The following is a 144,179-nucleotide window of genomic DNA, read 5'->3' as shown; positions in this document are numbered from 1 at the left end:
ATATATAAAGAGCTGATGCACTTCAACAAATAAAAAGCCAATAATACAATCAAGAAATGGCCAGAAGAGCTGAACAGACAGTTCTTCAGGAAGAAATTCAGATGTCCAATAGACCCACGAAAAGATGCTCCGCATCGCTAGTCATCAGAGAAATGCAAATTAAATCCACAATGAGATATCACCTCACAACAGGAAGGACCGCCACCATCCAAAAGGCAAAAAACAAGAAATGCTGGTGAGGATGTGGAGAAAGGAGAATCCTCCTACACTGCTTGTGGGAATGTAATGAAGTTCAACCATCATGGAAACCAGTATGGAGGTTCCTCAAAAAGCTCACAATAGAAATACCATTTAAACCAGGAATTCCACTGCTAGGAATTTACCCTAAGAATTCAACAGCCCAGCTTGAAAAAGACATATGCACATCTTTGTTTATTACAGCACTATTCACAACAGTCAAGAAATGGAAGCAATCTAAGTGTCCATCAGTAGATGAATGCATAAGGAAGATGTGTTACATATACACAATGGAATATTATTCAGCCATAAGAAGTAAACAAATCCTACCATTTGCAACAACATAGATGGAGCTAGAGGGTATTATGTTCAGTGAAATAAGCCAGGTGCAGAAAGACAAGTATTAAATGATTTCATTCATTTGTGGAGTAGAAGAACAAAGCAAAAACTGAAGGAACAAGACAGCAGAAGACCCACAGAACCCAAGGATAAACAGTTACCAAAGGGAAAGGAATTGGGAGAACGGGTGGGAAGGGAGGGATAAGGGGGTAAGGGGTGAAGGAGGTATTATGATTAGCATGTATAATGTGGGTTGGGAGCACGGGGAGGGCTGTACAACACAGAGAGGACAAGTAGTGATTCTATATCTTACCATGCTGATGGACAGTGATGGTAATGGGGTATGTGGGGAGAACTGGGTGATGGCGGAGTATAGTAAACATAACGATCCCTATGTAAATCTAGATTAATGATACCAAACACACACACAGACAGACACACACACACGCAAATTACTGCTCATGGTCCTCTTCCCATTTTTTAATTGGATTATATATGGATTTCCATGTGTGTGTGTTGTCATATGATTCTTTGTATAATTTGAATGTTAACATTTAATGAATTGTATATGAATATATTCTCCCATACTATAGGATGCCTTTTCATTGTGCTGATGGTATTTTTTGCTGCACAGAGACTTTAAGTTTGATGTAGCGACACTTGTTCATTTTTTTTAGCATTAAAATTTTTTATTTTAAAATAACTTAAAACTTATTTTTAAAATTGCAAAAAATAAAATGGTATCGAAACACCCAATATCCTTTTCTGAGATGCCCCTGCTTTAACATTTGAGCCCATTGGCTTTATCATGTTTTCTCTTTCAGTATGTCATGAAGAATACTCTTCTCTATAATTTACCACATTCAGTGAACTTTTTTTGTTATTTTTTTATTGAGGTACATATAATAAAATGCACAAATCTGAGTGTACACCTTGATGATGACGTGTATACACTGATGTAACTCAGTAAAGTTAGCGTTGATACCACACTTGAATCTGCCCCCCTCCGTGTTCCAGTTTTGTCAGTTGACTGAATAATGTCCTTTGTCACATTTCACCCTCCAGCACAAGAGCCAGCCCAGGGTGAGGAATTGCTGCTCACTGACACGTTCCTTTGGACTCCTTTAATCTGGAACATTTTAAACCCTAAGTCTTTTATTACACTGGCATTTCAAAAAAAATACAATTCTTTTGCCTTAAAAGAAGCTTTTTAAGAAACTGATGAACTATTTTCCAAAGTCGTTGTACCATTTTGCATACTTACTAGCAGTGTTGAGTCTGGAAACTCTGTGTCTATGCCAGTATTTAGTATCTTATCTTAAATTGTAGTCATTCTAATAGATGTGCGTAGTACCTCATTATCATTTTTTGTTATATTTACTTTTCTGTAATGATATTGATCTTGAGCATGTTTCGATGTGCTTATTTGTCAATCTTTTTTTTTTTTAATCTTCTCAAGCGTAACGAACAAGTTCTTACATGGTGAACGAATTCTGACATGGTGAACAGTACAAGGGCATTCATCACAGAAACGTTCGGTTTTGATCAAGCATTATGACCTATAAACAATCAGGTCAAATATGAATATTCATTTGATTTTTATACCTGATTTACATGTTGATCCCACATTTCTCCCTCTATTATTATTATTATTTTTATTTTTAATAAAATGCTGAAGTGGTAGGTAGATGCAAGATAAAGGTAGAAAACATAGTTTAGTGCTGTAAGAGGGCAAATGTAGATGATCAGATGATCAGGTGTGTGCCTATGGACTAAGTATTAATCCAGGCTAGACAAGGGCAGCAAGACATCCACAGATGCAGAAGATTTCTCTCAAAGTAGGGGGGGTGAGGTTCTGAGCCTCACCTCTGTTGATCCCCAAATTCTCACCTGATGGCCCCCCTGCGACTGTGCCTGTCTTAGGTTGTTCCTCCCTTGAGGAATCTTACCCGTCTCTGGCTAACCAGTCATCTTCTGGGGCCATACAGGGAAATGAAAAGTTGGTAAGTGAGACAGAAGCCATAATGTTTGAAAAGGTTAGCTTTTTACTTTGCAGATTTATGCCCTGTGGCTTCTGTGCCAAGCACTTGTTTCGAGGTATCTTTACCACCTGGAGGAATTATGATACTCGGTAAATTCGATATGAGGCACGAATTCTATTTAAGGGTTGTAATTAGGAAGGAAGAAGAAAAGCTATAGATGTAGCATATGGAAGGAAATATGGGAGGATTGATCATTTCTTTGACATATCTTCTTGTAGAGAACCTTAAGAATGTATAGGTTTTAAACTACTAATTTGCACACACATATTAACATAATAGGAATACGGTGACATAAACAAAGCAAATCTATAATTACCATCCATCTCCAGTGAAGCCAAGAAAACCATTAAGGCACCCTAGGCATTTGTGAAAATTTATCTATGATATGATGGATATTGTCCAACTGTACTTGAACAGGCTGAGAAAAATCAGACAAATTAAAGAAGCCCATTTCTGGGATCTGTTCACATCCGATATGTTCTTTTAACCGTAGATAGTCTATAGTCATGAGATTTTGGAGTGCTACAACTTGCACCCCTCCCAACTCCTGGTTGAGTTCCAACAGTACAGATCCGGTCAAATTCGATGTCTCACTGTATGCACATGCCAGCCTAGACATTTCCCTCCTCATTCCTATGGCAAGTCCAGGAGACGGTGGACTGGATGCAGCCACACCTGCAGCATCGTCCGGATCCCTGTGGAGGCTTTTTGATGATCATCCCCCGGCACAAGTCCTCCAGAGAGTGCTGATGCCGGAAGCTCCTCCTCATATCATATCTTAGTTCATTTTCTGGGTATCCAAGTTGGCATTGATCTTCTGCATAGAAACAGACCCCTGGCCCACATTTTGACATGCCCTCTTTACCACTGTGTAGAACTCATTGGAGGTCAGCACACAGTAACTGCTTTTTCTTCTTTTTTGATATTAAGAGAAAGGAATATTATCAGAAAAGAGTACCTCCATAGCCGATCATCTGACACCCTTTAAGTGATCAACATTAAGGATATTTAAAGCATGCATTGATCTTTGATTTACCAATAGTTTTATCCTGTCAAGGAGTAATCCCCCTTTTCTTTCTTTCTTTCTTTTTTTTTTTTTAATTTTTAATCTACACTTACATGAAGAATACTATGCTTACTATGCTCTCCCCTATATCAGGTCCCCCCTAACAACCACATTACGGTTACTGTCCATCAGCTTAGCAAAATGTTGTAGAGTCACTACTTGTCCTCTCTGTGTTGTGCAGCCCACCCTCCCCTTTCTCCCTCCCCACCACGCATGCTAATCTTAATACCTCGCTTCTTCTCCCCCGCCCCCCTTATCCCTCCCTGCCCACCCATTCTCCCCAGTTCCTTTCCCTTTGGTACCTGTTAGTCCATTTTTGGGTTCTGTAATTCCACTGCTGGTTTGTTCCTTCAGTTTTTCCTTTGTTGCTATACTCCTCAGATGAGTGAAATCATTTGGTATTTCTCTTTCTTCGCTTGGCTTATTTCACTGAGCATAATACTCTCCAGCTCCGTCCATGTTGCTGCAAATGGTTGGATTTTTCCACTTCTTATGGCTGAGTAGTATTCCATTGTGTATATGTACCACATCTTCATTATCCATTCATCTACTGATGGACATTTAGGTTGCTTCCAATTCTTGGCTACTGTAAATAGTGCTGCGATAAACATAGGGGTGCATCTGTCTTTCTCAAACTTGATTGCTGCATTCTTAGGGTAAATTCCTAGGAGTGGAATTCCTGGGTCAAATGGTAGGTCTGTTTTGAGCATTTTGATGAACCTCCATACTGCTTTAAACAATGGTTGAACTAATTTACATTCCCACCAGCAGTGTAGGAGGGTTCCCCTTTCTCCACAGCCTCGCCAACATTTGTTGTTGTTTGTCTTTTGGATGGCAGCTATCCTTACTGGTGTGAGGTGATACCTCACTGTAGTTTTAATTTCAATTTCTCTGATAATTAGCGATGTGGAGCGTCTTTTCATGTGTCTCTTGGCCATCTGTATTTCTTTTTTGGAGAACTGTCTGTTCAGTTCCTCTGCCCATTTTTTAATTGGGTTATTTGTTTTTTGTTTGTTGAGGCGTGTGAGCTCTTTATATATTCTGGACATCAAGCCTTTATCGGATCTGTCATTTTCAAATATATTGTCCCATACTGTAGGGTTCCTTTTTGTTCTATTGATGATGTCTTTTGCTGTAAGAAGCTTTTCAGCTTAATGTAGTCCCACTTGCTCATTTTTGCTGTTGTTTTCCTTGCCCGGGGAGATATGTTCAAGAAGAGATCACTCATGTTTATGAGGTTTTTGCCTATGTTTTTTTCCAAGAGTTTAATGGTTTCATGACTTACATTCAGGTCTTTGATCCATTTTGAGTTTACCTTTGTATATGGGGTTAGACAATGGTCCAGTTTCATTCTCCTACATGTAGCTGTCCAGTTTTGACAGCACCATCTGTTGAAGAGACTGTCATTTTGCCATTGTACGTCCATGGCTCCTTTATCAAATATTAATTGACCATATTTGTTTGGGTTAATTTCTGGAGTCTCTAATCTGTTCCACTGGTCTGTGGCTCTGTTCTTGTGCCAGTACCAAATTGTCTTGATTACTATGGCTTTGTAGTAGAGCTTGAAGTTGGGGAGTGAGATCCCCCCTACTTTATTCTTCTTTTTCAGGATTGCTTTGACTATTCGGGGTCTTTGGTGTTTCCATATGAATTTTTGAATTATTTGTTCCAATTCATTGAAGAATGTTGCTGGTAATTTGAGAGGGATTGCATCAAATCTGTATATTGCTTTGGGCAGGATGGCCATTTTGACGATATTAATTCTTCCTAGCCATGAGCATGGGATGAGTTTCCATTTATTAGTGTCCCCTTTAATTTCTCTTAAGAGTGACTTGTAGTTTTCAGAGTATAAGTCTTTCACTTCTTTGGTTAGGTTTATTCCTAGGTATTTTATTCTTTTTGATGAATTGGTGAATGGAATTGTTTTCCTGATTTCACTTTCTATTGATTCGTTGTTAGTGTATAGGAAAGCTACAGATTTCTGTGTGTTAATTTTGTATCCTGCAACTTTGCTGTATTCCGATATCAGTTCTAGTAGTTTTGGAGTGGAGTCTTTAGGGTTTTTTATGTACAGTATCATATCATCTGCAAATAGTGACAGTTTAACTTCTTCTTTACCAATCTGGATTCCTTGTATTTCTTTGTTTTGTCTGATTGCCGTGGCTAGGACCTCCAGTACTATGTTAAATAACAGTGGGGAGAGTGGGCATCCCTGTCTGGTTCCCGATCTTAGAGTAAATGCTTTCAGCTTCTCGCTGTTCAGTATAATGCTGGCTGTGGGTTTATCATATATGGCCTTTATTATGTTGAGGAACTTGCCCTCTGTTCCCATTTTGCTGAGAGTTTTTATCATTAATGGATGTTGAATTTTGTCAATGCTTTTTCAGCATCTATGGAGATGATCATGTGGTTTTTGTCTTTCTTTTTGTTGATGTGGTGGATGATGGTGATGGATTTTCGAATGTGGTACCATCCTTGCATCCCTGGGATGAAGCCCACTTGGTCATGGTGTATGATCCTTTTGATATACTGTTGAATTCTGTTTGCTAATATTTTATTGAGTATTTTTGCATCTACATTCATCAGAGATATTGGTCTGTAAGTTTCTTATTTGGTGGGGTCTTTGCCTGGTTTTGGTATTAGGGTGATGTTGGCTTCATAGAATGAGTTTGGGAGTATTCCCTCTTCTTCTATTTTGTGGAACACTTTAAGGAGAATGGGTATTATGTCTTCTCTCTGTGTCTGATAAAATTCCGAGGTTAATCCGTCCGGCCCCGGGGTTTTGTTCTTGTGTAGTTTTTTGATTACCGTTTCAATTTCTTTGCTCGTAATTGGTTTGTTTAACTTTTGTGTTTCTTACTTGGTCAGTCGTGGGAGGTTGTATTTTTCTAGGACGGTGTCCATTTCTTCTAGGTTTTCCAGCTTGTTGGCATATAGGTTTTCATAGTAGTCTTTAATAATTCTTTGTATTTCTGTGGAGTCTGTCGTGATTTTTCCATTCTCATTTCTGATTATGTTGATTTGTGTTGATTCTCTTTTTCTCTTCATAAGTTGGGCTAGAGGCTTATCTATTTTCTTTTCTCGAAGTACCAGCTCTTGGTTTCATTGATTTTTGCTATTGTTTTATTCTTCTCAATTTTGTTAATTTCTTCTCTGACCTTTATTATGTCTCTCCTTCTGCTGACTTTAGGCCTCATTTCTTCTTCTTTTTCCAGTTTTGATAATTGTGATGTTAGACTATTCATTTTTGATTGTTCTTCCTTCTTCAAGTGTGCCTGGATTGCTATATACTTTCCTCTTAAGTCTGCTTTCGCTGCATCCCACAGAAGTTGGGGCTTAGTGTTGTTGTTGTCATTTGTTTCTATATATTATTTGATCTCTATTTTGATTTGTTCATTGATCCATTGATTATTTAGTAGCATGTTGTTAAGCCTCCATGTGTTTGTGAGCCTTTTTGTTTTCTTTGTAGAATTTATTTCTACTTTTATACCTTTTTGGTCTGAAAAATTGGTTGCTAGAATTTCAATATTTTGGAATTTACTGAGGCTCTTTTTGTGAGATAGTACGTGGTCTATTCTGGAGAATGTTCCATGTGCACTTGAGAAGAATGTATATCCTGTTGCTTTTGGATGTAGAGTTCTATAGATGTCTATTAGGTCCATCTCTTCTAGGGTGTTGTTCAGTGCCTGTGTGTCCTTACTTATTTTCTTCCCGGTGGATCTGTCCTTTGGGGTGAGTGGCGTGCTGAAGTCTCCTACAATGAATGCATTGCAGTCTATTTCCCTCTTTAGTTCTGTTAGTATTTGCTTCACATATGCTGGTGCTCCTGTATTGGGTGCATATATATTTAGATTGGTTATATCCTCTTGTTGGACTGAGCCCTTTATCATTGTGTACTATCCTTCTTTATCTCTTGTTACTTTCTTTGTTTTGAAGTCTATTTTGTCTGATATTAGTACTGCAACCCCTACTTTTTTCTCACTGTTGTTTGCCTGAAATATGTTTTTCCATCCCTTGACTTTTAGTGTATGCTTATCTTTGGGTTTAAGGTGAGTTTCTTGTAGGCAGCACATAGATGGGTCTTGCTCTTATATCCATTCTATTACTCTATGTCTTTTGATTGGTGGATTAAGTCCATTTACATTTAGGGTGACTATTGAGAGATATGTACTTATTGCCATTGCAGGCTTTAGATTCGCGGTTACCAAAGGCTCAAGGTTAGCTTCTTTAGTATCTTACTGCCTAACTTAGCTCGCTTATTGAGCTGTTATATACACTGTCTGGAGATTCTTTTCTTCTCTCCCTTCTTATTCCTCCTCCTCCGTTCTTCATATGTTGTGTGTTTTGTTCTGTGCTCTTTTTATGGGTGCTCCCATCTAGAGCAGTCCCTGTAGGATGCCCTGTAGAGGTGGTTTGTGGGAAGCAAATTCCCTCAGCTTTTGCTTGTCTGGGAATTGTTTAATCCCGCCATCATATTTAAATGAGAGTCGTGCTGGATACAGTATCCTTGGTTCAAAGCCCTTCTGTTTCATTGCATTAAGTATATCATGCCATTCTCTTCTGGCCTGTAGGGTTTCTGTCGAGAAGTCTGATGTTAGCCTGATGAGTTTTCCTTTATAGGTGACCTTTTTCTCTCTAGCTGCCTTTAAAACTCTTTCCTTGTCCTTGATCCTTGCCATTTTAATTACCATGTGTCTTGGTGTTGTCCTCCTTGGATCCTTTCTGTTGGGGGTTCTGTGTAATTCCATGGTCTGTTCGATTATTTCCTCCCCGAGTTTCGGGAAGTTTTCAGCAATTATTTCTTCAAAGAGACTTTCTATCCCTTTTCCTCTTTCTTCTTCTTCTGGTATCCCTATAATACGAATATTATTCCTTTGGCTTGTTCACATAGTTCTCTTAGTGTTGTTTCATTCCTGGAGATCCTTTTATCTCTCTCTATGTCAGCCTCTATACGTTCCTGTTCTCTGACTTCTATTCCTTCAATGGCCTCTTGCATCTTATCCATTATGCTTATAAATCCTTCCAGGGATTGTTTCACTTCTGTGATCTCCTTCCTGACATCTGTGAACTCCTTCCGGACTTCATCCCACCGCTCTTGCATTTTTCTCTGCATCTCATCCCATTGCTCTTGCATTTTTCTCTGCATCTCTGTCAGCATGTTCATGATTTTTATTTTGAATTCTTTTTCAGGAGGACTGGTTAGGTCTGTCTCCTTCTCAGGTGTTGTCTCTGTGATCTTTGTCTGCCTGTAGTTTTGCCTTTTCATGGTGATAGAGTTTGCAGAGCTGGTACAAGTGACCGCTGGAAGAGCTTCCCTTCTTTTTGGTTTGTGGCCTTCCTCTCCTGGGAGAATAGCGACCTCTAGTGGCTTGTGCTGGGCAGCTGTGTGCAGACAGGGCTTCTGCGTCCTGCCTGGTTTCTATGGGGTTTATCTCCGCTGTTGCTGTGGGCTTGGCCTGGCTGGGGCTGCTCCTCCAAAATGGTGGAGCCCCATTGGAGGGGGAGTGGCCGGGAGGCTATTTATCTCCGTAAGGGGCCTCTGTGCTCCCTGCTGCCCAGGGGGTTAGAGTGCCCTGAGATCCCCAGATTCCCTGCCTCTGGTCTAAGTGACCTGTCCTGCTCCTTTAAGACTTCCAAAAAGCACTTTCCTTCACAAGGTGCTGGGTTCTTGCAGGTGTGGATGTGGTCTGGATGTTGTCCTGTGTCCTGTGGTCTCTATTTTAGAAGATTTTTCTTGGTTATATTTTCATAGCTCTATGTGTTTTTGGGAGGAGATTTCCACTGCTCTACTCACGCCACCATCCTTACTTGTTCATTTTTGCTTTTGTTTCCCTACCTAGGATGATGACAAAATTGTTCATGGTTGTGTTCGAGAGCATTTTGTGTATGTTTTCTTCTAAGTTTTATAGGTTCATGTCTTTTTGAATTTATAGTTGTGTATAGAGTTAGAAATCCAGTTTCATTCTCTTGCATATAACTGTCCATTATTCTTAACATCATTTATTGAAGAGATTGTTACTTCCCCATTATATAATATCGTCTCATCTTTCATATATTATTGACCAAGTATATGTGGGTTTATTTCTGTTGTTTTTATCTACAGATCCATTCTTGTGCCCGTATCATACTGTTTTGGTTTATTATAGCTTTGTTGTATGGCTTCAAGATGAGAAGCATGATACACACAGCTTTGTCATTGTCCATTACTTTGGCTAGTCATGGTCTTTGTGGTTCTAAATGAATTTTGGGGATCTTTACTCTAGTCCCTGAAAAAATCCCATTGGTAGAGTACTAGGGAGGAGGAGCCAAGATGGTGGCATGAATAAGAGCAGTGGAAATCTCCTCCAAAAACCATATATATTTTTGAAAATAAAAGAAATACAACTACTCCTAAAAGAGAGACCAGAAGATACAGGACAACATCCAGGGTACATACACACATGCGAGAACCCAGCACCACATGAAGGGGGTAAGATACAAGCCACAGCCTGGCAGGACCTGATCGCCCTCACCCCAGGTCATGGCGGGAGGAGAGGGGTCGGAGCGGGGAGGGAGAGGGAGCCCAGGACTGCAAAATACCCAGCCCTAGGCCTCCACACCAGTGCGCAGATGCACAGTGCGTGGCATGTAGGATACTAAGGAAACAGGACAGTAAAACTCATGAGTGGGTCCCCACAGCCGGGGCCCCTGGGACAAAGAAAAGCAAGTGCTTTTCAAAAGTCTTAAAGAGTCATGGACCCCACAGCTGGACAGAAGTGTCCCAGGACACATTGTCCAGCAACTGGGAATCCCAGGGAACTCTGGGTGCCTTAACCCTGTGGGCAGCGGTGTAGCTTGGAGGTCCCTCATGGTGATAAACAGCCTCCCGCACGTTTCCCCTCCAACGCAGATCCGCCTTATTGGAGTAGCAGCCTGAGAGCAGCCACGCAGAGCTTCTTTCACTGTGGCTGGGCAAGAATCAGAGACCCCCTCTGCATGCAGCTGCCCAGCACAAGTTGCAAGAGGTTGCTGCTCTCCCAGGAGAGGAAGGCCACACACCAGCGAGAAGGGACGTTTTCCCAGCTGACACACACACCAGCTCCCCACAACTACCTCTATCACCATGAAAAGGAAAAAGAATTTGATCCAGACTAAAATAACATGGACAACCTCTGAGAAGGAGCTTGGAGAGATACACCTAACCAATCTTCCTGAAAAATAATTTAAAAGTAAGGTCATAACCACGCTGATGGTGCTGCGAGAAAATACAAGAGGTAATGGACAAAGTGGAGAGGGAGACTACAGAAATAAAACACTCTATGGAAGGATTTATAAGCAGAATGCATATGATGCAAGAGGCCACTGATGGAATGGAAACCAGAGAACAGAAAGCCATAGAAGATGACAAACAGAGAGATAAATGGATCTCCAGGAATGAAACAATATTAAGAGAACTGTGTGACCAATCCAAAAGGAGCAATATCCACATTATATGGGTACCAGTAAGAGGAGAGAGAAAAAGGGATAGAATGTGCATTTGAAGAAATGATTGCTGAAAAATTCCCCAAACTGGGTGAGGAAATAATCACTCAGACCACACAAGTACACAGAACTCCCAACAGAAGTGAACCAAGGAGGACAATACCAAGACACATGATAATTAAAATGGCAAAGATCAAGGATAAGGACAGAGTTTTAAAGGCAGCTAGAGAGAGGAAACAGTCACCTACAAAGGAAAACCCATCAGGCAACTTCTCAGCAGAAACATTATAGGTCAGAAGACTATGGCATGTTATATTTAATGCAATGAAATAGAAGGCCTTTGAACCAAGAATATTGTATCCAGCAAGATTATCATTTAAATATGAAGGAGGGATTAAACAATTCCCAGACAAGCAAAAGTTGAGGGAATTTTCCTCCCACAAATCACCTGTACAGGGAATTTTAGAGGGACTGCTCCAGACGGGAGTACTCCTAAGGCTAAACAGATGTCACCAGAGAAAATAGAATGACAGCAAAGAAAGCAGACCAACCAAATACTAACTAAAGGTAAAAAATAAAATCAACACCCCACAAAAGCAGCTAAAGGAAACAAAAAAGAGCACAGAATAAAACACCCAACATATAAAAAATGGAGGAGGAGGAATAAGAAGGGAGAGAAAAGAAGAAGAACCAGACAGTGTCTATAATAGCTCAATAAGCGAGCTAAGTTAGGCAGTAAGATACAAAAGAAGCTAAACTTGAATCTTTGGAAACCACGATTCTAAAGCCTGCAATGGCAATAAGTACATATCATTCACCCTAAATGTAAATGGACTGAATGCACCAATCAAAAGACACAGAGTAATAGAATGGATAAAAAAGCAAGACTCATATATTTGTTGTTTACAAGAGACCCACCTCAAACCCAAAGACATTGAAAAGACTAAAAGTCAAGGGATGGAAAAAGATATTCCATGCAAACAACAAGGAGAAAAAAGCAGGTGTTGCAGTACTACTATGAGATAAAATATACTTCAAAACAAAGAAAGTAAGAAGAGATAAAGAAGGACATTATATAATGATAGAGGGTTCAGTTCCAACAAGAGGATATAACCATTATAAACATATATGCACCCAATACAGGAGCACCAATATATGTGAAACAAATACTAACAGAATTAAAGGAGGAAATAGAATGCAATGCATTCATTTTGGGAGACTTTAACACACCACTCACTCCAATGGATTGATCCACCAGACAGAAAACAAGTAAGGACACATAGGCACCGAACAACGCATTAGAACAGATGAACCTAATAGACATCTACAGAACTCTACATCCAAAAGCAACAGGCTACACATTCTTCTCAAGTGCACATGGAACATTCTCCAGAATAGACCACATACTAGGCCACAAAAAGAGCCTCAGCAAATTCAGAAAGATTCAAATTCTACCAACCAACTTTTCAGACCACAAAGGAATAAAACTGTAACTAGCAAAAAGGCTCACAAATACATGGAGGCTTAACAACATGCTCCTAAATAATCAATGGATCAATGACCAAATTAAAGTAGGGATCAAGCAATATATGTAAACAAATGACGACAAGAACACAAAGCCCCAACTTCAGTGGGACGCAGCAAAAGCAGTCTTAAGAGTAAAGTATATAGCAATCCAGGCATATTTAAAGATGGAAGAACAATTCCAAATAAATACTTAAATGTCACAATTATCGAAATTGGAAAAAGAAGAACAAATGAGTTCTAAAGTCAGCAGAATGAGGGACATAATAAAGATCAGACAACAAATAAATAAAATTGAGAAGAATAAAACAATAGAAAAAAATCAATGAAACCAAGAGCTGGTTCTTTGAAAAATAAATAAAATAAATAAGCCTCTGGCCAGACTTATTAAGAGAAAAAGAGAGTCAGCACACATCAACAGAGTCAGAAACAAGAAAGAAATAATCACAACAGGCCCCACAGAAATGCAAAGAATTATTAGAGAATACTATGAAAACCTATACGCTAACAAGCTGGAAAACCGAAAAAGAAATGGACAATTTACTAGAAAAATACAACCTTCCAAGACTGACCAAAGAAGAAACAGAAAATCTAAACAAACCAATTACCAGAAAGAAATTGAAGTGGTAATAAATATCCACTCAGAAACAAAATCCCGGGCCAGATGGATTTACTTCAGAATTTTATCAGACATACACAGAAGACATAATACCCATTCTCCTTAAAATAGAAGAGGAGGGAATATTCCCAAACTCATTCTATGTAGCCAACATCACCGTACTACCAAAAACAGGCAAAGACCCAACCAAAAAAGAAAATTACCGACCACTATCCCTGATGAATGTAGATGCAAAAATACTCAACAAAATATTAGCAAACCAAATTCAAAAATACATCAAAAGGATCACACAACATGACCAAGTGGGATTCATCCCAGGGATTCAGGGATTGTACGACATACAAAAACCCATCAACACCATCCATCACATAAACAAAAAGAAAGAAAAAAACCACAAGATCATCTCCATAGAGGCTGAAAAATCATTTGACACAAATCAACATCCACCACTCATGATAAAAACTCTCAACAAAATGCGTATACAGGGCAAGTACCTCAACATAATAAAGGCCATATATGATAATCCCACCGCCAACATGATACTGAACATCTAGAAGCTGAAAGCTTTTCCTCTGAGATCGGGAAAAGACAGGGATTCCCACCCTCCCCACTGTTATTCAACATAGTACTGGAGGTCCTAGCCATGGCCATTAGACAAAATAAAGAAAAACAACCAATCCAAATTGGTAAAGAAGAATTTAAACTGTCACTATTTGCAGGTGACATGATATTGTACATAAAAATCCTAAACACTCCACTCCAAAAGTACTAGAACTGGTATCAGAAAACAGCGAAGTTGCAGTATACAAAATTAACACACAGAACTCTGTGGCTTTCCTATATATTACCAGTGAACCAATAGAAAGAGAAATCAGGAAAATAATTCCAATCACAATTGCATCAAAAGTAATAAAATTCATAGGAATATACCTAACCAAGGAAGTGAAAGACCTATACCCTGAAAACTATAAGACACTCTTAAGAGAAATTATAGAGGTAGGTAACAAATGGAAACTCATCCCATGCTCCTGACTGGGAAGAATTAATATCATCAAAATGGCCATCCTGCCCAAAGCAATACACAGATTTGATGCAATCCCTATCAAATTACCAACAGCATTCTTCAATGAACTGGAACAAGTAGTTCAAAAATTTATATGGAAACACCAAAGACCCCGAATAGCCAAAGCAAACCTGAGAAGGAAGAATAAAGTGGGCGGTATCTCGCTCCCCAACTTCAAATTCTCATGATATAAACATGAGTGACTTCTTCATGAACGTATCTCCCCGGTCAAGGGAAACAAAAGCAAAAATGAACAAATGGGACTATATCAAGCTGAAAAGCTTCTGTACAGCAAAGGACACCATCAATAGAACAAAAAGGCACCCTAAAGTATGGTAGAATATAATCATAAATGACGGATCCGATAAAGGGTTGACACCCAAAATATATAAAAAAACTCATGCACATCAACAAACAAAAGGCAAATAATCCAATTAAAAAAATGGTCAGAAGAGCTGAACAGACAGTTCTCCAAAGAAGAAATTCAGATGGCCAAAGGCACATGAAAAGATGCTCCACATCACTAGTCATCAGAGAAATGCAAACTAAAACCACAATGATATATCACCTCACACCAGTAAGGATCACCACCATCCAAAAGACAAACAACAAATGTTGGTGAGATTGTGAAGAAAAGGGAACCCTCCTGCACTGCTGGTGGGAATGTAAATTAATTCACCATTGTGGAATGCAGTATGGAGGTTCCTCAAATACCTCAAAATAGAAATACCATTTGAACCAAGAGAATTCAGAATTTGACAATATTAAGTTTGAAAAAGGTAGATGCACCCCTGTGTTTATCACAGCACTATTTACAACAGCCAAGAAATAAAAGCAAGTGTCCATCAGTAGATGAATGGATAAAGAAGATGTGGTACATATACAAAATGGAATATTATTCAAGCATAAGATGAAAACAAATTCTACCATTTGCAACAACATGGATGGAGCTAGAGGGTATTATGCTCAGTGAAATAAGCCAGGTGGAGAAAGATAAGTTCCAAATGGTTTCACTCATACGTGGAGTACGAGAACAAAGAAAAACTGAAGGAAAAAAACAGCAGCAGAATCACAGAACCCAAGAATGGGCTAACAGTTACCAAAGGGAAAGGGACTGGGGAGGAGGGATGGGAAGGAAGGGATAAGGGTGGGGAAAAAGTAAGGGGGCATTACGATTAACAAGTATAATGTGGGGTGGGGGGAGGTATGGGGAGGGCTGTGCAACACAGCGAAGACAAGTAGTGATTCTACAGCATCTTACTATGCTGATGGACAGTTATTGTAATGGTGGTGGTGGTGGTGGGGACTTGTTGAAGGGGGGGATCCTAGTAAACATTATGTTCTTCATGTGAGTGTAGATTAATGAGAACAAAAAAAATCCCGTTAGCATTTTGTTAGGCATTACACTGAATCTGTAAATTGCTTTCGGCAGGACGGCCATTTTGACAATATTAATTACTCTTATCCATCAGGGTGAGAGAGGTTTTCATTGATTTGTGTCTTTAAATTACTTCATCAGTATCTTTCACTTCCTTGGGTTTATTCCAAGGTATTTTATTACTTTGGGTTCCACTGTAAGTGTAGTTGTATTCCTGATTTCTCTTCCGGCTACTTTGTAGTTACAATATAAGAATGCAACAGATTTATGTGTATTAACTTTGTATCTTTCTGCTTTGCTGAATTCAGTTATTTTTAGTTATAATAACTAATCCAGTTATTAGTTCTAATAATTTGGGAGGTTGTCTCTAGGGATACATAGTATCATATCATTTGTAAACAGTGACAGTTTAGCTTCCTCCTTACCAGTATGGATGCCTTTTATCTCTTGTACGATTGCTGTGGCTAGGACCTCCCTACTGTGTTGAATAAAAGTGGACATCCTTGTCTTGTTCCCATTCTTAAATGAAAGCTTTCATTTTTTCACTATTAAGTATAATGTTAGTTGCGGGTTTGTCTTATATGGTTATTATTTGGAGGGGTGTTGTCTATATACACACTTTGTTGAGAATTGTTATCATGAATGGATGTTGATTTTGTCATATGCTTTTTCAGCATTAGAGAGGATCATGTAGTTTTTATTCTCTTTGTCAATGTAGTGAATATTGATTGATTGATTGATTGATTGATTGATTAATATTGTATCATCCTTGCATCCCTGAAATATATCTCACTTGGCCATGACAGATGATTCTTTTGATGTGATTTTGAACTTTGTTTGCTTACATTTTGTTGAGGATTTTTGCATCTATGCTCATCAATGATATGGGCCTATAATTTTATTCTCTTGCAGCAGCTTTGGTTTTAGTATTAGAATGATGCAGGCCTCATAGAATGAATAGATTAGGAAGGATGAGTGTTATCTCTTTAAATGTTTGGGGGAATTAGCTGGGAAGCTATCTGGTTTCGGACTTTTGTTTATTCGGACATTTTGATTACCAATTCAATTTTATTGCTGCTAATTGGTCTTTTCAGATTTTCTGTTTCTTCCTGGGTCAGCCTTGGAAGAATCTATTTCTCTAAAATGTCCATTTTTTCTAGGTTTTCCAATTTATTGGCATATAATTTTTCATAGAATTGTCTAGTAATCATCTTTATGTGGGGTCACTTCTAATTTGTTTTTATTTCTGATTCTATTTATTTGAGTCCTTTTTTTCCTTGATAAAATCTGGCTAACGGTCATGTATTTTGTATATCTTCTCAAAGAACCAGGTCTTGGTTTCAGTGACTTTGTTAAATTGTATTCTTATTCTGTTTTATTTCTGCTCTGATGATTATTATGCCCCTCCTTATACTAACTGTGGGTTTCATTTATTTTTTCTAGTTCCTTTACTTACGAGTTTACACTGTTTATATGGGATTATCTTACTGCTTATGGCATCCCACATATTTTGAAGTATTGCGTTTCTGTTATTAGTCTCCGTGTATTGCTTGATTTCCTTTTATTTTCTCATTCATCCATTGATTATTTACAAGTATGTTGTTTAGTTCTACACATGTTTGTGGGGGTTTGTTTTCTTCCTGTAATTGATTTTTAGTTTCATACATTGTGATCTGAAAAGATGGTTGACACAATTTCAATATTTTTTGCATTTGCTGAGGCACTTTTAGTGTTCTAACATATGACTTTTCTGCAGAACATTCTAGGTACACCTGAGAAAAGTATGAATCCTGCTGCTTTTGGGTGGAATGTTCAATATATATCAATTATGTTCATTTGGTCTAATGTGTTATTCTGTGTCTCTATTTCCTGATTTATTTTCTACCTGAATGATCTGTTCCTTGATGTAAGTGCGGATTTAAAATCCTCTGATTGTGTGGCTGTCTACTTCTCCCTTTACTTCTGTTAATTATATACATAGATGATGATAGGTGATGATAGATGATAGATGATAGATAGATAGATAGATAGATAGATAGATAGATAGATAGATAGATAGATAGATAGATAGATAAATAGGTAGACAGACAGATAGATAGATAGATAGATAGATAGATAGATAGATAGATGATAGATAGATAGATAGATAGATAGATAGATAGATAGATAGATAGATAGATAGGTAGGTAGGTAGGTAGATAGATGATAGATAGATAGATAGATAGATAGATAGATAGATAGATAGATAGATAGATAGATATGTGATAGATAAGAGAGGTGTGTTTATGTTGAAGGCATAAATGTTCACTATTGGTATATTCTCATACTGGATTAACCCCCTTTTATCATTATATAATGTCCTTTATCTGCTGTTACTTTCTTTTGCAATCTATTCTGTTTAATAGAAATTATTGCAATTCCAGGTTTCTTTCATCCATATTTGCAAGGTACATATTTTTCTATCCTTTCATTTTCATTCTTTGTGTTTTGTTCAGTTTTGAAGTGAGTGCTAGGTAGACACCAAATAGATGGATCTTATTTTTTTAGCCATTCAATCACCTTGAACTGATTGGAGCATTTATGCCAGTTACATTTAGTTATTATTTATATGACTGTACTTGCCATTTTTTATCATTAATGTACAATTAGTTGCACCAGTCTCTCCCTGTTATCAAGTTCCACCCTCATACCCCATTACACCGTCCATCAGTATAGTAAGATGCTATAGAATCACTACTTTTCTTCTCTGTATATACTGACTTCTCCATGTTCCCCGCTCCCCGTTACATTATGTGTGCTATTCGTAATCCCCTCCTTTCCCCATTATCCCTCCCTTCCCACCCATTCTCCCCAGTCCCTTTATCTTCGGTAACTGTTGTCCATTCTTGGGTTCTGTTCTACTTGCCATTTTTTTTTATGTTGCCTGGTTGTATTTGTTGCTCTTCTCTGATTCCTTTCTCCTTTATTGCTCTCTTGTGTGTTTTATGACTATGGTGTTTTTTGGGTTCCATTTCCCTTTACTTTTTGGTATCTATTATAAGTTTTGATTTGTGTTAAATTGGGTTCTTTTTGATCTGCTATAAATATAACAATGTATAATAAAGCTGACAGTCACTTAAGTTTAAATTCATTCTAAGAGCACCGTATGTCCTCCATCTTTTATGTATGCAATATGCTCTTTTACACCCTTTATTCAGTGATCTCTTTATCTAATTCTTAGATATATTTGCTTTTGCTACTCTCGTGTCTTTGACTTTGATACTAGCTTTGAAATAACTGATCCTGTACTTCTGTATGTTTGTTCTACCAGTGGAATTTTTCCACGTTCCTTGCTTCTGGTAGGTTAGGGTCCTTTTCTCTTGGAGAAGACCCATTAAAATTTCTTGAAATGCTGGTTTATTAGTGCTAAACTTTTAACTTATGTTTATCTGTGAAGCCCTTTATCCTTCCTTGTTTTCTGAATAACTTTGCTGGGTAGAGTATTCTTTGTTGGAGTTTCTTCCATTCAGCACTTTGAAATTTATCATTCCCTACTAGCCTGCAGATTTTTGCAGAAAAGTCAACTGATAACCTTACAGTGTTTCCTTATATGTAACTCATTGCTCTTCTCTTGCTGTTTTTAAATTTTTTCTCTTTGTCTTCAATCTTTGGCTTTTTGACCACACTGTGTCTTGCTGTGGACCTGCTAGGGTTCATCTTATTTGGAACTTTCTGTGCTTCCTGTAATTGTTAGTTTCCTTCCCAGGTTTGGGAAGTTTTCAGGTACTGCTTCTTCAAATAAACCTACTCCTTTCTTTCTTCTTCTAGGACTCTGTAATGTGAATATTAGGACATTTGACATCCCAGAGCTCTCCTACGCTATCATCATTTCTTTCTTCCTTTTGTTGTTCAGGTACAGTGCTTCCGTTACTCTATCTTCCATGTCACTTATCTGTTCTTCTGCATCCTACAGCTGCTCTTCACTCCCTATTCATTTTTCATTTCATCTTTGAATTCTTCATCCTGATTGGTTCTTTTTAAATCTCTCTATTGACATACACCCTGAATTCTGCTGTTGTTTTCTCAAGTCTAATTGGCATCTTCATAACCATTGCCTTAAATTCTTTGTCAGGTAGGTTGATTAAAAGTCTGTTTCATTTAGGTTTCTTGATGGGATTTGTCTGTCTTTTGCACTAGCCAGTTCATCATATCCTGGATTGCTTCCAACAATCTTTTTGCTTAAGAGCAGATATTTGGTTCTTATATTTGGGCGATGGTTTTGCTGCACTTTAAACCATGAGGCTTTTTCTTATGCCTCATGTCAGGGAGTCTGCAGCTGTCTTTCTCAGTGATATCCCTTCCCTTCCCCTCTGCCAATTGCTGTGCTGGGTGGGGTTCCCGTAGTTATCATGTCCTTTCACTCCTGCCATTTTGTTTTTCAATGTGATTTCTCTGTCTCTCATTATATAGGTGTTCATTCTTCATTCTTATTCACGGGAAATAACTCTGTGTATAGGTGTACTTTCTGCATCTAGGTAGGAGAAGGTGGATTCATCTTCTTCTGCCCTCTTTGAAGAATCGATTAAATTGTTTCAAGTATAAATGGATTAAAACCTCCAACCTAAAAGAATTTTGCAGAACGGATTATCAAACAGGAGCCAATTATGTGTTAATCTTCAGGAGACCAATTTTAGCACTAAACACAAGTAGTTTAAGTGAAATGATGGAAAAATATGTTCTATGAAAATAGTCAAAGGAGAACTATAATGACTTTACTAATATATAAAATATACTTAGTTCAACATGCCAGAGGGAAAAATGATATTTTATAGATGCAGAAAAATATATAATATGAATGAATGTTGAAACCACAATGTTGCTGATGTGGAATCTACATATTATATATGAATATGTTAATTTCAAACAAAATTAATAAAACAAAACCTCGCAAGTCAGAAAAATCCCACTGCCAAAGAGCTTCTAATTCCACTAAATATTTAAAGAATTAATGTCAGTCTTTTACAGACTCTCTAAAAACCTTAGAGATTGTAGGAACGCTTCTAAACTTATCCTATGAGGTCAGCATTACCCTGATACAAAAGTTAGGAAGGATACTACAAAAGAATATTATAGACCAGCACCCTTCATAAATAAAATGCAAATATTCTCAACAAAATATAATCAAACCAAACTGAAAACATGTTAAAACAATTATGCACCATGAACATATGTGATTTATCCCTTGTATACAAATAAGGCTTAGTATTCACAAATCAATCTATGTAATCTACCAAATTAATAGAATAGAAGATAAAAATCACACGGTCATCACAATAGATGGAAAAATACTGATAAAAAACAATATTCTTTTACTATAAAATCCCACACAGATTGGGTGTAGTAGGAGCATACCTCAATAACATAAGGGTCAGATAAAACTCACAATAAACATTATACATAGTGCTGACAATCTGAAAGCTTTTTTCTTTGATCAAAAAACAAGACAGGGATGTTTACTCACACCATTCATGCAATATAGTACTGGATGGAGGTCTTCTATAGACTAATTAGGCAAGACTAAGAAATGAAAGGTACCCAAAATAGAAACAAAGCAGTAAAATTGTTATTATGTGCAGATGATATGACGTGATATATAGAAAGTCCTGAATACTCAAGCCCAAAACTGATGTAACTTATCAAGTTCAAAAACTTTAGGATATAAAGTCAACATACAGAAATTACTTCCATTTATATGTATTAATAATGAAGCACCTGAAGAAGAAATGAAGAAAACCATCCAATTCCCAACAACATGAGACACAATGAAGTTCCTAGGAGTATATTTAACTAATGAAGGGAAAATCTGTACAATGAAAACTACAATAAAAAAATTGCCTAAACAAATTGAAGAACATGTAAGCAAATGTAAGATATCCAATGATCATGGATTAAACAATTAATATTCTTAAAATACTCTTATTACACAAAGCCTCTGCAGACTCAGCATCACCTCTTGAAGAATTCCAATGACATTTTTCACATAGGAACAAAAAAGAATTCTGAAATTTGTATGGACCCACAAATGACCTCATACAGCCAAACCAATTCTAAGAAAGAAAAACAAAGCTGGAGGTGTCATACTCTCTGATTTCAAACCATGAAACAAAGCTACACTAATAAAGCAGTATGTTATAGCAGAAAAGTAGGTACATAGATCAATGAAATACAATTAAATTTCTGTGTATTTGGCCAACTAATATGTGGCAAGAGGACCAAGAAACACGGTGGGGAAAGGATAGTCTCCTCAACTAATGGTGTTGGGAAACCATTAACAAATGCAGAATGAAATCAGACCATTATCATTTTATTTTTACTAATGTACCATTGACATACACTCTTATGAAGGTTTCACAGGAAAATAATGTGGTTCTTACATTCACCATTATTATCAAGTCCCTCCCATCACCCATTGCAGTAACTCTCCATCAATGTAGTAGGATGCCACAGCCCTTATTTGTCTTCTCTGAGCTACACTGTCTTACCTGTGACCCCACACACACCATGTGCACCAGTCATGATATCCCACAATCCCCTTGTCCATCCCTCTACCCACCTGCCTTCCCCACCCCCTTTGGTAACCACTAGTCCCTTTTTGGAGTCTGTGAGCCTGCTTGTATTTTGTTCCTTCAGTTTTGCTTCATTATTATACTCCACAAATGAGGGAAATCATTTGGTATTTGTCTTTCTCTGCACTGAGCACAATACCCTGCAGCTCCATCCATGTTGCAAATCATAGGATTTGTTTCTTATGGCTGAATAGTATTCCATTGGGTATATGTACCACATCTTCTTTATCCATATCTACTGACGGACACTAAGGTTGCTCCCATATATTAGCTATTGTAAATAGTGCTGCAATAAACATAGGGGTGCATATGTTTTTTGAAACTGGGATCTTGCATTCTTAGGGTAAATTCCTATGAGTGGATTAACTGCATCAGATGGTATTTCTTTTTCAGTTTTTATGAGAAACTTCCATACTAATTTCCCCAATGGTTGAACTGGTTTACATTCCCACTAGCATTATAGGAGGGTTCCACTTTCTCCACATCCTCACTAGCATTAGTTGTTCCTATTTTTTTCTATATTGGTCATCGTAACTGGTGTAAGGTGATTGTGGTCTCAATTTGCATTTCCCTGATGAATAGCGAAGTGGAGCATCTTTTCATGTGCCTTTTGACCATCTGAGTTTCTTCTTTGGAGAATTGTCTGTTCATATCCTCCACCCATGTTTTAATAGGGTTATTAGTTTTTTGGGTGTTGAGGTGTGTGACTTCTTTATATATTTTGGTTGTTAACCTCTTGTTGGATATGTGATTTACCAATAAAATCTCCCATATGTAGTATGCCTTTTTGATATGCTGATGGTGGCTTTGCTATACAGAAGCTGTTTAGCTTGATGTAGTCCCATTTGTCCATTTGTTCATTTTTGCTTTTGTATCCCTTGCTGAGAAGATTCATTCAGGAAAATGTTGCTCATGTTTATATTCAAGAGATTTTTCCCTGTGTTTTCTTCCATAGATACCCCAGAGGTTAACCTCGCTGTAGTTTAGTTCCTGCTTGAGCTTAATCTATAGCCTAAACTAATCTAAGAGGAAAGAACAAGAGGTGCTGTGTCTTGGAATATGGTGTGAGTCATGAGCAGTGTTACAAGGACTGCAAACATTTCTTGTGATTCCTTCTGAGGCAAATCCAGATAAGGAACACACTGTGAGACTCATGTGGCTGGATGACCTGACAAGTCATAAGAGAAACTTTAAGAGGATTAGTTTGCAATTGTTTAGCTTGATGACAAAAATTATCCTATAATTCTGTCTTTTTGCTTGCTGTAACTTAAGAACCTTAATAACAGGGGAGTGCTGACTTGGTGCTTAGTTTCCAGAGGAAGTCTAAGCCCTCTACATTAAACATCATTCTGACTTGGCTTCTCATTTTCATGTTCCCCAACTGCAACATCTGGTGCCCAATGTGGGGCTCAAAATGACTGGCTTTGATTGACTTCAGGCTGGTCAGAACCAAAAGGGAAATCTACACTCTGATGTAAGTGAAACTTTTGAAGCTATTTTTGCTGAGCCACGGGAAATTCCTAGACCATCCAACAGCAATATGCTGTTTTATTCCATACCTTCCTTAAAAGTTCTGGGTTTAAAGTAAAGAAATCAACCATGATAGAGTTCTTTGAATGTGTTAAAAAAAACATTGTTATTGGTTAAGCCACAAGTGAAAGTTGTCCTGAATTTCTGGTCTCTGTGTAACTTAATTAGTTTAGCGATGGAAAGTTTGCAATCTGAGTCTGAAGAATCTGTGAGGGCAGTCAATCTGTATTTAATGATCAAAATGAAAAGGAAGGTGAGTCCCAGAAAATACTCATGAATCTTATGCAGGTCAATAAGAAAGTCTAGGGACTTTACACATGGAATCATTATTTCCTGATAAGGAATCAGATATGGAAGAGGATTCTTGGATGGAGCTAACAAGGGATAGAAAAACATAGCTTTTCTCAGCTGTGTGCAGAAACTCCATCTTTAAATAATGCTCTCAGCATTTGACTGAAAAGCAAATAGTTATTTTGACAACATTATTGGACAAACTAATTTCAACACTAACTCCATTAAGAAGCAAAGTCAAACATCCTTCAATTAAGGAAGATGATGGATACATCTATTCAGTAAGCTGTTCATAGTAGAGAAAGGGAGCTTCTCTTTACAGGCCCTCTTCTACCTCCATATCTGGAAATTTCACCTAAGTTAATTGTTCCCATTCCTCAAGCTTCACAAATAGCTCAATTCACCTTAAATGCAAGAAAAGAAGGAGATGTCAAGACACAATAATTAAAATGGCAAAGGTCATGGATAAGACAGATTTTTAAAATAAGATATAGAGAGAAAAAAGATCACATGCAAAGGAAAACCTATCAGACTATCAACATATTTCTCAACAGAAACATTACAGGACAGAAGGGAGTGACATGATATACTCAATGCAATAGAAAAGAAGGGCATTTAGCCAAATTACTCTATCCAGCAAGATTATCATTTAAATTTGAAGAAGGGATTAAACAATTTTCAGATAAGCAAAAGCTGAGAGAATTTACTTTCCACAACCACCTGTACAGTGCATTTTGGAGGGACTCCTATAGATATAAGTGCTCCTAAGGCTAAATAGATGTCACCAGGGGATGTCAAACAACAGCAAAGTAGAACAATTAATTACTAAGCAGATGCAAAATCAAATCAACTACCCCCAAAGTCAATCAAAGGATAGACAAACAGTACAGAATATGATACCTACCATTTAAAGAATGGAGGAGGAAGAAAAAGGAGGAAAGAAAAAAGAACATTCATATTGTGTTTGTAATAGCATACTAAGTGAGCTAAAGTTAGATTGTTACATATTAAGGGAATTACCCTTAAATCTTTGGTAACCATTAATCTAAAGTGTGCAATGGCAATAAGTACATTCTTACACATAATCACCCTAAATGTAAACATTCTGAATGCACCAACGAAAAGACACAGAGCCACTGATTGGATAAAAAAAGCAAGACCTGTCTATATACTACCTAAAAGTGAGTCACTTCAAACCCAAAGACATACACAGGCTGAAAGTAAAGGTATAGACAAAGATATTTTATGCAACTAATAGGGAGAAAAAAGCAGGAGTTTCAGTACTTGTATCAGACAAAATAGACTTCAAAACAAAGAAAGTCACAAGATACAAAGAAGGAAATAATATAAGGATGAAAAGGTCAGTTCAACAAAAGGATATGACTATTGTAAATATCTATACACTCCCTAACTTCAAGCTCTACTGCAAAGCCACAGTAATCAAGACAGTTTGCTACTGGCACAAGAACAGACCCATAGACCAATGCAACAGATGAGGAGGCCCAGATATAAACCCAAGCATATATGGCCAATTAATATATGACAAAGGCACCATGGGTATACAATGGAGCCATTACAGCCTCTTCAACAGTTGGTGTTGGCAAAACTAGATGGCTAAGTGCAAGAGAATGAAACTGGATTATTGTTTAACCCCATACACAAAAGTAAACTCAAAATGGATTAAAGACCTAAATTAAGTCATGAAACCATAAACCTCTTAGAAGACAACATAGGCAAATATATTGAATACAAACATGAGCAACTTTTTCCTGAACACATCTCCTCAGGCAAGAGAAACAAAAGCAAAAATGAACAAATGGGACTACATCATGCAAAAAAAGCTTCTGTATAGCAAAGGACACTATTATCAGAACAAAAAGGCATCCTACAGTATGGGAGAATATATTTGTAAATGACATTTCTGATAAGGAGTTAACATCCAAATATATAAAGATCTCATATGCCTCAATACTCAAAAAACAAATAAGCCTATTAAAAAATGGGCAGAGGATATGAGCAGACAGTTCTCCAAAGAAGAAATTCAAATGGCCAACAGACACATGAAAAGATGCTCCACATTGCTAAGTATCAGGGAAGTGCAAATTAAAACCACAGTGAAATATCACCTCACACCAGTTAGGATGGCCAACATAGAAAAGAATAGGAACAACGAGTGCTGGTGAGGATGCGGAGAAAAGGGACCCCTCCTACACTGCTGGTGGGAATGTAAACTAGTTCACCCATTGTGGGAAACAGTATGGAGTTTCCTCAAACAATTAAAAATGGAAACACCATTTGATCCAGGAATTCCACTCCTAGGAATTAACCCTAAGAATGCAGTTTTCCAGTTTTAAAAAGACATATGCACCCCTATGTTTATCGCAGCACTATTTACAATAGATGAGAAATGGAAACCACCTGTGTCCATCAGTAGATGAATGGATAAAGATGATGTGCTACATATACACAATGGAATATTATTCAGCCACAGGAAGAAAAAATATCCTACCATTTCCAACAACACGGATGGGACTAGAGGGTATTATAAGATCAGTGAAATAACACAGGCAGAGAAAGAGAACTATCAAATGATTTCACTCATCTGTGGAATATAAGAAGAAAGCAAAAACTGAAGGAACAAAACAGCAGCAGACTCACAGAACCCAAGAATGGACTAACAGCAGACAAAGGGAAATGGACTGGGGGTGTGTGGGTGGGAAAGGAGGGGGAAAGGGAATAAGAGGCATTATGATTAACACTCATAATGCAGCAGGGAGGGGAAGGGAAGGCAGTATAGCACAGAGAAGACAAGTAGTGATTCTATAGCACCATCCACATTGACGGACAGTGACTGTAATGGGGTATGTGGCAGGGTCTTGATAATGGGGGGAGTCTAGTAACCATAGTGTTACTCATGTAATTGTATATTAATGATACCAAAATTAAGAAAGAAAGAAAGAAAGAAAGAAAGAAAGAAAGAAAGAAAGAAAGAAAGAAAGAAAGAAAGAAAGAAAGAAAGAAAGAAAAAAAGAAAGAAAGGAAAAAAGAAAGAAAGAAAGAAAGAAAGAAAGAAAGAAAGAAAGAAAGAAAGAAAGAAAGAAAAAAGAAAAACAAAAACAACAAAAGAAGGATATCTTGATGCTTTCCCACTGCTTATCACAGTTTCTGCATTCCCTGTTACTGTACAACAAATGCCTGGTAATGATCAATATCCTCAGGGATATAAGCATTAACATTATCTTTTAAAGTTATAAAGGACTTGAAACCAGCAGTGACTATGTATGGGATACAATCTAATTATGTTAAAGAGCTGTTACAAGGATTAGCTCCAGAATTCTGCTTAATCCCTCATTATTGGGATATGTTAGCTAGAACAGTTTTAGATTCCAGCCACTATATGCAATTTAAAACATGGTGGATAGATGAGGCAGAGCAGGTCGCTAGGAGAAACCAGGCTGATCAGTTCCCAATAATTTCAGAACAATTAACTGGTGGTGGAGAGTGATTCGTGATTAGAGCAGAATTACAATATCCTAATGAGGCTATTGCCCAAGTCTTTTATTGTTGCATCCATGCTTGGGATAGAATTGAACCACCCAGAATGCTGCTAAGTCTTACGTTAAAGTGATTCAATCCCAAGGGAAGCCTTATGTGGATTTTTTTATCCTGATTGAAAGATGCTATTCAAGAAACCATTTCCCACCCAGAACTCCAAGACCTTTTGATGCAAACACTTCCTTTTGAAAATGCTAATGTAGAATGTCAAAAGATCCTTCATCCTTTAAAAGCCAAAAATGCCCCTCTAGACAAGTATATCAAAGCTTGTCTGGATGTTGCAAGTGAACCTTATAAAGCTCATTTATTGGCCATGGGTCTTAAAGATACATTAAATAAAAATAAAACTAACTGTTATAGTGGATAGATGAGGCAGAGCAGGTAGCTAGGAGAAACCAGGGCAATCAATTACCAATAACTTCAGAATAGTTAACTAGTAATGGATTGGGTCATCTTTGAAAAGACTGCAGAAAAAAATAGATTGATAAGAAGGAAAGAAGGAAAGAAGCCTCCCCCCAATGCATGCCCTTGAAAAGGGAAATAGTGAACTAATGAATGTAGGTCAAATCGGGATAAAGATGGGAAACCTTTACAGAAACAGGGAAACTGAAATATGGGCCCAGCTCAGGGCCCCAAGTAAAACAATATGACATTCAGCAATATCCAGTCAGCAACTGAGCAATGGCAAGGATCATGCCATCGCTCAATCAATGACCTTACTCATGCCACAAAAGGGGGTGCAGCATTAGATATTCCTACTTTAGGTCATTTATGTTTACTACCTGAAGCTGGCATTGTTAAAGTACCAACTGGAATTTATGGCCTCATTCCAAAACTTCTGTTGGATTAATAATTGGCAGGAGCAGTCTTACGGGTAAAAGAATTCAAGTTCATTTGGGAGTTATAGACAGTGATTATGAAGGCAAAATTCAAATTATGGTGAGTACCAATAAACCAGTGTTGTTAGAGGCAGGACAGAGAACTGCACAACTCCTTTTATTGCCTTACAAACAGGGAAAATCTGACCCCATTCAAAGACAAGGTGGATTTCGCAGTACTGGTAAAAAGATACATTGGCAGACTTGTGTGAATGACAATCAACACAAGATGAATGTTTATATAAATAATGTTCCCTTTAAAGGGTTGGTAGATACAGGAGCTTATGTTTCTATAATATCTCAAGAGGATTGGCCTTCTACCTGGCCTTTGACTCCTGTGTCCACTACATTTACAGGAATAGGAACACTTACAGAGAGTTTTAAAAGTGTGTCAACTTATCAATGTATTGGGCCTGAAGGACAAAAGTCTATGATGCAACCTTTTGTTGAACCTATACAAATTAATCTTTGGGGTTAGGATTTATTGTCCCAATGTGGAACAACTATAAATATGCCATCTATCTCTCCCCAGTCTAGAAATACTATGGCTCAAGTGAGTTATGATTTTAGAAAGGGTCTAGGAGAAAACCAAAAGGTACTTAACTAATATAATAACTCAGCCCAAAATAGATCAATCTGCCATTGGTTATTCACATTTATAACAGAGGCCACTGTACATAGCTTCACCCTTTCCTTAAAATGTTTACTAATAAACCAATATGGGTAGAGGAGTGGCCTTTAACAAAAGAGAACCTTCTAGCATTACAGCAATTAATACAAGAACAGCTGTCTCCTGGACATATAGAAGGATCTGTTAGTCCATGGAATTTTCCTGTTTTGTTATTAAGAAAAAAATTAGGAAAATAGAGAATGCTGACAGATGTAAGAAAAATAAGTGCAGTCATTCAACCTATGTGTCCTTCACAACCTGGACTGCCACAATTCAGTATGATTCCCCTAGATTGGAATATTGAAGTAATTGATTTAAATGGTTTTTTCACCATTCCATTACAGCCTTGTTCTGATTGTGAGAAATTTGCTTTCACTATTCCATCTCTCAGTAATTATAAACCTACCGCTCAATATCAATGGAAAGCTTTGCCTCAAGTAATGTTAAATAGCCCTGTATTATGCCAGTACTTTGTTAATCAACCTTAAAAAAAATTAGGGAAGAATGTCCTGATTCCTTAGTTATTATGTGGATGATATTTTAATTGCTTATAAAAATTTGCCCATTTTGCTAAACCTCTATGAGCAAGCTGTTGCAGAATTAACCACTTATGGTCTTATTATTACTTCTGAAAAGGTACAGTATTGTACTCCATATAATTATTTAGGAAGTATAATTCAAAGAACAAAAATCTACAAAAAAATTCAAATTAGGAGACAGTCTTAGAACTCAAAATGGTTTTCAGAAGCTCTTAGATGATATCAGTTGGCTTCACCCTTCATTAGGAATTCCAACCTATTCACTCAAGCATTTATTTAATACTTTACCTGGGAATTCTGAACTAAATAGCCCTGGACAATTGTCACATCAAGCCAAAAAAGAATTAGAATGTATAAAATAACAGATGAGAAATAGTTATTTAGGTTGTACTGATACACAATATGATGTTGAGTTACTAGTATTCCCTTCTGAGCATTCCCCTATTGGTATTTTATGGCAAAAAGGAAAAATTTTAGAATGGATATTTTTTACCATAAAAGGCATCAAAGAAATTACATATATGGGAAAATTTGTTAGTTAATCATTCGTGTGCACTTACAATTGCATTACCTTGATTGCATTAGACCCTTCCCAAAGTGTTTTTTCCCTTACCAACACACAAGTAGCTGACAACTGGAAATAGAATGATAACTAACAAATAGCTTTGCTAATTATCTAGGAACTATCAGTAATCATTTTCCAAAAGCCAAACGTATTCAATTTCTTAAAAAACTCAGTTGATTTGTACTGACATTAATAAAACTCATCCTCTCCTAAAAGCTGATACTTCTTATACAGATACTAATAAAGGAGGCAAAGCAGTAGAAACACTAACAAAAATTGTCCAAACTTCTTATCACTTAATACAAAAGGTTGAATTACATGCTGTTATTATATTACAAGTTGTTACAAGCCCCCTTAATATTGTTACTGACTTATAATATGTTGAATATACAGTAAAATTTATTTACACTGTTATCAGTAATATTATAACATTTCCAGAACATCGCACCTGGCGTTAGTGCATTTGCATATCCTCAGGGGTGGAGAGTTCATCTCCATATCACTAGGTAATTACCTTGGCAACCAAGAGTGTGTCTGAACCTGAGAGTTTAAGGAGAAGAGCTTGCTTGCTTGCTTCTTCCAGAGCAGAGGAGAAAGACAGCCTGAAACTGCAGTTTGTGAGCAATAAACAAATTTTAAACTTTATTTCTCCCTTTGACTAATTTTGGTTTTTAGAGGTATTTTGCCCCAGGATATCCTCTCCCTAGAGTTACATCTGGTGTAGTTGGCAGGATGCCTCTGAACCCAAAATCTGTCATAATGGGTGTGAACTTTTGGGGGGCTGATCCTGTGGATAATGGGGAAGTCCCAGTGGATGCAGCAGCAGAGGGTGCCACTTCACCTGTTATTATCCCCCAGCAGTGGAGCTTCCAAGTTGGGAGCCCCTAGTGGGGAACTGTCTAGGGTAAAGTACCTCTTAGTGGGGTGGAGACTTCCCCAGAACTACGGGAGGGTGAAAACACCAGAAGCTGCAGAATTAACCCTCTGTGAGTTGGAAAACTGCTTGGGGACCTTATCAGGCCACATAGTAGCTGGCATTGTAGGATCTTTTTTCATTGAGATAAAGGAAAGTGTTATAAGGAGAAAGAGAGGATTATCAAGGGACTTGGGAGAGAGACATACCTCAGCATCACTTGGAGGAGCTGGATGATAACCTACGGGATGCTGTTAAAGAAGAGAGACAGTTACTGAAAAGGCAGGTCATGCTCCTAGAAGATTCCTTAGCAGCATCAAGGGGGGAGATAGCAGGAAAGGCTACCTTACAGGAGGCCTTGGGTGAGGGGAGGAAAGAACAGGGCCTTCAACCCCAGAAAGGGTGGAGGAGGAGTGGTTGGTTGAAAAGCCCAAGGGAGAAGAAGAGGCAGGGTCATTGGCAGATCTGCTCCCCAGGGCACAGCCTGACGTACCATCTTCTCCTGTTTTAAAGGCCCGCCCAGGTATAAACAAGAAATTAAAAATGAAACAACCACGGACTCGTCTGGGGGAGGAGAAGCCCCCTCCCAAGGTTGTGGAGCACTCTATGCTCCACCTCTAAACCCAGGATGAGCTGGTGGACATGAGCATCGGTTATAGGCAGAGGCCATTGGAATCTCTGCCTTCATGGCTTTTATGACTATGGGATATGGGGGCAGAAAGCATTGTTGTATTGGGTACTGAGATGAGTGGAATGGCTTCCCTGATGACTCACCCTTCCCTCCAGCAGTGGTTGCAAAATGCACATGATACTTCAGAGAGTCAGACACGGCTGCAATGGCCTACAGCTGTCATCAGGATATTTTGGCCTAATCAGGGTGATTTACCATATTTTCCCAGTAGTTGTAAAATATATGCAGCCCTCCAAAAGGTACTGTGGGAATTGGGTATGAAAAACAGCATGTATAATTGGACCCCCAGGGCCCTGATGAGGTGGTGTTCACTATAGGAATGAGAAACCTGGTGCTGCATACAGCTTCAGCATCTGTCTTTGGGTCCCTACTGAATACTCTTGCCAACCACCTAGGGCACCCCATAAGTGAGGCTACTCTGCGTTAGCAGATCTGGGGAAGGTTGAAACAATAAGGGCACAAAGGGAACTACGGGCCACGACTGAAAGGAGAGGTGCTAAAGACCCCGTGAAGGTCTTGAGAACCCAGATGTGGGTTGACTTGATAAAGGTCGGGGTGGTGAAAGAAAAACTCAGTGTGCAGCCCAATAGAATATTGTTAGAACTGTGACACCAGTTGAAGCCAGAGTAACTGTTCCAGCCACTGAGGTCCAGGACATGGGAACCAGAGTCAAGGCCTCATGCCCAGCCTGTGTCTATGAAGAACTTCATGGGAGACAGTACTCAGCCCTGAGCCCTCAACCCCACAGGATGATTGGGCATTGCAGTTTGACTGAGGGGGATCAAAGTCCTCACATTGGGAGACATGGTGGGGACCAGATGACACATTTAGAATTAGCAATTCATTGGTCCCCTGTGAACATACATGTCCTGGTACTGGTGGACACAGGAGTTGAATGTTCTCTGATCCATGGCAACCCTGAGCATTTTCCTGGGACCACTGCTGTGATAGATGACTATGGGGACAAGGCAGTTAGAGTGAAGAGAGCCCAAATCCTATTGGGGATAAGGCATTTACTCCCAATGGAGTATGCAGTACATTTCTCCCATCTGTGAATAAACTTTGGGGTAGATATCCTGCAGGCCTCTGGTTACAGGTCACTGCCAGTAAGTTCAGACTGAGGGTGCATGTGGTAAAGGCATTTCTGAGAGGACATGCTAAGCACCCATTTGTAGCTCTGCCTGTACCTTGGCAGGTGACAAATATTAAGCAGTACAAATTGCCTGCGGGGCACAAGGAAAGTGGAGAAATGCTAAAGGAGTTTCAGATTTAGAAGGGGCAGTTCCTAGAGTGTTGCAACATCTACAGGAAAAAGGTTGGGCTGTAAAAAGCACCAAGTTTCAGGGATCTGGTTTGTCTGTGAAATTATTGGAGGTTCTCTGATCGGGTAAAACTAAAGTTGATCATGAAGCAGTCACAGACAAGGCCCAGGCTTTCCCCACCCCTACCACTGTGGCATTATTACAAGAGTTTTGTGGTCTTTTGGGCTACTAGGGAGTGTTTATTCCACACTTGGCACAAATTCTGAAGCCCTTATACTGGTTGGTATGAAAGGGCATCAGGTGGAACTAGGATGAGACATGTGCAGCTGCTTTTACTGCTGCCAAGAGAGCAGTCAAGGCTATATAGACCTTGAAAGTAATGGACTCATCAAGGCCCTGTGAGTTAGATGTTCCTATAACCAAAGATGGTTATGGATGGGTCTTTGGTAGCAGCTTGAATGGACACACCAACCTATTGGATTCTGGTCACAAGTATGGGGAAAGGAGCAGAGGTTCGATACACCTTGATAGAGAAGAAACTGGCTGCTGTGTTCCCTACCTTGCTGGCTATGGACCCCATCACCGGAACAGCTCCAACCAAGGTAATAACCACCTATCCCATCACAGAGTGGATACGAGACTGGACCCAAAGGCCATGGAGTGGCGTGGCACAGACACTGGTCAAGTGGGGTACGTATTTACAGCAGCTCAGCACCTTCTGTACTAACCCCTTAAGTGGAAAAACTCCAACGCTTATGGAGGCCAGTGACTTACACCAGTGGAAAACAGGAAGGACTTACTTTTGAGGCCTTGGTAGCTGAGACTTCTTATCAAGAGAGAAAAGCCCCTATATGTGAAGATCCTTGGTACACAGATGGCTCCAGCTGTGGGAAGCTGAGACAATATGGATGAAGGATAGAGAGGGTAAGAGCAGAGAATGGGCTGAGTTGTGGGCAGTATGGCTTGTGATCACCCAGGAGCCTTCCCCCATAGGATCTGCACTGACAGCTGGGCCATCTATCAGGGCTTGACTCTGTGGCTGCCAACATGGTATCATGCCAACTGGATGGTGGGTCAGCAGCCCCTTTTGGGGCAAAAGTTGTGGCAAGACCTAGGGCCTCTGGTCAGACTAAGACTGTTACTGTGTGTCATGTGACTGGCCATTTGCCTTTCACATCTGCAGGGAATGGTGAAGCAGACACACTGGCCCAGGTGGGTTGGCTTGAAGGAAAGCCTGCCTCTGATGTTGCACAATGACTACACCAACTTTTGTTGCATGCAGAGCAAAAAAGCAATGTAGGCTGTCAGTGGGGCTTGCCTTTGGCCTCTGAAGAAGTCAGCAAAGAAGTGCCTTGTGTGCTTTAATAGGGACTTACACCAAGCCTCACAGCAACATGGAACAATACTAAGGGGGCCAATACCACTTGTCCAGTGGCAAATAGACTATATTGGGTCTCTTTCCATATCAGAAGAAAATCAGTATGCCATGACTTCTGTGGACACAGGTATTGGACTATGGTTACTTTTCCTGCATGTTGCACAGGTCAGAAAACCACCTAGAGGGGCCTGGAGCTTTTCTTTGAAGCTTATGGCCAGCAGCAGGTGACTGAGAGCAATCAAAGCACCCAATTTACTGGACTTGGATTACAAAAATGGGTGCAACAATTAGGAATAAAGTAGAAATTTCATGTACCATATCATCATATCAGAGCAGGCATGACAGAGAGGTACAATGGCTTGCTGAAATCTGGCCTGAAGTCATACACTACACCAGTAGTCTGTGGGATTGTTCAGTTCACCTATGGACAGTGTTGCAGCGTTTGAATGGGAAGCCAAGTAAAGGAGCTGTGGGCCCTGTGGATATGCTCACACACCTTCTTGCATCTCCTACACAATTGTATGTCCAAATGGAAGAAGAGTTATTGAAGCAATGATATGGCCAGCAGAGCAACATGCTGCTGCCTGTCCCTACTGCATTAAGCTCTGGAGACACTGTGGGATGAATCTGGCTCTGGACATTTTGACACATGGACCAGCAATGGCTGGCCCTTCTGGCACCTTGGAAGAAAGTTCTGGAAGCTGGCCTCTTGTATATTCCTGGAATAACAGTGTACCTAATACCTCCTATGGAAATGTCATTGATTGGAGCCCTCAAGGTACCACCCAGACCAGAGGACAGGGGCATAACCCGAGATGGCATAAATCTATTAATGGCACTAATTACACCATTTATACATTTTCTAATGGGACCACTTATTAGCATGGAGGTGGAATGTCTCCTCTTGCCCCACATTTATCTTTTGGGCCCCTACAATATCACTTATGGAAAATTCCCTTGGCTCTATGGGGTCTCACAGCTTGGAAAGACCATATTTGGAATAACACTATTACAAAAATATAGCCAACTGAATTTTACAAGAAACGAAATTCATTATATTACAGCCTGTGTCAGAGTGTCCTTTTTAATTATGATTGGTCCCAAACATGGACTTGATATGGATATTCCATCTCCTGTGTAAATTGTTCATTCTATACCTGTATTAATAACTCTGTGCCTCTTCCACAAAAGATAGTCTTTATATTCTTAAGGCTAGAGCAGGTCTCTGGCTTCCAGGTCTTCTACACCAGAAGTGGCAAGATTCTCCAAGTATGATGCTTCCTGAATATACTCTTAAAATCTTCTGAAAATAACTAAACATGTTTAGATTAATCAATGCAGTTGTCCTGGGAATCATAGCTATAACCACAACTTCCATGACCACTGGAGTTGCCCTTCAGCAAAACATTCAGACTGTGGACTTTGTTAATAACTGGTAATCTTATTCATCAAAATTGTGGACCACCCAAAGGCAAATATATAGTTAAATTAATGCACAACTAACTGATTTGCAACAAGCAGTTATTATGTTAGGAGATCAAATTGTTAGGCTGCAGCATCAAATTTCTATGAAATGTGATTGTAATACGACTGGGTTTTGTGTTACCCCTATACCTTATAATTGTTCTTATTTTCCATGGAACAATGTTAAAAGGCAATTGTTAACTCATGGCAATATGACTCAAGAAAGATTAGACCTTCAACAGCACATTACTGATACCTCCCAGGAAAAATTACAGGTATTAAGTGGTTCTGATTTACTGGAAAGTATTGTAGTTGGAATAAGTAACTTGAACCAAATCCATCACTTAAGAATATTTACTGGAGGAGCCAAGGTGGCAGCTTGAATAGGCCAGCAGAAATCTCCCCACAAACCACATGTATTTTTGAAAATACAAGGGTTCCTAAAAGAGAGATCAGAAGACACAGGACAACAGCCAGACTATATCCACACCTGCAAGAACCCAGCACCTCAGCAAGGGGGTAAGATACAAGCCGTGGCCTGGCGGGAGCTGAATCCCCTCACCCCAGCTCTCAGGGAGAAGGACAGGAGTTGGAGCGGGGAGGGAGAGGGAGCCCAGGACTGCTGAACACCCAGCCCCAGTCATCCGCACCAGAGTGCAGACACAGTGCGTGAGTTGGGTGCTGGAAATTGGGAAACAGAACAGTAAGACTTGTGAGTGGGTCCCCACAGCTGGCACCCTGGGGAAAAAGAAAAGTGAGTGCTTTTTGAAAGTATAGGGACAGGGACCCCACAGCTGGATGGAAGTGTCCCGGGACACTTAGCCCAGCAGCTGGGAATCCCAGGGAACTCACGGCATCCTAACCCCCTGGGCAGCAGTGCAGCTCAGAGGCCCCTTACGGGGATAAACAGCCTCCAAGTGCTTTCCGCCATATCAGAGCAGCAGCCTGAAGTAGGCCACACCCACAGCAACCACGGAGCTAAACTCCACAGCGGCCAGGCAAGAATCAGAAGCCCCATCTGCACACAGCTGCCCAGCATAAGCCACTAGAGGTCGCTGTTCTCCCAGGAGAGGAAGCCCACAAACCAGCAAGAAGGGATGTTCTCCCAGCCATCACTTGCGCCAGCTCTGCAAACAATATTGCCATGAAAAGGCAGAAGAATTTGATAAAGACCAAACTCACAACCCCTGAGAAGAAGATAGACGTAACCAGTATTCCTGAAAAAAAAATTCAAATTGAAATAAAAAACATGCTCATGGAGATGCAAAGAAATGTACAAGAGCTAAGGGATGATGTCTGGAGGGAGATCACAGAATTGAAACAATCACTGGAAGCATTTATAAGCAGAATGGAGAAGATGCAAGATGCCATTGATGGAATAGAAACCAGAGAACAGGAACATATAGAAACTGATGCAGAGAGAGATAAAAGGATCTCCAGTAATGAAACAATATTAAGAGAACTGTGTGACCAATCCAAAAGGAACAATTTCTGCATTATAAGGGTACCAGAAAAAGAAAAGAGAGAAAAAGGGATAGAAACTCTCTTTGAAGAAATTGCTGAGAATTTACCCAAACTGGGGGGAAGAAATAGTTTCTCAGACTATGAAAGGACACAGAAATTCCAACAGAAGTCACCAAAAGCGGACAACACCAAGACACATAATAATTAAAATGGCAAAGATCATGGACAAGGACAGAGTATTAAAGAGAGCCAGAGAGGGAAAAAAGGTCACCTACAAAGGGAAACCCATCAGGCTACCATCAGACTTTTCAACAGAAACCTTACAGGCCAGAAGAAAATGGCATGATATATTTAATGCAAAGAAACAGAAGGGCCATGAACAAAGGACACTGTATCCAGCACGATTATCATTTAAATATGAAGGAGGGATTAAACAAATCCCAGACAAGCAAAAGTTGAGGGAATTTGCCTCCCACAAAACACCTCTACAGGGTATCTTAGAGGGACTGCTCTAGATGGGAGCACACCTAAAAAGAGCACAAAACAAAACACCCAACATATGAAAAATGGAGGATGAGGAAAAAGAAGGGAAAGAAATAATCATCGGACTTTGTTTATAACAGCTGAATGAGTGAGTTAAGTCAGACAGTAAGGTAGTAAACAAACTAACCTGGAACCTTTGGTAACCACGAATCTAAAGCCTGCAATGGCAGTAAGTATATATCTTTCAATAGTCACCTTAAATGTAAATGGACTGAATGCACCAATCAAAACACACAGAGTAATAGAATGGATAAAAAAGCAAGAACCATCTATATGCTGCTTACAGAGCCTCACCTCAAACCCAAACACACGCACAGATTAAAAGTCAAGGGATGGAGAAAGACATTTCATGCAAATAACAGAGAAAAAAGCAGGTGTTGCAATACTAGTACCAGAAAAAATAGACTTCAAAATAAAGAAAGTGACGAGATAAAGAAGGACATTACACAATGCAAAAGGGCTCAGGCAAACCAAAGAGGATATAACCATTATAAGCATATATGCACCCAATACAGGAGCACCAATATATGAGAAACAAATACTAACAGAATTAAAGGAGGAAATAGAATGCAATGCATTCATTTTGGGAGACTTTAACACACCACTCACTCCAATGGATTGATCCACCAGACAGAAAATAAGTAAGGACACAGAGGCACTGAACAACACACTAGAACAGATGGACCTAACAGACATCTAAAGAACTCTACATTCAAAAGCAACAGGATATACATTCTTCTCAAGTGCACATGGAACATTCTCCAGAATAGACCACATACTAGGCCACAAAAAGAGCCTCAGTAAATTCAAAAAGATTGAAATCCTACCAACCAACTTTTTGAACCACAAGGTGAAAAACTAGAAATAATACAAAGAAAGCAAAATGGTTCACAAGCACATAGAGGCTTAACAAGATGCTCCTAAATAATCAATGACCAAATTTAAATGGAGATCCAGCAATACATGGAAACAAATAACAACACAAAGCCCCAACTTCTGTGGGACGCAGCAAAGGCAGTCTTAAGAGAAAAGTATATAGCAATCCAGGCATATTTAAAGAACGAAGACCAATCCCTAATGGATAGTTTAATGTCATAATTATCAAAGTTGGAAAAAGAAGAACAAATGAGGCCTATGTTCAGCAGATGGAGGGACATAATAAAGTTCAGAGAAGAAATAAATAAAATTGAGAAGAATAAAACAATAGAAAGAAATCAGTGAAACCAAGAGCTGGTTCTTTGAGAAAATAAACAAAATAGATAAGCCTCTAGCTAGACTTATTAAGAGAAAAAGAGAGTCAACACACCTCAACAGAATCAGAAACGAGATTGCAAAAATCGTGATGGACCCCACAGAAATACAAAGAATTATTAGAGACTACTATTAAAACCTATATGCTAACAAGCTGGAAAACGTAGGAGAAATGGACAACTTTCTAGAAAAATACAACCTCTCAAGACTCACCCAGAAAGAAACAGAAAATCTAAACAGACCAATTACCAGCAATGAAATTGAATTGGTAAACAAAAAACTACCAGAGAACAAAACCCCCGAGCCAGATGGATTTACCTCGGAATTTTATCAGACATACAAAGAGATGACACCCATTCTCCTTAAAGTTTTCCAAAAAATAGAAGAGGAGGGTATACTCCCAAACTCATTCTATGAAGCCATCATCCCCGTAATACCAAAACCAGGCAAATAACCCACCAAAAAAGAATACAGACCAATATCCCTGATGAACTTAGATGCAAAAATACTCAACAAAATATGAGCAAACAGAATTCAAAAACACATTAGTAGTAGGATCATACACCATGACCAAGTGGGATTCAACCCAGGGATGCAAGGACGGTACAGTATTCGAAAATCCAACAACATCATCCACCACATCAATAAAAAGAAGGACAAAAACCACATGATCATCTCCATGGATGCTGAAAAAGCATTTGACACAAAACAGCATACATTCATCATAAAAACTCTCAACAAAATGTGTATAGAGGACAAGTACCTCAACATAATTAAGGCCATATATCATAAACCCACAGCTAACATCATACTGAGTAGAGAGAAGCTGAAAGCTTTTCCCTTGAGATCGGGTACAAGACAGGGATGCCCACTCTCCCCACTGTTATTCAACAAAGTACTGGAGGTCCTGGTCATGGCAATCAGACAAAACAAAGAAATACAAGGAATCCATATTGGTAAAGAAGTCAAAACTGTCGCTATTTGCACATGACATGATATTGTACATAAAAAAAAACCCTAAAAGCTCTAATACAAAACTACTGGAACTAATATCTGAATTCAGCAAAGTTGCAGGATACAAATTAATACACAAATATCTGTTGCAACCTATACACTAACAACAAACTAACAGAAAGAAAAATCTGGATAATAATACCATTCACAAATGCATCAAAAGGAATAAAATACCTAGGAATAAACCTGACCAAGGAAGTGAAAGACCAATACCCTGAAAACTATAAGACACTCTTAAGAGAAATCAAAGAGAGCACTAACGAATGGAAACTCATCCCATTCGCTTGGCTAGGAAGAATTAATATTGTCAAAATGGCCATCCTGCCTAAAGCAATCAACAGGTTCAATGCAACACCTATCAAAATACCAACAGCATTCTTCAACGAGATGAAACAAATAGTGTTGAAATTCATATGGGACTACAAAAGACCCTAAATAGCCAAAGCAATCCTGAAAAGGAAGAATAGAGCAGGGGAGAATCTTGCTTTCAAACTTCCAGCTCTACTACAAAGACACAGTAATTAAGACAGTCTGGTACTGGCACAAGAACAGGCCCACAGACCAGTGGAGCGGGGTAGACAGTCCAGATACAAACCAAAACATGTATGGTCAATTAATATATGATAAAGGAGCCATGGACATACAATGGGGAAATGACAGTCTCTTCAACAGATGGTGCTGGCAAAACTGGACAGCTACATGTAAGAGAATGAAACTGGTTCACTGCCAAACCCCATACACAAAAGTAAATTTGAAATGGATCAAAGACCTGAATGTAAGTCATGAAACCATAAAACTCTTAGAAAAAATAGGCAAAAATCTCATGGACATAAACATGAGTGACTTCTTCATGAACATATCTCCCTGGGCAAGGGAAACTAAGGCAAAAATGAACAAGTGGGACTATATCAAGCTAAAAAGCTTCTGTACAGCAAAGGACACCATCAATGGAAGAAAACGGTATCCTACAGTATGGGAGAATATATTCATAAATGCCATATCCGATAAAGGACTGACAACCAATATATATAAAGAGCTCATGCACCTCAACAAACAACCAGCAAATAATCCAATTAAAACGTGGTCAGAGGAGCTGAATAGACAGCTCTCTAAAGAACAAATTCAGATGGCCAACAGACACATGAAAAGATGCTCCACATCACTAATCATCAGAGAAATGCAAATTAAAAGCACAATGAGATATCACCTCACACCAGTTAGGATGGCCAACATCCCAAAGACAAACAACAACAAAGGTTGGCGAGGTTGTGGAGAAAAGGGAAACCTCCTACACTGTTGGTGGGAATGTAAATTAGTTCAACCATTGTGGAAAGCAGTATGGAGATTCCTCAATATGCTCAAAATAGAAATACCATTTGAACCAGGAATTCCACTTCTAGGAATTTACCCTAACAATGCAGCAGCCCAATTTGAAAAAGACAGATGCACCCCTATGTTTATCGCAGCACTGTTTACAATAGCTAAGACATGGAAGCAACCTAAATGTCCATCAGTAGATGAATGGCTAAAGAAGATGTGGTACGTATACACAATGGGATATTATTCAGCCATAGGAAGAAAACAAATCCTACCATTTGCAACAACATGGATGCAACTAGAGGGTATTATGCTCAGTGAAATAAGCCAGGCAGAGAAAGACAAGTACCAAGTGATTTCACTCATATGTGGAGTAAAAGAACAAAGAAAAACTGAAGGAACAAAGCAGCAGCACAATCACAGAATCCAAGAATGGACTAATAGTTACCAAAGGAAAGGGACTGGGGTGGATGATGGGAAGAGATGGATAAGGGTGGGGGAAAAAGAAAGGGGGCATTGTGATTAGCATTTGTACTGTGTGTGGGCGCACAGGGAGGGCTGTGCAACACAGAGAAGACAAGTAGTGATTCTACAGCATCTTACTATGCTGATGGACAGTGACTGTAATGGAGTTTGTGAGGGGGACTTGGTGATGCGGGGAGCCTAGTACACGTAATGTTCTTCATGTAATTGTAGATTAATGATACCTAAAAGAAAACAATTTTAAAAAAGCATATTAATTTTAGGGCTCTTGATGATAAATGGCTATTGCTTCCCAAGAAAAAAGAAAACATAGTACAAATATCCAGTAGTAAAAATGATTTGTCCTATGAACATTAGTAGAAGGTTATGTTTCTTTTAACAGATTCTGACATGACCTTTTCTTTTTAAAAAAGAAACGTTTTGTGTTTTAAAATGTATTAATGTGGTATTGCTTTGTGGTAGCCAAAGTTCAATTAGGGGGACTTAAGTTACCTTAAACTAATATAAATGTTGTCATTCTCATAAGACTTCTGTTTCAGGTTATTATGTTAGAAAAATATAGGATGAAACCTCTGATAATTCTGTTTTTCAAGGGTGAACATTCATAAATAACTTATGTGCTAGACTGCAAACATGGTGTTAAGAGTATGATTAAACTAAAGATAGGGTTTTTTTGTTTTTTGTTTTGCTAATTCTGTAATTAGAGTTGAGAACACAAAAATTAAAAATAATTTACTTAGAAGTAATGATTGAGTTAAAATAACTGTAAAGTCACAGGAGAAAAATCAATTTCATTAGCAATTGTTTCCAAGCTTTGAAAGAAAATTTAATAAATTTTATGACTAGGATTATCTTAATGAATGACATACAGTATCCTAAGGAAAGAACCCATCTTACTCAAAGAGTGATGGTAAAATCTCAGTAGCTCATTTTTATTCTGTAACTTTTCTCGAGATTTTAGGTTAAATTACAGCACTTCAGGCCAAGTTTCAGTATGTTCTGGTAGTACTTTGAGCATCTTGGATGTGGATACTGATAGAAAAGGAGCATATCAGATAGGTTATGATTCGCTTTATGATAATTAATGAGTCACAACAATTCAATAAAAATTTCAAGATATCAATATTTTATATATATATAATATATTGGTATTGATACCAATATTATCATCACATTTTTCTAAAAACCGATTGCTGTAATGCAGAGTTTTAGGACCCCACTTCTGTCTCTTACCAACTATTTGCTCATTTGACAACTGCTCATTTTCACTGCTGACCAGCAGGAGAAATTAATGGCAGCAAAAGCATAAAGCCCCAACTTCTGTGGGATGGAGCAAAAGCAGTCTTAATTGGAAAGTATATAGCAATCCAGGCATATGTAAAGAAGGAAAAACAATCCCAAATGAATAGTCTAATGTCACAGTTATTGAAATTGGAAAAAGAATAACAAATGAGGCCTAAGGTCAGCAGATGGAGGGACATAATAAAGATCAGAGAAGAAATAAATAAAATTGAGAAGAATAAAACAATAGAAAAAATCAATGAAACTAGGAGCTGGTTCTTAGAGAAAATAAAGAAAATAGATAAGCCTCTAGCCAGACTTATTAAGAGAAAAAGTCAACACACATCAACAGAATCAGAAACGAGATTGCAAAAATCACGACGGACCCCACAGAAACACAAAGAATTATTAGAGACTACTATGAAAACCTATATGCTAACAAGCTGGAAAACCTAGGAGAAATGGACAACTTCCTAGAAAAATACAACCTTTCAAGACTCACCCAGAAAGAAACAGAAAATCTAAACAGACCAATTACCAGCAACGAAATTGAATTGGTAATCAAAAAACTACCCAAGAACAGAACCCCCAGACCAGACGCCATTTACTTCGGAATTTTATCAGACATACAGAGAAGATGTAACACCCATTTTTCTTAAAATTTTCCAAAAAATAGAAGAGGGAATACTCCCAAACTTATTCTATGAAGCCAACATCACCCTAATACCAAAACCAGGCAAAGAACCCACCAAAAAAGAAAACTATAGACCAATATCCGTGATGAACGGAGATGCAAAAATATTCCACAAAATATTAGCAAACCGAATTCAAAACTACATCAAGAGGATCATACACCATGACCAAGTGGAATTCATCCCAGGGATGAAAGGATGGTACAACATTCGAAAATCCATCAACATCATTCACCACATCAACAAAAAGGACAAAAACCACATGACCATCTCCATAGATGCTGCAAAAGCATTCGCCAAAATTCAACATCCATTCATGATAAAAACTCTCAACAAAACGGGCATAGAGGGCAATTACCTCAACATAATAAAGGCCATATATGATAAACCCACAGCTAACATCATACTGAACAGCGAGAGGCTGAAAGCTTTTCCTCTGAGATTGGGAACAAGACAGGGATGACCACTCTCCCCACTGTTATTCAACGTAGTACTGGAGGACCTAGCAACGGCAATCAGACAAAACAAAGAAATACAAGGAATCCAGATCAATAAAGAAGTCAAACTGTCACTATTTGCAGATGATGTGATATTGTAAATAAAAAACCCTGAACACTCCACTGCAAAACTACTAGAACTAAAATCGGAATTCAGCAAAGTTGCAGGATACAAAAAACACAGACATCTGTTGCATTCTTATACAATAATGATGAACTAGCAGAAAGAGACATCAGGAAAACAATTCCATTCTCAAGTTCTTCAAAAAGAATAAAATACCTAGGAATAAATCTAACCAAGGAAGTGAAAGACCTATATCCTGAAAACTATAAGATACTCTAAAGAGAAATTATAGAGGTAGGTAACAAATGGAAACTCATCCCATGCCCCTTGCTAGGAAGAATTAATATCATCAAAATGGCCATCCTGCCCAAAGCAATACACAGATTTGATGCAATCCCATCAAATTACCAACAGCATTCTTCAATGAACTGGAACAAATAGTTCAAAAATTCATATGGAACCACCAATGAACCCGAATAGCCAAAGCAATCCTGAGAAGGAAGAATGAAGTGGGAAGGATCTTGCTCCCCAACTTCAAGCTCTACTACAAAGCCACAGTAATCAAGACAATTTGGTACTGGCACAAGAACAGAGCCACAGACCAGTGGAACAGAATAGAGACTCCAGACATTAACCCAAACATATATGACCAATTAATATACGATAAAAAGAACCATGGACATACAATGGGGAAAGGACAGTCTCTTCAACAGATGGTGCTGGCAAAACTGGACAGCTACATATAAGAGAATGAAATTGGGTCACTGTCTAACCCCATACACAAAAGTAATTTCTAAATGGGTCAAAGACCTGAATGTAAGTCATGAAACCATAAAATTCTTAGAAAAAAACGTAGGCAAAATTCTCATGGACATAAACATAAGTGACTTCTTCATGAACATATGTCCCCGGGCAAGGGAAACAAAAGCAAAAATAACAAGTGGAACTATATCAAGCTATAAAGCTTCTGTACAGCAAAGGACACCATCAATAGAACAAAAAGGTATCCTACTGTATGGGAGAATATATTCATAAATGACAGATCTGATAAAGGATTGATATCCAAAATATATAAAGAGCTCACACACCTCAACAAACAAAAAGCAAATAATCCAATTGAAAATGGGCAGAGGAGCTGAAAAGACAGTTCTCTAAAGAAGAAATGCAGATGGCCAAAAGACACATGAAAATATGCTCCACATTGCTTGTCTTCAGAGAAAAGCAAATTAAAACCACAATGAGATATCACCTCACACCAGTATGGATCCCCATCATCGAAAAGACAAACAACAACAAATGTTGGCGAGGTTGTGGAGAAACGGGAGCCCTCCTACACTGCTGGTGGGAATGTAAATTAGTTCAACCGTTGTGGAAAGCAGTATGGAGGTTCCTCAGAATGGTCAAAATAGAAATACCACTTGACCCAGGAATTCCACTTCTAGGAATTTACCCTAAGAATGCAGCACTCCAGTTTGAAAGAGAGTGATGCACCCCTATGTTCATTGCTGCACTATTTAAAATAGCCAACATATGGAAGCAACCTAAATGTCCATCAGTAGATGAATGGACAAATAAGATGTGGTACATATACACAATGGAATATTACTCTGCCCTAAGATGAAAACACATCCTACCATTTACAGATCCTACCATTTGCAACAACATGGATGGAGCTAGAGGGTATTATGCTCAGTGAAGTAACACAGGTGGAGATAGACAAGTACCAAATGATTTACTCATGTGTGGAGTATAAGAACAAAGGAAAACTGAAGGAACAAAACAGTAGCAGAATCATAGAACCCAAGAATGGGCTAATAGTTACCAAAGGAAAAGGGGACTGGAGAGGATGGGTGGGAAGGGAGGGACAAGGGTGGGGAAAAGAAAGGGGGCATTAGGATTAGCATGAATAGTGTGTGGGGGGTACGGGGAGGGCTGTGCAACACAGAGAAGACAAGTAGTGATTCTACAGCATCTTCCTGCGCTGATGGACAGTGACTGTGAAGGGGTATGTGGGGGGATTTGGTGAAGGGGGGAACCTAGTAAACTTAATGTGCTTCATGTAACTAGATTAATGATACCAAAAAAATATATTAAGCGGTTTCACAGCTATACTTACAATAATTGTATTATGTTTGTTATTTGTGTTCTATATAGTCTGAAGAGCTGCCTAAAAACCTCAATGTGCTCTGCAGCAATCTGCAGTCTTCTTACTAATGTTACAAAAGATGCAAGCTAAACAAAAAGGGGAAAGTGTAGATACCCCAGCAGTTAATCTGGCTGTAATTTAGTTCCTGCTTATACTTAATCTATAGCCAAAACCAATATAAGAGAAAAGAACAATACATGCTGCATCTTGGAATCTAGTGTGAGTCATGAGTGGTGTGATAATGACTTCAAACAGTTCTCATGATCCTCTCTGAGGCAAACCCAGATAAGCAACACACTGTGAGACTCACGTTGCTGGACGACTTGTCGAGACATAATAGAAACTTTTAGAGTATTAGTTTACAATTGTTCAGCTTGATTATAAAACATCCTATAATCCTGTCTTTTTGCTTGCTGTAACTTAATGAGCAATGCACTGATTTGGTGCTTAGTCTCCAGAGGAAGTCTAAGCCCTCTGCTTTAATCATCATTCTAACTCGGTTTCTCATTTTCACATTCCCCAACTGCAACATTCTTCTAAGAGTTTTACAGTTTCATGACTTACATTCAAGTCTTTGATCCATTTCAAGTTTGCTTTTTTGTGTAGAGTTAGATAATAATCCAGTTCATTCACTTACAAGTAACTGTCCATTGTATGTTCTTAGCTCCTTTATCATATATTAATTGACCACATATGCATGGTTTTATGTCTGGACTCTCTATCCTGCTCCACTGAGCTAGATCTCTTCTTGTGCCAGTACTAAATTTTTTTAAGTACTTAATGATAATTGGTTTCCCCAGGAGGGACCTGCATCATGTCAGTTAGCTCCTCTACCCCTAGGAAAAGGACCACCCACTCCCTGTGGCTTTTCCTACTATTACCCTCCAGCTATTTACCACAAACTCCAGTGTTTCCAACTATGATCACAAGTACTCTTTGCCTTTTACCAGTAGTATTTATATATACTTTACTAAGTTATTACTTCATTACCTAATACTGATCCAGAAATATACCAAGATATTATTGTCAAACTCATACTTTAAACACATTTAACCAGTCCACCACAATACCAGTAGAGAACCTGGACATTTCAGGTTCATATACTGGTTAAGGATATATAAATGGGAAACTTAGTTATGGGTCAACCTACAAAGACTCTATTTCAAATTGTGTTCCTCATTTCTACCTTCACAATAAACTGCTTTTTTGGTGTTTTTTTTTTACACTTTAGAGGAACCTATGTCCTCATCTCTAAGAGTCTGAATCTCCTGAAAAGTTCCTTTTGATGACAAACCATCATATATCTTCTCACTGGACCATAGGTTTCCACAGGTAAAGAAAAATCATATTGCAAACATCCAGCTAAAAACCCCAACATCAATGTTTCATTTCCTGCTAGTCTGAAAACATCTACCCTTAATAGCTGACCACATATAACTTCTCATCATATTCTCCCCTTGCACTGTCTGCTTGCTCACTGATGCTAGTGCTCTGCATGTTGTGGTATGTCTTTCGTAGGAGAGAAAACACCTCTGTGTGTCACTTTGAAATGCAGTCACTGAACACTTTTGTGACTATATATATTGTATGGGTTTTCCCAACACCAACAAGCAATATGTGACGCCATCTTTGTGTCCTAGAGTTTTACTGAATCCTGACACCATCTTTTTGGAGATAAAATCAGATCCCACAGGGTAAGGACTCAGTTCTAAAATAATAGCCCTTTGCCAGGTTCAGACATAAATTTCAAGTCTAGGCTGTTATATGTGCATCTTACTGACTAGATGTAGATGCAAGGTTCCCATGATACAATGAGTGGATTAAATTAATTTGCTAGAGTGGCTTACAGAACTTAATGGAACATGTAACCTACTAGATCACTGATTTACTATAAAAGATGTAACTCTCAAACACCTAGATTGAAGAGATGCAGAGGATAAGATGTGGGACAGGGGTGAGGAGCTTCCATTTCATAATCAAGCTGCTACTCATCGCAAATCTTGTTGTCACCAACCCAGAAGCTTACTCGGGCCACATATTTTTGGTTTTCTATGAAGTCTTCATTATGCAGGCATGGCTGATTAAATGACTGGCCATGAATGACTGATTTGACTGATTCAACCTCCAGGCCATACTCCTGGCAACAAGCCCCCAATGTAGGTGTTTTCTAGAAGTCACTTCATTAACATAAACCCAGGTGGGTTTGGAACAGGATTGTTATAAATAACAAAAGACACTTTTATTGTTTCTTTTAGAAAATTCCAAGGGTTTCAGAAATTTCATTCCAAAACTGAAACAAAGACCAAAATATATATGTCTCTTATAAATCATCATGTCACACCTGTCCTCTTGGGAATTTTAAGTACTAAACTTCTTTCGATATTATTGATTTTCTATGTCATCACTCAGTCATACCTATAAAGTAAATCCTGGGTATGTTTTAAGTACTCATACTCCTCAATTTCATAGTTAGCCTACTGTTAACAGTTTCTTATATGGTCTTTCTGACAGTGTTATGTAAGTGTAAACATACAGAATATTACTGTAAATAGTAAATTTACAATCTTATTTCTTCATCTATAATACATTAGCGATATCTTTCAACATCAACTAAGTATTGCTCTATTTAACCATCATTCTTGATGCTTGCATATCATTAAATGCTTCCCACTGGGAGGAAAAGGGGTGGAGACATAGCATGTAATAACACGTAAGTCTGTCCACCTAAATGCACCATCTGTAACATGTCCAAGATGAAATAAGATTAACAGAATCTCTTTTAATCCCACTGGGTCTCAGTTTCTCACCTGATAAATGGAGACAAAGACAGTCCTAACTACCTAACATGATTGTCACAAGGATCATACATATATGGAGAGAATGGATAACAGAATACATAAAAACTGAAAAAGGCTGTGCAAATGTGAGAGGGTGTTATTCCTGGAAGGGGGAGGTTAGGGGCAGTACTCCCATGGTCTGAACTCTTACCTAATAATAAAGTCTAAAACTAATTGTTTCTTTTTATCTCCTTTGTCAAATGAATTGTTCATCTTTACCCAATAATTAATAACATTTGTTGAGTTCCTACTTTGCCAAGCATTCTTCTAAAATATATTTATTTAATCTCAACAACTCTGTGAGAAAGGTAAATTCATTCTTCTTGTTTTATGATGAGGCAACAGAGGCTGACACAACTGTGAAGTAGTAGAGAGCCTCATTTCTGAATTACACTGAACTCTTTGTTTTTTTCATGCTATTCATTTTGAGTTTTTTTGCCATGGGTTCAAATATGTGGGTTGTGACTTAAAAAGGTACCTGGGGCCCGCTGCCCCAGAGCTCAGCCCGAGTCGGGCACTCGGTGGCACCCACCCGCCCGGCGCCGGGTGCCAAGCATTCTCCCGGCTCTGGAGTTCACCTGGGTGCCCCACAGGGCATGGGAGCTCACTCCCTGAGCAGGGGGAGGCACCCGGGTTAGTGGATCTGGGCCAAAGGCCTGGCTTGGGGCCTCCCATGGGCCGAAGACTGCCCCAGTCTTTTATCCCTCCTAGGCTAAGGCGGTGACATCAGCAGCACCCAAAACTGTGTGCCCAGCCCTCGCTGTGAAGCCAGCTCTCAGAGGCGAGGGCACTGCTGCAGGGTTACATCTGGATCAGGTTCTCAGATCCTCGGAGGCTCAGCTGCCCTTATGTTTTTGGGTGCACTTGTTGGAAACAGCTAATTTGACAAATGAAATTGAGTATCAATAGATTCTGAAGGTATTTCAAAGGTATGCTCTTCCATGCCAGAAGAAACGCAAAAGTGCCCGCGGAAGTCCTAGCACAGTTTTAAACTCATCTAAAAAACGGCATCCTTTCCTCAAACTATGGATTATGTGGAAACCAGATCCAGTTATTTGAGGATTCCGTGCATCCCTAAGACTTAGGAAATGAATTTGTAAGCACAGCAAGAGCACTGCAGACTGCTGTGGCCATGATGGAAGTGAGAGAGATGACTCTTATCTGCTGAGAAAGAACTTGCCTTTGTTGTCTTCAAATATCTCAAAGACAAAAATAAGAGTGAAAGAATAGGAAGCAAGCATGGTGATTGTAAGATATATAAAGCCAAACAGATATTTAAGGGGTCAGATCATTAGCGGTGAGATCACTTATGATCTCAAAAAGAAGACTGAACTTAGAGATCTACTTAGGGTACAGTTTTCACTCCCAGTTACATTAATCCTATTTTCCTATAGTCGAGAACCTCTGTTGCTCAAACAGGGTAGCAACCCAAACCAGACAGCTTAATCTCCTGTTGTCCAAGAGTTACTGACAAAAGAAAACTGCCATAAATTAGAAGTGAAATACAAAGATATTTTATAAAGTAAATAAAACTCTTCTTTTGAATTAATATTTAGCCCCCAGTATCCACTAAAAATGAGACAATGACAAACCTGCACCAGAGAAATGAACTTCACAGTTCAGTGACATGAAGCTGGCTAAAGTACTTTCATTCAATTCTTTGGGAGGATTACTGAGATGGACCTATGCATTTATTCATTGATTTGGCAAGTCTTATAAATAGCATTCGTATGTTAAAGGATCTAAAAAAAGGCAGTGGAAAATGCAGTAGTGAAAAATAAAAGTCTTGACTTCTAAAATATTAGATAGATAGATAGATAGATGATAGATAGATAGATAGATAGATAGATAGATAGATAGATAGATAGATAGACAGACAAATAAATAAATAAAAGGCACCTGGGAAGTGTGCATAGGGGAAAGAGATGGCTCATTCCACTGGAATTAAAAAATAAAAATTAACCAATTAAGAGAAAAAGCTGAGAAGCTGGGTCCAAGACAGCAATTTAGAAAAAGCCTGAGCCCACCTTCTCTTACATACACACAGAATCTATAACCACACACAGAGCAGTAATCCAAGTAATAGCGGAGGACTGAGCACAAAGAGAAATAGAGACCATATAAAAATGGCAAGAGAGATAGAAATATTGTACAGGAGGGAACATCACCCACAGTACAGACCTGCAATAGGTATCAGTTTGCAGATTTCCTGCCCTTGGGTAAATAAAATACAAAGAGTTGTGATTTAAAGGGTAAGTACACTATAAATGAAGGAAATAGATTTTCAGAATAAATCTGTCAAACACTTGGGAGCTGCTAGAACTCTCTGTGGGACCAGTGATGCTGGTGTACCATTGTTTACATTCCCCTCATATATATAGAAAAGCATATCATTCAGCTATAAAAAAAAGAAAAAGAAAGAAATCCTTCCATTTGCAGTAATATGGATGACATAGAGGGTATCATAATAGGTAAAATAAGCCAGCTGAGAAAGACAAACACAATATGATTTCAGTTATTTGTGGAATATGAAAACAAAATTCACAAAGAAACAATACCAAAATAAAATGATAAATAAAGATAAACTGGTGGTTGCTAAAGGGGTAGGAAGGACAGGGAAAATAGATAAAGGGGATTAAGATATACGAACATCCAATTATAAAACAAATCATGAGGATTAAAAGTGCATAAGACTTCCAAAGTAGATAGGGAATATAATAAAAAATACTAAAACTAAAAGGGGACATATGATAACTACACTTTTTATGGTAAGCTTTTCATAATGCATAGAATTATCATATTGCCATGCTGTATACCTGAAACCAATATTGTATGTTAATACTTAAATTAAAATGTTTTAATTTAAAAAATGTGTATATAATACATAAATTTTTTAATGATGCAACTATTTGATGTCTGCAGAATAACTAGATTCAGAAATAAAGTAAGACTAAAAATGAATGGAATGGAAAAATACTGTCTATGAAATCAGTGACTACAAGGATGCTGGGCTATCTATACTAATTCAGGGAAAAGTAAACTAAATATTTGATATTTTTAATACAGAAAATATTTAAGATCTTTTAATCTTAAAAATAAAACCTACTGATTAAGAGATTAAAGATGGCAGCTTGGGAGGGAAGACAGAGAACTCCCAAAACCACATATATTATGAAAATATAGTAATACAACAAATCCTAGAAGAGCAGCAGGAAAGAGGGCTGCACCAGACTGCTTACACCTGGAGAACAGAGAAGACCTCACAAAACAGGGCACCAGCACCACTCCCCTGTGATCCCCAACATCACTCCAGGGACTGAGAAGCTCCAGAGACCAGAGCTTCTGGGCACCAGAGGGTGCCACATACAAACATGAAATGTCAAAGGAACCTGGCTCATACCAAAATTTCACATATACCATAAAAGAGCCAAGTGAAACTGAACACACCAATCTCCCTGAAACAAAATTCAAAATCAAAACCATAAACATGCTCATGGAAGTAGAGAAAAATATTCAAGAACTCAGGGATGAATTTAGGAAGGAGATTTAATCACTAAGACATTTTATATCAGAAATGAAACACACAATTGAGGGATTTAAAAGATTAGATGTAGTAGAAGAGAGGGTAAATGGAATAGAAATTAGAGAAGAGGAATATAAAGAAGCTGAGGCACACACAGAAAGAAGGATCTCTAGGAATGAAAGAATGTTGAGAGAACTGTGCAACCAATCCAAATGGAATAATATTGGCATTATAGGGGTACCAGAAGAAGAAGAGAGAGAAAAAAAAGAGAAAGTGTCTTTGAGGAATTGCTGAAAAGGAGATAATGTATCAGGCCTTGGGCATGCACAGATCTCCCAACACAAGGGACCTAAAAAAGACAACACCAAGACATATAATAATTAAAATGGCAAAGATCAAGGATGAAGACACTTGTAAAAGCAGCTAGAGAGAGAAAAAAGATCACATACAAAGGAAAACCCATCAGGCTGTCATCAGACTTCTCCACAGAAACCTTACAGGCCAGAAGGGAGTGGCATGATGTATTTAATGCAATGAAACAGGAGGGCCTCAAACCAAGGATACTATACCCAGCAATATTATCATCTAAATTTGAAGGAAGGATTAAACAATTTCCAGACAAAAGAAAAAGCTGAGAGAATTTCCCTCCCACAAACTACCTCTACAGTGTATTTTGGAGGGACTATTATAGATAGAAATGTTCCTAAGGCTAAATAGCTGTCACTAGGGGAAATAAAAACATAGTAAAGAAAATAGAACGATTAATTACTAAGCAGATGCAAAGTCAAATCAACTACCCTTAAAGTCAATCAAGGGTTAGACAAAGAGCACAGAATATAATATCTAATATATAAAGAATGGAGGAGGAAGAAAAAGGAGGGGGAAAAGAAGAACTTTTAGGTTGTTTTTGTAACAGCATACTAAAGTGTGTATCAATACCTTAACAAAAATAAATGAATAAATAAATAAAATAAAACCTAAATTTCAAGATTCTTTTTGGGTTTTATTCAATGATTCATGAACCAGAAAGAATTCTTTTAGGAGATAGGAGAGAGCTTTAAAGAGCTGTACAAAATGAAAGGTCTTATAGCAAGAAGAGAGTGTGAACAAGGATTTCAAAAAGAAGGCTGATATTTGCAAGGTTACTTTCCTCTAGGTAACGGCAGGAATGTATTAAGCAGATATCCTAACAAGCTGATCCAGTGATTTCTGGTTGACTGGTTGGAGATGCCATTTCTGGAAATCCAAGACTGTAAGTTAAATCTCAGTTTGGTGACATAGGGCTTAGCATAAGCCACTCCATTTTGGGCCTATCTTGCTTTTAACAAATTGAAGATTACTATAAGAGACAAAAGAGTCATCATTTATAGACGAAATGGTCAATCAACCAAAAAGATATGACATCAGATACACACCAAAAAAACCAACCCCAAATTATATGAAAGAAATACTGACAGTATTCAAGAGAGAAATAGTTTTCTTAAGTAATAGATAAGAGATTTCAGTGTCACATTCAATGACAGAAAAGAAATGGGAATAAACATTTAAAAGGAAAGAGGGGAATTAATTGAATACTCTATGAACAGAACAATCAGTCCAACAATAACAAACTTCACTTTCCCCTCAAGTGCACAGAGAATAGTCTAGAGAATAGACTATCTACTAGGCCATAAAACAAGTCTCACTAAATTTTAAAATTGAAATCAAAGTATCTTCTCCAACTGCAATGGAGTGAAGGTAGAAATCAACAACACAAGAAAAATGGCAATATTCACAAAGACGTGGCAATTGGATAACAATCTGTTAAACAACTAGTGAACGGAAAAAATCACAAGTGAAACTATAAAAAATATTCAGTCAAATGAAAACAAATACAAATCAAGTAATAAAAATCAAACAACACATACTAAAGCTTAACAGATGCAGTGAAAACAATTCTCAGAGTGAAATCTTTGGCTATAAATGCGTGTATCAAAAAAAAGAAAGTTTCATACACAAACTGGTTTAAACATTTAAAAAAATGAGAAAAAGTAAAGCAAACTAAGCCAATGCAAGAAGGAGAAACAATAAAATTTATTGCATAGATAAATGAAATACGGAAGTAGAAAAGAAACAGAAATTAACATGCCAAAAGTTGATGCTTTGACAAAATTAATGAAACATTAGCAGGACTAAAAATATTAGGGAGAAGAAGTGTCAAAGTACTTAAATCAGTAATTCAGCTCAGTGTAGGTCAGAGCAGAGGGGGTTCCCAGTCCCACGGAAGTTCACTATGGATTCAGTAAGACTGAATAATGACAGTGGAATGGTGGGTATAAAATAGGGTTCATACCCAGCTTTATTCTCAGAACAGTACGTATCACATCTGGAATCCTATCTGCTTCCTCTTTACTCCCAGCTCAGCCTCTGCTCCCCTCTCTCCTGCTTTCCCCTGCCCCTAGAACTGGACAGAACTCTTCTTTTATCAATACAGAAAGTAATGGCTTATTGTCAACAGGTATGCAACACACACTGCTTAGTAGGCTAAATATTACCTCATCATACCTACACAATGGGTGAGATTAGAATCAGCTGAGGATCCTAGCCAGGGAACACACATTTTCCCCATATCTCCAGGATTCTTGTCTCACAATCTATGGGTCTTTAATTTTCCATGATGGTCCCAGTGCAAGAAAGCTGGAACACTGTAAACCAGATTCCACAACACCAACATAGGCTATAACAACACAACATACAAATAACAACATAAATTATGATACACAAAACAGAATTATGATAATCCTCAAGCCTGAGGATATTGACTGCCACCAATGGTCATTCCAACTATATTAACAAGTCCTACTCAGATGAGACCATGATTCACACTTTCTAAGGGAGGGCAGTAGCAGAACTGTTGGGGAGCTCCATGTATACCCAGGAAGCAGCAGTTTTGTTAGTCATCATGTCCAATCCACAAAGACTTCAGAGATTAACCTGAAGAACAACAGGACACATGTTTTAATGACACCAACACAGACAAATTCTGTCCATCCGGTGGGATACATCCAAGAAAGTGGTCCTGTGATAGGGCAGTGCAGGAACGGGGGCTGTCCTGGTCTAGAACACGAGACCTTCACCCCTCTCCCAGTGGGAGTTACTGATGAGTCTGTAGGTGGGGATACTGTAGGTACATGCACAGGCCACAGTGACAAAACTCCCTGTAAGGTGCTCTTATTTTCTGGCCATGATATTTGGGGACCACTCTGTTATTACTCCAGGAACGCAACAAAACCCGGTTTCCAGGCCTTTTCCCTAGGGCCCCAGAAGGGCCATCCATCACTGGTCAATGCATTGAAACATCCAGGCCACTCCAGTGAAAGGAGACTCCAGAGTTTACTGCAGTCAGTGTTGGCAGTACGGTATTATTCTGGTGTCCAAACCCATTTCAAGTTCTCTTTTGTTTGCATGTGCAGTTGTAGAGAAGAGACAGCCATGTACGTTAGCATGTCCACAGGACTGAAGACCCCCTTCCAGGGCTTCTCATTCAAATGCCATAGCACTGTTGTCAAGCAGACTGACCAGCCCTGTAGATTATTGGTGTCCAATTTTAGGCCAGATCTTAACAAGCATTTATACCTGTCTCTCAAGCCTGCCCTGGAGGGGTTTTATAGAACATGAAACTTGCACTTATTCCTAATTGCTGCACCCATTCTTGTTTAATGTATATCCAGGAGAATGGGTGCCTTGATCAGTCTCAATCACCTGCGGTCAGCCCTAGGCTGCAAAAAGATTCTCTAGACCCTTTTTGGTGGTTTGCTCATCTGCATGAAGTTTACGAAAAGCAACGAAGAGTACGGTAGCTGTGTCCACACAAGTCATGGCATACGAATCTTCCAATGATGGGCAGAGGCCCAATATAGTCTACCTGCCACCTGACAAGGGGCATCAGTCCCTTAACTATTGTCCCATACAGCTGCAGGACTTGGTGTTAAGTCCTTCTGAGAGCACACAAGGCACTCTTCCTGCAAGGCTCTGCTGACTTCTTCAAAGGGCAAAGTCAAGTCCCACTGACATCTGTGTTCTCATGCTTCTTCTTCCCATGCTATTACATCCTTCACCTTCTTTATGGTGCCTCACAGAAATGCTGTCTTGGTCTTTAACAACTCTCTTTCCTTCTCCGCCATATCACTCCCATATCAAACCCCAGTTTATGTTCTCATGCTGCCACCTCTTGAGCACAAACTCATTTTAGCTGTGAGAAGCAGCCAACCCATATTTCCCACCACTAAGTACTACCTCATTGTATTTACGCAATAGGTATCAGGTGAAGATTCTGGCCATGGAACTTCCATTTTCCCTACAGTAGAGACATTGCTACTGATGTTACATTATAAAGAAAAAAAATGTTAAAATGTTAATACTATTAACTTTTCAGCACTTTTATAATTTAGATAATCTAGATAAAATGGACAAGTTTCCAGAATGCATAAATTACCAGAACTAAATCAAGTATGCAGTATCTGAATCTCTGTAACAAGCAAATACATTTAATTAGTAACTAAAAGCCTCCCAACAAAGAGAAACTCAGGATGAGATGGCTTCACCAGTGAACTATATCCGACATTAAGAACTAACACAAATCCACCTCAGTCTTCAGAAACAGAAATTCTAACTCATTCTATGAAGCAGCACTAATGCTAAAGCCAGAGAGATATTACAAGAAAAATACAGACCAGTATCCCTAATGAATATTGATACAAAACCTATTCACCATGACCAAGAAGGATTTATTTCTGGAATAAAAGGATGGTTGTACACATGAAAATCAATCAGTGGACTATACCACATTAACAGGATAAATGATGAAAACACCATGATCAACTAATACAGAAAAGAACTGGACAAAATTCAACATCTGTTAGTGTCAAGACAAAAAACTACAAATGGAAAAATGAAATGTATCTAAATATAGTAAAAACCTTATATGACAAACGCAAAGCTAGCACCATAGTGGGGAACATTGCACGCTTTTTTGTAAGATGAGAAACAAAGATGCTGGGTGAAAAAAGTCAGTCACAAAAACACAAATACTGTATGATTCCACTTATGAAATACCCTAAATTGTCAATCCACAGAAAGTCAGGACTTTGGGTGGGGTAGGGAATGGAGTTGTTTAATGGGTATATAGTTTCAAATTTTCAAGATCAAAAAGTTATGGAGATCTGTTTTGCAATAATATGGATATACTTCATTGAAATTAGTGTACACTTAATTACTAATATGGCAAATTTTGTGTTTTTTACAATAAAAGGACAAATTGCTGCATCCTAGACAATTTTGGTATAATAAGTACAGAGTGCCATATTTTGCATTTATAACAAGTTTCCAAGTAATGTGGATGCTAGCAATCCCTGACCCACACTTTAAAAACACTTGATTTGCAACATCACATCTTTAACATGCTGATGTTATTTATATTCCTTTTCCTTAACACAAATCATAGAATTTGTGCAAACTAAAGGAAATCTATAAAGACTCCAAAAAAATAGAGCCATAAATTATCTGAGTATAGGAGCAACTACATGCTTACCTGTTCTTAGGCATTCTCAGTTATTCAGTTGCTGTGTCTTAGATGTCTTACATAGTTGACTAACTGGGAATCTGTCTTTAAAAATCAAAGGTATTTTGGAATTAATATACGTGATGGTTGAACATTGTTAATGTACCAAATGCCACAAACTGTATACTTTAGTAGGTTTTGTTGTTTCAATAAGAATTACAGTATCTTTTTAACTCCTGCTATAGATTGTTTTCCTCCAAAACTCTTGTATTGAAATCTCATCCCAATATGATATTAGGGTGATGGGGAAGTTGCTTGGAGACACAAGGAAGTCAGAGTACAAGGTAAGGAAATAATTTATTAAAGCAAAATTGTCAGGGAATGACAATTTGTGGCATTTGGTACATTAACAATGTTCAACCATCACATATATTAATTCCAAAATACCTTTGATTTTTAAAGACAGATTCTCAGTTACTCAACTATGTAAGATATGTAAGACACAGCAACTGAATAACTGAGAATGCCTAAGAACAGATAAGCATGTAGTTTCTCCTATACTCAGATAACTTACAGCCTAACACAAAACATTTACTGTTCTGATTTTCCCAGGATAGTAGCTTCTCTCTGGGAACATATCAATCATGACTACCTGCTCCTTCCCCAAGTGGGCTGAGTCATTGACTGTCTGCTAAAGACTATGTTAAGAATCTTACTTTTTAACATCCTGTGTTTTAAAATGCAACCTTTAGTTTTAAGGAGGAATTCCTTCTGTATTTGCTATGCTGTTTATGGCAGGGCTCATTTGCTAAAGTAACCATGATGCTTATCTTTTGCCCAGGTTGCAGATTATTTGATTAGGGGCTATTATCTGAGGAACATATTCAAACATTCAATGCCAAGTTGATCCTGACCATTTAAGCCTTAACTGACTTAGTCTTTTCTGGATTTCTAGATTTTTCCTTTTTAAAATTTTTTTCTTAAGGTATTATTGATGTACACTCTTACTAAGGTTTCACATGAAAAAACAATGTGGTTACTACATTTACTCATTTTATCAAGTCCCCACCCATACCTCAGAGCAGTCATTGTCCATCAAATCCACTATTTGCCTTCTCTGTGCTACACTGTTCTCTCAGGGATCCCCCAAACCAAGTGCACTAAACTTAAAACCCACCATGTGTACTAAACATAAAACCCCTCAATCCCCTTCTCCCTCCCCTCCCACACCCTTCCCCTCTGGTAACCACTAGTTCCTTCTTGGAGTTTCTGAGTCTGCTGCTATTGTGTTCCTTCAGTTTTGATTCGTTGTTTTACTCCACAAATAAGGGAAATCGTTTGGCACTTACCCTTCTCTGTGAGGCTTATTTCACTGAGCATATCCTCCAGCTCCATCCATGTTGTTTCAAATGGTAGGATCTGTTTCTCTCTTATGGCTGAATAATATTCCATTGTGTATATGTACCACATCTTCTTTATCCATTCATCTACTGATGGACACTTAGGTTGCTTTCATATCTTGGCTATTGTAAAAAGTGCATAAATATAAAGGTGCATATGTCTTTTTGAATCTGAGAAGTTGTATTCTTTGGGTAAATTCCAAGGAATGGGATTCCCAGGTCAAATGGTATTTCTATTTTGAGTTTTTTGAGGAACCTCCATACTGCTTTCCACAATGGTTGAACCAGCTTACATTCCCACCAGCAGTGTAGGAGGGTTCCCCTTTCTCTGTATCCTCACCAGCATTTGTTGTTCTTAGTCTTTTTGATGCTGGCCAACCTTACTAGTGTGAAGAGATATCTGATTTTGGTTTTAATTTGCATTTCCCTGATGATTAGCAACGTGGAGCATCTTTTCAAGTATCTGTTGGCCATTTGAACTTCTTCTTTGGAAAACTGTCTCTCATATCCTCTGCCCATTTGTTAATCAGTATATTTGTTTTTTGGATGTTGAGGCATGTAAGTTCTTTATTTTCTTTGGATGTTAACCACTTGTCAGAGATGTCATTTACAAATATATTCTCCCATACTGCAGGATGCCTTTTTGCTTTATTGATGGTGTCCTTTGCCATAAAGAAACGTTTTAGTTTGATGTATTCCCATGAGTTCATTTTTGCTTTTGTTTCCCTTGCTCGAGCAGATGTATTCAGGAAGAAGTTGCTCATGCTTATATTCGGGAGAATTTTGCCTATGTTGTCTTCTAAGAGTTTTATGGTTTCATGACTTATATTCAGGTCTTTGATCCATTATGAGTTTACTTTTGTGTATGGGGATAGGCAATAATCCACTTTTATTCTCTTGCATGTAACTGTACAGTTTAGCCAACACCAGCCGTTGAAGAGGCTGTCATATTCCCATTGTATTTCTATGGCTCCTTTATGATATATTAATTGACCATATAGGTTGGGTTTATATTGGGGCTCTCTAGTCTGTTTCATTTGTCTATGGGTCTGTTCTTGTGCAAGTACCAAATTGTCTTGATTACTGTAGCTTTGTAGTAGAGCTTTAAGTTGGAGAGCATGATCCCCCCAGCTTTATTCTTCCTTCTCAGGATTGCTTTGGCTATTTGGAGTCTTTTGTGGTTCCATATGAATTTTAGAATGATTTTCTCTAGTTCACTGAAGAATGTTGTTGGTATTTTGATAGGAATTGCATTGAATCTGTAGATTGCTATAGGCAGGATGGCCATTTTGACAATATTAATACTTCCTATCCATGAGCACAGGATGTGTTTCCATTTATTGATATCTTCTTTAATTCTCTCGAGTGTCTTGTAGTTTTCAGAGTATAGGTCTTTCACTTTCTTGGTTAGGTTTATTCCTAGGTATTTTATTCTTTTGGATGCATCTCTGAGTGGCATTGTTTCCCTGATTTCTCTTTCTGATAATTCATTCTTAGTGTATAGGAATGCCACAGGTTTCTGCATATTACTTTTGGATTCTGTGACTTTGCTGAATTCAGGTATTAGATCTAGTTGTTTTGAAGTGGATTCCTTAAGGATTTTTTATGTAGAATATCATGTCATCTCCAAATAGCGACAGTTTAACTTCTTCCTTGCCAATCTGCATGCCTTTTATTTCTTTGTGTTTTCTAGGACCTCCAGTACTATATTTAATAGAAGTGGGAAAGTGGGCATCCTTGTCTTGTTCCCTATCTTTAGGGAAAAACTTTCAGCTTCTTGCTGTTAAGTATGATGTTGGCTGTGGGTATGTCATGTATGGTCTTAATTGTGTTGAGGTACTTGCCCTCTATACCCATTTTGTTGAGAGTTTTTATCGTGAATGGATGTTGAATTTTGTCAAATGCTTTTTCATCATCTATGGAGATGATCATGTGGTTTTTGTCCTTTTTGTTGATGTGGTGGAAGACGTTGATGGATTTTCAAATGTATCATCCTTGCATTCCTGGAATAAATCATACTTGCTTATGATGGATGATCTTTTTGATGTGTTTTTGAATTCAGTTTGCTAATGTTTTGTTAAATATTTTTGCATCTGTGTTCATCAGGTATATTGGTTGGTAATTTTTGTGTGTGTGTGGGGGGGGGTCTTTGCCCGATTTTGGTGTTAGAGTGATGCTAGCCTCATAGAATGAGTTTGGGAGTATTCCCTCCTCTTCTATTTTTTGGAAACCTTTAAGGAGAATGGGCATTATGTCTTCTCTGTATGTCTGATAAAATTGTGAAGTAAATCCATCTGACCTGAGGCTTTTGTTCCTCAGTTGTTTTTTGATTACTGCTTGAATTTCTTTGCTCATATTTGGTTTGTTTAGATTTTGTGTTTCTTCCTTGGTCAGTCTTGGAAGGTTGTATTTTTCTAGAAAGTTGTCTATTTCTTCTAGGTTTTTCAGCTTCTTAGCATATAGGTTTTCACAGTACGCTCTAAAAAGTCTTCGTATTTCTATAGGGTCTGTCATGATTTTTCCTTTTTCATTTCTGATTCTGTTGATGTGTGTTGATTCTCTTTTTCTCTTAATAAGTCTGACTAGAGGCTTATGTGTTTTGTTGATTTTCTCAAAGAACCAGTTCTTGGTTTCATTAATTTTTTTTATTGTTTTATTCTTCTAAATTTTATTTATTTCTTCTCTGATCTATATTATGTTCCTCCTTATGCTGACTTTAGGCCTCACTTGTTCTTCTTTTTCCAATTTTGATAATTGTGATGTTAGACTATTCATTTGGGATTGTTCTTCCTTCTTTACATATGCCTGGATTGCTATATACTTCCCTCTTAACACTGCTTTCGGTGCATCCCACAGAAGTTGGGGCTTTGTGTTGTTGTTGTCATTTGTTTCCATATATTGCTTGCTCTTTATTTTAGTTTGGTCATTGATCCATTGATTATTTCAAAGCATGTTGTTAAACCTCCATGTGTTTGTGAGCCTTTTTGCTTTCTTTGTACAATTTAGATATAGTTTTACACCTTTGTCGTCTGAAAAGTTGGTTGGTTAGTAGAATTTCAATCTTTTTGAATTCACTGAGGCTCTTTTTGTGGCCTAGTATGTGGTCTATTCTGGAGAATGTTCCATGTGCACTTGAGAAGAATGTTCATCCTGCTGCTTTTGGGTGTGGAGTTCTTTAGATGTCTATTAGGTCCATCTGTTCTAGTGTATTGTTCAGTGCCTCTGTGTCCTTACTTATTTTCTGTCTGGTGGATGTATCCTTTGGAGTGAGTGTTGTGTTGAAGTCTCCTAAGATGAATGCATTGCATTCCAGTTCGTCTTTGAGTTCTGTTAGTATTTGTTTCACATATGCTGGTGCTCCAGTGTTGGGTACATATGTATTTAGAATGGTTATATCCTCCTGTTGGGCTGAGCCCTTTATCATTATGTAGTGTACTTCTTTATCTCCTGTTACTTTCCTTGTTTTGAAGTCTATTTTGTGTGATACTAGTATTGCGACAACTGCGTTTTTCTCCCTGTTGTTTGCATGGAATATCTTTTCCCATCCCTTGACTTTTAGTCTGTGCATGTCTTTGGGTTTGAGGTGATTTTCTTATTAGCAGCATATAAATGGGTCTTGCTTTTTTATCCATTCTATTACTCTGTGTCTTTTGATTGGTGCATTCAGTCCATTTAAATTTAGGGTGATTATTGAAAGATATGTAGTTATTGCCATTGTAGCCTTTAGATTCGTGGTTACCAAAAGTTCAAGGTTAGCTTCCTTAGTATCGTACTGTCTAACTTAACTCGCTTATTGAACGAGTTATAAACACTGGTGATTATTTCTCTCCCTTCTTATTCCTCCTCCTTTATTCTTCTCCATTCTTTATCTGTTGGCTGTTTTATTCTGTGCTCTTTTGTGTGTCCTTTAACTGCTTTTGTTTGTAGTTGATTTTATTTTTTGCCTTTAGTTAGTATTTGGTTGGCTGCTTTCTTTGCTGTGATTTTATTTTCTCTCGTGACATCTGTTTAGCCTTAGGAGTGCTCCCATATAGAGGATTCCCTCTAAAATGCCCTGTAGAGGTGGTTTGTTGTAGGCAAATACCCTCAACTTTTGCTTGTCTGGAAATTGTTTAATCCCTCCTTCATATTTAAATGATAGTCATGCTGGATACAGTATTCTTGTTTCAAGGCCCTTTTGTTTCAGTGCATTAAATATGTCATGCCATTCTCTTCTGGCCTGTAGGGTTTCTGTTGAGGAGTCTGGTGATAGCCTGATGTGTTTTCCTTTGTAGGTGACCTATTTCTTCTCTCTAGTTGCATTTAAAACTCTGTTCTTGTCCTTGATCTTTGTCATTTTAATTATTATGTGTCTTGGTGTTTTCCTCTTTGGGTCCTTTCTGTTGGGAGTTCTGTGTACTTCCGTAGTCTGAGCAATTATTTCCTTCCCCAGTTTGGGGAAGTTTTCCACAATTATTTCTTCAAAGACACTTTCAAACCCTTTTTCTCTCTCTTCTTCTTCTGGTACCCCTGTAATGCAAATATTGTTCCTTTTCGATTGGTCACACAGTTCTCTTAATATTGTTTCATTCCTTGAAATCCTTTTATCTCTGTCTGCCTCAGCTTCTCTGCATTTCTGTTCTCTGATTTCTATTCCATTAATGACCCCTTTCACCTCATCCAGTCTACTCAAGTCCTTCCAGAGATTGTTTTATTTCTGTAATCTACCTCCAGACTTCATCCCTTAGCTCTTGCATATTTCTCTGAAGATCCATCAGCATGGTTATTTCCTTTATTTTCTTTATTTTTCCTATTCTTTTTCAGGGAAATTGCTTAGGTCTATCTCCCCAGATTTCTCCTCAGTGGAGGATGTCTGTGTGATTCTGGTGTGGATCAAATTCTTTTGCCTTTTCATGGCAATAGCGGTAGTTGTGCGGAGTTGGCTGAGAGAACGTCCCTTCTTTCTGGTTGTGGCCTTCCTCTCCTGGGAGAACAGAGACCCCTAATGGCTTGTGCTGGGCAGCTGCACGCAGATGGGGCTTCTGATTCTTGCCTGGCCACTGTGAAAGAAGAAGCTCTGCCCTGCTGCTGTGGGTGTGGCCAGCATCAGGCTGCTGCTCCAATATGGCAGAGCCACATCGGAGTGGAAATGGGTGGGAGGCTGTGTATCACCATGAGGGGCATCTAAACTCAGCTGCTGCCCAGGAGGTTAGGTACCCGGAGTTCCCTGGGATTCCCAGGTGCTGGGCTAAGTGTCCTGGGATGCTACTGTTTAGCTGTGGGGTCCCTGTCCCTTTAAGACTTTCAAAAAGCACTCATTTTGCTTTGTCCCAGGGGTGCCAGCTCTGGGGACCCACTCACAGGTTTTACTATCCCATTTCCCTAGAATACAGCACCCCATGCACATGTGTGTCTGTGCTTCCAGTGTGGATGACTAGGGCTGGGTATTTAGCAGTCCTGGGCTCCCTCTCTCTCCCTGCTCCAACTCCTCTCCTCCCACTGGGAGCTGTGGTGAGGGGCACACTCAGGTCCCATCAGGCCACGGCTTGTATCTTACCTCCTTCACGAGGCACTGGGTTCTCACAGGTGTAGATGTAGCTTGGGTGTTGTGCTGTATCTTATGGTCTCTCTTTTAGGGATAGTAGTTGTATTTCTTGTATATTCAGAAATATATATTGTTTTGGGAGGAGATTTCCGCTGCTCTACTCATGTCACCATCTTCACTCCTGTTGGTAGCCACTCTTAATTCTGTCAAACTTAATTCTGTAGAGGCCTGAAAATTTTCAGTGAAGGGATGTAAAAAGATATTTCATGCAACTAATATGGAGAGAAAAACAGGAGTTTGCAGTACTTGTGTAAGACACAATAGACTTCAAAACAAAGAAAGTCACAAGAGACAAATAAAGACATTACATAATGATAAAGGGGTCAGTCCAACAGGAGGATATAAACATTAGAAATATCTATGCACCCAACACAGGACCAGCTACATATGTGAAACAAATACAGGAATAAAGAAAAATAGAATGTAATGCATTCATTTTAAGATACTTCAACACTCCACTTACTCCAAATGACAGGTTAACCAGACAGGAAATAAGTAAGGATACAGAGGCACTGAACCACACATTAGTGCACATGGACCTAATAGACACCTACAGAATACTCCACCCAGAAGCAGCGGGACACACATTCTTGGCATGTGCACATGGAACGTTTTCAAGAATAGATCATATACTAGGCCACAAAAAGAGACTTCAAAAAGATTAAATTGTACCAACCAGCTTCTGAGACTACAAAGTTATGAAACTAGAAATAAATTATGCAAAGGAAACGAAAAAGCCCACAAACACGTGCAGGCTTAACAACATGCTCCTAAATAACCAATGTATCAAAGACCAAATAAAAACAGACATCAAGCAATGTATGGAGACATATGGCAACAATTCAACAATGCAAAAATCTATGGGATGCAGTGAAGGCTATCTAAGAGGTAAGTATATTGCAATGAAGGCCTACCTCAGGTAATAAGAACAATCCCATATGAACAGTCTAAACTCATAAATAATGACACTAGAAAAACTAGAACAAATGAGGCCCAAAGTCAGTAGCAAGAGGGACATAACAAAGATCAGAGCAGAAATAAAATAGAGAAAAATAAAACAATAGAAGTAATCAATGGAACAAGGAGCTGGTTCTTTGCAAAAATAAACAAAATAAATAAACCTCTAACCAAACTTATCAAGAAAAAAAGACAGTCGACACACACAGACAGAATCAGAAGTGTGAATGGAAAAATCACTACACACAGCGCAGAAATATAAAGAATTAGGAGAGAATACTATGAAAAATTATATACTAATAAACTGGATAACCTGGAAGAAAAGAACAACTTTCTAGAACAATATAACCTTCTAAGGCTGACCTAGGAAGAAACAAAATCCTAACAAGCCAATTATTAGCAATGAAATTGATTGGTAATCAAAAACTACCTACGAGCAAAACCCCAAGACCAGATGGCTTCACCACTGAATTTTATCAATAATTTAGAGAAAATACCCACTCACCGTAAAGTTTTGCAAAAAGTAGAAGAGGAAGGAATACTTTCAAACTCATTCTACAAGAACAGCATCACTCTAATACCAAAACCGTGCAAATACATAACATAAAAAGAAAATTACAGACTAATATCCCTGATGAACACAGATGTAAAAATACTCAACAAAATATTAGCAAACTGAATTCAAAAATACATCAAAAAGATCATCTGTCATGATCAAGTAGGATTTATTCCAGGGATGCAAAAATGGTACAACATTAGAAAATCTGTCAACATCATCCACCACATCAACAAAAAGGACAAAATTATGATCATCTCCATAGATGGCAAAAAAGCATTCGACAAAATTCAACATCCATTCATGAAAAAAAATCAACAAAATGGGTACAGAGGGCAAGTACCTCAACATAACAAAGACCATATATGACAAACCCAAAGCCAACATTGTACTTAACAGCGAAAAGCTTTCAGTTTTTTGGCAACAAGACAAGGGTTGCCACTCTCCCCACTTAATTCAACACAGTACTGGAGGTCGTAGCCACAGCAATCAGACAACAAAAAGAAATAAAAGGTATCCACACTGGCACAGAAGAAGTTAAATTGTCACTGTTTGCTGATGACATGACACTGTACAAAAATATCTCTAAAGAATCCACCCTAAAACTACTAGAACTGTAACTGAATTTAGTAAAGTTGAAGGATATAAAATCAACACACAGAAATCTGTGGCATTCCTATGTACTAATGATGAACTAGCATAAAGAGAAATCAGGAAAACAATTCCATTCACAGTTGCATCAAAAAAATTAAATACCTAGGATTAAACCTAACCAAGGATGTGAAAGACCTATACCCTGGAAACAACAAGAGCCACTCACGAGAGAAATTTAAGGAAGATACAAATAAATGGAAACACATACCATTCTCATGGATAGGAAGAATGAATACTGTCAAAATGGCCACACTGCCTAAAGCAATCTACAGATTCAATGCTATCCCTATAAAAATACCAACAGCATTCTTCAATGAACTGGAACAAATAGTTCTAAAATTCACATAAAACCACAAAAGACCCTGAAAAGCCAAAGAAATCCTGAGAAGGAAGAATAAAGCTGGGGCGGGTTATGCTCCCCAAGTTCACACTACTACAAAGCAACGGTAATCAAGACAATTTGGTACTGGCACAAGAACAGATCCATAGACCAATGAAACAAACTAGAGAGTTCAGATATAAATCGAAACATATATGGTCAGTTAATATATGACAAAGGAGCCATAGACATAAAATGGGTAAATAACTGCCTCTTCAACAACTGGTGTTGGTAAAACAGGACATCTATGTGCAAGAGAATAAAATTGGATTATTGTCTAACCCTATACACAAAAGTAAACTTGAAATGGATCAAATATCTTAATGTAAATCATGAAACTATAAAACCCTTAGAAGACAATATAGGCAAAAACCTCTTGAATATAAACATGAGCAACTTTTTCCTGAACACATCTCCTTGGGCAAGGGAAACAAAAGCAAATATGAACAAATTGATCTACATTAAATTAAAAAGCTTCTGTACAGTAAAGGACACTATCAGCACACCAAAAAAGCATCCTACAGTATGGGAGAATATATTGGTAAATGACATATCTGACAACAGCTTAACATCCAAAATATATAAAGAACTCACAGGCCTCAACAATCAAAAAGCAAATAACCCAATTAAAAAATCTGTGGAGGATATGAACAGACACGCCTGCAACGAAAAAATTCACATGGCCAAGAGGCACATGAAAAGATGCTCCACATCGCTAATTAACAGGGAAATGCAAATTAAAACCAAATTAAAATCACCTCACACTAATTAGGATGGCCAGTATTGAAAATCTAAGAACAATAAATGCGTGTAAGAATGAGAAAGGTGATCCCTCCTATACTGTTGGTGGGTATGTAAATTCATTCAAGTACTGTGGAAAGCAATATGGAGTTTTGTCAAAAAACTAAAAATATAAATACCATTTGACCCAGGAATTCAGTCCTAGGAATTTACCCAGAGAAAACAACCTGTCAGGTTCAAAAGACATGCACCCCTATGTTTATCGCTGCACTATTTACAATAGCCAAGATATGGAAGCAACCTAAGTGTCCATCAGTAGATGAATGGATAAAGAAGATGTGGTACATATACACAATGAAATATTATTCATCCATAAGAAAGAAACAAATCCTGCCATTTGTAGCAACATGAATGCAGCTAGAGGTTATTAATCTTAGTGAAATAAGCCAGGGGGAGAAAGACAAGTACCAAATGACTTCCCTCATAACCACAAGCAAAACTGAAGGAACAAAACAGCAGCAAAGTCACAAACTCCAAGAAGGGTCTAGTGGTTACCAAGGGAAGGGGCTGGGAAGAGTGAATGGGGAGGGATTGAGAAGGGAATTGAGGAGTATTATGATTAGTACACATGTTGTGGGGGATCATGGGGAAGACAGTGTAGCATAGAAAAGACTAGTGATTCTGGGGCATCTTACTAATGTATAGCTATAGCAGTGGAGTATGGTGAGGGACTCAATAATATGGGTGAATGTAGTAACCGCCTTTTTTTCATGTGATACCTACATAAGAGTGTATATCCATAATACCTTAATAAAAAATTGTAATTCAAAAAAAGATTTCACAGAACTATTGACTATATTATCTATGCTGTACTTTCATCCCATGACAAATTTATATTAATGATTGAGGTTTTGTGCCTCTTTATCTCTCCTTCAGCTATTTTATCCACCCATCCCTCTGCCATGGAGGAATTTTTCAGTTGAGTCTACTGCTTTATTTATTGTGTTTTGTTTTTTAATTCCACAGATAAGTGAAGTTATCTTTCTCTGCCTGGCTTAATTTACTTAGCTTAGTACCCTGTATGTCCATCAATTTTGTCACAAATGGCAAGATTTCTTTCTTTCTATGGCTGAATAATATTCCATTGTGAATATGTACCACATCTTCTTTTCCATTCATTTATTGATGGGTACTTAGGTTGCTTCCATATATTGGTAATTTTAAATAATGAAACAATAATGATAGGGGTGTATATATCTTTTCAAGTTACGGATTTCTTTGGTTAAATTCCTGGAATTTACTCAGTTGGAATTACTGTGTTGAATGGTATTTCTATTTTGAGTTTTTTGACAAACTCTGTATTGCCTTCCACATTGCCACATTGGTTGAACTAATTTACATTCCCACCAGCAGTGTGGGAGGTTTCCCCTTTCTCCACATTTTGCCAACATTTGTTGTTGTTTGTCTTTTGGATGGCAGCCATCCTTACTGGTGTGAGGTGATACCTCATTGTGGTTTTAATTTGCATTTCCCTGATAATTAGCGATGTGGAGCATCTTTTCATGTATCTGTTGGCCATCTGAATTTCTTCTTTAGAGAAGTGTCTGTTTATATTGTGCGCCCATTTTTTAATTGGGTTATTTGCTTTTTGGGTTTTCAGGGATGTGAGTTCTTTATATATTTTGGATGTTACCCCTTGTTGGACAAGTTGTTTATAAATACATTCTCCCATACTGCAGGATGCCTTGTTGTTCTACTGATGATGTCTTTTTAGCATGATGTAGCCCCATTTGTTCATTTTTTATTTTGTTTCCCTGGCCTGAGCAGATGGGTTCAGAAAAAAGTTGCTCATATTTATATTTAAATAAGAGATTTTTGCCTATGTTTTATTCTAAGAGTTTTATGGTTTCATGACTTACATTTAGGTCTCTGATCTATTTTGAGTTTACTTTTGTGTATGGGGTTTGACAATGATCCACTTTCATTCTCTTGCATGTAGCTGTCCAATTTTGCCAAGATAGCCTAGAAATTTGAAGTAATGAAAAGGAAAATTGAATGTTTTTTGAGTTGATAAATGTCTGTTCAATCAAACATTATTTCCTCCCCTCTTAAGTGTCTTTCGATTTTAGGGCTATTTAAATGATTTGTAAAAAAATGGCAAATCCACCCAAAATTGTACCATTCTTCATATTTAATTTGAAATATGGAAATTAAAAAATTCATTTTTTTGTTAAAGTTACACAAGAGTTAGATTTCTTAGGCTCCCATGTTCTGAAACACATGGTATAAATATAATAACATTAAAAATTTTTTAATGTGTAATTCTTTCTTGCATTAGTTTCAAATGATGTCCGATTTTTAGAAGTAAAAATGTGTAGTTGCTTTAGCACAGTCCATCTCCCCCTTGCCCATGCACACATTTAGACTGCCAAGCCTTTTAAAATAAAATTTCAAATACAATTTTTTCTCTAAGCGAAGGCAGGGGTCCTCAAAGATTGCTAAATTTTTCTCCATAGCCACCAGGATGAAGAGAACATATTTATTTGGGAGGGTGTCTGCGGGCTTGGTAACAGCTCAGGCAAAAGACTTCGGCCAGGAGGATCACGGACACTCAGGGGAGTTGTAAGACTGGGTAGTGCCCGGGTGCGGACAGGGCTCAAGAGAGACGATGGGTTCAGCCGCGCTAGACGTGGACTGCGAGGTCGGTAGACTGCAGCCCCCCTAGGGCTTTACCGCCCAGGCGACTGCAGCGGCGCGCGGAAAAGTAAAGAGTTGTCAGAGACCCCGCCTCAGCGAGGCCAGTCGGTCGCGGGTCACAGGACATAAGCGGCGCTGGCACAAGGCACGGAAAGACCTACCGGGAGGGGTGTGTGTATGTGTGTGGATATCGCGTGAGGAGGGGTGGGTGTTTACTCTTCCGCATTTTCTTGTGTCTTTCTCCCGGGCGGTGACGTGACGTGCTGACGGCAGGCCCAAGGCCGGGAGTCGGGCCGCTTTTTGTCAGCTCCGAGCTCGGCCCCTCCTCCCTCCCTCCCTCCGCCCGCCCCACCAGCCGGAGCCCGGCCCAGTGCTCCAGAGAAACGCCGGCCTGCAGGAGCTACCACCGCTGCCGACCCCCGGTACCTGGACTGGTGAGTCCGAGGCGCCGTCGCGCCCGCAGGGCCTACCGTCAGTGGGTGGCCTGCTTGGGGTCTGAGAGACGCCCTTCCGCGTTAGGCCGGGCGGTACGGCGCAGGGTGCGAGCAGGCCTCAAAGAGGCCGCAGTTGGGCCTGGTGGCAGTGGCGCTCTCCGTTATCAAGTGGGGGCTAGGGAAGGGCATGCCAATGGCTTAGGATGCGCCAGAGGTTTCCGGATCGGCACCGCCGCCATCTCGGGTATCGCGCGGGGGCGAGGCCTGGAACGGAAGCGAGGGCTGCAGGCGGGAGGTGAAGGCCGCAGGCCTGCTGGGCCTATTTTTGCTGTGTAAATATTCACGGGGGTTGTGGGGGCGTTGGGAGGGACGGGAGACAAAATGGTGGCAAATTAACGCCTTCTGCTGGGGCAGTGGGAGGGGGAACCACCATCTTCAAGCGGCGTTTGATGGGTAAATTCCGCTATAGCCTGTGAGACCGGTTCGGAAAGCGGGCGGTGGTGAGGTCTCTGACGGGCTCGGAAGGTTCAGGCTGCAGCATGTGAGCGCGAATTGGGTGTGCTCGGTCCATATGGCGGTCATGGTATCGCCGCCATAATCGGCACTGTGGGTCAGTGCCTTGGCCCCAGCGCCACCTTCCTTGACAGTTATAATAATTGGTTGCTCTTGGCTGTGCTTTAGCTGGAGCAGCTCTCGCTGTGCCGTGCTTTCCCCGGTGCTTTCCAAAGGATTGGACAGATGGTGGAAAGGGGACCTGGCCTTACCAGGGCATATGGAATTCAGATATTTCATTTCACTTAAACAGAGTCATAAATGTCTGTTAGTGTATCCTCCAGGCAGTTGTTTTAAAACAATTGCTTTACCCAGTGTCTGAACAGTAAAATTGAATTTGAAGGGAAAAAGTGCTTATTAAGGCTTTTGTCCAATAGAAAAAAGTTCATTTTGAGAGTTTGAAAGCAGAGGAATGAAAATTTAAAGACTTTTTCTTTAGAAAAAATTATTTAGCTGCGTTAAATAATCAGTGATTATGCTGTTGTTATTGAGTAAAAGATGGAAAGGGGTTTTCTTAGTGGTTTCCAACTAAATGTGATGCGTTATTTACAGGTTCATGTACCTGTTGCTATTTAGATTTTCTCTCTTATTTGGAAAGTCATTTCAGTGACATCCCTTACAGTACTGTAGATTGCATAGTGTTCAACTTTGTTGGTTAATTCCGAGCCCACTGCCAGAGATGCTCTGTCCTGAGAAAGATTTTTGCAAACGTTCTTAAAATGCACATGATCGCTGCAAGAATTTCACTAAGGCTTCATAGGAATGCGAAGTCTGCATTTGGATTATCTTGAAGTAGTTGACATTTTGGCCATATTACTACTTACTGAAGTATGGATAGGACTTTGTTGGGTGGAGGCGGGCAAGAGGACCAAGGACTTTTAAATGGTGAGAATAGTGAATGTTTAGAGTTTGTTGGCATGTAGTATAGGTAGGGACATGGAAATTCTGGCTTAAAAAAGGTAAATTGTGAAACTCTATATTTATTAGCCGTAGTGGCCCCGACCATTGGAAAAGTTTCAAAGTTGAGAAATAATGAGAGTCAGTAGTAAATTGATCATTCTTTTCATTACTACAAAAATTCGAGTGTTGGTATTTTTTGAATGATTAATCCCTCCAACAGCTGCTTTTTTTTCATATCCTAAATTCTCTCACCAAATATATTTTCCTTGGAAATAATGTTTTTCCTTAAATGAACAAAAATTTATCCACCAACGTCGAAAATTACAATAATAATATAGGAAGTCAGCTGGAAAAGCAGGTTAGAAGAGTTAATTCCAAAAACATGCTGACCTTTAGATGGCCTTATGCAAACCTACTTTCCCCTCATAAAAATAATCTTTTTTTATTCTTCATTAAGCCAAAGTTTAACACTCAAATTTTGATTATTAAATGAATGCACTAGATGCAGAAGTTTGAGAAAACGTGTGGTGCTTGTTTCCTAGATATTATTCTAGACTGCAACAGGTCAAGCACTGATACTCCTTAAGAGAGATTGTCTCTACCATTCAGGGCCATGTTTAGAAAAGTTTGAGAAACTGGAAGAGACGAGAAGCAAGTTGCTAATGCAAGCTAGTGGTTGAGGTGATAAAGGTAAAAATAAACTGTAGAAGTAGTTGCTTTATATCTTGACAGCTGGGAAAGACAGAGAAGAGTTCTAAAGAAGATAGAATTGTTTGCTGCCAGTACAGCAGCAGCAGATGTTACAATACAGCAACAATGGATGTTCAAGAGTAAGATTAGACTCAAGTGTATAATTGAGAAGACAGGTACTGTAATTTTAAAGCATTTACATCAGAAATGGTTAATATGAATTTTTTTTTTTTTGCTTGAAGGGGTAGACTTTAATGATCTGGAAAACTAAATGGTAAAGTACTTTAATAGCCAACTGTCTGATAAATTAGATGTTGCTAATTTTTGTGTATTTGTCAAATGCAGTTTTCCTTTATTTGAAAAATATGCAGTACTTTTTATGAGTGCTTTCCCTCTGGACTTGTTTGCACTTGTATTTGTGTACACTGCCAATTACAAATCTTTATTCTCTTAAACTCCTCAAACCCAGTCTTTGAAGTCCCTTAACCCCATCAATTACTTATTCTTTTACTCAACTGAGAAAGAGAGCTGGCTTTCTTACTTTAAACATTTGATTTCTTCAATGTAACATTTTCCCCTATTTCTTCCTGGGCTTGCTTGATTTTTATTTTACTGCTGAAAGAATGCCTGCCTTCCAAGCTCAGCTGCTGTGCCTGTGTTCTACCCTGACCCCTTCCTGGCTCATTTTTCTCTCCTTATAAATATTTTTATGTTTGCTATTTTTAACAAAATTCTCATCTGTTTTGTCTTTGCTTTCAACAGTCCTGTTGTTTGTTTTTACACCACCTACTTCTAAATTTCGTATTTCTGTAATTACAAAACTGCTTCATAAAATATTAATTGGTGTGTCACATAAAAATGTTTTTGTGTTTCAGAAATTCTGTCTTCTCTGCTGTGGTTCCTCTTTTAGTGAACTGAAAGTGGCTCTTCTCTTGAGATCAGTTCTCTGTCCTCTCTTCTCTAATCTTCTTCCTTGGTCTCACTGTTCTTAATTATGCCCACTTCCTTATCTAAATTTCTTATCTGGGATTTTCAGTTGCTTGCTGAACAACTTTATGTGGTGTCTTTTTTTTTTTTTTCATCATTAATCTACAATTACATGAGCAACATCATGTTTACTAGACTCCTCCCTTCATCAAGAACCCCTCCCCCCGCATACCGCATTACAGTCACTGTCCATCAGCGTAGTAAGATGCTATAGAATCACTACTTGTCTTCTCTGTGTTGTACAGCCCTCCCAGTGTCCACCCCCCACCCTCCTACATTATGTCTGCCAATTGTAATGCCCCCTTTTCCCCCTTGTCCCTCCCTTCCCACCCATCCTCCCTAGTCCATTCTTGGGTTCTGTGATTCTGCTGCTGTTTTGTTCCTTCACTTTTTCTTTGTTCTTTTACTCAACATATGAGTGAAATCATTTGATACTTGTCTTTCTCTGCATGGTTTATTTCACTGAGCATAATTACCTCTAGCTCCATCCATGTTGTTGCAAATGGTAGGATTTGTTTTCTTCTTATGGCTGAATAATATTCCATTGTGTGTATGTACCACATCATCTTTATCCATTCATCTACTGATGGACACTTAAGTTGCTTCCATTTCTTGGCTATTGTAAATAGTGCTGCAGTAAACATAGAGGTGCATCTCTCTCTTTCAAACTGGAGTGCTGCATTCTTAGGGTAAATTCCTAGAAGTGGAATTCCTGGGTGAAATGGTATGTCTGTTTTCAGCTTTTTGAGGAGCCTCCATACTGCTTTCCACAAGGTTGAACTATATTGTGGTATCTTTTTATCACCCCATACTCACTGTGGCTTAAATAAAATTTGCCTGACTCTTAGCTGGTGGCCTAGTAATACTTACTGAAAATATGTTTCTCCATGGAGTCCCTAAAAAAATTCCTTTGTTTTGATTTCTTACTGTTGATGACTCTCATTATCCCAGGCTCATTCTTTCTTCTCTGTCATACAGAGCAATGTAGACATCTTTAATTTAGCATTACATGTATTACATTCTTAAACTAGGGTTATAGTTAGTCTCCTCTAAACTTTGAAGGTTATAGTTGAAGAGACAGTTGGTTCACTAGCAGAATGAGCTGGCATAGGATATTATTTCCAAAATAAATTTAAATAATTGAATGCAGAGATCTTTATAGTTGAGTAGCGTTCCAGTTGGAACTAAGCAGCTAAATATATACAGTGTTTTTGACACAGGATGTAAGCATTAAGGAGTACTACATTCATGGTATCGAGGCACTAGGTCAAAATGGAGGTTGAGGAATAATTTCCTCCTCCAACATTGTGGTTATTACATTCAGTTGTATTATCAAGTCCCCCTATCCACCCCACTGCAGTCACTGTCTGTGAGAGTAGTAAGATGCCACAGACTTGTCTCCTATATGCTACACTGTCTTCCCTGTGAACCCCCCCCCCACACCGTATGTGCCAAGCATAATGTCCCTCAGTTCCACCATTCCTCCCGCCCACCATCCCCCACCCCTCCCCTTTGATAACTGCCAGTCCCTTCTTGGAGTGTGTAAGTCTGCTGCTGTTTTGTTCCTTCAGTTTTGCTTTATTCTAATACACTACAAATGAGTGAAATCATTTGGTACTTGTCTTTCTCCACCTGGCTTTTTTCACTGAGTGTAATACCCCCTGGCTCCATCCATGTTATTGCAAATGGTAGGATTTGATTTCTTATGGCTGAATATTACTCCAGTGTGTATATATACCACATCTTCTTTATCCATTGATCTACTAAAGGACACTTAGGTTGTTTCCACATCTTGGCTATTGTAAATAGTGCTGTGATAAACATAGGGGTGCATATGTCTTTTTGAATCTGGGATCTTGTTTTGTATTGGTAAATTCCTAGGAGTAGAATTCCTGGGTCAAATGGTATTTCTATTTTTAGTTTTTTTGAGGAATCTCCGTATTGCTTTCCATTGTGATTGAACTAATTTACATTCCCACCAACCGTGTAGGAAGGTTCCCTTTCTTCACATCCTCCCCAGCATTTGTTGTTTCTTTTGGCTTTGGGCATACTAACTGTTGTGGGGTGATACCTCATTGTGGTTTTAATTTGCATTTCCCTGATGATTAGCGATGTGGAGCATCTTTTCATGTGTCTGTTGGCCATCTGAATTTCTTCTTTAGAGAAGTGTCTGTTCATATCCTTCAGCCATTTTTTAAAAAGGTTATTTGCTTTTTGTGTTGAGGCCTATGAGCTCTTTATATATTTTGGGTGTTAACCCCTTACTGGCTAGGTCATTTATGGAATTCTTCTGTGCTGTGGTATGCCTTTTGTTCTGCTGATGGTGTCTTTTGCTGTACAGAAGCTTTTTAGTTTGATGTAGTCCCATTTGTTCATTTTTGCTTTTGTTTCCCTTGCCTGAGGAGGTTACTTTGTTTTTTAAGGTGTCATTAATAAACACTCTTGTGGGGGTTTCACAAGAAATAGAATATGGGTATTACATTCACCATTACTGAGTTCTCCGTACCCCTTTGCAGTCACTGTCCATCAGTGTAGTAAGATGCCACATAGTGCTGTTTGTCTTCTCTGAGCTCCATTGTCTTCCCTGTGACCCCACATACACCATGTGCACCAATCCTGAGGAGTTTACTTTTAAAATGGTTTACCATTTTGAGTTTATTTCTGTGTATGCAGTCAGACAATAATCCACTTTTATTCTCTTTCATGTAGCTTTCCAGTTTTGCCATTATCAGTTGTCAAAGAGGTGGTCATTTCCCCATTCTATATTCATGGCTCCTTTATCATATATTAATTGATGATATATGCTTGGATTTATATCTGCACTCTCTATTCAGTTCCATATGTCTGTGGGTCTGTTCTTGAGCCAGTACCAAATTGTCTTGATTACTGTTGCTTTGTAGTACAGTGTGAAGTCAGGGAGTGTAATCCCCCAGCTTTTTTCTTCCTTCTCAGAATTGCTTTGGCTATAAAGGGTCGTTTGTGGTTCCATATGAATTTTAGAACAATTTTCCATAGTTCATTGAAGAAATCTGTTGGTATTTTGATAGGGATTATATTGAATCTGTAGATTGCTTTAGGCAGGATGGCCATTTTGAAAATATTAATTCTTCCCACCATTGAGCATGGGTTGTGTTCCCATTTATTGGTATCTTCTTTTATTTCTCTCATGAGTGTCTTGTAGTTTTCAAAGTACAGGTTTTTCACAACCTTGGTTAGTTTATTCTGTGGTATTTTGTTCTTTTTGATGCAATTGTAAATGGAACTGTTTTCCTGATTTCTCTTTATGCTAGTTCATCATTAGTAAGTAGGAATGCCACAGATTTTTGTGTGTTGATTTTATATCCTGCAACTTTCCTGAATTCAGTTATATTTCTAGTAGTTGTAGGGTGGATTTTTTTGGAAGGGGGAATCATTAATGTACAATAACATGAGCAACATTATGGTTACTAGACTCTGCATTATCAAGTCCCCACCACACATGCCATTACGGTCATTGTCTGTCAGTGTAGTAAGATGCTATAGAATCACTACTTGTCTTCTTTGTATTATACTGCTTTCCCCTGCTCCCCCCATCCCCACATTGTATATGCCAATTGTAATGCCCCCCTTTTCCCCATACTTATCCCTCCCTTTCCACCCACCCTCCCCAGTACCTTATCTTTTGGTAACTGTTAGTCCATTCTTGGGTTCTGTGATTCTGCTGTTGTTTGGTTTCCTCAGTTTTTTCTTTGTTATAATATTCCACGTATGAGTTAAATCATTTGATACTTGTCTTTCTCTGCCTGGTTTATTTCACTGAGCATAATACACTCTAACTCCATCCATGTTGTTGCAAATGGCAGGATTTTTTTTCTTATGGCTGAATAATATTCCATAGTCTATATGTACCACATCTTTATCCATTCATCTACTGATGGACACTTAGGTTGCTTCCATTTCTTGGCTACTGTAAATAGTGCTGTGATAAACATAGGGGTGCATCTGTCTTTTTCAAACTGGGCTGCTGTATTCTTAGGGTAAATTTCTAGAAGTGAGCTTCCTGCGTCAAATGGTATTTCTATTTTGAGCTTTTTGAGGAACCTCCATATTGCTTTCCACAGTGGATGAACTAATTTACATTCCCACCAGAAGTGTAGGAAGGTTCCCCTTTCTCCACAACCTCGCCAACATTTGTTGTTGTTTGTCTTTTGGATGGTGGTGATCTTTACTGGTGTGAAGTGATATCTCATTGTGGTTTTAATTTGCATTTCTCTGATAACTAGCAATGTGGAGCATCTTTTCATGTGTCTAATGGCCATCTGAATTTCTTTGGAGAACTGTCTGTTCAGCTCCTCTGCCTATTTTTTAATTGGGTTATTTGCTTTTTGTTTATGAGGTGCATGAGCTCCTTACATATTTTGGATGTCAACCCTTTTTCAGATCTAACATTTATAAATATATTCTTCCATACTGAAGGATACCTTTTTGTTCTATTGATGGTGTCCTTTGCTGTATGGAAGCTTTTCAGCTTGATATAGTCCCACTTGTTCATTTTTGCCTTTGTTTCCCTTGTCTGGGAGATATGTTGATGAAGAAGTCACTCATGTTTATGTCCATGAGATTTTTGCCTATGTTTTTTTCTAAGAGTTTTATGGTTTCATGACTTACATTCAGGTCTTTGATCCATTTGGAGTTTACTTTTGTGTATGGGGTTAGACAGTGATCCAGTTCCATTCTCTTACATGTAGCTGTCCAGTTTTGCCAACACCAACTGTTGAAGATGCTGTCATGTCCATGGCTCTTTAATCGTATATTAATTGACCATATATGTTTGGGTTAATGTCTGGAGTCTCTATTCTGTTCCACTGGTCTGTGGCTCTGTTCTTGTGCCAGTACCAAATTGTCTTCATCACTGTGGCTTTGTAGTAGAGCTTGAAGTTAGGGAGTGAGATCCCCATTACTTTATTCTTCCTTCTCATGATTGCTTTGGCAGTTTGGGGTCTTAGGTGGTTCCATAATTTTTGAACTATTTGTTCCAGTTCATTGAAGAATGCTGTTGATAATTTAATAGGGATTGCATTAAATTTGTAGACTGCTTTGGGTAGGATGGCCATTTTGACAATATTAGTGCTTCCTAGCCAAGAGCATGGGAAGAGTTACCATTTTTTAGTGCCACTTAAATTTCTCTAAAGAGTGTCTTGTAGTTTTCAGGGTATAGGTCTATCACTCCCTTAGTTAGGTTTATTCCTAGGTATTTTATTCTTTTTGATGCAATTGTGAATGGAATTTTTTTTCTGATTTCTCTTTCTGTTAGTTCATTGTTAGTGTATAGAATACCATAGATTGTGTATCCTGCAACTTTGCTGAATTATGATATTAGTCCTAGTAGTTTTGGAATGGATTCTTTATGGTTTTTATGTACAATATCATGTCATCTGCAAATAGTGACAGTTTGACTTCTTCTTTACCAATCTGGATTCCCTGTATTTCTTTTATTTGTCTGATTGCTGTTAGGACCTCCAGTATTATGTTGAGTAACAGTGGGGAGAGTGGGCATCCCTGTCTTATTCCCTATCTTAAAGGAAAAGCTTTCAGTTTCTCACTGTTCATTATGATGTTGGCTGCGGGTTTATCATATATGGCCTTTATTATGTTGAGGTACTTGGCTCTATGTACCCATTTTGTTGAGAGTTTTTATCATGAATGGATGTCAAATTTTGTGAATGCTTTTTCAGCATCTCTGGGGATGATCATGTGATTTTTGTCCATTTTGTTTATGTGGTGGATGATGTTGATGGATTTTTGATTGTTGTACTATCGTTACATCCCTGCGATGAATCCCGCTTGGTCATGGTGTATGATCCTCTTGATGTATTTTTGAATTCAGTTGCTAATATTTTGTTGAGTATTTTTGTATCTATGTTCTTCTCGGATATTGGTCTGTAGTTTTCCTTTTTGGTGAGGTCTTTGCCTGGTTTTGGTATTAGAGTGATGCTGGCTTTATAGAATGAGTTTGGGAGCATTCCCTCCTCTTCCATTTTATGGAAAACTTTAAGGAGAATGGGTAGTATGTCTTCTCCATATGTCTGATAAAATTTCATGGTAAATCCATCTGGTCTGGGCATTTTGCTCTTGTGTAGTTTTTTTGATTACTGGTTCAGTTTCGTTGCTGCTAATTGGTCTCTTTAGATTTTGTGTTTCTTCCTTCGTCAGTCTTGGAAGGTTGTAGTTGTCTAGGAAGTTGTCCATTTCTTCCAGGTTTTCCAGCTTGTGAGCATATAGGTTTTCATAGTATTCTCTAAAAATTCTTTGTATTACTGTGTGGCCCATTGTGATTTTTCCTTTCTTGTTTCTGACACTGTTGATGTGTTTTGATTCTCGAGGCTAATCTATTTTGTGTATTTTCAAAGAACCAACTGTTGGTTTCATTGATTTTTTTTCTATTGTTTTATTCTTCTCAATTTTATTTATTTCTTCTCTGATCTTTATAATGTTTCTCCTCCTGCTGACTTAGGCCTCATTTGTTCATCTTTTTCCAATTTCCATAATTGTGACTTTAGACTATTCATTTGAGATTGTTCTTCCTTCTTTAAATATGCCTGGATTGCTGTATACTTTCCTCTTAAAACTGCTTTCGGTGAATCCCACAGAAGTTGCGGCTTTGTGTTGTTGTTGTCATTTGTTTCCATATATTGCTTGATCTCTATTTGAATTTGGCCATTGATCCATTGATTATTTAGGAGCATGTTAAGCTTCCATGTGTTTGTGGGCCTTTTTGCTTTCTTTGTACAATTTAGTTATAGTTTTATTCCTTTGTGGTCTGAAAAGTTGGTTGGTAGAATTTCAATCTTTTGGAATTTACTGAGGCTCTTTTTGTGGCCTTGTATGTGGTCTATTCTGGAGAAGATTTCATGTGCACTTGAGAAGAATGTGTATTCTGCTGCTTTTGGGTGTGGAGTTCTATAGATGTCTATTAGGTCCATCTGTTCTAGTGTGTTGTTTAGTGCCTCTGTGTCCTTGCTTATTTTCTGTCTGGTGGATCTGTCCTTTGGAGTAAGTGGTGTGCCGAAGTCTCCTAAAATGAATGCATTGCATTCTATTTCCTCATTTAATTCTGTTAGTACTTGTTTCACATATGTTGGTGCTCCTGTATTGGGTGCATGTATATCTATAATGGTTTTTTCCTCTTGTTGGACTGAGCCCTTTATCATAATATAATGTCCCTCTTTATCTCTTGTAACTTTCTTTGTTTTGAAGTATATTTTATCTCATAGTAGTCCTGCAACACCTGCTTTTTTCTCCTTGTTGTTTGCATGGAATATCTTTTTCCTCGCTTTGAAAAAAAGTTTTCAACAGTTATTTCTTCATATACACTTTCTATCCCTTTTTCTCTCCTTGTTCTGGTACCTCCATAATGAAGATATTGTTTCATTTGGAATGGTCACACAGTTCTCTTAATATTCTTTCATTCGTGGAGATCCTTTTATCTCTCTCTGCATCATGTTCTTTGTGTTCCTGTTCTCTGATTTCTATTCCATTAACAGCCTCTTGCACATCATCCATTCTGCTTTTACGTCCTTCCAGAGATTGTTTTATTTCTGTATTGTCTCTCCCAACTTTATACATTAGCTCTTGCATTTTTTTCTGCAGCTGTATTGGCATGTTTATCACCTTTATTTAGAATTATTTTTCAGGAGGATTGGTTAAATCTATCTCCCCAGTTTCCCTCTCAAGGAATGTCTGGGTCACTCTTGTCTGTATCAAATTATCCCTTTTCATGGCGATAGAGGTAGTCTAAGGCAGTTAGTGCATGTGTCAGCTGGAAGAGCAAAGTCCCTTCCTGGTTGCCTGTTGCTTTCCCTTCCTGTGATAACCGCGACCCCTAGCAGCTTGTGCTGTGCAGCTGCACATCGACCGGGCCTCTTGATTCTGGCCTGGGTGGCTGTGAAGGGTGCTCTGCGTGGGTGCTGTGGGCGTGGCCAGTGGAGGTTGCTACTCTGCTATGGTGGGGCCAAGACAGAGGGGGAATGTGTGGGAGGCTGTTTATCACCGTAAGGGGCGTCAGAGTTGTGCTGCCGCTCAGGGAGTTAAGGCACCCGGAGTTTTCCTGGATTCCCAGCTGCTGTGCTGAGTGTGCCGGGACACTTCCGTCCAGCGGTGAGGCTGCTGTCCCTTTAATACTTTCAAAAAGCGCTAGCTTTTCTTTTGTCCCAGGGGCGCCAACTGTGGGAACCCCCTTGCATGTTTTACTGTTCTGTTTCCCTAGTATCCAGCACACCACACACTGTGTGTCTGCACTCCTGGTGTGGATGACTAGGACTGGGTATTTAACAGTCCTGGGCTCCCACCGCTCTGCTCCAACTCCAATCCTCTGGGTGGGGGGGCACACTTGGGTCCTGCCAGGCCGTGGCTTGTATTTTACCCCCTTCGTGAGGTGCTGGGTTCTTGCAGGTGTAGATGTAGCCTGGCTGTTGTACTGTATTTTCTGGTCTCTCTTTTAGGAATAGTTGTATTTGTTGTATCTTCAAAAATATATATGGCTTTGGGAGGAGATTTCTGCTGCCCTTCTCATACCGCCATGTTGGCTTCTCCTCTCCTAGGTATTTTATTCTTTTTGATGCAATTGTGAATGGAGTTATTTTACTGATTTCTCTTTCTGCTAATTCATCGTAAGGGTATAGAAATGCAACAGATTTCTGTGTATTAATTTTGTATCCTGCAACTTTGCCAAATTCAGATATTACATCTGTTTTGGAGTGGATTCTTTGTTTTTTTATGTACAATATCATGTAATCTGCAAACAGGGATAGTTTTTCTTCTTCCTTACCAATCTGGATGCCTTTTATGTCTTTGTGTTGTCTGATTGCCATGGCTAGGACCTCCAGAACTATGTTGAATAAAAGTGGAGACAGTGAGCATCCTTGTCTTGTTCCTGAACTTAAAGGAAAGGCTTTCAGCTTCTCTCTGTTAAGTATGATGTTGGCTGTGGGTTTGTCATATATGGCCTTTATTATGTTGAGGTACTTGCCCTCTATACCCATTTTGTTGAGTATTTTTCATGAATCAATGTACTCTTTCCAATGCTTTTTCAGCATCTATGAAGATGATCATGTGGTTTTTGTCCTTTTTGTGATGTGGTGGATGATGTTGGGTTTTCTAGTATTGTACCATCCTTGCATCCCTGCAGTAAATCCTACTTGGTTATGATAAATGATCTTTTTGATATGGTTTTTATTTCGGTTTGCTAATATTTTGTTGAGTATTTTTACATCTAAGTTCATCAGGGATATTGGTCTGTATTTCTTTTTTTTTTTTTTTTTTCTCTGGTGTGTTTGCTTGGTTTTGTTATTAGGCTGATGCTTGCCTCACAGAATGAGTTTGGAAGAATTCCCTCCTCTTCTACTTTGGAAAACCTTAAGGAGGATGGGTATTAGTTCATCACTAAATGTTTGATAAAATTCAGCAGTAAAGTCATCTGGTCCAGGGGTTTTGTTCTTAGGTAGTTTATTGATTACCAGTTCAATTTCGTTGCTGGTGATTGGTCTGTTCCAATTTCTGTTTCTTTCTGGGTCAGCCTTGGGAGGCTGTATTTTTCTAAAATGTGTGTTTCTTCTAGGTCATCCAGTTTGTTAGCATATAGATTTTCATAGTATTTTCTAATAATTCTTTGTATTTCTGTAGTATCCGTATTGATTTTTCCTTTCTCATTTTTGATTCTGTTTACGTGTGTACACTTTTTTTCTTGATAAGTCTTGCTAGAGTTTCATCTATTGTTTATTTTCTCAAAGAATCAGCTCCTGCTTTCATTTTCTATTTTATTCCTCTCAATTTTATTTCTTTCTTTTCTAATCTTTATTATGTCGCTCATTCTACTGACTTAGGGCCTCATTTGATTTTCTTTTTCTAGTTTAGTTAATTGTGAGTTTAGATTGTTCATACAGGATTGTTATTTTTTCCTGAAGTAGGCCTGTATTGCAGTATACTTCCCTCTTAGCACCACCTTCACAGTGTCCCAGATATTTTGTGGTGTTGAATTATTGTTGTCATTTGTCTCCCTATATTGCTTTATCTCTGTGTTTATTTGATCGTTGATCCAGTGCTTTTTTAGGAGTGTATTGTTAAGCTCCTGTGTGTTTGTGGGCTTTTCATTTTCTTTGTGTAATTTCTAGTTTAATACCTTTGTGGTCTAAGAAGCTGGTTGGGACAATTTCAATCTTTTTGAATATACTGAGGCTCTTTTTGTGGCCTAGTATATGATCTGTTCTGGAAAATGTTCACTGTGCACTTGAGAAGAATGTATCCTCCTACTTTTGGGTGGATAGTTCTGTAGATATCTGTTTGGTCTGTCTTTCCTAATGTGTTGTCTAGTGCTTCTGTCTCCTTACTTATTTTCTGTCTGGTTGATCTGTGCTTTGGATTGAGTGGACTTTTGAAGTCTCCCAGAATGAATGAATGCATTGCATTCTGTTGCCCCTTTTAATTCTGTTAGTATTTGTTTCACATATGTTGGTGCTCCTGTGTTGAGTTCATAGATAATTATAATGGTTATGTCCTCTAGTTGGATTGACCCTTTTTTCATTATATAATGTCCTTTGTCTCTTGTTACTTTGTTTTAAAGTCTGTTTTGTCTGATACAAGTACTGTAAGTAATACCTGCTTTTTTCTCTGTTAGTTGCATGAATATCTTTTTCTATCCCTTCACATTTAGTCTGGGGATGTCTTTGGGTTTGAAGTGTGTCTCTTGTAGGCAGCATATAGATGGGTCTTGTTTTCTAGTCCATTCAGTGACTCTGTCTTTTGATTGGTGCATTGAGACCATTTACATTTAAGGTGATTACTTAATAGGTATATACTTACTTCCAATGCAGGCTTTAGATTTATACTTACGAAAGGTTCAAGGTTAACTTCCTTACTATCTAAGAGTCTATCTTAACTCAGTTAATATATGCTGTTACAAACAATCCAGAGGTTCTTTTTTTCCCCCTCCTTTTCTTTATCCTCTATTCTTTATGTATTAGATACCATGCTGTGTACTCTTTGTCTGTCCCTTTTTATTACCTCTGGTTATAGCTGTTTGACCTTAGGAACATGTTCATCTATAGCAGCCCCTCCAAAATACACTGTAGAGATGGTTTGTGGGAGGTAAATTCTCTCAGCTTTTGCTTATCTGAAAATTGTTTAATCCCCCCTTCAAATTAAATTATAATCTTGCCAGATAATATATTCTTGGTTTGAGGCCCTTCTATTTTATTGCATTGAATATATCATGTCACGTCCTTCTGGCCTGTAAGGTTTCTGCTGAAAAGTCTGGTGATAGCATGATGGGTTTCCCTTTGTATGTGATCTTATTTCTCTCTCTGACTGCTTTTAATAGTCTGTCATTTTTCTTAATCTTTGCCATTTTAATTATTATATCTCTTGGTGTTTTCCTCCTTGGGTCCCTTGTGTTTGGAGACCTGTGAACCTTGATGGCCTGAAAGACTATCCTCTTCCCCAGATTGGGGAAGTTTTTAGCAATTACTTCCTCAAAGACATTTTCTGTCCCTTTTTCTCTCTCTTCTGGTGCACCTATAATGCAAATATTCTTCTGTTTGGATTGGTCACACAGTTCTCTCAATATTCTTTTGTTCCTAGAGATCCTTTTTTTCTCTCTGTGCCTCAGCTTCTTTGTATTCCTTTTCTCTAATTTCTATTGCATTTATTGCCTCCACCATATCTAATCTGCTTTTAATACCCTCCATTGGGTTATTGAACAATGGGATCTCTGTCCTAAATTCCTTCCTGAGTTCTTGAATATTTTTTGTGTATCTCTAGGAGCAAGTTTATTATTTTTAATTTGAAATCTCTTTCAGCAAGATTTATTTATTCAGTCTCACTCAATCCTTTTTCTGGTGTTTCCTTTGAACCAGGTTCCTTTGACGGTTCATATTCGTATGTGGCACCCTCTAGTGCCCATAAGCTCTACTCTCTGGAGCTGCTCACCCCCTGGAGTGATGTTGGGGGTTGAAGGGGAGTGGTGCTGCTGCCTTGGGGGAAGAAAGAGCTGTTCCCTGCTTCCTGGTCACTGTGCCAGTCTCCACTGTCAGAACCAGTGAGCCAAACAAACTGCTGTAACCCTTTATGCTTTGTGTTTGTAGCTGCCATAGGCTGGGCTTTCTGCTGGGTGACCTGATACCAGGGCAAGGGCTGCTATTTTGCGAGCCAGGTGCAGCCTTGCTGGGAGGAAGGCGCAGCAGGCTGTGAGTCACAGTGGTGCGGGGCCTTGAATCTGCATAGCCAGCCAGGGGGATGGAGCACCTGAAGATCGTTTAAGCTCCCAACCTGCTGGGCAGACTGCACCCAAACAATTTAGTCTATCTGTCCTTTCTCCTGAGCAGTAAGCTCTGTGCAATCCTTGCCCCTTTAGCAGCCCTTTGGCTTTTAGGAATTCTCTCAGATTGTCCACCTAGATCAGCTGGATATGGATCCCTGTTTTCCACAAGCATCTGTAACCTCAGTCTGTCTAGGTATTCCACCTGTTTTAGCTTTCCTACCTTACTAATCACCAGAGCAACATGCAATGTAGCTTCATGATCCCAGAGCAGATCTTCAGAGCTAGATGTTCAGCAGTCCAAAGCCTCCACTCCCTGTCTGTTTGTCTTCCTCCCATTGATGAGCTGGGGTAGGGGAAGGGCTTGGGACCCACCTGATCAAGGTTTTGGTACATTACCCTTTTCCATGTGGTTTGCTCTTTTCTCCAGATGTATGCAGTCTAGAGCAGTGTTTTTTCCTGTTGCTTTTTCAGTATTGTATTAATTGTATTTTCCTATTATATGTGGTTTTAGAAGGAGGTTTCCATCTCACTTCTCATGCCCCCATCTTTAATCCTCACACATAGGTTATCTTTACTCTTCATTCTTTTTTCTTTTTAGCTCTGACTAAATTACATCAAAGGAACTGTTTTTTATTTCATGGCTTTTTTACTGAGTTGTTGATGCTCTCTGTTGTGTTTTTCATTTCATTTGGTGTATTTTTCAGCTCCAGAATTACTGTTTGTTCTTTTTTCTGATCTCTCCTTAAATTTTAGACTTCTCATTTGTTCATGTACTGTTTTCCTGATTTTGTTAAATTGTGTTTTTCTTATTGCTTACTGAGCTTCTTTGAAACAGCTACTTCAAATTCTTTATGGCAAATTGTAGATACCCATTTCTTTGAAGTTGGTTCCTGAAAACTTTTAGTTTCTTTGGTGGTGTCCTTCATTTCTTTTTTTTAATTTTGTTATCATACACCTACAATTACATGAAGAACATTATGTTTACTAGGGTCTCCCCTTCACCAAGTCCCCCCCACAAACCCCATTACAGTCACTGTCCATCAGTGTAGTAAGATGTTGTAGAATCACTACTTACCTTCTATGTGTTGCACAGCCCTCCCCGTCCCCCTCCCCACATTATACAGGCTAATTGTAATACCCCCTTTCTTCTTCCCGCCCTTATCCCTACCTTCCCTCCCATTGTCCCCAGTCCCTTTCCTTTTCATAACTGTTAGTCCATTCTTGGGTACTGTGATTCTGCTGCTGTTTTGTTCCTTCACTTTTTCTTTGTTCTTATACTCCACATATGAGTGAAATCGTTTGGTATTTGTCTTTCTCTGCCCAGCTTACTTCACTGAGCATAATACCCCCTAGCTCCATCCATGTTGTTGTAAATGGTAGGATTTTTCTTCTTATGGCTGAATAATATTCCATTGTGTATATGTACCACATCTTCTTTATCCACTCATCTACTGATGAACACTTAGGTTGCTTCCATTTCTTGGCTATTGTAACTAGCACTGTGGTGAACTTTTTCAAGCTGGGCTGCTGCACTCTTAGGGTAAATTCCTAGAATTGTAAATCTAAGGTTCAGTGATACTTCTATTTTGCGCATTCTGAGGAACCTCCATACTGCCTTCCACAATGGTTGAACCAATTTACATTCCCACCAGCAGTGTAGGAGGGTTTCCCTTTCTCCACAACCTTGCCAACATTTGTTGTTGTTTGTCTTTTCAATGATGGCGATCCTTACTGGTGTGAGGTGATATCTCATTGTGGTTTTAATTTGTATTTCTCTGATGACAAGTAATGTGGAGCATCTTTTCATATGTCTGTTGGCCATCTGAATTTCTTCTTTAGAGAACTGTCTTTTCATCTCCTCTGCCCATTTTTTATTTGGATTATTTGCTTTTGGTTTGTTGAGGTGTGTGAGCTCTTTATATATTTTGGATGTCAATCCTTTATTGGATCTGTCATTTATGAATATGCTCTCACATTCTGTAAGATACTTTTTTGTTCTATTGATGGTGTCCTATGCTGTACAGAAGCTTTTCAGCTTGATATAGTCCCACTTGTTCATTTTTGCCTTTGTTTCCCATGTCTGGGAGATAAACGTTGATGAAGAAGTCACTCATGTTTATGTCCATGAGATTTTTGCCTATGTTTTTTCCTAAGAGTTTTATGGTTTCATGACTTACATTCAGGTCTTTGATCCATTTGGAGTTTATTTTTGTGTATGGGGTTAGACAGTGATCCAGTTTCATTCTCTTACATGTAGCTGTCCAGTTTTACCAGCACCATCTGTTGAAGAGACTGTTCTTTCCCCATTGTATGTCCATGGCTCCTTTATCATATATTAATTGGCCCTATATGTTTGGGTTAATGTCTGGAGTCTCTATTCTGTTCCATTGGTCTGTGGCTCTGTTCTTGTGCCAGTACCAAATTGTCTTGATTACTGTGGCTTTGTAGTAGAGCTTGAAGTTGGGGAGCAAGATCCTTCCCACTTCATTCTTCCTTCTCAGGATTGCTTTGGCTATTCAGGGTCTTTGGCGGTTCCATATGAATTTTTGAACTATTTGTTCCAGTTCATTGAAGCGTGCTGTTGGTAATTTGATAGGGATTGCATTGAATCTGTATATTGCTTTGGGCAGGATGGCCACTTTGATTATATTAATTCTTCCTAGCAAGGAGCATGGGATGAGTTTCCATTTGTTTGTGTTCTCTTTAATGTCTCTTACGAGTGTCTGGTAGTTTTCAGGGTATAGGTCTATCACTCCCTTAGTTAGGTTTATTCCTAGGTATTTTATTCTTTTTGATGCAATTGTGAATGGAATTGTTTTCCTGATTTCTCTTTCTGCTAGTTCATCGTTAGTGTATAGGAAAGCTACCGATTTCTGTGTAATTTTGTATCCTGCAACTTTGCTGAATTATTAGTTCTAGTAGTTTTGCAGCGGGGTCTTTAGTGTTTTTTTATGTACTATATCATGTCATCTGCAAATAGTGACAGTTTGACTTCTTCTTTACCAATCTGGATTCCTTGTATTTCTTTGTTTTGTCTGATTGCCATGACCAGGACCTCCAGTACTATGTTGAATAACAGTGGGGAGAGTGGGCATCCCTGTCTTGTTCCTGATCTCAGAGAAAAAGCTTTCAGCCTCTCATTGTTCAGTATGATGTTAGCTGTGGGTTTATCATATATAGCCTTAATTATGTTGAGGTACTTGCCCTCTGTGTCCATTCTGTTGAGAGTTTTTATCATGAATGGATGTTGAATTTTGTTGAATGCTTTTTCAGCATCTATGGTGATGAACATGTAGTTTTTGTCCTTTTTGTTGATGTGGTGGATGATGTTGATGGCTTTTCAAATGTTGTACCATCATTGCATCCCTGGCATAAATTCAACTTGATCATGACGGATGATCTTTTTGATATATTTTTGAATTTGGCTTGCTAATATTTTGTTGAGTATTTTTGCATCTACATTCATCAGGGATATTGGTCTTTAGTTTTCTTTTTTGGTGGCGTCTTTGCCTGGTTTTGGTATTAGTGTGATGTTGGCTTCATAGAATAAGTTTGGGAATATTCCCTCCTCTTCTATTTTTTGGAAAACTTTAAGGAGAATGGGTATTATGTCTTCTTTGTATGTCTGACAAAATTCCAAGGTAAATCCATATGCCCTGGTTTTTTTTCTTGGGTAGTTTTTTGATTACTGATTCAATTTTGTTGCTGGTAATTGGTCTGTTTAGATTTTCTGTTTCTTTCTGGGTCAGTCTTGGAAGGTTGTATTTTTCTAGGAAGTTGTCCATTTCTCCTAGGTTTTCCAGCTTGTTAGCTTGTAGGTTTTCATTCTCTAATAATTCTTTGTATTTCTGTGGGGTCTGTCATTATTTTTCCTTTCTCGTTTCTGAATCTGTTGATGTGTGTTGACTCTCTTTTTCTCTTAATAAGTCTGGTTAGAGGCTCATCAATTTTGTTTATTTTTCTCAAAGAACCAGCTCTTGGTTTCATTGATTTTTTTCTATTGTTTTATTCTTCCCTATTTTCTTCTCTGATCTTTATTTTGTCCCTCCGTCTGCTGACCTTAGGCCTCATTTGTTCTTTTTCCAATTTTGAAAATTGTGACATTAGACTATTCGTTTGGGATTCTTCTTCCTTCTTTAAATATGCCTGGATTGCTATATACTTTCCTCTTAAGATTGTTTTTGCTCTGTCCCTCAGAAGTTAGGGCTTTGTGTTGTTGTTGTCATTTGTTTCCATATATTGCTGGATCTCCATTTTAATTTGGTCGTTGATCCATTGGTATTATTAAGCCTCCATGTGCTTGTGTGCTGTTTTGCTTTCTTGTACAATTTATTTCTAGTTTTATACCTTTGTGCTCTGAAAAGTTGGTTCGTAGTATTTCAGTCTTTTGGAATTTACTGAGGCTCTTTTTGTGGCCTAGTATGTGGTCTGTTTTGGAGATCGTTCCATGTGCACTTGAAATGTGTATCCTGTTGCTTTTGGGTGTAGAGTTCAATGGATGTCTGTTAGGTCCATCTGTTCTACTGTGTTGTTCAGTGCCTCTGTGTCCTTACTTATTTTCTGTCTGGTGGATCTGTCCTTTCGAGTGAGTGGTGTGTTAAAGTCTCCCCAAATGAATGCATTGCATTCGATTTCCTCCTTTAATTTCTTAGTATTTGTTTCACATATATTGGTGCTCCTGTATTGGGTTCATATATGTTTATAATGGTTATATCCTCTTGTTGGACTGAGCCCTTTATCATTATGTAATGTCCTTCTTTATCTCTTGTTACTTTCTTTATTTTGAAGTCTATTTCTTCTGATACTAGTATTGCAACACCTGCTCTTTTTCTCTCTATTGTTTTCATGAAATATCTTTTCCATCCCTTGACTTTTAATCTGTACATGTCTTTGGATTTGAGGTGAGTCTCTTGTAAACAGCATATAGATGGTTGCTCTTTCTCCATTCTGTTACTCTGTTTCTTTTGATTGGTGCATTCAGTCCATTTACATTTAGGTTGATTATTGAAAGATATGTACTTATTGCCATTGCAGGCTTTAATTCGTGGTTACCAAAGGTTCAAGGTTAGGTTGTTTACTACCATACTGTCTAACTTAATTCACTTATTGAGCTGTTATAAACACAGTCTGATGATTATTTCTATCCCTTCTTTTTCCTCCTCCTCCATTCTTCATATTTTGGGTGTTTTGTTCTGTGCTCTTTTTAGGAGTGCTCCCATCTAGAGCAGTCCTTCTAAGATACCCTGTAGAGGTGTTTTGTGGGAGGCAAATTCCCTCAACTTTTGCTTGTCTGGGAATTGTTTAATCCCTCCATATTTAAATGATAATTGTGGTGGATACAGTATTCTTGGTTCAAGGCCCTTCTGTTCATTGCATTAAAGATGTCATGCCATTCTCTTCTGGCCTGTAACGTTTCTTTTGAGAACTCTGATGGTAGCTTGATGGGTGTTCCTTTGTAGGTGACCTTTTTCCTCTCTCTAGTTGCCTTTCAAACTCTGTTCTTGTCTTTGATATTTGCCATTTTAATTATTATGTGTCTTGGTATTGTCCTCCTTTGGTCCTTTCTGTTTGGAGTTTTGTGTGCTTCCGTGGTCTGAGCGAGTATTTCCTCCACCAGTTTGGTTAATTTTTCAGCCATTATTTCTTCAAAGACACTTTCTATCCCTTTTTCTCTCTCTTCTTCTGGTACCCCTATAATGCGGATATTATTCCTTTTGGATTGTTCACACTGGTCTCTTAATATTGTTTTATTCCTTGAGATTCTTTTTTCTCTCTCTGCATCATCTTCTATACATTCCTGTTCTCTGATTTCTGTTCCATCAAATGCCTCTTGCATCTTATCTATTCTGCTTATCAATCCTTCCAGAGATTGTTTTATTTCTGTAATCTCACTGCAGATGTCATCCCTTAGGCCTTGCATATTTCTCTGCCGCTCCATCAGCATGGTTATGACCTTTATTTTGAATTCTTTTTCAGGAAGAGTGATTGGGTCTATCACCTCAGGAGTTGACTCTGTGATTTTGGTCTGTATCAAATTCTTCTGCCTTTTCATGGTGATAGAGGTAGTTGTGCAGAGCTGGTGCATGTGTCGACTGGGAGAACATCCTGTCTTGCTGTGTTGTGGCCTTCCTCTCCTGGGAGAACAGCGACCTGTAGTGGCTTGTGCTGAACAGTTGCACGCAGACGGCACCTCTGTTTCTTTCCCAGCCGCTGTGGAGTTAAGCTCCACGGTTGCTGTGGTCGTGGTTGGCCTCAGTCTGCTCCTCTAATATGGCGGAGCTGCGTCCGAGGGGAACAGGTGGGAGGGTATTTATTGCCATGAGGAGCTTCTGAGCTGCGCTGCCGCCCAGGGGTTAGGGCACCTGTAGTTTCCTGGGATTCCAGCTGCTGTGCTGTGTCCTATCCAGCTGTGGGGTCCCTGTCCCTTTAACACTTTCAAAAAGCACTCGCTTTTCTTTGTCCCTGGGGTGCCAGCTGCGGAGATCTGCTCACAGGTCTTACTGTCCTGTTCCCCTCATTTCCAGCACCCACGCATGCACTGTGTGCCTGTGCTCTGGTGCAGATGGCTAAGGCTGGCTATTTAGGATTCCTGTGCTCCCTCCCCCTTCCCGCTCCGTCTCCTCTCCTCCTGCCACATCCTGGGGTTAGGGGCGCTCGGGTCCCACAGGGCCATGGCTTGTATCTTACCCCCTTCACATGACGCTGGGTTCTTGCAGGTGTGGATGTAGTCTGGCTGTTGTCCTGTGTCTTCTGGTCTCTCTTTTAGGAATAGTTGCATTTGTTGTATTTTTAAAAATATATATGGTTTTGGGAGGAGATTTCCACTGTTCTACTCATACTGCCATCTTGGCTCTTCTTGACCAGTTTCTTCTTAATTCTGGAGGCTTTAAGTCCCAGATCAAGGTGCCAGCAGGCCTCTCTCTTTGGCTTGCAGACAGCTTCCTTAAACTGCAGTCCCAGGCCATCTTTCTTCTCTGCTCCAGCTGATTTCTTTTTAATGTTCCTTAAAATCTTGGGTACTGGGAGTCCTGTAGTTGCTTTCCCTAGTGTGGTGCTGAATCCTCAAGTTTGTGTCATTTCTCTGTCCCAGAATCAGGTCTACTCTTGAATGTATTGGCAGTTGAATTTGTTGGGAACCAGCCCTGGTTTCGGATGATGTGTGTAGGTGAGCCATGTATAGCATCAGGTTCCCGTGGGTCAGTTGGTGGGATCTATAGGCCAGGCATCCCCAGCAGTTTGTGGTGGTTTAAGTGGAGTCTTAATTTCTTGCAAGAACCCTGACTTTTGTTCTCACAACTTCTCCCTGCAATCTGGTCATGCAGCAAAACTTCAGTTATTCTCTGTGGGGTGAGAAAGCAATGGATCTCTTGGAGCATCCTGCACAACTGGGAAAGCTGGGCACTAACTCACATTTTCTCATTTTCCCCATGGGAGAAATGTGGGCCAAACAGGACTTTCTGGGCACTGAGCTATGCTGCCTTGGAGGAGGGGTGACGAGGATAAAGTGAAACTGCCTGTCTACCTTCCTTAGTCTGTTCAATCTTGGATTTCTTTTTTGTCCCCTTAATAGTGCTGGAATTTCTCTGCTGGCCTCTTGTCCACAAATGCTCTCTAACCTGTGTGTGATTGTCTAATCAGTGTTCTTTGAGGCCAGGACAGTAGAAAACTCTTACTCAGGTGTGATATTCCAGGCTGAACTTTTGCTAGAGTTAATGATACTGACTTTTGTAGGGAAACTAGAAGACACTTTAAATAACAAATCACTTGTAATCCTTATGTCTTAATTTCATAAGATTTTATTTAATTAAAAATTATAATTTCTTGCAGTAAATTTTTGCATTTATTCTTTTATAGTAAAAAAAAAAGGAAAAGAAGTACAAAACCAGAGAGTTTGGGGAAAGAGGTAGTAGTAAAAACTTAACTTAGCTATGTACATTTTCCATTTTCTGTGGTTGAAAAATAATTATTAATATAGCCATCATGAATTATTTTGAATATGTCATAAGATCTGCTGTTTCTTGAAATGAATTGGGTATGTGTCAGAAGTGACAAGTTAGAAATTACAGCTGAGTTTCTTACATATTTACTTAAGGAACTTGTGGTTTAATGTCTGAGCAATAAACATAAGTAACCATGACATACGTTAAAAATTACAAATAAGAAGGAAGGACAAAGTGCTATGGAAATTCAGAGGAGGCAGGATTTGTTTCTAGCATTTTCTTTTTGCATGTATGTGGGAAGATGAATAAAGGCAGAGATGATGTGGAAAGACATTTCAGGCAGGAAAAAGCCAGAACCAAGTATACGTTTTGGGTTTTATAGACATGTATTTTTGTTTGTCAGAGGGACAGAAACAGGAAGGTGGAGGAAGGGTGTAAAAATGAGTGAATGGAAATTGTGAGAATAATGAAAGGTAGTTGGCTAGATCTTACAGGATTGAAGACCAAGAATTTTATTTGAAGTCATTAGGGAGCCATTAAAACTTTCTGAATAGATGTCTGGCATCATTTAAAGTATGCTTTAGAAATTCATTTTCACATGTGTTAAAATGTACCGAAGATTTTCTACTTAGGCATGGTAAACATCAGTTACAAAAATTGTAATGAGAGAAGTTTATACTTACAGATGAAAGTGGGGAGAGAAAGCATGCCATTCATTCCATGAAGGGCCACAAAAGGGAAGAACCAGAGTTGGTCAGGAGTCATGGCCCAGAGCCTTAAGGCTTCTGGTGGGAAGAAATGGGCACTGTGCTAAGCTCAAGATTGTATAATGTAAGTAATTATAGAGGTCTTTGAAAAGGGACTGTGCTTAGTTGTTTGGTACTTGGCCATGCTTATTTCCAGGAAGGTGTGGCATGTTGGCTTGGTATGTAGTTGGATGGTTAGCTGTGGGGGTGTAATTGGATCATTTCTTTATCAGCTTGCACCAGCAGAGAAGTGTTTGCTACCTCTAGGAGTTGGCTAACTCTGGGAGGGCCTGCCTTTCCATTCCAGGATCTAGGCCTTAAGTGACAGAGCATGAATGTAGAGAATATCCTGTATTACTTGAAATTTTAACAAGAAGTTTATGTTTTGTATATTGTCAGCAAAAATGAACAAGATTAAAGAAACTGCACCTGATACTACTGTTGAATATGCTTTTAGAAAGTGAGAAAGTGGAGATAGGAAAGCCAGCTAATTTTGTGTAGTGCTTAACAATGTAAGTAAATCATTGCCCCTGGTAAACCTCCCCTTCTGTTCCCTCTCTCTACTCACTTGCCTTTCAAGCATGTACTAGATTCTTTGTATTTTAACTTTTTTGGTGTTGGGAGTTGGGACTGGTTTTTCTTCAGCTGCCCTTGCTAACTAAGTCATATTTGCTAAATGACATTATTCAGCTCTTATGTTCATATATTATAGTTTTAGTCAGCAGGAGAGCAAAAGAGGGAGAACTTTTGCTTATGGTTTCATACATCTTACAGATGGAAATTTAATTTTATTGTGCTCAAAGATAAATTTATTTTTTGCTTTTTCATAGCTGGTACCAATTCAGCTGTGTCCTGGGAATGTAAATATACTATGAGAAGTATTTCTGCAGTCAGAAGGTCAGTTAAGGAGGTCATTGTAAGCTGTGCAGAAATTTAAAAAGAGTGTTTACCATTGTTATGAACTTTGAATTTTTATCATTTGGTAATTTATTAGAAGGATTGCAGAATACTTTAAGATATAATAAAATCTTGCCGAAAGTCTCCTAGCACTCTGCAAAATTCATTAAAGTTGAACCTCAAAGAGTTATTGGGCTGTTGATGGACAGGAGGCAAGAGGGAGTCTTCTGGAGTTTAAGAAATGTTCTATATTCTGAATCTGAATAATGGTAATACAAGTTTACATACATGTATGTGTGTGTGTATGTATATGTATTTATCAAGATTAAACACTTAAGATTTGTGCAGTTTATAAAGTAGTACCATAATTAAAACAATCAAAATCCTCCAACATCACTAGCCTTTGGTGTTAGCTGCTCTTATGCTGTGACTCCCCATGTGTCATAGGAAATCAGTGTGTTTGTTTTTATTTTACATTGATTTTTTGATAAGTTAAGAGATTTGAACATTTCAGAAATGTAATTATGGCATTTTAAATATGTGGTGTAAAAATAATTAATGTTTGGTATACTTTATTCCTTGGTTTTAGGAGCTGTGACTAATGAGAATCAAAGGCCATGGATGAAGATGAACTTGAGTTGCAGCCGCAAGAGCCAAACTCATTTTTTGATGAAATAGGTATACCTGTTTCTCAGGTTATTACACTTTCAATCATCCAGATTGGAGTTACTTACACAAAGATGAATTGCTAGATCTTACATTGATTCATACTTGGGGTATTTTGTTATCCTGTCAAAATCTCACAGCCAACTCATATTCTTGTCAGTAACACCATCAATTATTAATATCTATTATCTTTAATTATTCTTTTTCCCTAGTAATCCTCTAAGTCCTATTAGTCCTCCCTTTGAAAATTTTTATTTTTTCTCCTTGTATTTTCTATTGTGTACCACTTCATTTCCACATATCTAGTGATCTAAAATAGTGCCAGTTTGTAGGTCATTGTGGCTCAACTGGGTTCTCTGTAGTTTCACAAAGCTAAAACCAAACTGTTGGCAGAGTTGCACTCCTTTTTGGAGCCTCTGAGGAGGAATCTTCTTTCAAAAACATTCGTGCTTTTGGCCAAACTTCGTTCCTTGTGGTTTTAAAATGGAGATTCTTGTTTCCCTATTGCCTGTTAGGGCCATTTTGCAGGCAGTCCATGCTATGCATGTGGTTCCTTCTAGTTGTAGCAATTGAGTCTTTCTCATGTTTTGGGTCTTTTTGCCATTTCCTTCCAATATCTCCTTGATTCCAGTCAGAAGCCCACCTAAGACAATCTACCTATCTAACCCCAAAACCTTAGTTATAGCTGCATGGTTTTATTTTAACCGTGTCACATAAGGTATTTACAAGATCCAGGAATTTGGGTTTAGATATCTTTGAGATACCATTCGGCCTCATTGTCTGCATTCTGGTCCCCAACGATTTATGTCCCTCCAAATGTAAAATCTGTTCTCTGTTCTCTCTCTCTCTTGAGGTTCTCAGACTTTTAACATCCAGAATTCCCATCTGAAATAAAGCAGTTTAGAAATCTCTAATACCATCTAAATCATGTATTGATAATACTCTGGGTATAGTAAGTTAAGTACAATTCCTGACACAATTCCACTTCATCTGTGGATCTGTAAAGGTAAAGAAAAGTTAGCTATTCCCAACATAAATAATAGAACAATTTTTGAATATTCTGGTTCAAATAGGATGAAAAGGAAGGTAAAATGGAGTTAACAGCCTCAAGAAGTTTTGAAGGCCTGCTGGGTAGACTCCATTAGATTTCAAGCCCTGGGAATCCTTTGGGGAATCATGGCTCCTCTCTCTGAATCATCCTTGCTAGCGAAGATAGCAGCCGTTTTTAGCTGAGTTACTTTTTGCAGCCTGCTTCCTATCTCTACAGTTTGGGAGTCCCAACAGTGTTCTATTTATATTTTACTTTCTCTGTCCCTTTCAGTCCAAGCCACCAGTACAAGCTAGCATTGTGCATAGTGGCATAAATTGTTTAAAGAATTTGTTCATCTTGTGTGTCATCAAAATTTACTTCTTTCGACAGATTCATTTACATACCTTTCAGAGATAATTCTATCTCTTTTTGACTTCTTAGGTGATGATTTGGGGGTAATGCCCTTAAGGTCCTCCACAGCACTCTAATCTGTTGAGGTTATCTGTCAGGCACACCCTTAATAGCCTCAAAGAGACATATAACTGAATTCTCAGACCTTTTGTGTTTTTTTTTTGAGATTTCAGGGATTTATAGAACCATATAGTACGTTTTCTCTTTAACAGCCTTTCTGGACTTTAAATACCCCTAATTTCAACTTTTTTTTCCTTTTTTGCTATCTGTATGGGCTGAGAATTTCCCAAATTGTTAAGTCCTGCTTACTTTGTTGATGTTTCTTCTTACAATTTGTCTTTTTATTTTGAATTTAATTGTAAGAAGAAACTAGGTCACTCTTCTGCACTGCTAAAACCTCTATGAGTTTATTGTCATGCTTTCCATAACTGGAGGATACAGTTTTGCTGACCCAACTGCCAACAACATAACAGGGATATTCCTTCCATTACTTTTCAGTAACACGTTTCTCAGTTCTTTTTGGGGGCTTATTAAGCAGGGATCTTATGACTGGACATGGTGACTTAGGTACTCTGAGTCCATAGAGGATTTCTTTACCTCGGTTGTTTTTCTTTCTGGATTCTGACTAGCATGAACTGCTAACATCCATATTCATACCTAGTGTTCTATTCAAGGGAATTTCATATTTTAGAGCCACTTTACCTTACATTTTACTTATTTTGTACAGCAGTGTTGCACTCTGTGATACCAAAATCTATATTCCTTTCTATTACTGCACCAAAAATTAAGCAAATTTAGCAGTTTAAAAATAGTAAAATTTATTGTCTTATTGAAGTCTGGCATGGCATGACTGAGCTTTCTGCTTTAAATTTGAAATGTCTAAAATCTGACAAATCCTGACATAAGATACAGGCAGAGGGTTCTTTCTTTCCTGGACTCTGGATGTGATTCCAGTTCTAAGCTAATTCATGTTTTTAGCTGTATTTACTTCCTTATAGTTGTAGGTTTAAGGTTCCCATTTCCTTGCTTCTGCCAACTAAAGGGACTGGTCTTTGCTCTTTGCAGCTGCTGTGTTCTTTCTCATGTTTTCCAGGTGAAAGCAAGAATGAATTGAGTTTCTCAAACTTAAAATTCTGCTTCAGTTCTCTGACGCTATTGGGGGAAGTTCTATGCTTTAAGGGTTCATTTGATCAGATTGGACCCACCCAGATTATTCAGTGTAATCATCCTGTCTTAAAATTCATACCTTAATTACATGTTCAAAGTCCTGATAAGCTGTCATATGACATAGCCACAGTTCCTGTGACTGTGGCATGGACACCAAACAAGGCAAGGCAGGTTAGAGTGAATTGGGCTTGAAAGTCTGTTTACAATACTGTTCATTATGCCAGTTCCTAACTCTTAGTCTTGGCACTGTTGTCACATTCTGAGTTTCTAATAGTAAACTGTTTCTCTTTTCTTTCTTTTATCTTTGACAGCATAGAGTAATTATCCTAAAATAACACATAAATCATGTCATTTCTTTGTTCTTCTTCACCCAGGAAATAATGGAATATAAACTCAAGGCCCACAGCATTTTGATTGTGTGTCCTGCTTTATAACCCTGTTTCTCAAAAGACTTCCTTAAAAGAACCTTATGCATCAGACAGGTGGAATCTTATCTCATTTTCTAGCTGTCCAAGGAAAATTATATTCATGAAGTTCTAACAATGGAAAAAAAGTATAATTTCAGATTACTCATTGCTCTTAAGTACACAATGTTGTAAAGTAACTGTATCAGATTTATAATGTAAAATTGCTAACTATTGCATAGCTACTCTTAGAATTTAACATTTTAATGACTATACACATTGAATTTTAAATAGTCCTGTTGCTATGTGATATAGCGTAGGAAGCAACTCTCAAGAAACCGTATTCTTAATATGCTTTCTGATTAAATCCAGTGTGTGTGTGTGTGTGTGTGTGTGTGTGTGTGTGTGTGTGTGTTTGTGTGTGTGTGTGTTATGCAATTTTTGGGATAGTCTTCACTCATGTTTGGTAGTTTCAGTTTGAAAATAAATGGAAAATTATAATTCTTTCTTTCCTTAAATTTAGTGAAGTTTAATTAATGTGCTTGAAATAGAGACTAGGTTCTTTGGAGAAAAACTCAACAGTGTTTACTAGATTAATCTTGCCACATATAAGCCTGGGTCATTGACTTAGTGGTAGATTGAAGTGCTGTTGCATTTTAGCCCTGATTCCTAACACTTAGGGTTTTCATTCATCTTTGAGCAAGTCACTTAATCTGCCAGGGCCTCTGTTTTCATATGTTCTAATAATAATGAAACTTCTCATTACAGTGTTTCAGAACACTTTGCATACATTCTTATTTGATCTTCAAAAGAGTCTCATGAGAAAAATGTGGCAGATAACTTCTGTCCTCATTTTACTGACACAGACACTGAAAGGTTAAATGACTTGTCCCAGGTAACAAAATGAGTAAGGGTCCCAGACTTTCTCTCTGAATTAGACCTCTTAACCCATGCTTTTGCCATAACTTTTATTTATGTTTGTAACTTTAACATTTATGTTTGTAAAATAGAGATGAAAGTGATAATTGCTTCATGTGAATTATTTTACAAACATCAAAGACAAATGCTTTTAAAGCATTTTATAGAATTATTCTGTATAAATGAAAGAAAAACGATTTCTATGGATGATTTCAGTGACTATTAACTTACTTTAAAGTAAAGACTATCTACAACTTTTACTTCTCCTTGGCCCTTGGTAATTCTTGTTTGTTGAGGAATCTGTGTGTTTCTCTTGTGGCATGTTACACACAGTCATTGAGTTAGGCTCCTGCGCACTTACCTGCTTAGAAACGTAAGCCGAGCAGTGATCGACTGAGTATCTTGTTAGTTAAGACTTTCATGTTTACTTTTCTCTGGATCAGGACCCAAGATAATAGATCTGTTATATTTTATCTTTTCTTCTGTTTTTGATAAGACTTATTTGTACTCCCACTCATAGCATTCATTGAATAATATTTATTGAGCACTATAATCTGTGCAATCTTGGGATCTCACTGAGCCCCAATTGACTGACCCTTCTACTTTCATTCCTTAACTGCAAGGTTAAGTAGGGCATTTGTATTGTAAGAAACTGTCTGGGGGATTGTAATGTGGGACAATAGAAGGAAGCTAATTGCTGATGAAGTTGAGGTAGGTCCCACTTAAACCAACTTCATCCTGTACTGCACTAGAGCAGTTGTGCTTTTACTCATCTTATCTATACAGAGGTTAGTTGTCTTTCTTCCTGTCTCCTTAACTGCACCCTCCTAGCCCTCTATTTATGACCCAATTTTTTATATCCTAGATTCAGAGGATAATTTCTAAATATCGTCATAAATGGAGGTTGCTGGTGGACTATTACACTAAAGTAGAGTGGGAAGATTATAAAGTGTGAAAGAAAAAGAAAGGAAAGAAAAGAAATGTGGAGATGTAATGAAGAAAATATTGATTTGAGACAGTTGGAGAGAAATGAAATGGAACTGATATGAAAGAAAATTACCAATTTTGAATTTGTGTTACTTTTAAAATTATCCTTTAATATTTCATCTTAGTTCTAAAAATTTTTCATGAGTATTTCTCTTCTGTGTCTGCCCCATTTTTTTTCTTTTCCTAGTATTTCTTGACCTACTAGTTGACTACAGTTGAGTAAAAAGATTTTGTGTTAAAATTTTCTGTTTCTTAAAAGTAGATTCTTGCTTTATTTCCTTAATTTAATGTATGAGAAAATTGAGGATATAGGCTGTTTTTCTGGTGGATGTTAAATAACTTTTATATTATTTGAGATAGTCATGCGTGCCTTCCTGAAGTTTGTGATTTTGATTTTTGTTTTTTGAAGGAACTGATGCTACACACATGGATGGTGATGAAATTGTTGTGGAAGTTCAAGAAACAGTTTTTGTTTCAGATGTTGTGGATTCAGATATAACTGTACATAACTTTGTTCCTGATGACCCAGATTCAGTTGTAATCCAAGATGTTATTGAGGATGTTGTTATTGAGGATGTTCAGTGCTCAGATATATTAGAAGAAGCAGATGTATCTGAAACAGTCATCATTCCTGAGCAAGTGCTGGATTCAGATGTAACCGAAGAAGTTTCTTTAGCACATTGCACAGTCCCAGATGATGTTTTAGCTTCTGAAATTACTTCAGCCTCAATGTCTATGCCAGAACATGTCTTGACAAGGGAATCGATACATGTGGCTAACATTGGACATGCTGATAAACATGTTCATGATAGTGTAGTAGAAGCAGAAATCATCACTGATCCCCTGACAACTGATGTAGTTTCAGAAGAAGTATTGGTAGCAGATTCTGCCTCTGAAGCAGTCATAGATGCCAATGGGATCCCTGTGGACCAGCAAGATGATGACAAAGGCAACTGTGAGGACTACCTTATGATTTCCTGTAAGTGTTGGGGTACAGTGATTGTCAAAGGTGTTTTGAAGGCTGTCTTGTCTTAAATCAGGGTGATATTTTCTTAACCTAACCTTACATAAAATTAAGATAAATTTATAAGCCATGTGCATTGTTTTAATTTGAAACCTATAAAATAAACCATAATTAATAAAGGTGAAGTGGTACAAGATAAAGAGTAATTTCACATAAGGATGGAATAGAAAGATAAAGGCTAAAAAGAATAGGATTAATCTATGATCAGGCTGTTACCTGCCTTACCAGAATTACTATTAAAACTTGAAATTCGAATTTCAATTTGAAGAGAATTTTTTTGTCTTTACTGCATAGTCAATTGCTATCTTTCTTCCACACTTCCACACCAGGAGTAATAATCTTATTCAAAGTGATGTTTGGAACTACATTAGTTTAAAGCCTTGAAATAAAGTAATTATTTGCAAGATTAAAAACAAATAACTTCAGGTTGATTAGAAATGTAATATTCCACTCACTATTCCTTATGAGATGGTTTTCCATATGCTGGCTTTCTAGTTTGTGTTACTTTAACAATCAGGACATTGTTAGATATAATTTTGCTTAGGTAGCAGTTGTCATAACAGTCTTCTTAGTAGAATCTCTGTATAGATGTCTCTGACCTTTCTGACTTCAGTTTTTAGATGTATTCTCTACCTTAATTGAGTTTCATTTTGTTATCTAGCCTCATCATCTGCCTGCTAGTTTAAGTAACTAAGTTATCTCAATCACTAGCTCATAGGCCTACTAAGGTCTTGGGAATCCAGTTTAATAATATAGGTAGAGTTTTGAGTGTTAACCAAAACTAAGTACAAGTCTGTTTCTCTTGAGTGTCTTTGGGCAAAGCACTGCAGGAATTGGTGGGCAGAGAGACAAGGCATTCATTTACCTCTTATAAGGACCAAAGTATACCAACACTTCCCAACTTTATGACAATAACTAGCTTAATAACTGTCAAGAGCCTGGTTCTGTTAATTTAATAAACATTCATTGAATTCATTCTCTGTATAAAAGCTTGTTCTAGATAAAGTGTTGAGGCACTTATTAATAATTTACAGTGTTGAGCTTGTAATCTATTTTGAAAGATGGGTGGGATTGCTATTTTTTGTAACTAATGTAGGATTTAATTTTAATATAAACTTAATTATTGATTTTTTTTTTTACAAGATAAATTTAGATGGTGATTTCCATTTTCTTGGTACCCTTTTTTTTTCTTCCTTCTAGGAAAGGTACTGCCTTTAAGGCTGCATTGTAACTTAAAAGTTCTTCAGAGAAGAAGGGTAGAGGGAACCTATTTAGAACTGACGGATTTTTGTTACTATGTAGAGGAATTATGTACAGGAAGTACCAAAAAATACCAGAGTTATTACTGAGTTATCACTAAGGCAATAGATGCAGTTAGGGCAAACAATAGACTTTGTCACCATAAAACTTAGGAAAAGCTTTAGATTGAGATGTCCATGGTGGCTTTGAAAAGTTGAAACATACTCCTGGGGATCTTGAATGTGATAATGCCCAGGGTCATGCCCATGCTAAGTAAAGACTGGCAAGGCCTGAAGCTCAGACTTTCGGTTAACCTTGAAGGTCATCTCAAGTAGGAAGTAAAAGCCAGTGTGGAGTATAAAACTGGCTGAATGCTGAAGATGTGTTTCAACATGCACACAGATCTCCTTTGCAGATTTTGGAAAAATTACTGGTTCTACCCATGTGTGGAAATCTTGCTCCAGTCAACAGCTGAATTTTTACCTAACTAAGCAGACACTTGAGTGGCTGCACAAAGAATACAAACTATGAAATTAGTTCATTAATGTCACTAAATACAGCAGCAACAAGAGACCCCGGGGAAAGGGAGAATCTTAATTCGAGAGTTGCCACATTAAGTAAAAAATCTTAAGTTTTTGGCCAAATTATGAGACATGCAAAGAAACAAGATATCAAGACTGAAACACAGGAAAAAGTACAGTAAATAGAAACTCAAACTGAGGAACTTCAGACAAAGTTACTAAAAGATTTTAAATCAGCTGTTTTAAATTTGTTCAGAGAGGTAAGGAAACTGTAAAGAATAAAAAAAGGAAAATATGAGAATGATGTCTCTCACCATATACAGATTATCAATAAAGAGAAATTAAATAAAAAGAAGCAAATAGAAATTCTGGGCTCAAAAATTACAGTACGCAGAGTATTTCATAAATGGAGCTCCAAAGTAGATTTGAAAATGCTACAGAAAGAATCAGCAGACGTGAAAGTAAACATCAAATGATACTATCCAGCCTAAGAAGGAAGCATGAATGAAGAAACTTGAATGTAGCAACATACACTGATGGAACACTGTCAAACACACTAATATACACAGTGCCAGAGGGGAAGAAAGATTGAAATGGACTGAAAGTATTTCAAGAAGTAATGGCTAAAAACTTTACAAATTTGATGGAAAACAGTAATTAGACATACAAGATAATAAATTCCGTGGACTTCTTAATTATTAAAATGCAAAAACAAATCTTGAAAGCAAGACAGAACTGACTCATCACATTCAAGTAATCCTTCCTCAAAAGGATAATGTTTTCTGATCAGAACACATGAAAGTTAGAAGGGATGATATATTTAACCTTTTGAAGGAAAACAGACCGGTAGCTTAAGAATTCTATGTCTAGCTAAAACTAAAAATGAAGGAAACATTTAAATATTTTCAGATAAACAAAAACATCTGCGTTAATCCAGATTCTGCTCTTTTGGCATAAGGGCATACATATACTATAGAGCAGTGTTGTGAGTCCAGAAGTAAACTTACACATCTGTGGTCAATTGATTTTTTAGCACAAGAGTGTGAAGGTAGTTCAAGAGAGAGAGAATAGTCTCCAACAAGTGAATTTGGGATAACTGATGTCCATATGTAAAACAATGAATTTGCGCCACTACCTCAGAACATACATAAAATAAGTTAAAAAGGTCAAAGATTTAAATGGAGAAGGTAAAATCCTAAATCTTTTAGAAGGAAACAGGTGTATTTTTGATGTGCTAAAAGCACAAAACAAAAAATAGCAACCTTTGTCATGTTTGAAAATGATGTTGTTTCAAAAAGTTAAAGTGAGAAGAAAACTCAATGGAATATATGTAAAGCATATATATTTATATAGTCTAGAAACCATAATAAAGAAGAACTACAACTTAGCAAAAAAAAGACCAGTACAGTTTAAAGTGAAGAATTTCATGAAGACATTTCCCCAAAGAAGAAAGCACATGAAAATGCTCAGTGTGATTAGTCATTAGGGAAATGAAATTGAAAACCAGAATGAGATACCACTTCAGACATACTCAGATCAGTATTTAAAACATGGAAAATAAGTTTTGGTAAGATTGGGAAGGTTTGGGAACATTCATAAATTGCTGGAGGGAATAGAAAATTATGTAGCCATGTTGGGAAATCTGGTATTTCCTGAAAAAGTTAAACATAGATGTACTGTTTGACCCAACTGTTCTAAGTATATACCCAGAAAAATTGAAAACATACCCATACAACAGTTTTTACTGTTCATTGCAGGATTAATAAGTTATTTTTCCAAAATAATGTAAAAACCCTAATGCTCATTAGTTGATGAACTGATCTTAAAAATGGGGTAGGTATCATCATACAATGGAGTAAAAAAAAGGAATGAAACACTGATACATGCTACTACAACATGGATGAGCTTTGAAACTTAGGGATATGTGGAATGTATAGAATAAGCATATGTCTATAAGGAAAAATAAATCAATGGTGGCCTAATCTAACTGTAGGATAGGTTCAGGAATAGAGTTAGTTAAAGGATATAGAAGTGTCTTTATGGGGTAATGGAAGTTTTCTGGAATTTGATAGTGATGATGGCTGCACAGCTATAGATATACTAAAAATGGACCCTTTGTACAATGTAAAAGGTGAATGTTACATATTTGAATTTTATCTCAATATTCAAAAAAGAATGTTTGGAATTATCTGAGGCAATTCACTGTCACAAGAATTTAACAAAGTAAAAAACAAGTCATAATCATAGTTATATTCTGTAAGGATAAAAAATAAACATAGTCACACATCAAAACAGTGCCGTAAGATTAGTACCTCAGTGTCTAAAAATTCTTAGGACACTGTAGCCTAAGAATTTCATGCAAGCCAATTTACTCTTAAGTCAAAGTTACATGTAAGTCATCTTGGGTATCCAGGATTTTAGAAACATTAACATGAGTAGTGGAGTTGCTCTTTGGTAATAAAACATACAAATAAAATGACTCAGTAAAAAGGGCTCAAGAATGGATGAACTGATAATGATGACTGATACTGATCTTGATTTAAAACTAGGCCAAACATTTGTACACACTGTTTATACAATAAAAAGTAATTACCTCCAAAGTTTTTACCATAAAATATTTCATATAGCATGTTGTGTGTGTTAATTTCTCCCTCTTTCATGCAGATGATGGTAAATACTGCATTTAAAACACAATTGCAGTCTTTTTTTTTTTTTAGATTGATTTTTTTTTTTTTGGGAGGGCATCTCTCATATTTATTGATCAAATGGTTGTTAACAACAATAAAATTCTGTATAGGGGGATCAGTGCTCAATGCACAATCATTAATCCATCTCAAGCCTAATTCTCGTCAGTCTCCAATCTTCTGAAGCATAACGAACAAGGTCTTACATAGTGAACGAATTCTTACATGGTGAACGAATTCTTACATAGTGAATAAATTCTTACATGGTGAACAGTGCAAGGGCATTCATCACAGAAACTTTCAGTTTTGATCACGCATTATGAACTATAAACAATCAGGTCAAATATGAATATTCGTTTGATTTTTGTACTTGATTTATATGTTGATCCCACATTTCTCCTATTATTATTATTATTTTTATTTTTAATAAAATGCTGAAGTGGTAGGTAGATGCAAGATAAAGGTAGAAAACATAGTTTAGTGCTGTAAGAGGGCAAATGTAGATGATCAGATGATCAGGTGTGTGCCTATGGACTAAGTATTAATCCAGGCTAGACAAGGGCAGCAAGACATCCACGGATGCAGAAGATTTCTCTCAAAGCAGGGGGTTGAGGTTCTGAGCCTCACCGCTGTTGATCCCCAATTTCTCACCTTATGGCCTCCCTGCGACTGTGCCTGTCATAGGTTGTTCCTTCCTTGAGGAATCTTACCCGTCTCTGGCTAACCAGTCATCTTCTGGGGCCATACAGGGAAATGTAAAGTTGGTAAGTGAGAGAGAAGCCATATTGTTTGAAAAGGTTAGCTTTTTACTTCTTTGCAGATTTATGCCCTGTGGCTTCTATGCCCAGCACTTGTCTCGAGGTATCTTTACCACCTAGAGGAGTTATGATACTCGGTAAATTCGATATGAGGCACGAATTCTATTTAAGGGTTGTAATTAGGAAGGAAGAAGAAAAGCCATAGAGGTAGCATATGGAAGAAAACATGGGAGGATTGATTATTTCTTTGACATATCTTCTTGTAGAGTACCTTAAGTATGTATAGGTTTTAAACTACTAACTAATTTGCACACACATATTAACATAATAGGAATACGGTGACATAAACAAAGCAAATTACCATCCATCTCCAGTGAAGCCAAGAAAACCATTTAGGCACCCTAGGCATTTGTGAAAATTTGTCTATGATATGATGGATATTGTCCAACTGTACTTGAACCATCAGACAAATTAAAGCAGCCCATTTCTGGGATCTGTTCACATCCCATATGTTCTTTTAACCGTAGATAGTCTATGTTCATAAGATTTTGGAGTGCTACGACTTGCACCCCTCCAATTCCTGGTTGAGTTCCAACAGTACAGATCCGGTCAAATTCGTTGTCTCACTGTATGCACATGCCAGCCTAGACATCTCCCTCCTCATTCCAATGGCAAGTCCAGGAAACGGTGGGGTGGATGCAGCCACAACCGCAGCATCACCCAGAAGAATGATATTTTTAAGTGTATTTTTCTTGGAATAATAGTCATCTATTTGAAAATCAACACTTACACATTTAACAAATGAATATTGAATTACTCTATTTGCCAGGCAGTGTTGCAGATTCAGGAATAAGGGAATAAAACAGATGTAAGCTCCTTTTCCTTTTGGAGACTGCTTTTAGTATGTATATAGAATTAATTTTTGTCTATCTATAGAATTAATAATTGAATCATACGTGTTATCAGAAAGTGCTTTAAATAAATAAGTACTCCTTAAAAGAGGAGTTTGTTTAGTGGGTACAATTAGGGATGCCTAGAGATGACATGGTTAGGGGAAACTTCAAGTTTGAATCTTCTGATAGAAATCAGAAAGGAAATGGATGTGCTTATCTCAGTTCAAGAGAGAGATCTGGACTGAGAATATAAATTGGAGTTCTTAGTATATAGATAAAATTTATACCACAAGATAGAAGGAGATCAAGAAAAAATACTGTATACATAAAGGAATAAAGACTAAGGATTAAGCACATTATGAAGCTGGGAACAAAGGCACTGGCAAAGGACTGAGAAATCAGGGTCAATGAGGTAAGAGGGAACCAAAAGCTTAGGGTACAGAAGCCAAGTGAGAAAAGTGAAACACAGTTAAACATTGCTATTGGGGGAGTCCAGTGAGTCCTGAGTGACACTGGTGAACAGTTTTTGGTGAAGTCATGGGCAAAAGCCTAACTGAAGTGAATTTAGAGAGTGTGAAATGGGATGAGTTGAAGAAATTGAGCAGAAACTCGCAGAAGGAGTGGGACAAGCTGGCTTTATTTTTAGAGGGAGAGAAAGGCTTTACTTGTTTTTTGATACAAATGTTCCTTTAGAGGATGATAGATAAATTGCTGGTATGAAAGGTAATTGAAGGTATGATTTAGTGCTCAAGCAGAGGGATTGATTTTAATAGGAAGAGCACTAGTAGTTATGGTAACATATTATGAAGACAGAGTTTATGGATTTACTTGTTAGGAGGATAGCCTGGAATTAAGTGGGTTACCTTTTAGGATATGTCAGTTTTTCATAGAGAAATAAGTAACGTAAGTGGGTAGGTAATGGTAGTGGTTTGAAGAGAAAATGTGGATAGTACAGTCCATTAAAGGATTATATACAATATTTAAAAATGACACTATAAATGCATTAGTTTTTTAAAGTGCAAATTTAGTTGTATAGATAAAGGTATAAAAACAAAACTACCTTATGCAGGTTTGTGGTTCTGCAAATCAAGTGTGGTTAAATGAAGGGGGCATAAGAATTAGAAGAATATGCAAGGACATACTATGGAATTAAACTGGTTTGTTGTACTAGTTTAAAAACTTTTTAATAAAAATAGAATTTTTTAGTAATTCAAATCATTTACATACATTCTTCCTTTTATTCTTTTGCTTATGCATTTGTATAAATACCTGACTAAAAGTCTTGTAAATGTTATTGATAGTTCTGGGTTTGAGCTAAGTTAGATGTTTCAGCCTGTCCAAAAGTAGTATTTTTATTTTAAAATAAAGTTGGAACATAAAGCATGAAGACCATATGAGTTATCTTTTCTAGACCCTATAGGGTATTTGGTGGAGTTAGCATATAGGCAGAGATAAGACAAGGCAGAAAGCACTTGGGACAGATGTTAGTTGCTTGGACTCATTTCTGTTTTACTTGGTGGGAAAAAGAGAACAGGAAAGTCAGGTGACAGTATCTTCACTTTAGGAATGCTGACTGATAGTCTCTAGGGATGTTTGATGGAAAACATGGGGAGAAGGGGCACAAATAGATAATTGTTAAATTCTAGGGCAGTAGTTAGACTTCAACAATTGATATTGAGAGATAGGCAGTTTAAGTGAATGGCATACCATACACTTCCATAGGAACACTAAGCAGTATAAAAGATTTTTGTATGAGGTTTACAGAATATGCAATTCCATTACAAATCTGATACCATTTTTCTTAGCAAAATTATAATGAATTTTCTTGATAAGTTGGAAGAAGTAACATAACATGAGCTGAAAATTAAATGAGAAACTTAAGTTCTAAACACAGACATCTTTCTCATTCCCTTCCCTCACTCTTACTCAGTATGAGCTCACTGACTTGAGACAAACATACCATCCCTAAATTTTTATTAAAATTAAATTTTATTATATTAAATTAAGTTATATTAAATTTATAAAAATTTGGGGAAAAAGCTAAAATATCAAGAAGTTTTAAAAAAAATGTATAGTGTGTAAAACATAATTATTATTAGAAGCAGTATTAACTTCCAGACCTTACATTTATCTTTTTGCAGAGTTTCTACTGTAAAGCTCTAGTTTTTCATCACTATACTTTCTTAAAAGGGCATGGTGCGGAAGTCATATATCTGATGATTCAAGTTTTTTAAGCCTTCTGGAATACATTTTTAAAGCCAGTTTTAAAATTAAAGTGAGATTTTGCATAGTAATAGGGCACCTAAAGTTCTTTTGTTAATGTCACTTTTTATAGTAGTTCATATTAATTTTATTGGTTGAATTGCTATAACTGAACCAATAAAAAAACAGAATAGAAAGGACTTTCAAGGCGAATTTTTCACTTTCAAGGTTAAATTTTCAAGGTGAATTCTGCTTTTTGCTAGTAATAGAAGAGCTTTGCTCTTCTCAGGTAGACTTAATATTTCATTATGTTATTATTACTTATTTTTAAGAACATAATAAGAAAAATCTTCCCTAAACTATTTCCTTAACCTTATTTCGCTCAGTCTGCAGGATACATCATGAAAATAATTAGCTTTGAAAAAAACACATATGCATCAGACCAGAATTAAAGACATAATACCTATTTCTCCTCACACATTTATTTAAAAAGTCACATACTTCTCAGATAGTTATGTTTGTATGAATGTATATATAGTTGCAAAGAGTCTAAAAAACAATATTTTGAGACTTGATACCACGTTCATTCTGGAGACCACTTCATTCTTCCAAGTTCTCATGTTTTTAACCAAGTCTCTGCCATTTTCTTTCTGTTAATCAGAGTCCTTACCTCTTATTGTTGTGTATATGGTTGAAGCCATCAGGCAGGATTTTTTTCCTGCTTTCCTGCCTTCCCTGACACAACAACCTAGTTCCATTCCTGTTGGCAATTACTTCCTGTCCTCAGGTCTTGGAAGAAATAGTGTTTTTCCTCCTGTTTAAGGCAAATTCCTTCATCCTTTAACTCTGGTCTCTATTACTCCCAAAGATTGCTTAAGTATTTTTATCAGTTAATAATCTTGATCCTGCCACTCATTCTCATTACTGTTTCTTTGAAATCCTACATAGAGTCCTCAGCCCAGTTTAGTTTGCCCCCAAATAGCAACTCACTAAAACACTTTTAATTGAGTATCAGTGATTTCCAATTCAGTAAAAGCCAGTGCAAATATTCCTTCTTAACTGTACATGTGTTGTTATTACTGTGGAACATAGGATATCCATGTTTGTAAGATTTCAGGATGCTATTTGAAAGCAGTTTTCTGTGAGTAATTTATTTGGGATGGGGATGATTTGACTTCTAATAAGTAAGAAACTGAGTTAAAATAGCAATGTATTTTCACTTTTTAATGTTGGTTTTTCAAATATTAAGCTTAGTATTCTAGGTAAGAATTTTTATTAGACAAATGCAGGTTTTGGGTCTTCTGAAGAATGTGACAGGGAATTTACAGAAGTATTTCAAAGATACAAAAAGCTGAGTGATCAAAACTGTCATCACAGTGTTACCTGAGTTGTGCTTGAATCATGAACATATTTACCTGATCTCTAATAGAAACTATCTTTAATTATATCATTTATTGATCTTTCAAAAATCACCATTGCCTTTAACTTCAGTCTCATAGAAAACATGAAGACTCCAGAAATTGATGAATGTTAGATGTGACTCACATAGATTTAGTTTTAAATTCTGTCTTTGCCGTTTACTAGCTGTGTCATTTCAAATCAGTCATTCAGAACTTCAGTTTAATCTGCTGTAAAATGTTGGTGGTATTTTAACACCTCTTTCCTATACTTCGTGTAGGTAAAGTAGTGCTTACAGTGATCAGTCAGTGGTAGCTATATTGTTAGTATTAATTATACTTTTAAATAATCATGTTCATTATCTGCTTTCTCACTTGATTACAGTGTTCTTGAGTCTATGACTTTTTCGTATTTGTATCTCTAGTACCTAGCCCGAAATCTCATTTATAGTTGTGATTCATTCTTAAATTGAATAAAACATAAACACAAAACCAAAAGAATAACAAAATGAATCTAGCAGGGGAACACCAGAAAGAGAAGTAAAAGGGAAATAAAAGTCTTAATTGAGGGTATTGAAGACAACGAGCTCCACCTTCCTTCTGGCTCTGGGTCTGCTCCCCTCTGCTTTATCTTCAGTTATTCCATATAGGCCAGTTGTGTGTGGAGCAGAAGTATTCCTTTAGTCTTTTCATTTCCTGAACATCAGTAAATCCAACTTTTGTGATGAGTTGAATTGTTCTGGCTAATATTAAATTAGTCTTTGCCAAACTTTCTTTTATGCCAGAGATAGCAATGGGTGAAAGGTGGGCATTATATTTTGAGTGTCTGTTACAATCCAGTCTTTTTTTTTTTTTGAGACATTATTTTTTACTTTGTTTCCCAAATATTAAGCATAGTACTATACTTAGTTTCCTTGCCTTTTTTTATAAACCTTAAAATACAAAATTAATGTTTTATAGTCCCTGAATTTCTAGTGTTAGGAATCATGTGCCCCTTTAGGTAAGTAAGGGTATACCTTTTCTTTTCAAGAGCAGAAAATAGGCTTCCTTTGTTAAGGTATATGAGAACACCATAGGTATTAAGTATACATTTTCCACATTTGCCAGCAATGACTTAGACTCATTACTGTTACTTACTAACTCAAGTGTGTATGTTTGTGTCTTATATCTGTGTCTTTTTATACATATATTTTTTAAGTGTACATTTTTCACATTTGCCAGCAATGACTGAGACTCATTACTGTTACTAACTCAAGTGTATATGTTTGTGTCTTATATCTGTGTCTTTTTATACATATATTTTATGTGTGTATGTAGCTTTATATTTAAGCAGTTTGATATTAGAATTTACACCGACCATTGCAGTATATATTCCTGAAAACTGATGAAATAATAAGAATAAATAATGGTTTGGAGTTGTGACTGGAGATAGTACTAATAAAATATACAAATATTTAAAAATGTATTAAGACCAAGTTTGCTGATCTTACTTCTAGAATGTTTCTCAAGGTCTTTGAGAATACAGTAATGCTTTTTACCTTAAGGATACATGTAAAAACAGAGATAAAGTATACCATTTCATTACTTGTGTTAATTTTTAAGGCTACCTGGAGTTTTTTTTTTGGAGTTCGTTTCAGGTAAAATAATTTTTACCTTAATATGTCTTCCCACTTTTAGAAGACTTTCAAAATGTATTCATTGAGTTTCTTATTTTCTAGGTAAAATAGGCCAATTTTAGAGATTTATTTATGAAAAGGACTTTGAAAAATCGTAATACTTTAGAATCTGCTGTTAACATTTAGGAAATACTTTTTCTCTATTTAGTGGATGATGCTGGGAAAGTAGAAAATGATGGTTCCTCTGGAATGACCATGGACACAGAGGCAGAAATTGATCCTTTTATTAAAGTGGATGGCACTTGCCCTGAGGTCATCAAGGTGTACATTTTCAAAGCTGACCCTGGAGATGAAGATTTAGGTAAGAAGAAACATTTAACATGTTATACATCCTGAGCAGACACTTAAATCTGCTTATTTTTGGGTGATTTAAATGAGAACATCTGAACTTTTTTCTGAAGATGACTTTTGTAACACATATTCCATGTACTATTAACTATTTTCCATGTAATATTAAAGTATTAGAAGAGGTAATTATTAAAATCAAAGAGTTGGAAATGAAGTTTTCACATAAATTCTTGGAGCTCTTATCTTCCTTGATAGGTGGTACTGTAGACATTGTGGAGAGTGAACCTGACAATGACCATGGAGTTGAGTTACTTGATCAGAATAACATTGTTCGTGCACCAAGGGAAAAGATGGTTTATATGACTGTTAATGAGTCTCAGCAAGAAGATGAAGATTTAAGTAAGTAGTGGTCTTTTCAAAGGAGACAGATTGGGTTTCTGTGTGTTGGATGTTTTTATAAACATGATAAATATTTAAAGAAAATGAGCATTATTGTAGACATATTTGTACTGCCATATTCCAAAAGATATATGCCTAAGATTCATAATATATGACTAGGGTGACAGTGTGAGAACAAATTACAGTGAAAGCCAAGAAGGGAGTGAACCAGTCAACAAACATTTACAGAGTTTACTGTATTGCAACTGGAGTGTTCATAGAGTTTACTATATAAGCAAAGTTTGCACCTTCTCTTGTTTGTCTTAACTGAATTCAAATAAAAATACCTTTCTGTTTGGTCACTGTAAATCTGCTCAAGAAGTGTCCTATTAATTTTCTGTTTAGATGTTGCTGAAATTGCTGATGAAGTTTACATGGAAGTGATTGTAGGAGAGGAGGATGCTGCTGTTGCAGCAGCTGCCGTGCATGAGCAGCAAATGGATGACAGTGAAATCAAAACCTTTATGCCAATAGCATGGGCTGCAGCTTATGGTAAGTCATATAGCAGCTTTGAGGATTGCAAGATTCCTAAACCTGAATTCTGAATTGAAAAATGGTTTCTATAGTCTATGTTTTCACAGATACAAAGTACCAGTACAATGGCTTAAGCCAAAGGAGAAGATTATTATATAATACACCTTTGTCAACCTTTTGCCTTTAATTTTAAAGACAATTTCCTTCATGGGTTTATTATGTAAGAAGTTCATATGCTTTCAAGATGAAAATTTTAACATGAATAATGCTGTCTCATGACTATAATCTTGAGTGACAACAAAGGGAGTTCATGGGACAGAATGCTAGATTTGGAACCTAGTCACTTCCTATAGTCTATGGTATATAAATAGGCCCATAAAGTCCATTACCACATACATAATGGGAATTTGGCATTCATGAGTATCATGCCCCTTTGTTATAGTAAATAAAGAATCCCTAATTTTTCATAATTTAAAGAATGTAACTTCTTTTTTAATGCACATTGTTAGGTAATAATTCTGATGGAATTGAAAACCGGAATGGCACTGCAAGTGCCCTCTTGCACATAGATGAGTCTGCTGGGCTTGGCAGACTGGCTAAACAAAAACCAAAGAAAAGGAGAAGACCTGATTCCAGGCAGTACCAAACAGGTGAGGGTACATGAGTTCCACAGCACAGCATGCTTTCAGAACTCTCAGATGAAATTCTAGTATGTATGCACACAGGGGTTTTGATGGTATTTTAACTGGTAGATGATACGTAGTTCTTGGTTTATGGACTTTTATGTTGTAAATGTAATTTTAAGAATTCATTGATATTCAAGAAGGATTTCTGGGGTAAAAGGTTTGGGAATCACATTCAGAAAAAAACAATGAAAATTTTACATTATTTTAATGAAATGGAAATAAATCCCTAAAATATATTCATTAACTTTAAATGGAGAAATTTAAAGAATATTTTTGTCAGCATAAGTAGGTACCATTTACAGAGGAACAATACTAATACTTATGCTTTCATTGGACATACTCTTTTTCTGTATAGTCTTGTGTACTGATTTATTAACATTTTTTAATAGCTGTAGTTAGACTTTAATTTTGGTATGGAATAAGCAAACCTGAAATTCTTGAGCTTTATGAGTGATTTTCTATACTTATCTAAGTTTATGTGACTTTTGTTACTTTATTTTAAACTAGAAAAGAGATTGGCACAGTACATTCATATTGAATCAAGTTCCTCGACCAGTTTCACTTATTCCTGGGATGTTTCTATGTCTTTTATTGTAAAGGAATGTTAATCTTTAAATGTATTTTCCTTTCTTAGCAATAATCATTGGCCCTGATGGACATCCCTTGACCGTCTATCCTTGCATGATTTGTGGGAAAAAGTTTAAGTCGAGAGGATTTCTGAAAAGGCACATGAAAAACCACCCTGAACACCTTACCAAAAAGAAGTACCGCTGTACTGACTGTGATTACACTACCAACAAGAAGATAAGTTTACACAACCACCTGGAGAACCATAAGCTGACCAGCAAGACAGAGAAGGCCATCGAATGCGATGAGTGTGGAAAGAATCTCTCTCATGGTGGGGCTTTGTTTACTCACAAAATGGTGCATAAGGAAAAAGGAGCAAATAAAATGTACAAGTGTAAATTCTGTGAATATGAGACAGCTGAACAAGGGTTATTGAATCGCCACCTTTTGGCAGTCCACAGCAAGAACTTTCCTCATATCTGTGTGGAATGCGGTAAAGGCTTTCGTCACCCATCAGAGCTCAAAAAGCACATGCGAATCCACACTGGGGAGAAGCCTTACCAATGCCAGTACTGTGAATATAGGTCTGCAGACTCCTCTAACTTGAAAACACACATAAAAACTAAGCATAGTAAAGAGATGACATTCAAGTGTGACGTTTGTCTTCTGACTTTCTCAGATACCAGAGAGGTTCAGCAACATTCTCTTATGCACCAAGAAAACAGAGTACACCAGTGTTTGCATTGCAACCATAAGAGTTCAAACTCAAGTGATTTGAAACGCCACATAATTTCCGTTCACACAAAGGACTACCCGCATAAGTGTGACATGTGTGATAAAGGCTTTCATAGGCCTTCAGAACTCAAGAAGCACATGGCTGTCCACAAGGGTAAAAAAATGCACCAGTGTAGACACTGTGACTTTAAGATTGCAGATCCATTTGTTCTAAGTCGTCATATTCTCTCAGTTCATACAAAAGATCTTCCATTTAGGTGTAAGAGATGCAGAAAGGGATTTAGGCAACAGAGTGAGCTTAAAAAGCATGTGAAGACACACAGTGGCAGGAAGGTGTATCAGTGTGAGTACTGTGAGTATAGCACTACAGATGCCTCAGGCTTTAAACGGCATGTTATTTCCATTCATACAAAGGACTATCCTCACCGTTGTGAGTACTGCAAGAAAGGGTTCCGAAGACCTTCTGAAAAGAACCAGCACATAATGCGACATCATAAAGAAGTTGGCCTGCCCTAAGAACACCTCTATAGATATTTGTAGAGATGTTAGCTTTGAAGCAGAAAATTTATTTTTAAGCCATTCATTCTCATTCACTTACAGTATTGTACATTGATTTATGCTGTGTACAAACAGGATTATTGTTTCTACTCAACTTTTCTTTACATTTTATTCAGTAGAGTGTTCTAGATTCTACTCAGTTTAATGAGAAAAAGAAGCAGCAGTGAAATTGCTTTTAATGAAATAACCATAAATCTATACTGAATTTTTCAGACTTGGTAGTTTTACTATTTAAATATTTACTTATTCACCTTGATAGTACTCTTCTGAGACCTTTTAAAGATTAAAAAACCCAAATATTGGTTACTCCAAAAATAATTTTGACTCATTTTCCCAATTTTTTCACATTAAATAGAAACATCTGCTAATATAAATGGAATATTTTAATGTTGGATCTATACCATGAAAGTCCTTGCTTAGTATTTTCAGATCACATGACAAACTTTCCATTTGAGCCTCTTGCAGTGCTGAATGTAGAACATTGGCTAAGTTTGTGTTTAATTTTCACTTTGTTTTGCAGGCAAATAAGCTGCTTTCTCTTTGCAGTGTTCACATAGGACACTAATAGCCTTATTGAAAGGTTTTGCTTGTTTCTTTTTTTTTTGTCTCTGTACTGTTCTGTTTTGGAATAGTTCTGTTCTACAAATGAGAATTGTGAACTCAGTTTTGAATCTTTTAGAGAGAAATTATGGCTCATAGGCTGTTGTGCAACTGGATGTATGTGTACTCTATGGATTTTGTATGTCCCTGTGTGTTATTTTACATATTTCTATACACAATCCCAAATTTTAAGGCTATAAAAAAATATTAAATACAATAAGCCTGAAAGATCCAGGAATGTATGAGCAAGCATTTTCTGTGCTTTGTATTCAGAGAGTAAATTCAGGTGAAGAATTAGAAGGCAAATGAGGACACTAGTATTTTTAAACAGTAATGTTTTAAGTATCTTGGTAACTGGAAAAGGAATTTAAGGTGTTTCAGATAGAAACTTTTCTTACAATTTCAGACTCATAGCTTAAATTTTTCTGAAAAGGCCATGAAGTTGCAGACTGCAGACATGAGTCTCTCTAGTGCTCATTGATAAGCCTATAAAGGAACTGTCTTCTCACAAAGTCAGAAAGGCTAAGAAGAAGCCTTGGCTCTACCTACCAGAGAATGGGTGCTAATTAAACTTGGCTATTTCAGCCTTCTTTTTTATTTCTTAGACAGTTAGTAAACTTGGAAGAGATTTAACACTCTGGTTGGCTTTGGTTAAAACATAAAAGTATATTTAAAAGTAAATGAAAATGTGAGGCTTTATTTGGAATATCACTGAGTCACAGTTTTGTTTTTATTTGAGAATTGACACATTTTAAGTCGTGCATCATAAACATAAAATACTAGGTCAAACAGTTAATTAGAATTTGGTTGTGTTAATATGAATTTTTGAGAGCAGAGAATAAATTTTATGTAACAAATTGGGTATTGGCACATATTAGTGGCACGTTGTGAGAAATTAGAAATTTTTATTCCAGTCTGATACAGCTACCTTGTATCTTCATTATGGTGCTTTTACCTTTAGCCTGTCTCTGTGCCTCTAATGTTTATATTCAAAAGTTATATTTATAGGTTGGGGATCTAAGTATTTGTCCTTTATTTTTACAGCTTCTAAAGGCTAGATTAAATTAGGCTAGTTCTAAGTTAAGTGCTTTAGGCACCTTGGGGTTTAAACCTAAAGTCAGCAAAAACCACATGTTGAATTTTGGAACCTCTTTTGCCTTCTTGGCCTGCATATATGTATCTACCCATTTTTAGTTCCATCCATTGATCTGTTCTTGAAAACTCTTATTCTTTATGTAAGAATCTTTCAAATTTCCTTTGCATTTGGTTTTTCCCTAAACTAATATTAAAGGAAAGGTTTAAATGAAAGTTTACATTAAAAATTTTTAAATACTCTGTAAAATTAATACAGATAACTAGCTATTATATTTCTAAAATAGAGATAATGAACAACATGTAATTATATTTTTCACATAGTCTGGAGTCAACGCAATTGCTTTTTTAAAAATTTTCAAGCACAATGTTGAGACCTTTAAAAGGTATTAAGGGTTTGGTCAAGTGAATATGATAAAATATTAATCTTCATAAAGAAAATGAAGTACTTTCTGTTATGTACTTATAAGCAGGCTGTTTTAATTCTTAATTAGCAAAGCTAAAGTGGATGTTTCAGTTTAATGTTCTAAACAGGTACAGATTTTTAGAGGAACATAAGTTATTGTTGAAATATCCTATATGTCTCTGCATCTGTACACATTGTAAAATACTTAATAAGAAATTCGTATAGAAAAATAAGACACTATTGTAAATGTGTACTTGAGAATAACATACAAAAATAAAAATCAGAATATTTTCCTGTTAATACTTAAGTCTGTTTGATACAAGTATCAAGTCAACACTTTTTCTTATGGAAAAAAATGCTGTTTTTGTTAAATCTCATGAACATAAAGGTCTCCTATTTTTGTTTCCCTGTTCTTAGCAGTGGAATGCAAAAGGTTTTTTAACTTTGTGACTTGGATGTAAATGCTAACCCCATGAGTTTGCAAGTAAAATCTTAGAAGAGTTAAGAACTAATTGCTGAGTTCTTTGGTTAACATGTCATTGAAATTCATTACTTTTAGCTTCACAAAAGACTTAATATCTCCAATTCCTCTGAGGTAAATTTCATCAGAAAAACATGGATAAGTTTGAGGACCTAAGTTCATTTCGGCATAAATCTGCAGCAATCAGTGATCATTATTACTCTGTCCATACTAAAAGACCCTGCTTTAGGATTACCCTTACATGCCCAGTTTTGAGGATTCTAATAGACACTTACGTAACTGTAGAAAGGGTTATTGTCACAGTAAAAATCAAACAAGGTGACAGTTATCAGGACGTTTTAGTTCATTCAGACTCTGTAACAGTACCATAAACTAGGTAATTTATGAACAATAGAAGTTTACTTCCTACAGTTCTGGAGAGTTGGGAAGTCTAAGATCACTTGTGTTCAGATTGGTGAGAGCCCAGTTTCTGGTTCATGGATGGCTATTTTCCTGTTAAGTCTTCACATGGTAGGAGGACCAAGGATGTCTCCAAAAGTCTCCTTTATAAAGAGCAATAATCCCATCCATGAGGCTCCACGCTCATGACCTAATCACTTCCCAAAAGCCCTACCTCCTAATATTAGGCAGGAAAATAGATATGAGTGGGGTGTAGAGAGAAGGCCAGTAAAGCCCACTAAAAAGGACTCAACTTGCTAACCAATTAAAACTAAAAAGCCAGGGTGAAGGGATTAAAGATGGCATGAGAGATTAGATGGACGCTTCTTCCTAAAACCACATATAATATGAAAATATAATTAATACAACTAACCCTGAAAAAGCAACAGGAAAGAGAACTGCGCCAGACTGTGTACACCTGGAGAAGAGCAGACCGTGTGGAACAGGGATTAGAAAGCTAAGAATTCCTGGAGAGAGTGAGGTTCCAGCCACTTTGGAAAGCAGGGATCCATATCCGGCTACAATGGGACAAAAGAAAGGTGGGCAGTCTTGAGAGACTTCCTAAGAAGGAAGCCCTTAGCAAGAGGGCTGCTAAAGGTGCAAGAATTGCAAAGAGCTTACTGCTCAGGAGAAACGACAGGTAGACAAAATTGTCTGGGTGCACTCTGCCCAGCAGGTTGGGACCTTTCACCATTTTCAGGCGCTCAGTCTCCCTGGCTGGCTACACAGCTCCAAGGACCCCCTCCGTGATACACAGTCTACTGTGCCTTTCTCGTGGCCAGCTCCACCTGGCTTGTAAACCGGCAAACCCTACCCTGGTGTTAGGCCAGCCAGAAGGAAAATCTGTCTACAGCAACTACAAACGCAAAGTACACAGGCTTATACTTGTGTCCTTGGCCCACTGGTTCAGGCAGTGGAGACCAGCATAGCAGCAAACCCCGAATTTGCTTCAGAGGCTGAGCAGCTCCAGAGAGTAGAACTTCTGAACACTAGAGGGCACTATATACAAATATGAAACACCAAAGGAACCTAGTTACTTTTAATTTCCAAAGTAAACTTATTAATACAACTCCTGAGAAAGATGACATCAACCTCATGAATCTTCCTGAAAGGGAGTTCAAAATAAAAATCATTAACATGCTCATGGACGGACATACAGGAAGATATTCAAGAACTCAGAAATGAATTCCAGTCATATCCAATTGTTGAAGACCACAATGGAGGGTATTCTAAACAGATTAGATATGGTGGAGGAGATGATAAATGAAAGAAACTAAAGAATACAAAGAAGCTGGGGCAGAGAAAATATCTGTAAGAATGAGAATATTGACAACTTGGAGATCCACAGATTCCCAACACAAGGGACCCCAGGAAGACAATACCAAGACATATAGTAATTAAAATGGCAAAGATCAAGGATAAGGACAGACTATTAAAAGAAGCCAGAGAGAGAAATAAGATCACATACAAAGGAAAACCTATCAGGCTATCACTCTTAGCAGAAACCTTACAGGCCAGAATAGAGTGGCATGATGTACTTAATACAATGCAGAAGGGCCTCAAACCAAGATTATCCAGCAAGAATATCATTTAAATTTGAAGGAGGGATTAAACAATTCCAGATAAAAGTGGAGAGAATTTACCTCCCGCAAACCATCTCTACAGTGTATTTTGGAGAAACTGCCACAGAATGAAGTGTTCCTAGGTTTAATAGCTGTCACCAGAGGTAATAAAACCACAGTAAAGAAAGTAGAAAAGCTAATTACTAAGCAAATGCAAAATTAAATTAACTATCCCCACAGTCAGTCAAGGGATAGACAGAGTACAAAATATGATACCTAATAAATAAAGAATGGAGGAGGAAGAAAAAGAAAAATGAACCTTTAGACTGTGTTTGTAATAGCATATTAAGTGAGTTACGTTAGACTCTTAGATAGTAAGGAAGTTAACCTTGAACCTTTCATACCTTCAAATCTAAAGCCTGCAATGGCTATAAGTACATACCTATTGATAATCACCCTAAATGTAAATGGACTGAAAACACCAATTAAAAGACAGAGTCACTAAATGGATAAAAAAAAACAAGACCCATCTCTATGCTGCTTACAAGAGACTCACTTTAAACCTAAAGATATACACAGACTAAAAGTGGGGATGGAAAAAGATATTTCATGCAACTAACAGGGAGAAAATACGAGTTGCAGTACTTGTATCAGACAAAATAGACTTCAAAATAAAGCCACAAAAGACAGGACATTACATAATGATAAAAGGGTAACTGCAACAAGAAGATATAACCATTATAAATATCTATACACCCAACAGAGGAGCACCTACATATGTGAAACAAATACTAACAGAATTAAAAGGTGAAATAAAATGCAATGCATGCATTCTAGATGTCAACACTCCACTCACTCCAAAGGACAGATCAACCAAACAGAAAATAAGTAAGGACACAGAGGCACTGAACAACATACTAGTACAGTTGGACCTAACAGACATCTAGAGAGCTGTACACTCAAAAGCAGCAGAATACACTTCTCAAGTGCACATAGAACATTTTCAAGAATAGACCATACACTAGACCAGAGAAAGATCCTTAGTAAATTCAAAGATTCAAATTGTACCAAGTAGTTTCTCAGACCACAAAGGTGTGAAACTAGAAATAAATTATGCAAGGAAAATGAAAAATCCCACAAACACTTGGAGGCTTCACAACATGCTTCTGAATAACCAATGGATCAATGACTAACTAAAAACATCAAGCAATGTATGGAGAGAAATGACAACAATAATTCAGCACTGGAAAATTTGTGGGATGCTGTGCTGAGCTGAAAGTATATTGCAATACAGGCCTATGTTAGAAAAGAAGAACAATCCCATATGAGCAGTCTAAACACACAAATAATGAAACAAGAAAAAGAAGAACAAAGGAGGCCCAAAGTCAGTACATGGAGGGATATAAAGATTAGAGCAGAAATAAAATTGAGAAGAATGAAACAATAGAATCAATGAAAACAACAGTTGATCCTTCAAGAAAATGAACAAAATAGATAAACCCCTAGCCAGACTAATGATGTAATGAAGAGAGTCTACTCACCTAAACAGAATCAGAAATGAGAAAGGAAAAATCACTACACACACCATAGAAATATAAAAAATTATTACAGGATACTATGAAAAATTGCATTGTAACAAACTGGATAACATAGAAGAAATGGACAACTTTCTAGAACATACAACATTCCAAGGTTGACCCAAAAACAGAAAATTTGAACAGACCAATTATTATAAACAAAATTGAACTGGTAAGCAAAAATCTAATAACAACACCCCTGGACTAGAGGACTTCACTGCTGAATTTCATCAGACATTTAGTGACAATCTAATTCCCATTCTCCTTAAAGGTTTCCAAAAAATAGAAGAGGAGGGAATACTCCCAAACTCATTCTATGAGGCTAGCATCACTCTAACACCAAAATCGGGCAAAGACCCCCCCCCACACACACACAAAAATTACCAACCAATATACCTGATGAACACAGATGCAAAAATATTTAACAAAACATTAGCAAACTGAATTCAAAAACACATCAAAAAGATCATCCATCATAAGCAAGTATGATTTATTCCAGGAATGCAAGGATGATACATTTGAAAATCCATCAACGTCTTCCACCACATCAACAAAAAGGACAAAAACCACATGATCATCTCCATAGATGATGAAAAAGCATTTGACAAAATTCAACATCCATTCACGATAAAAACTCTCAACAAAATGGGTATAGAGGGCAAGTACCTCAACACAATTAAGACCATACATGACATACCCACAGCCAACATCATACTTAACAGCAAGAAGCTGAAAGTTTTTCCCTAAAGATAGGGAACAAGACAAGGATGCCCACTTTCCCACTTCTATTAAATATAGTACTGGAGGTCCTAGAAAACACAAAGAAATAAAAGGCATGCAGATTGGCAAGGAAGAAGTTAAACTGTCGCTATTTGGAGATGACATGATATTCTACATAAAAAATCCTTAAGGAATCCACTTCAAAACAACTAGATCTAATACCTGAATTCAGCAAAGTCACAGAATCCAAAAGTAATATGCAGAAACCTGTGGCATTCCTATACACTAAGAATGAATTATCAGAAAGAGAAATCAGGGAAACAATGCCACTCAGAGATGCATCCAAAAGAATAAAATACCTAGGAATAAACCTAACCAAGAAAGTGAAAGACCTATACTCTGAAAACTACAAGACACTCGAGAGAATTAAAGAAGATATCAATAAATGGAAACACATCCTGTGCTCATGGATAGGAAGTATTAATATTGTCAAAATGGCCATCCTGCCTATAGCAATCTACAGATTCAATGCAATTCCTATCAAAATACCAACAACATTCTTCAGTGAACTAGAGAAAATCATTCTAAAATTCATATGGAACCACAAAAGACTCCAAATAGCCAAAGCAATCCTGAGAAGGAAGAATAAAGCTGGGGGGATCATGCTCTCCAACTTAAAGCTCTACTACAAAGCTACAGTAATCAAGACAATTTGGTACTTGCACAAGAACAGACCCATAGACAAATGAAACAGACTAGAGAGCCCCAATATAAACCCAACCTATATGGTCAATTAATATATCATAAAGGAGCCATAGAAATACAATGGGAATATGACAGCCTCTTCAACGGCTGGTGTTGGCTAAACTGTACAGTTACATGCAAGAGAATAAAAGTGGATTATTGCCTATCCCCATACACAAAAGTAAACTCATAATGGATCAAAGACCTGAATATAAGTCATGAAACCATAAAACTCTTAGAAGACAACATAGGCAAAATTCTCCCGAATATAAGCATGAGCAACTTCTTCCTGAATACATCTGCTCGAGCAAGGGAAACAAAAGCAAAAATGAACTCATGGGAATACATCAAACTAAAACGTTTCTTTATGGCAAAGGACACCATCAATAAAGCAAAAAGGCATCCTGCAGTATGGGAGAATATATTTGTAAATGACATCTCTGACAAGTGGTTAACATCCAAAGAAAATAAAGAACTTACATGCCTCAACATCCAAAAAACAAATATACTGATTAACAAATGGGCAGAGGATATGAGAGACAGTTTTCCAAAGAAGAAGTTCAAATGGCCAACAGATACTTGAAAAGATGCTCCACGTTGCTAATCATCAGGGAAATGCAAATTAAAACCAAAATCAGATATCTCTTCACACTAGTAAGGTTGGCCAGCATCAAAAAGACTAAGAACAACAAATGCTGGTGAGGATACAGAGAAAGGGGAACCCTCCTACACTGCTGGTGGGAATGTAAGCTGGTTCAACCATTGTGGAAAGCAGTATGGAGGTTCCTCAAAAAACTCAAAATAGAAATACCATTTGACCTGGGAATCCCATTCCTTGGAATTTACCCAAAGAATACAACTTCTCAGATTCAAAAAGACATATGCACCTTTATATTTATGCACTTTTTACAATAGCCAAGATATGAAAGCAACCTAAGTGTCCATCAGTAGATGAATGGATAAAGAAGATGTGGTACATATACACAATGGAATATTATTCAGCCATAAGAGAGAAACAGATCCTACCATTTGAAACAACATGGATGGAGCTGGAGGATATGCTCAGTGAAATAAGCCTCACAGAGAAGGGTAAGTGCCAAACGATTTCCCTTATTTGTGGAGTAAAACAACGAATCAAAACTGAAGGAACACAATAGCAGCAGACTCAGAAACTCCAAGAAGGAACTAGTGGTTACCAGAGGGGAAGGGTGTGGGAGGGGAGGGAGAAGGGGATTGAGGGGTTTTATGTTTAGTACACATGGTGGGTTTTAAGTTTAGTGCACTTGGTTTGGGGGATCCCTGAGAGAACAGTGTAGCACAGAGAAGGCAAATAGTGGATTTGATGGACAATGACTGCTCTGAGGTATGGGTGGGGACTTGATAAAATGAGTAAATGTAGTAACCACATTGTTTTTTCATGTGAAACCTTAGTAAGAGTGTACATCAATAATACCTTAAGAAAAAAATTTTAAAAAGGAAAAATCTAGAAATCCAGAAAAGACTAAGTCAGTTAAGGCTTAAATGGTCAGGATCAACTTGGCATTGAATGTTTGAATATGTTCCTCAGATAATAGCCCCTAATCAAATAATCTGCAACCTGGGCAAAAGATAAGCATCATGGTTACTTTAGCAAATGAGCCCTGCCATAAACAGCATAGCAAATACAGAAGGAATTCCTCCTTAAAACTAAAGGTTGCATTTTAAAACACAGGATGTTAAAAAGTAAGATTCTTAACATAGTCTTTAGCAGACAGTCAATGACTCAGCCCACTTGGGGAAGGAGCAGGTAGTCATGATTGATATGTTCCCAGAGAGAAGCTACTATCCTGGGAAAATCAGAACAGTAAATGTTTTGTGTTAGGCTGTAAGTTATCTGAGTATAGGAGAAACTACATGCTTATCTGTTCTTAGGCATTCTCAGTTATTCAGTTGCTGTGTCTTACATATCTTACATAGTTGAGTAACTGAGAATCTGTCTTTAAAAATCAAAGGTATTTTGGAATTAATATATGTGATGGTTGAACATTGTTAATGTACCAAATGCCACAAATTGTCATTCCCTGACAATTTTGCTTTAATAAATTATTTCCTTACCTTGTACTCTGACTTCCTTGTGTCTCCAAGCAACTTCCCCATCACCCTAATATCATATTGGGATGAGATTTCAATACAAGAGTTTTGGAGGAAAACAATCTATAGCAGGAGTTAAAAAGATACTGTAATTCTTATTGAAACAACAAAACCTACTAAAGTATACAGTTTGTGGCATTTGGTACATTAACAATGTTCAACCATCACGTATATTAATTCCAAAATACCTTTGATTTTTAAAGACAGATTCCCAGTTAGTCAACTATGTAAGACATCTAAGACACAGCAACTGAATAACTGAGAATGCCTAAGAACAGGTAAGCATGTAGTTGCTCCTATACTCAGATAATTTATGGCTCTATTTTTTTGGAGTCTTTATAGATTTCCTTTAGTTTGCACAAATTCTATGATTTGTGTTAAGGAAAAGGAATATAAATAACATCAGCATGTTAAAGATGTGATGTTGCAAATCAAGTGTTTTTAAAGTGTGGGTCAGGGATTGCTAGCATCCACATTACTTGGAAACTTGTTATAAATGCAAAATATGGCACTCTGTACTTATTATACCAAAATTGTCTAGGATGCAGCAATTTGTCCTTTTATTGTAAAAAACACAAAATTTGCCATATTAGTAATTAAGTGTACACTAATTTCAATGAAGTATATCCATATTATTGCAAAACAGATCTCCATAACTTTTTGATCTTGAAAATTTGAAACTATATACCCATTAAACAACTCCATTCCCTACCCCACCCAAAGTCCTGACTTTCTGTGGATTGACAATTTAGGGTATTTCATAAGTGGAATCATACAGTATTTGTGTTTTTGTGACTGACTTTTTTCACCCAGCATCTTTGTTTCTCATCTTACAAAAAAGCGTGCAATGTTCCCCACTATGGTGCTAGCTTTGCGTTTGTCATATAAGGTTTTTACTATATTTAGATACATTTCATTTTTCCATTTGTAGTTTTTTGTCTTGACACTAACAGATGTTGAATTTTGTCCAGTTCTTTTCTGTATTAGTTGATCATGGTGTTTTCATCATTTATCCTGTTAATGTGGTATAGTCCACTGATTGATTTTCATGTGTACAACCATCCTTTTATTCCAGAAATAAATCCTTCTTGGTCATGGTGAATAGGTTTTGTATCAATATTCATTAGGGATACTGGTCTGTATTTTTCTTGTAATATCTCTCTGGCTTTAGCATTAGTGCTGCTTCATAGAATGAGTTAGAATTTCTGTTTCTGAAGACTGAGGTGGATTTGTGTTAGTTCTTAATGTCGGATATAGTTCACTGGTGAAGCCATCTCATCCTGAGTTTCTCTTTGTTGGGAGGCTTTTAGTTACTAATTAAATGTATTTGCTTGTTACAGAGATTCAGATACTGCATACTTGATTTAGTTCTGGTAATTTATGCATTCTGGAAACTTGTCCATTTTATCTAGATTATCTAAATTATAAAAGTGCTGAAAAGTTAATAGTATTAACATTTTAACATTTTTTTTCTTTATAATGTAACATCAGTAGCAATGTCTCTACTGTAGGGAAAATGGAAGTTCCATGGCCAGAATCTTCACCTGATACCTATTGCGTAAATACAATGAGGTAGTACTTAGTGGTGGGAAATATGGGTTGGCTGCTTCTCACAGCTAAAATGAGTTTGTGCTCAAGAGGTGGCAGCATGAGAACATAAACTGGGGTTTGATATGGGAGTGATATGGCGGAGAAGGAAAGAGAGTTGTTAAAGACCAAGACAGCATTTCTGTGAGGCACCATAAAGAAGGTGAAGGATGTAATAGCATGGGAAGAAGAAGCATGAGAACACAGATGTCAGTGGGACTTGACTTTGCCCTTTGAAGAAGTCAGCAGAGCCTTGCAGGAAGAGTGCCTTGTGTGCTCTCAGAAGGACTTAACACCAAGTCCTGCAGCTGTATGGGACAATAGTTAAGGGACTGATGCCCCTTGTCAGGTGGCAGGTAGACTATATTGGGCCTCTGCCCATCATTGGAAGATTCGTATGCCATGACTTGTGTGGACACAGCTACCGTACTCTTCGTTGCTTTTCGTAAACTTCATGCAGATGAGCAAACCACCAAAAAGGGTCTAGAGAATCTTTTTGCAGCCTAGGGCTGACCGCAGGTGATTGAGACTGATCAAGGCACCCATTCTCCTGGATATACATTAAACAAGAATGGGTGCAGCAATTAGGAATAAGTGCAAGTTTCATGTTCTATAAAACCCCTCCAGGGCAGGCTTGAGAGACAGGTATAAATGCTTGTTAAGATCTGGCCTAAAATTGGACACCAATAATCTACAGGGCTGGTCAGTCTGCTTGACAACAGTGCTATGGCATTTGAATGAGAAGCCCTGGAAGGGGGTCTTCAGTCCTGTGGACATGCTAACGTACATGGCTGTCTCTTCTCTACAACTGCACATGCAAACAAAAGAGAACTTGAAATGGGTTTGGACACCAGAATAATACCGTACTGCCAACACTGACTGCAGTAAACTCTGGAGTCTCCTTTCACTGGAGTGGCCTGGATGTTTCAATGCATTGACCAGTGATGGATGGCCCTTCTGGGGCCCTAGGGAAAAGGCCTGGAAACCGGGTTTTGTTGCGTTCCTGGAGTAATAACAGAGTGGTCCCCAAATATCATGGCCAGAAAATAAGAGCACCTTACAGGGAGTTTTGTCACTGTGGCCTGTGCATGTACCTACAGTATCCCCACCTACAGACTCATCAGTAACTCCCACTGGGAGAGGGGTGAAGGTCTCGTGTTCTAGACCAGGACAGCCCCCGTTCCTGCACTGCCCTATCACAGGACCACTTTCTTGGATGTATCCCACCGGATGGACAGAATTTGTCTGTGTTGGTGTCATTAAAACATGTGTCCTGTTGTTCTTCAGGTTAATCTCTGAAGTCTTTGTGGATTGGACATGATGACTAACAAAACTGCTGCTTCCTGGGTATACATGGAGCTCCCCAACAGTTCTGCTACTGCCCTCCCTTAGAAAGTGTGAATCATGGTCTCATCTGAGTAGGACTTGTTAATATAGTTGGAATGACCATTGGTGGCAGTCAATATCCTCAGGCTTGAGGATTATCATAATTCTGTTTTGTGTATCATAATTTATGTTGTTATTTGTATGTTGTGTTGTTATAGCCTATGTTGGTGTTGTGGAATCTGGTTTACAGTGTTCCAGCTTTCTTGCACTGGGACCATCATGGAAAATTAAAGACCCATAGATTGTGAGACAAGAATCCTGGAGATATGGGGAAAATGTGTGTTCCCTGGCTAGGATCCTCAGCTGATTCTAATCTCACCCATTGTGTAGGTATGATGAGGTAATATTTAGCCTACTAAGCAGTGTGTGTTGCATACCTGTTGACAATAAGCCATTACTTTCTGTATTGATAAAAGAAGAGTTCTGTCCAGTTCTAGGGGCAGGGGAAAGCAGGAGAGAGGGGAGCAGAGGCTGAGCTGGGAGTAAAGAGGAAGCAGATAGGATTCCAGATGTGATACGTACTGTTCTGAGAATAAAGCTGGGTATGAACCCTATTTTATACCCACCATTCCACTGTCATTATTCAGTCTTACTGAATCCATAGTGAACTTCCGTGGGACTGGGAACCCCCTCTGCTCTGACCTACACTGAGCTGAATTACTGATTTAAGTACTTTGACACTTCTTCTCCCTAATATTTTTAGTCCTGCTAATGTTTCATTAATTTTGTCAAAGCATCAACTTTTGGCATGTTAATTTCTGTTTCTTTTCTACTTCCGTATTTCATTTATCTATGCAATAAATTTTATTGTTTCTCCTTCTTGCATTGGCTTAGTTTGCTTTACTTTTTCTCATTTTTTTAAATGTTTAAACCAGTTTGTGTATGAAACTTTCTTTTTTTTGATACACGCATTTATAGCCAAAGATTTCACTCTGAGAATTGTTTTCACTGCATCTGTTAAGCTTTAGTATGTGTTGTTTGATTTTTATTACTTGATTTGTATTTGTTTTCATTTGACTGAATATTTTTTATAGTTTCACTTGTGATTTTTTCCGTTCACTAGTTGTTTAACAGATTGTTATCCAATTGCCACGTCTTTGTGAATATTGCCATTTTTCTTGTGTTGTTGATTTCTACCTTCACTCCATTGCAGTTGGAGAAGATACTTTGATTTCAATTTTAAAATTTAGTGAGACTTGTTTTATGGCCTAGTAGATAGTCTATTCTCTAGACTATTCTCTGTGCACTTGAGGGGAAAGTGAAGTTTGTTATTGTTGGACTGATTGTTCTGTTCATAGAGTATTCAATTAATTCCCCTCTTTCCTTTTAAATGTTTATTCCCATTTCTTTTCTGTCATTGAATGTGACACTGAAATCTCTTATCTATTACTTAAGAAAACTATTTCTCTCTTGAATACTGTCAGTATTTCTTTCATATAATTTGGGGTTGGTTTTTTTGGTGTGTATCTGATGTCATATCTTTTTGGTTGATTGACCATTTCGTCTATAAATGATGACTCTTTTGTCTCTTATAGTAATCTTCAATTTGTTAAAAGCAAGATAGGCCCAAAATGGAGTGGCTTATGCTAAGCCCTATGTCACCAAACTGAGATTTAACTTACAGTCTTGGATTTCCAGAAATGGCATCTCCAACCAGTCAACCAGAAATCACTGGATCAGCTTGTTAGGATATCTGCTTAATACATTCCTGCCGTTACCTAGAGGAAAGTAACCTTGCAAATATCAGCCTTCTTTTTGAAATCCTTGTTCACACTCTCTTCTTGCTATAAGACCTTTCATTTTGTACAGCTCTTTAAAGCTCTCTCCTATCTCCTAAAAGAATTCTTTCTGGTTCATGAATCATTGAATAAAACCCAAAAAGAATCTTGAAATTTAGGTTTTATTTTATTTATTTATTCATTTATTTTTGTTAAGGTATTGATACACACTTTAGTATGCTGTTACAAAAACAACCTAAAAGTTCTTCTTTTCCCCCTCCTTTTTCTTCCTCCTCCATTCTTTATATATTAGATATTATATTCTGTGCTCTTTGTCTAACCCTTGATTGACTTTAAGGGTAGTTGATTTGACTTTGCATCTGCTTAGTAATTAATCGTTCTATTTTCTTTACTATGTTTTTATTTCCCCTAGTGACAGCTATTTAGCCTTAGGAACATTTCTATCTATAATAGTCCCTCCAAAATACACTGTAGAGGTAGTTTGTGGGAGGGAAATTCTCTCAGCTTTTTCTTTTGTCTGGAAATTGTTTAATCCTTCCTTCAAATTTAGATGATAATATTGCTGGGTATAGTATCCTTGGTTTGAGGCCCTCCTGTTTCATTGCATTAAATACATCATGCCACTCCCTTCTGGCCTGTAAGGTTTCTGTGGAGAAGTCTGATGACAGCCTGATGGGTTTTCCTTTGTATGTGATCTTTTTTCTCTCTCTAGCTGCTTTTACAAGTGTCTTCATCCTTGATCTTTGCCATTTTAATTATTATATGTCTTGGTGTTGTCTTTTTTAGGTCCCTTGTGTTGGGAGATCTGTGCATGCCCAAGGCCTGATACATTATCTCCTTTTCAGCAATTCCTCAAAGACACTTTCTCTTTTTTTTCTCTCTCTTCTTCTTCTGGTACCCCTATAATGCCAATATTATTCCATTTGGATTGGTTGCACAGTTCTCTCAACATTCTTTCATTCCTAGAGATCCTTCTTTCTGTGTGTGCCTCAGCTTCTTTATATTCCTCTTCTCTAATTTCTATTCCATTTACCCTCTCTTCTACTACATCTAATCTTTTAAATCCCTCAATTGTGTGTTTCATTTCTGATATAAAATGTCTTAGTGATTAAATCTCCTTCCTAAATTCATCCCTGAGTTCTTGAATATTTTTCTCTACTTCCATGAGCATGTTTATGGTTTTGATTTTGAATTTTGTTTCAGGGAGATTGGTGTGTTCAGTTTCACTTGGCTCTTTTATGGTATATGTGAAATTTTGGTATGAGCCAGGTTCCTTTGACATTTCATGTTTGTATGTGGCACCCTCTGGTGCCCAGAAGCTCTGGTCTCTGGAGCTTCTCAGTCCCTGGAGTGATGTTGGGGATCACAGGGGAGTGGTGCTGGTGCCCTGTTTTGTGAGGTCTTCTCTGTTCTCCAGGTGTAAGCAGTCTGGTGCAGCCCTCTTTCCTGCTGCTCTTCTAGGATTTGTTGTATTACTATATTTTCATAATATATGTGGTTTTGGGAGTTCTCTGTCTTCCCTCCCAAGCTGCCATCTTTAATCTCTTAATCAGTAGGTTTTATTTTTAAGATTAAAAGATCTTAAATATTTTCTGTATTAAAAATATCAAATATTTAGTTTACTTTTCCCTGAATTAGTATAGATAGCCCAGCATCCTTGTAGTCACTGATTTCATAGACAGTATTTTTCCATTCCATTCATTTTTAGTCTTACTTTATTTCTGAATCTAGTTATTCTGCAGACATCAAATAGTTGCATCATTAAAAAATTTATGTATTATATACACATTTTTTAAATTAAAACATTTTAATTTAAGTATTAACATACAATATTGGTTTCAGGTATACAGCATGGCAATATGATAATTCTATGCATTATGAAAAGCTTACCATAAAAAGTGTAGTTATCATATGTCCCCTTTTAGTTTTAGTATTTTTTATTATATTCCCTATCTACTTTGGAAGTCTTATGCACTTTTAATCCTCATGATTTGTTTTATAATTGGATGTTCGTATATCTTAATCCCCTTTATCTATTTTCCCTGTCCTTCCTACCCCTTTAGCAACCACCAGTTTATCTTTATTTATCATTTTATTTTGGTATTGTTTCTTTGTGAATTTTGTTTTCATATTCCACAAATAACTGAAATCATATTGTGTTTGTCTTTCTCAGCTGGCTTATTTTACCTATTATGATACCCTCTATGTCATCCATATTACTGCAAATGGAAGGATTTCTTTCTTTTTCTTTTTTTTATAGCTGAATGATATGCTTTTCTATATATATGAGGGGAATGTAAACAATGGTACACCAGCATCACTGGTCCCACAGAGAGTTCTAGCAGCTCCCAAGTGTTTGACAGATTTATTCTGAAAATCTATTTCCTTCATTTATAGTGTACTTACCCTTTAAATCACAACTCTTTGTATTTTATTTACCCAAGGGCAGGAAATCTGCAAACTGATACCTATTGCAGGTCTGTACTGTGGGTGATGTTCCCTCCTGTACAATATTTCTATCTCTCTTGCCATTTTTATATGGTCTCTATTTCTCTTTGTGCTCAGTCCTCCGCTATTACTTGGATTACTGCTCTGTGTGTGGTTATAGATTCTGTGTGTATGTAAGAGAAGGTGGGCTCAGGCTTTTTCTAAATTGCTGTCTTGGACCCAGCTTCTCAGCTTTTTCTCTTAATTGGTTAATTTTTATTTTTTAATTCCAGTGGAATGAGCCATCTCTTTCCCCTATGCACACTTCCCAGGTGCCTTTTATTTATTTATTTGTCTGTCTATCTATCTATCTATCTATCTATCTATCTATCTATCTATCTATCTATCTATCTATCTATCTATCTATCATCTATCTATCTATCTAATATTTTAAAAGTCAAGACTTTTATTTTTCACTACTGCATTTTCCACTGCCTTTTTTTAGATCCTTTAACATACGAATGCTATTTATAAGACTTGCCAAATCAATGAATAAATGCATAGGTCCATCTCAGTAATCCTCCCAAAGAATTGAATGAAAGTACTTTAGCCAGCTTCATGTCACTGAACTGTGAAGTTCATTTCTCTGGTGCAGGTTTGTCATTGTCTCATTTTTAGTGGATACTGGGGGCTAAATATTAATTCAAAAGAAGAGTTTTATTTACTTTATAAAATATCTTTGTATTTCACTTCTAATTTATGGCAGTTTTCTTTTGTCAGTAACTCTTGGACAACAGGAGATTAAGCTGTCTGGTTTGGGTTGCTACCCTGTTTGAGCAACAGAGGTTCTCGACTATAGGAAAATAGGATTAATGTAACTGGGAGTGAAAACTGTACCCTAAGTAGATCTCTAAGTTCAGTCTTCTTTTTGAGATCATAAGTGATCTCACCGCTAATGATCTGACCCCTTAAATATCTGTTTGGCTTTATATATCTTACAATCACCGTGCTTGCTTCCTATTCTTTCACTCTTATTTTTGTCTTTGAGATATTTGAAGACAACAAAGGCAAGTTCTTTCTCAGCAGATAAGAGTCATCTCTCTCACTTCCATCATGGCCACAGCAGTCTGCAGTGCTCTTGCTGTGCTTACAAATTCATTTCCTAAGTCTTAGGGATGCACGGAATCCTCAAATAACTGGATCTGGTTTCCACATAATCCATAGTTTGAGGAAAGGATGCCGTTTTTTAGATGAGTTTAAAACTGTGCTAGGACTTCCGCGGGCACTTTTGCGTTTCTTCTGGCATGGAAGAGCATACCTTTGAAATACCTTCAGAATCTATTGATACTCAATTTCATTTGTCAAATTAGCTGTTTCCAACAAGTGCACCCAAAAACATAAGGGCAGCTGAGCCTCCGAGGATCTGAGAACCTGATCCAGATGTAACCCTGCAGCAGTGCCCTCGCCTCTGAGAGCTGGCTTCACAGCGAGGGCTGGGCACACAGTTTTGGGTGCTGCTGATGTCACCGCCTTAGCCTAGGAGGGATAAAAGACTGGGGCAGTCTTCGGCCCATGGGAGGCCCCAAGCCAGGCCTTTGGCCCAGATCCACTAACCCGGGTGCCTCCCCCTGCTCAGGGAGTGAGCTCCCATGCCCTGTGGGGCACCCAGGTGAACTCCAGAGCCGGGAGAATGCTTGGCACCCGGCGCCGGGCGGGTGGGTGCCACCGAGTGCCCGACTCGGGCTGAGCTCTGGGGCAGCGGGCCCCAGGTACCTTTTTAAGTCACAACCCACATATTTGAACCCATGGCAAAAAAACTCAAAATGAATAGCATGAAAAAAACAAAGAGTTCAGTGTAATTCAGAAATGAGGCTCTCTACTACTTCACAGTTGTGTCAGCCTCTGTTGCCTCATCATAAAACAAGAAGAATGAATTTACCTTTCTCACAGAGTTGTTGAGATTAAATAAATATATTTTAGAAGAATGCTTGGCAAAGTAGGAACTCAACAAATGTTATTAATTATTGGGTAAAGATGAACAATTCATTTGACAAAGGAGATAAAAAGAAACAATTAGTTTTAGACTTTATTATTAGGTAAGAGTTCAGACCATGGGAGTACTGCCCCTAACCTCCCCCTTCCAGGAATAACACCCTCTCACATTTGCACAGCCTTTTTCAGTTTTTATGTATTCTGTTATCCATTCTCTCCATATATGTATGATCCTTGTGACAATCATGTTAGGTAGTTAGGACTGTCTTTGTCTCCATTTATCAGGTGAGAAACTGAGACCCAGTGGGATTAAAAGAGATTCTGTTAATCTTATTTCATCTTGGACATGTTACAGATGGTGCATTTAGGTGGACAGACTTACGTGTTATTACATGCTATGTCTCCACCCCTTTTCCTCCCAGTGGGAAGCATTTAATGATATGCAAGCATCAAGAATGATGGTTAAATAGAGCAATACTTAGTTGATGTTGAAAGATATCGCTAATGTATTATAGATGAAGAAATAAGATTGTAAATTTACTATTTACAGTAATATTCTGTATGTTTACACTTACATAACACTGTCAGAAAGACCATATAAGAAACTGTTAACAGTAGGCTAACTATGAAATTGAGGAGTATGAGTACTTAAAACATACCCAGGATTTACTTTATAGGTATGACTGAGTGATGACATAGAAAATCAATAATATCGAAAGAAGTTTAGTACTTAAAATTCCCAAGAGGACAGGTGTGACATGATGATTTATAAGAGACATATATATTTTGGTCTTTGTTTCAGTTTTGGAATGAAATTTCTGAAACCCTTGGAATTTTCTAAAAGAAACAATAAAAGTGTCTTTTGTTATTTATAACAATCCTGTTCCAAACCCACCTGGGTTTATGTTAATGAAGTGACTTCTAGAAAACACCTACATTGGGGGCTTGTTGCCAGGAGTATGGCCTGGAGGTTGAATCAGTCAAATCAGTCATTCATGGCCAGTCATTTAATCAGCCATGCCTGCATAATGAAGACTTCATAGAAAACCAAAAATATGTGGCCCGAGTAAGCTTCTGGGTTGGTGACAACAAGATTTGCGATGAGTAGCAGCTTGATTATGAAATGGAAGCTCCTCACCCCTGTCCCACATCTTATCCTCTGCATCTCTTCAATCTAGGTGTTTGAGAGTTACATCTTTTATAGTAAATCAGTGATCTAGTAGGTTACATGTTCCATTAAGTTCTGTAAGCCACTCTAGCAAATTAATTTAATCCACTCATTGTATCATGGGAACCTTGCATCTACATCTAGTCAGTAAGATGCACATATAACAGCCTAGACTTGAAATTTATGTCTGAACCTGGCAAAGGGCTATTATTTTAGAACTGAGTCCTTACCCTGTGGGATCTGATTTTATCTCCAAAAAGATGGTGTCAGGATTCAGTAAAACTCTAGGACACAAAGATGGCGTCACATATTGCTTGTTGGTGTTGGGAAAACCCATACAATATATATAGTCACAAAAGTGTTCAGTGACTGCATTTCAAAGTGACACACAGAGGTGTTTTCTCTCCTACGAAAGACATACCACAACATGCAGAGCACTAGCATCAGTGAGCAAGCAGACAGTGCAAGGGGAGAATATGATGAGAAGTTATATGTGGTCAGCTATTAAGGGTAGATGTTTTCAGACTAGCAGGAAATGAAACATTGATGTTGGGGTTTTTAGCTGGATGTTTGCAATATGATTTTTCTTTACCTGTGGAAACCTATGGTCCAGTGAGAAGATATATGATGGTTTGTCATCAAAAGGAACTTTTCAGGAGATTCAGACTCTTAGAGATGAGGACATAGGTTCCTCTAAAGTGTAAAAAAAAAACACCAAAAAAGCAGTTTATTGTGAAGGTAGAAATGAGGAACACAATTTGAAATAGAGTCTTTGTAGGTTGACCCATAACTAAGTTTCCCATTTATATATCCTTAACCAGTATATGAACCTGAAATGTCCAGGTTCTCTACTGGTATTGTGGTGGACTGGTTAAATGTGTTTAAAGTATGAGTTTGACAATAATATCTTGGTATATTTCTGGATCAGTATTAGGTAATGAAGTAATAACTTAGTAAAGTATATATAAATACTACTGGTAAAAGGCAAAGAGTACTTGTGATCATAGTTGGAAACACTGGAGTTTGTGGTAAATAGCTGGAGGGTAATAGTAGGAAAAGCCACAGGGAGTGGGTGGTCCTTTTCCTAGGGGTAGAGGAGCTAACTGACATGATGCAGGTCCCTCCTGGGGAAACCAATTATCATTAAGTACTTAAAAAAATTTAGTACTGGCACAAGAAGAGATCTAGCTCAGTGGAGCAGGATAGAGAGTCCAGACATAAAACCATGCATATGTGGTCAATTAATATATGATAAAGGAGCTAAGAACATACAATGGACAGTTACTTGTAAGTGAATGAACTGGATTATTATCTAACTCTACACAAAAAAGCAAACTTGAAATGGATCAAAGACTTGAATGTAAGTCATGAAACTGTAAAACTCTTAGAAGAATGTTGCAGTTGGGGAATGTGAAAATGAGAAACCGAGTTAGAATGATGATTAAAGCAGAGGGCTTAGACTTCCTCTGGAGACTAAGCACCAAATCAGTGCATTGCTCATTAAGTTACAGCAAGCAAAAAGACAGGATTATAGGATGTTTTATAATCAAGCTGAACAATTGTAAACTAATACTCTAAAAGTTTCTATTATGTCTCGACAAGTCGTCCAGCAACGTGAGTCTCACAGTGTGTTGCTTATCTGGGTTTGCCTCAGAGAGGATCATGAGAACTGTTTGAAGTCATTATCACACCACTCATGACTCACACTAGATTCCAAGATGCAGCATGTATTGTTCTTTTCTCTTATATTGGTTTTGGCTATAGATTAAGTATAAGCAGGAACTAAATTACAGCCAGATTAACTGCTGGGGTATCTACACTTTCCCCTTTTTGTTTAGCTTGCATCTTTTGTAACATTAGTAAGAAGACTGCAGATTGCTGCAGAGCACATTGAGGTTTTTAGGCAGCTCTTCAGACTATATAGAACACAAATAACAAACATAATACAATTATTGTAAGTATAGCTGTGAAACCGCTTAATATATTTTTTTGGTATCATTAATCTAGTTACATGAAGCACATTAAGTTTACTAGGTTCCCCCCTTCACCAAATCCCCCCACATACCCCTTCACAGTCACTGTCCATCAGCGCAGGAAGATGCTGTAGAATCACTACTTGTCTTCTCTGTGTTGCACAGCCCTCCCCGTACCCCCCACACACTATTCATGCTAATCCTAATGCCCCCTTTCTTTTCCCCACCCTTGTCCCTCCCTTCCCACCCATCCTCTCCAGTCCCCTTTTCCTTTGGTAACTATTAGCCCATTCTTGGGTTCTATGATTCTGCTACTGTTTTGTTCCTTCAGTTTTCCTTTGTTCTTATACTCCACACATGAGTAAATCATTTGGTACTTGTCTATCTCCACCTGTGTTACTTCACTGAGCATAATACCCTCTAGCTCCATCCATGTTGTTGCAAATGGTAGGATCTGTAAATGGTAGGATGTGTTTTCATCTTAGGGCAGAGTAATATTCCATTGTGTATATGTACCACATCTTATTTGTCCATTCATCTACTGATGGACATTTAGGTTGCTTCCATATGTTGGCTATTTTAAATAGTGCAGCAATGAACATAGGGGTGCATCACTCTCTTTCAAACTGGAGTGCTGCATTCTTAGGGTAAATTCCTAGAAGTGGAATTCCTGGGTCAAGTGGTATTTCTATTTTGACCATTCTGAGGAACCTCCATACTGCTTTCCACAACGGTTGAACTAATTTACATTCCCACCAGCAGTGTAGGAGGGCTCCCGTTTCTCCACAACCTCGCCAACATTTGTTGTTGTTTGTCTTTTCGATGATGGGGATCCATACTGGTGTGAGGTGATATCTCATTGTGGTTTTAATTTGCTTTTCTCTGAAGACAAGCAATGTGGAGCATATTTTCATGTGTCTTTTGGCCATCTGCATTTCTTCTTTAGAGAACTGTCTTTTCAGCTCCTCTGCCCATTTTCAATTGGATTATTTGCTTTTTGTTTGTTGAGGTGTGTGAGCTCTTTATATATTTTGGATATCAATCCTTTATCAGATCTGTCATTTATGAATATATTCTCCCATACAGTAGGATACCTTTTTGTTCTATTGATGGTGTCCTTTGCTGTACAGAAGCTTTATAGCTTGATATAGTTCCACTTGTTATTTTTGCTTTTGTTTCCCTTGCCCGGGGACATATGTTCATGAAGAAGTCACTTATGTTTATGTCCATGAGAATTTTGCCTACGTTTTTTTCTAAGAATTTTATGGTTTCATGACTTACATTCAGGTCTTTGACCCATTTAGAAATTACTTTTGTGTATGGGGTTAGACAGTGACCCAATTTCATTCTCTTATATGTAGCTGTCCAGTTTTGCCAGCACCATCTGTTGAAGAGACTGTCCTTTCCCCATTGTATGTCCATGGTTCTTTTTATCGTATATTAATTGGTCATATATGTTTGGGTTAATGTCTGGAGTCTCTATTCTGTTCCACTGGTCTGTGGCTCTGTTCTTGTGCCAGTACCAAATTGTCTTGATTACTGTGGCTTTGTAGTAGAGCTTGAAGTTGGGGAGCAAGATCCTTCCCACTTCATTCTTCCTTCTCAGGATTGCTTTGGCTATTCGGGTTCATTGGTGGTTCCATATGAATTTTTGAACTATTTGTTCCAGTTCATTGAAGAATGCTGTTGGTAATTTGATGGGATTGCATCAAATCTGTGTATTGCTTTGGGCAGGATGGCCATTTTGATGATATTAATTCTTCCTAGCAAGGGGCATGGGATGAGTTTCCATTTGTTACCTACCTCTATAATTTCTCTTTAGAGTATCTTATAGTTTTCAGGATATAGGTCTTTCACTTCCTTGGTTAGATTTATTCCTAGGTATTTTATTCTTTTTGAAGAACTTGAGAATGGAATTGTTTTCCTGATGTCTCTTTCTGCTAGTTCATCATTATTGTATAAGAATGCAACAGATGTCTGTGTTTTTTGTATCCTGCAACTTTGCTGAATTCCGATTTTAGTTCTAGTAGTTTTGCAGTGGAGTGTTCAGGGTTTTTTATTTACAATATCACATCATCTGCAAATAGTGACAGTTTGACTTCTTTATTGATCTGGATTCCTTGTATTTCTTTGTTTTGTCTGATTGCCGTTGCTAGGTCCTCCAGTACTACGTTGAATAACAGTGGGGAGAGTGGTCATCCCTGTCTTGTTCCCAATCTCAGAGGAAAAGCTTTCAGCCTCTCGCTGTTCAGTATGATGTTAGCTGTGGGTTTATCATATATGGCCTTTATTATGTTGAGGTAATTGCCCTCTATGCCCGTTTTGTTGAGAGTTTTTATCATGAATGGATGTTGAATTTTGGCGAATGCTTTTGCAGCATCTATGGAGATGGTCATGTGGTTTTTGTCCTTTTTGTTGATGTGGTGAATGATGTTGATGGATTTTCGAATGTTGTACCATCCTTTCATCCCTGGGATGAATTCCACTTGGTCATGGTGTATGATCCTCTTGATGTAGTTTTGAATTCGGTTTGCTAATATTTTGTGGAATATTTTTGCATCTCCGTTCATCACGGATATTGGTCTATAGTTTTCTTTTTTGGTGGGTTCTTTGCCTGGTTTTGGTATTAGGGTGATGTTGGCTTCATAGAATAAGTTTGGGAGTATTCCCTCTTCTATTTTTTGGAAAATTTTAAGAAAAATGGGTGTTACATCTTCTCTGTATGTCTGATAAAATTCCGAAGTAAATGGCGTCTGGTCTGGGGGTTCTGTTCTTGGGTAGTTTTTTGATTACCAATTCAATTTCGTTGCTGGTAATTGGTCTGTTTAGATTTTCTGTTTCTTTCTGGGTGAGTCTTGAAAGGTTGTATTTTTCTAGGAAGTTGTCCATTTCTCCTAGGTTTTCCAGCTTGTTAGCATATAGGTTTTCATAGTAGTCTCTAATAATTCTTTGTGTTTCTGTGGGGTCCGTCGTGATTTTTGCAATCTCGTTTCTGATTCTGTTGATGTGTGTTGACTTTTTCTCTTAATAAGTCTGGCTAGAGGCTTATCTATTTTCTTTATTTTCTCTAAGAACCAGCTCCTAGTTTCATTGATTTTTTCTATTGTTTTATTCTTCTCAATTTTATTTATTTCTTCTCTGATCTTTATTATGTCCCTCCATCTGCTGACCTTAGGCCTCATTTGTTATTCTTTTTCCAATTTCAATAACTGTGACATTAGACTATTCATTTGGGATTGTTTTTCCTTCTTTACATATGCCTGGATTGCTATATACTTTCCAATTAAGACTGCTTTTGCTCCATCCC

The 144,179-nt window shown here is 37.7% G+C and overlaps 1 protein-coding gene across 2 annotated transcripts; it reads left to right on the top strand.

Annotated features, from left to right (window-relative positions):
- Nucleotides 1-71,970: 71,970 nt before the first annotated feature.
- LOC108388984 (zinc finger X-chromosomal protein) lies at nt 71,971-123,047 on the top strand. Of its 2 annotated transcripts, XM_073228247.1 has the most exons (9): nt 72,060-72,123; nt 97,061-97,127; nt 97,717-97,805; nt 103,120-103,689; nt 115,253-115,405; nt 115,648-115,791; nt 116,176-116,322; nt 116,814-116,954; nt 117,625-123,047. In XM_073228247.1, the coding sequence occupies exons 3-9, from the start codon at nt 97,745-97,747 to the stop codon at nt 118,806-118,808; spliced, it is 2,400 nt and encodes a 799-aa protein (XP_073084348.1). In that variant the 5' UTR covers nt 72,060-72,123; nt 97,061-97,127; nt 97,717-97,744; the 3' UTR covers nt 118,809-123,047. The 2 variants fall into 2 exon arrangements, with proteins under 2 accessions (XP_036857013.1, XP_073084348.1); XM_037001118.2 differs by lacking the exon at nt 97,061-97,127 and having other exon boundaries at nt 71,971-72,123.
- Nucleotides 123,048-144,179: the final 21,132 nt, after the last annotated feature.

This window comes from Manis javanica, chromosome Y, assembly GCF_040802235.1.
Source record: "Manis javanica isolate MJ-LG chromosome Y, MJ_LKY, whole genome shotgun sequence".
In the NCBI taxonomy this organism is placed as follows: Eukaryota; Metazoa; Chordata; class Mammalia; order Pholidota; family Manidae; genus Manis; species Manis javanica.
The sequence above is the reverse complement of the archived record's forward strand: the minus strand, read 5'-3'. Positions and strand labels throughout refer to the sequence as shown.

Coding starts and splice junctions, on each gene's coding strand:
- LOC108388984 (XM_037001118.2), top strand. CDS start 97,745: ATGGATGAAGATGAACTTGAGTTGCAGCCGCAAGAGCCAAACTCATTT. Junction 116,323..116,813: donor AGCATGGGCTGCAGCTTATG/GTAAGTCATATA, acceptor GCACATTGTTAG/GTAATAATTCTGATGGAATT. Junction 116,955..117,624: donor TTCCAGGCAGTACCAAACAG/GTGAGGGTACAT, acceptor TTCCTTTCTTAG/CAATAATCATTGGCCCTGAT.